The sequence below is a fragment of the Sorex araneus genome, chromosome 1 (genome assembly GCF_027595985.1).
Source record: "Sorex araneus isolate mSorAra2 chromosome 1, mSorAra2.pri, whole genome shotgun sequence".
NCBI classification, from domain to species: domain Eukaryota; kingdom Metazoa; phylum Chordata; class Mammalia; order Eulipotyphla; family Soricidae; genus Sorex; species Sorex araneus.
Window position 1 is genome coordinate 195,663,643 of NC_073302.1, and position 140,262 is coordinate 195,803,904.

General features: G+C 64.9%; 1 protein-coding gene across 3 annotated transcripts; it reads right to left on the minus strand.

Moving 5' to 3' along the window:
- Positions 1-62,599: 62,599 nt before the first annotated feature.
- On the minus strand, positions 62,600-116,805 carry ARHGEF7 (Rho guanine nucleotide exchange factor 7). 3 transcript variants are annotated; one of them, XM_055124566.1, is made up of 22 exons: positions 116,391-116,805; positions 100,646-100,732; positions 89,965-90,049; positions 89,566-89,696; positions 86,940-87,141; positions 84,602-84,690; positions 82,687-82,781; positions 82,503-82,598; positions 81,448-81,570; positions 80,076-80,214; positions 78,932-78,991; positions 78,407-78,553; positions 74,397-74,483; positions 73,812-73,890; positions 73,595-73,734; positions 70,746-70,970; positions 69,862-69,955; positions 67,651-67,740; positions 65,955-66,131; positions 63,138-63,237; positions 63,000-63,054; positions 62,600-62,879 (listed from the first exon to the last, which is right to left on the minus strand). In XM_055124566.1, exons 1-22 carry the CDS (start codon positions 116,553-116,555, stop codon positions 62,757-62,759), a joined length of 2,589 nt encoding a protein of 862 aa, XP_054980541.1. In that variant the 5' UTR covers positions 116,556-116,805; the 3' UTR covers positions 62,600-62,756. The 3 variants fall into 3 exon arrangements, with proteins under 3 accessions (XP_054980541.1, XP_054980543.1, XP_054980548.1); XM_055124568.1 differs by lacking the exon at positions 65,955-66,131; XM_055124573.1 differs by lacking the exons at positions 62,600-62,879; positions 63,000-63,054; positions 63,138-63,237 and adding an exon at positions 67,170-67,210 and having other exon boundaries at positions 65,961-66,131; positions 116,391-116,803.
- Positions 116,806-140,262: the final 23,457 nt, after the last annotated feature.

Sequence of the window (140,262 nt, forward strand, 5' to 3'; positions counted from 1 at the left end):
GAGGGGGGAGGGCGGCAGGGAGGGAAGGAGGGAGGGAGGGGGGAGGGCGGCAGGGAGGGAAGGAGGGAGGGAGGGGGAAGAAGGGAGGGGGAGGGCGGCAGGGAGGGAAGGAGGGAGGGAGGGGGGAGGGAGGGAGGACGGGGGGAGAGCAGCCCCACCTTGGCGGTGGGCGAGCCCGCAGCTGGCGCAGTGCAGGCATGAGGCAGCGCCCTGCACCCTGAGAGCTGACAGGGGACCCAGCTGTGGGGGTGCCGAGGAGTGGCTCTCCAGGGACAGCGGGGACGGGGGGGGGGTCCTGGGTGTGGCCCCGGAGAGAAGTGCCACCGTGCAGGATGCCTGGGGGGAGGCACAGCCACGTGCGGCCCCGGGCCCTGGGCGACAGAGGAGGACACTCGGGGACCAGAGACTCGGGAAGTCCCGACTCCGAAGGGTTCCCCTGAAAGTGGGCGGGTGTGGGTGTGGCCTCAGCCATGTGTGTGCACACACAGGCACTCACATATGCATGCACGCACACATACACACTCACACATGCACACATCTGTGCACAAACAGGCACATACATGCACACGTGCACATACGTATATACATGTACACACATGCACACACACGCGCACACACATGCACATATGTATGCACACACGGGCACGCATACACATAGGCACACATGCTTGCACGTGCACACACAGGCCCTCACACACTCGCACACTCACACCTGCACCAGAGCTGGTTCACGCCCTTCCACGTGTCGAGACAGGGGCCCGGGCGTTCCTGCTGAGGCCGTGGCAGGGCGCTAGTGCTCAGACCCTGTTCTGCCGCCTGACTGTGTCTCCAGGGCCGAGGCCAGTCCTCGGGCAGCTCTGCAGTCGGGGTCTGCGCACGTCTGGGCCTTCGCCTGAGGCCGCGCGCCCTCCTGACTGGCTCAGGCCGTGGCTCTCGTTCACGTGACTCGCGCCAGACGCAGACACCGAGCTGTCAGGTGTCGGTCCTGTCCTAGGGCCGTGTCCTGACTTCACTCTCCAGCTTTCAGAAAACCAAGTGGAATCCCAACATGCGGTGTCTACTCCGGCTGCCCGGGGACGCAGGGGCCCCAGGGCTACTGTTCGCACACGTTTGTGGAGTGGGCCTCAGTGCCTTTGAAGCGTTTCCAGTGCAGGCGCCCTGAGAAGGTGCCCCCCAAACACACCTTTCTGGGCACACGGACGCAAGGCCAACCCTGGTGGGAGCAGGAGCCACGCCGGCCTGGGCGTGGTGGGGGTCCACCTCCGGGCTGTGAGGGGGATGATCAGGTAGGGCCCGTGACCCCCGAGTTGCTGGCCCCAGGCCGGCCCGCGTGTGGCCAGCGCTGCGGAGGGAGGGGGGCGGGCACCTGCGGCTGTTGCAGCTCTCCCAGGGCGGCTGGGGCATGGGGGGCCACGCAGGGGCATGGGGGGCCCTCCTGGCTCACGGCACCCAGCAGCCCTCGGCGCTCGGGGAGAGAAGTTCGGGGGCACCAGCCGCAGGCACGGCCCCCACCCCGAGCTCCCGCCGGGCCCGAGGCTAGAGGCCACGCTCAGCGCTCCTGCTTCCGTCCCGACAGCCAGCCTGCCCGCGGGGAAGGCCCCGGCCAGGCGTGGCCCCGGGCCCCAGGCCAGCAGTAAAGAACAGAGCTCTGGGGGCCGCCAGCAGCCCGGCCAGCCCAGGACAGAGCAGGAACCCGGGCCGCGGGCGCGAGGAGACCCAGGCCTGCGGGCGGAGCGGCTGGCCTGGCCCTGGGCAGGTGCAGAGTGCCGGCACCTTCCGCGGGGGCACCGGCACACATGCACGCTGAGAGGCCTCTCCCCTGCCCAGGGCTCACCCCGCCCGACTCGCGACACCGTTTGCGTGTGCAGCTCAGCGGCCCCACGCCTCCCTGGCACCCGCGGGACCCAGCCAGGGCCACGCCTGCTGCGCCCTGTCCACGCTCAGGAGAGGCCGGGACAGCCCCGTCCACCAGCTCAGGGAAGCTCCTCCCGGTGGGCCCTGGCGAGGGGGCGGGGCTGCGGCCCCTGGCCCCGGGGCCCCGGCGCCCTCCCGCGGGGCTGGCCCAGCTCGGCGCCCCCTGAGTGGCCCAGGCAGCCTGCTGGAGGAGGGGATCCACCCACACGCAGGGCCACACGTGTGTGTTTCCACGTCCCGGTGAGTGCACACGCGACACGCTCCCCAGCAAGCACGGGAGCGGGAGGCTGCACGCGTGTGGCTACGGGGGTGCACACGCCTCTGCCCGCCTCCCCGCACACCGCAGAGCCCGAGTGCCCGCACCGGCCCTGCCTGTCCCGCTTCCTCCCGAGAGCTCCCGGCACCTGCCAGGCCCCCGCAGCCCCGTCCCCCTGCTGTGGCCCCCCTTCTGTGGCCCCCGGGCCTCACGTGTGAGCCGTGAGTGCCGTGCAAAGGCCCGGGGAGGCTCGGCTTCAGAGTGTGGCCCTGGGTGCGGCCACTGCAAAAGGAAGGACGCTGCTCCTGGTCCTCTCTGACCGGGAGACGGACACGGGGACGGGGCCCTGCAGACGTGACCGCCGGGCTGTCCCAGTCCCCCGACCCCGCTGGGGGCCACAAGCCAGAGAGGTGCCCACAGCCCCCGCTCGGCCCCTCACATCGGCGGGACGCACCGCCCCCCGCGGCGCCCGCTGCTCGCGTCCACCATTCGCCCTTTCACAGGCCCCCTCCTCTGGACACGGGGCCAGGCCTCTGGGACCCGCCGCCCCCGGCCCACGTCCCGCCCCCGTGGCTGTGGCTCGGCAGTGCCCGCCGGGTGCTCCCTGTGGCCGGATGATATCATTATTCCGGGAGCCTGCGCCTCGGCGAGTGGCGCGGCCGCCAAGATCCCAGCGCGGGCTCGAGTGAGCAGGTGCCGGGCGTGATAAGGTGCGTCGCATTATCTGCGTGCCGGCAGGCAAATATTAACATAGCCATGAATTAAGCTCTTAATCCCTTTTATTATAAATTGAATATCTTTATTTTAACAAACATCAACAATGCACATTATTGTGGCCCAAACTATTCTCTGCGATTCCCCGCGGCAGAGCGTGACATGATCCGCGGAGCTACACGTGTCGCCTGCGCTCTCCCCGCCCGCCCGCAGAGCTGCTTCCAGGGAGGGGCCGAGCCACACCGACCATGTCTCTGCAGCAGCGTGGACGGGGCCTGCGGGCAGGAGCGGGCGTGGCACAGCCCCCGCGCCCGCCCAGGGATGGGCGCAGCACCCTCCCGTGTCTCCGTGCTCGGGGCCCGGCAGCTCCGCCTGGGGCAGACCCGGCCGGGGCAGAGATGCGAGAGGCCAGGCTGCCCCGGGAGGAAGCCGGCACCAGTGCAGACCCAGACGAGTGGCTCTGAGCCCCACAGCCGGGCAGCATGGAGACGCAGTGACCGGCCAGTCTAGGTACCGGAAGGGGCTACACAGAGAGTGGCCGGGAGGGCGTGGGCCTGACCCCATGCGGTCCCCAGAGCACCGCCAGGAGTGACCCCTGAGCACAGAGCCAGGAGTCCGACCAAAACAAACAGAAGAATGGAGAGGGACAGAGGGGCGGCCAGGGCGCGGGGCGGGGGCGGAGGATGGGGCGGCCAGGGCTCTGGGGTGGGGGGGGGGCGGGACGGCCAGGCGGGCGCGGGGCTTCCTGCTCCACGGACGCCCGGAGCCGTCAGGGCCGGGACACAGCAGGCCTGTGCGGTCAGCGTGCAGGGGCACCAGAGCTGGCGCTGCCCCGCCCACAGCCTGCACGCGCCCTCACTCCCTGCCTTTCCTCGGCATCTCGGGCTCGGCAGCTAAGAAGGTCCCACACATGTCGACCGTGACCCCACGAGCATGTGGCCTGCGTGTACGTGAGCTCAAGAAAGGGGGGCTGACCCGGGACGCGGGGCCACGGGAAGAGCGTTCCCGACTCAGGAAGGACAAGGGGGCACCTGTGACCCTCGCCAGGGGCACGGCATGAAGGGGGCAGGTCCGGCCTCAGAGACCCCTAAGCCACCCCGGCCCCCCCCCGGCCCCCGGCCCTTCTCTCGGCTGTCAACATGCCGGACCCCCGGGAGGGCCGGGCCATGGCTCCCCGACGCTCACGAGCACGGGCGCGTGGCACCTGCAGGGCACCGAGTCACCGCAGCAGCGGCTGCACCTGGGCGTCCGCCCACGGCGAGATAGCACCGCTCCGCCCGGCCCTGCTCTCCCCCCACGTGCCTGCCAGGACAGCCCAGCCCGCGTCACCCCTGCTGGTGCTCACAGCCCCTCGTCCACACGGGCTGAGTAATGACAGGTCCCATGGCAGCAGTGACTGGGCGGGCGGGCTCGGGCGCTGGAGGGTGCCTGGCAGACGGCTGCAGACCCACTGTCTGACCCTGCCTGGCCCCAAGGAGTCACTCGGCAGGAAAGAAACGTAGACGTTGGCGGTTCCTGTGGGAGGCATCCCCTGGCCTGTCCAGTGGCCCGGGACGCACTACAGACCTGGAGGGGGGAGGGGAGCAGGCGAAACAAATGGACAGTATTGGCCAGTCCCTGGGGCAGACACCCCGGGCCTGGGCTGAGCTGGTGTCTGCACAGCTGTTCCCCAGGGGAACACGACTCAGTCACCATGGAAGCGTTGGGCCACCGCTCAGCCACCACTGAGGACCCAGGGGCACTGCCAAGGCCACAGACACAGCACTGCCAAGGCCACTACACTACAGACACAGCCCACATGCCGCTGCACCAGGGACACAGCCCACATGCCACTGCACCACGGACATAGCCCATGTGCCGCTGCACCATGGACACAGTTCACACACCACTGCACCACGGACACAGTTCACATGCCGCTGCACCACGGACACAGTTCACATGCCACTGCACCACGGACATAGCCCATGTGCCGCTGCACCACGGACACAGTTCACACACCAGTGCACCACGGACACAGTTCACATGCCGCTGCACCACGGACACAGTTCACATGCCGATGCACCACGGACACAGTTCACATGCCAATACGCCACACACATAACTCACATGCCACTGCACCACAGACACAGCTCACAAGTCATCTGTGACATGTCACAGTCTGTGTACACCTGCAACACACCCTGTGCCATGGACAACCGCCCACATGCCACTGTGCCATGGACATGACCCGTTGTGTTACCTGTGACAGACACAGCCCGTGTGCCCCTGGGCACACCCGCTTACACTGTGGCGGCCTTCTCCCGGGGGCACGGCTGAGAGTCGCCTGCCCAGGAGAGAAGAGGCTCCGTCTCACCTTCAAAGGACACCGGCCCCTCGGGGCTCTCTGAGGGCTCAGTCACCGCTGCTCACCTGGGGGGCAGGGCGGGATTCGAAGGCATGCCAGGGCGGCAGTGCCCACAGAGAACTCTCAAGGACCCACACCCAGACGAGAACCTGCTGCCCGGGCCGGCCTGCTGCAGCCATGACGCCCCAGCAAGCCGGAGGGCAGGCTGCGTGCAGGAGTCCCCAGGGACTCGGGACACCCACAGCCAGCGGCGAGAGCGTGACTGGACACAGTGGCTGGCACGCTCCCCGGCCGCAGAGCCGAGCCCTCTCCTCGGGGGCCAGCGGGGAGACAGCCACGTGGCTCGCGCCAAACAGGGAGGGGGGCCTCGGGCTGGCTCAGGCAAGCCTACAACGGTGCCATCAGCAAATTAAAATCAATTGAAATCAATTTAGCTGGATAAAGTCCCCTCCCGGGCGCGGCTCATCTGCCTGCGAGCAGCGCCAGCGTGGAAACAGGTGCTTGTAAATTAATTAGCCTCCTGCAACACACCTTACGGCGGCTTCCCCGCAACTCCCTGGCAGGGAGCCATCCTGGGCCCCCGGGCTGATCAGCGTCTGTAAATATTGAGATTTGATCAAGTGAGCGCCGCTGGCGGCAGATGGCGGGGGTGATCTGTTGACACGCGGCGTGTGAGCGCGCAGCTCCTCCGGGAGCCCCCGGCCCGGCCGCGCAGCCATTTCCCTCCTAATTGAAATCCTTATTCCCAGATGGAGCCCGCGCGGGGGCGAGCACCGCCCGGCTGCTCGGCTGTTGATACGCGGGTAATTGCTTCCAGTAATGCAGGTTAAATGTGACATTTAATGCTTAATAAAAATTATCAAGGCCAGACCGTTTATCACGCGCACACTTTGCGCTGCCACTTCGGAGGGATTCTCAAAATTCATGGAATTCTCGAGCAGACGCGTGAGAAGCCCCCGAGGCGGAGCAGCCCGGACCCTCCGCCCTGTGCTCGGCTCTGGCGCTGCGGTTTGCGCCCGCCTTCTCGGGGGTCCCAGGGGACATCCAGGGCAGCCTTGGGGAGCTCCGTCCGGAATCAAGGCCCCATGAAGGCAGGGGGACCCGGGCCGCCAGGGTGGGATCGGGAAGAAATGCCGCGTCTGTCCAGTGCCCCGCCCGCACGTCTTCCTGTGGGCAACACACAGAGCGGGCGCTGGCAGAGGGGGCACCCACGGTGGCGCCCCTGACACATCCCAGCACCCACCCAGCTCTTTGCGTGGTTTCCATGTCAGGGCAACAAAGAAAGAGCACGGTTACCGTCCAAGTGTGGGCTGTGCGGAGATGAGCCAACCTTCCACGTTCCATTCTCTGCTGACCGCTGACGGCTAGGCTGGCTGCACTGGGCTGGCTGATGGGACTGGCTGGGCTGGGCTGACTAACTGACTGGGCTGGGCTGACTGACTGGGCTGACTGACAGGGGTGGGCTAACTGACTGGGCTGACTGACTAGGCTGGGCTGACTGGGCTGGGTTGACTAATTGGGCTGACTGACTGGGCTGGGCTGACTGGGCTGGGTTGACTAATTGGGCTGACTGGGCTGACTGACTGGGCTGGGCTGACTGACTGGGCTGGGTTGACTGACTGGGCTAACTGGGCTGGGCTGACTGACTGGGCTGGGCTGACTGGTTGGGCTGACTGACTGGGATGGGTTGACTAATTGGGCTGACTGACTGGGCCGGGCTGACTGGGCTGGATTGACTGACTGGGCTGACTGACTAAGCTGGGCTGACTGACTGGGCTAACTGACTGGGCTGGGTTGACTTACTGGGCTGACTGACTGGGCTGGGTTGACTGGGCTGGGCTGACTGACTGGGCTGGGCTGACTGACTGGGCTGGGCTGACTGACTATGCTAACTGACTGGGTTGGATTGACTGACTGGGCTGACTGACTGAGCTGGGCTGACTGACTGGGTTGGGTTGACTGACTGGGCTGACTAACTGGGCTGGGCTGACTGGGCTGACTGACTGAGCTGGGCTGACTGACTGGGCTAACTAACTGGGTTGGGTTGACTGACTGGACTGACTGACTGGGCTGGGCTGACTGGGCTGGGCTGACTGACTGGGCTGACTGACTGGGCTGGGTTGACTGACTGAGCTGACTGGGCTGGGCTGACTGACTGGGCTGGGCTGACTGTCTGGGATGACTGACTGGGATGACTGACTGGGCTGGGCTGACTAACTGGGCTGGGTTGACTGACTGGGCTGACTAACTGGGCTGACTGACTGGGCTGGGCTGACTGGGCTGGGTTGACTGACTGAGCTGGGTTGACTGACTGGGCTGACTGGGTTGGGTTGACTGACTGGGCTGACTGACTGGGCTGGGCTGACTGGGCTGGGCTCACTGACTGGGCTGACTGGCTGGGCTGGAGGTCACTCATGCCAGGGAACACCCAGGCTGGTAGACGGTCTTCTGACCTCCTAGAGAGTGACTGACCTCCTGAGAGTGAAAGGGAAAGAAGTCGGGCACAGTCTCCACTCAAGGCCCATCTTTCCCTCCCGTTTCTGATGCTCTTCCTGAGAATGGCTCCTTGCAATCCTGCGTCAGAACCAGCACCTCCAGGGGCCCCAGCTCCTTCTGGGGAGGGGACCTGCTTTCAAGCAGAGCCGGTCAGTCCTTCAGGCTTTTCAGCAACTGTTAACACCGTGAACGGGATGGTGTGAATCATACGCACCTTGATTCTCCCGTCTTAGAGAAGGTCCAGATGGGAAGTCCTACGCGGCCGTGTCTACCCGTGACACAACTCTGGGCAGATCTCTGAGGAGCTGCACAGCCCCGGCTGCCGCATCAAGGCCTCCCGCTGCCTCTGGGCGAGGCTGGGGCTGAGAGCTGTGTTGTTGGGCTGCTGCTCACCACCCACATGTTCCCTGAGTCCGGCCGCTTGGCACCTCCCAGCTCGGCCACCCTGCGCCACAAGCCTCCAGCATCCATCCATCCCGGGACCCAGGGCCAACTTCTTGCCACAAAAAATTTCACCCCATTTGTCATCTTGTGTCAATTCGTACATATTTTGAGGACACCCTCGAATTTTTGGTCAAATCTCCAAAATGTCCCTTAGCTGTCTTTGTTCTTTAGTACACAAAGCCCCCCACACAATTATGTTTGTCTGAGTTTTTGTTTTCTCACTGTAATTGCACTGGGCTGGAATGATAGCGCAGTGGGTAGGGTGTTTGCCTTGCACGCGGCCGACCCGGGTTCGATTCCTCCACACCTCTCAGAGAGCCCGGCAAACTACTAAGAGTATCTCACCCGCACGGCAGAGCCTGGCGAGCTCCCCGTGGCATATTCGATATGCCAAACACAGTAACAAGTCTCACAATGGAGACGTTACTGTTGCCTGCTCGAGCAAATCGATGAACAACGGGACGACAGTGCGACAGGGCTACTGTAATTGCGCTATTTTTCACACGGAAGCTGTGTATTGTGCGGGAGATTACTGGTCCTGTGTGACATACGGATTAGGTGACTCGCATCTCTCCTCAAGAGTCGACCCATTATTCCTGCGTTTGACTCAAGCTCTCGTCCATGTGGACCTTTATGTTGCTCTGCACTGAAGACAAACTTTAAATCCACTTGGGGGTTATCCTTCTCGGTCTGTCTGTCTGTCCGTGCCCCCAGCCTGTCCAGCAGAGACACGGCGTCTTAGTGGCGGCGGCTGCTTAACTAACAGCTAGTGTTTCCAGTAAGTCCCTTGGACTTTTATGAGTTTATTTACGTGGAAATCTGGGCGTCCTCCCCCCTGCAGCTCTGCTCAGGGTCTCCCAAGCCCCCGCCAGCCGCGCCGACAGTCACTCTCTCAGCTGGAGGACACGGCGCTCCAGCCAGGCCAGCGTTAGCTCACAGTGTGCTGGAAGCGTTTTCAGCCCAGCCCGTGCCACTGGGTGGGTAAATCCGGGCAACGGTTCAGCTGCTGCCGTGCCAGCTGGCCCCTGTGCCAGCCTTGGGCGCCGCCTCTCCCAAGAACAGCACTTCAGCCACCCCCATGCCCCGGTCTGAGCTGCCGGGGGCGCCGAGGTACCCCTCACCCGCCTGCACACTCGCCCTGCAGCGACTCTGGCTCAGCCCTGGGGTGAGACTGTGCAAAGGCCCCGGGCTGTCCGACGACAGAGCCCACCGCAGCCCGCCCACGCCTGTCCCCAGACACTCAGCAGCACGTTGGCTCCCATCCCCCAGGTGACAAGAGCCCGGGGACCTCACCTAGTCAGTGTCGCTGCAGCGGTGGCCGGGGTGCTGGCCCGCCCGGGCCAGGGGCCTCCTCCGCCCCTCTACCCTCCCCGGGACCACGCCCCGCAGGGCCTTCAAGACACTCGTCTAGGCCCATCGGGGAGGCGGGGGGAGCGTGCGGGCTCTCAGGTGAGGGGTCTCCTGCTGCCCTCGGGGCCCGGCTCTGTGGGGACCCCCGTCCCCCGGGATTGGCCACGGAAGCTGTGTCAGCTCCCACAGTGGCCAAGGGCTTGGGTTTTGGTGCTCTGGGAGCTGCCCTCGGAGTCCAGAGGACCAGCCTTTGGCTTCAGAATGTCGGCCCTGGGGGCCGGGCAGAGGAGGCAGAGGAGGCTGCGGCACACGCAGACAGACGGCAGGAAAACAGCCTGGCTCCAGAGTGCAGCCCCCGGCCACGGGGACCCCCCAGGCCACAGCCAACCTGCCCCCGTAGCCCCCGGCCATAGGGACCCCCCAAGGCCCCAGCCAACCTGCCCCCGCAGCCCCCGCCTGGCTGGCCACAGTCTTCGCACCGGCTGCTCCACCTGGGAACTTTGCCCAACCACGTGCCAAGATGCACTCGCCCATGTGTCGGTGCGGGGGCCCATGGGGGGCCGAGAGCTGGCTCCCAGGAGACTCAGAGAACGGTCTCTCCTGGCCCTGGGCATGGAGAGCCAAGGTGCCACCGTCGGCCCCGAGCCCAGAGTTCAGGGCTCAGAGCTCAGAGTTCATCGATATCTGCTGCTCCTTGATGGACACAGGTGGGCCCAGGCTCTGGAACCTTCTCCGGATGGGGGTGGGCCCAGTGCTCCACCCCCACCCGATACCTTGGGCATTAAGCCAGCTGCACAGCCCGACTAATCTCAGGGACATGCCCACTGCCCCACAGCATGGCACCTGCAGGGTCCCAGGCCTGAGTGCAGAGGACAAGAGCGCCGCCCTGGTGGCGGTGTTGGGTCACGGCCTGACTGAAGCCCAGTCACCAGCAGCTCAGTGAGTGTCTCACGTGGTCAGTAGACAGTGGCGTCATGCCACATGAGACACAAGCTGGAACAAACAGCATGAGTTACCCATGCCGTTGAGGGGCAGGCTTGAGGGGAGGGTGGGAACTGGGGGCGTTGGTGGGAGGAAGCTGACGGTGGGGGATGGGTGCTGGAACTGAGTAAGGGAACAACTGTACTCTGAGCAGCCTTATGAACGGTGGTGCTTAAATTAAGTTCCAGACAAGAAAACGTTTCTTCCCCGTGTCCCAGCCGCCCGCAGAGGCCTGCCTAAGACCCGCGGGAAGCCAGGCAGAGGGGACTCGCCCAGGCAGGGCGCTGGGGCCGGCGGGAGGCTCAGCGTGGGGATCCTATGCCCAGTGTTGGGACGTTTCTGACCCAGCCCAGTGACGCCCCCTGAGGCCCTCGGGATCCATTCCTGGGCACATGCGGGCACAGCCGCGGGGCTGGGTGCCGGCCCACACCTGGGGCCCGCCTGGGCCACAGCCCCGCCCTCACACTGTGTCCCCACACACAGAAAGCGGGACCCGGATGGCGGCTCCCAGCCCAGCAGGCACAGCCCCACACATGGTGCCACTCCTTACAGGGGACCCCGGGGTCACCACAAGGACACGGCCCAAGTTTGGAGGGTCGCACTTCACACCACTGCCCTGTGGCCCCCTGTCTCTCCGTGGCCCCCTGTGTGCCGTGGTCCCCCCTTGTCAGGCTCGGGCTGACTCAGTGGGCGCCCACGGGAGCAGAGGGCACGGGCAGCTGAGCTGGGCCGAGACATCAGCATGACTCAGCCAGGTGCCGCCTGGTCTCCCCTCCCCCCCACGCCCCCGCCCCCGTCCTGGCCGAGACCCCTCCGCCCCTCCGCCCCTCCCCCCTCCCCCCTCTGCCCCTCCCCCTTCGCCCCTCCGCCCCTCCACCCTCCACCCCTCCCCCCTCCGCCCCTCCGCCCCCACCCTCCCCCCTCTGCCCCTCCCCCTCCGCCCCTCCCCCTCAGCCCCTCTCCCGTCTGTCCGTCTGTCCCTCCACCCTCCACCCCTCCCCCCTCCGCCCCTCCGCCCCCCACCCTCCCCCCTCTGCCCCTCCCCCTCCGCCCCTCCCCCTCAGCCCCTCTCCCGTCTGTCCGTCTGTCCCTCCACCCTCCACCCCTCCCCCCTCCGCCCCTCCGCCCCCCACCCTCCCCCCTCTGCCCCTCCCCCTCCGCCCCTCTCCCGTCCGTCCCTCTGCCCCTCCACCCTCCACCCCTCCACCCTCCGCCCCTCCGCCCCTCCGCCCTCCGCCCCTCCGCCCCGCAGCCCTGCTGCAGCTGTCCAGCACGGCTGGGAGGGCCGCAGGTTCCCACAGGCAGGCCCGGGAGAGCGCGGCCAGCCTGGCCCGCGTCACTCGCACCAGCCTCCCTTCCATGGCCCGCAGAGTGGACACAGCGTCCTGCCAGCCCCCGCGCCCCACACACGAGCCCTCCCCTGATTCCTCCCCACACCCCGGCCGGCTCCCTGCGGTACCTCAGAGGGGTCCCCGGGGTCCCATATGCCTCACCCCGGGGTCCCTATGCCTCACCCTGGGGTCCCCTCTGCCTCACCCCGGGGTCCCCTCTGCCTCACCCCGGGGTCCCCTCTGCCTCACCCCGGGGTCCCCTCTGCCTCACCCCGGGGTCCCTATGCCTCACCCCGGGGTCCCCTCTGCCTCACCCCGGGGTCCCTATGCCTCACCCCGGGGTCCCCTCTGCCTCACCCCGGGGTCCCCTCTGCCTCACCCCGGGGTCCCTATGCCTCACCCCAGGGGTCCAGCCTCACGTCCCCTCGCCCGTGCCACCCACCGGCGAAGGTTCTTCAGGGGCAGCACCGGGGACGCACCCTGGGCAGCTGCACCCAGCCGGCCTGGGCCCGTGATTCTCACAGCCACCACGGGACCAGCCAGCAGACTGGGGTCACCAAGGACACCCCGACTCACTCGGAGGGGCAGAGGCCAGTGTCCCTCTCCCAGTGCCCATGACAAGCAGTGTCCTCCGGGCTCGGGTCCCACCAGGAGGGGCGGGAGGGGGCAGGAGGGGGAGGGAGGGGGCAGGAGGGGTAGGAGGGGCAGGAGGGGTGGGAGGGGGTGGGAGGGGATGGGAGGGGCTGGGAGGGGTGGGAGGGGGCAGGAGGGGACTGGAGGGGCGGGAGGGAGTGGGAGGGGCAGGAGGGGGCTGGGAGGGGTGGGAGGGTGTAGGAGGGGGCGGGAGGGGGCAGGAGGGGGCAGGGGGGTACAGGAGGGGCAGGGGGGCAGGAAGGCGCCCGCGGTAGATCCCTCTGTAGATGCACACGAAGCCCCCCGCCCTGCTTCTCCCCTGCACGCTCCCCTCTGCGCCCGGCCCTGCAGGGCTGCGTGGTGCCGGGCCTGCAGGGAGGGAGGCAGGCTGGGAGCGGTGGGGGCGCTGGCAGGGCCGTGGGTCCCGCCCCTCCTGTCCCCGTGACTGCAGGAGGCTGTGAGGCTCCCAGGCTGGGAGAGAGGAGCCGTGAATCCAGAAGCGGCTGAGTTAAAAATACCCGGGAGCGCGGGCGGGGCGGCGGGATGAGTCAGCGGTTCGCTCCTCTCCTCAGCAGCATCTTGGCTCCCGCTGGGTCAGGCGGTCACCCCGGCTCAGGGGCAGGACCTCTCTCCCGCCCGCACCCACCCCAGGAGCAGAGGCGGGGGGGGGGGGGGCAAGGGATGTGGCTCGGGGGCCAAGTCCCGCAGCCGCTCGTGCGAGGTGGGCCACAGGCTGCAGGGCCATCCCTGCGCCCCAGGAGGGCCCCAGCCCCGCCCCAGACAGTGACCCCAGACGCACCCAGACCACCGGGAGGGCCCCTGGGCGTCCGGGGTCAACGGGGAGTTCCTGGACACGGGCGTGGTGGGCGCCTCCAGCGTGGGCTGGGGCCGTGGACGGGCCGCCACAGACACACAGGCAGGCCAGGCACTCTGGCCGGTTCTCCGGAAGGAGTCAGGGAGAACAGGCCCCCTCGGTGCCCACTGCGTGCCCGGGACGGTGCCCGCGTGAGCGCCGGGCCACGGACTGGGCAGGGCTGAGAGACACAGAACAGGGCGAGAGAGGGGTGGGCGGGGACGTCACTCCCGAGCGGCTGTCCACACAGTTCCCCCACCCACGGAGCCACAGAAAATCCGCACCACCAGCACGCAGGCCCGGGGCTCACGGAGGGCTGGAGCGGGCGGGTGGGCAGGTGCAGCGAGGGCAGGAGACCCGCAGCCCGACCACGGGAGGCTCCTGCCACAAGACGGCCCCACTGAGGGGGCACGCGGGGGGACCTGGGACACACACCCCGCCCTGACCGTGCAGTGACCACCTGGACATCCCTAAGCCTGGGCTGGCGTGTCCCCGTGGGTCGGCAGGCCCTTGGACGGGCTCTGCGGGAAGAAACCCACGGCCACAGAAGAGGGACACGACCAAAAGGCCGCCGGCCTCCACCCCCATCAGCCCGCCCCTTCCTTCAGGGGCCTGTCACTCACTCTCCCACTCGCTCATCCACTGGTGTGGCCGCCCACCTCTCAGTCAGCAGCCAGCACACACACACGTGCCCTGCACACACAGCAGAGTGGGCCTCCACACACACATACACACACGCATGTACCCTGTACACACAGCAGAGTGGGCCTCCACACACACACATGCACACACACACGCATATATGCATGTACCCTGCACACACAGCAGAGTGGGCCTCCACACACACATACACACACATGCGTACACGCATGTACCCTGTACACACAGCAGAGTGGTCTCTATACACACATGCATACACACGCACACATACACACGGATGCATACACACATGCATGTGCCCTGCACACACAGCAGAGTGGGCCTCTACACACACACACACACACACACACACGCGTGCGTGCGCGCACACACGCAGGCGGCCTGTCGACACCCCTCCTTCCCACGGACGTGCGGCGGTGAGCTGTGGGCAGCCCCTGTGGTCCTGTGGGCTCACGGGTTTGGGCCCCCCGGGCAGCCCAAAGCCACCCTGTGTCTGTCACAGCAGCAGCAGAGGCCACAGACCGTGCTGGGGTTCGAGGAAGCAGCTTCCGGCCAGGCACGAGGCGGCTCCCGGGAGGGGCACAGCCTCCCAGGACACCCAGGAGCTGGACGGAGCTGGAGAGCAGAGGCCACTCGCAGTGACCAGCCCGGCCGCCCTCCCCCATCGGAGGCCCACTGAGTCCACGGCACCCCGAGGACAGGGGGCCCAGGGCGGGGCCGGGCTGCCCCCTCCGCCGGCGCCCCCCAGGGTCTCCCCAGGGCTGCCGTCAGGGTGGGTTCCTGTGGCCCCCAGCACTCTGAGCAGGGGTCCCAGCCTGCACGATGGGGGACGCCCGCCCCCCCCCCCCCAGCGGCCGAGCTCAGCCCTGGCTGGATGGCTGCCGGCTGCACGCAGGCCCCCCGGGCAGGACGGCCGCCCACCCTCACTCCGAGCCTGGGACCCTCATGCTCAGGGAGGCACGGAAGCAGGAGCAGGGGCGGAGAAACAAAGACCCCTCCCCCCAGGGGGCCTGACAGAGGCCTGCGCCTCAGTTTCCCCATCTGACAGCTGAGGGGGGCAAGTGGCCGTCAACTCCCACGGCAGTGCCAGAGCCTTGGGAGAGGGCACTGCCAGGAGGCCTCGGGTGCAGCCCCCAGACGCTGCTGTGCCCGCCCCCCGCAGCGGGGCCCGGGAGGGAGCCCCTCGGCACCCGGCCCTGAGGCCGTGGCAGAGCAGGGTCCAGGCCTTGGCCTCTGAGTTTCCTCCGGGAACGTGGCCTTGCCGGAGCAGCTTCCGCGTGACTCTCCTCCTCGGGCTCCCGCCCGCAGCCTCCACACACGAGCCGCGGCGGACGCAGTGCTCCTGAGGCAGAAACGGGTTTTGCTAAATCAGACCCAAGCGTTCCGTGGCTCAGGCCAGGAAAGAGGCTGATAGGCGGAAATCGCGGCTCCGCAGAAACTGTCCTGAAGCCCGAGCGAGCGGCCTGTGGGGTCCCGCTCCCCACACCCCGCCCGCGTCGGGGGGACAAGGAAGGAAAGCAAGGATGCTGGCCAGTGCTTCGGACAGGGCCGGCCAGCAGGCGCCGGGGGCCCCTCCCACTCCAGCCCTGCCGGGGCAGCGGACGGTCAGGCACACCCGAGATCAAGACACGCCCGAGACTCGGCCCAAGACCCCGAGTGGCCTTGCGGTGCGTCCCCCATCACGCGCAGTGGGGAGCGAGACCAGGGCCAACTGAAGCCCCTGGAAACCGGAGGCCCAGCTCTGGGCGGCCCCATGGACCCCCGGCCCCGCTCCCGGCCCCGCTCCACAGACCCTCCTCAAGAACCAGCAGCAAACGTGCCGGGCCCGAGCGAGCGGTTCGGGGTCTCGGCCGTAAGACTCAAGTGAGTGAGCACAGCGTCGCCGCTGGTGCGGTTACGTGGGAGAGGGGTGCGAGTCGCATCCGGACCCCAAGTTGCCTTCGCGCTGCTAACTGGGCTGCAGGGAGGCCGCTGGGGAGGAGAGGCCGGCCGGAGCGGGAGACGGGGCGCGTGCGGGCCCGTGGCCACCCACGCCACCCGGCGGGAGAGGCCTCTGGCGGCTGCCCGCGTGGCCAGCGGCGCCTCCCGGAGCAAGCAGGAGCCGCGGCTGGCGCTCCGTTACCAACCCTAGTGCCGGCCAGCGCGGCCACCTGCCCCGTGGACGTCGTCCTGGCTCCGCCTCGCAGGGCCGCGGGGCTTGTGCACCCGGGGGTAGGGGTGAGGTTGGGGACGAGCTGGCTCCCCTGGGCTCAGGGAGTCCCGTCACCCCAGGCACCCGCGTCTGAGGCGCCCGGGCAGCGGTCACTGCGTCCTGGTGCAGGAGCTCACAGCTGCCACCGCGCTCCCCAGCCTCGCGGCACCTTCTCCCGGAGACAGGGAGAGTCTGGGAGAGAACGGGGTGGAGGCAGGGAAGGCGGGCGGGGGTCCTTCTGCCTCTGCCACGAGCAGCCCCCATACGACGCTGTTGCGTGTCCAAGGGAGAGAGTGCTGTGGCGTGCGGCTGCCTCGGGAGCCCCTGGGCCCGGCCGGCCTCAGCTCAGCCTCCAGCTGCCCCTCTGCAGTCTGGGCGCTGAGGAGCCCACAGCCGCGGGGAGCTGGGCTCAGACCTCTGGCGTGCAAGCCCCTGTCCCCACCCGGAGGCGTCCAGACGCGCCCAAGGCAGAGTCCCGGGCCAGGGCACACGCCACAGGAACCACCCGGGTCCCGCCGTGTTCCCAGGGGCCACACCCCGTGCCACCTTCCATCCGGATGGTTCACGCAAACTCAGCTCCAGCGTCTGCATCTGGGGGCAAAACCCACATGAGCTGCTGTCAAAGCCTGTCAGACAAATGCCTGGCGGAACCCCTCAGGAGCCATCAGGGCAGGGGAGGGGAGGGGGGAGGGAAGGGGAGCGGCAGGGGAAGCAGGAGGGTAGGAAAAGAAAGGGAAGAAGGAAGGAGGGAGGGAGGGAGGGAGGGAGGGAGGGAGGGAGGGAGGGAGGGAGGGAGGGAGGGAGGGAGGGAGAAGGGAAAGATGGAAGGAAGGAAGGATGGAAGGAAGGAAGGAAGGAAGGAAGGAAGGAAGGAAGGAAGGAAGGGAGGGAGGGAGGGAGGGAGGGAGGGAGGGAGGGAGGGAGGGAGGGAGGGAGGGAGGGAGGGAGGGAGGAAGGAAGGAAGGAAGGAAGGAAGGAAGGAAGGAAGGAAGGAAGGAAGGAAGGAGGGAGGGAGGGAGGGAGGGGAGCAGGCAGGGAGCAGCTGGGCTGGTGGGCCCTGGCGGGGGGCTGCGGGGCTGCCTTGGGGCAGGGGTTGACTGCGGGTCCCGGGTCAGAGTGGGGTGGACGCTGGCCCGGCCTCTCGGTGTGTTCAGCTGTGGGTGCGGCGGAGGGGGCCAGGACGCAATGCAAGTCCCTTTAAAGTGGCCTTTCAGGAGTTCCATGGTTTGGGTGTGTTGGAGACGTTACTGGAGCCCCTGAGCAGGGCGATGAGCAGGGACGACAGGGCTAGAGACTGTCCGACTGTCCGGGTAACCTCAGCCCAGGGCTTACGGCCCCGGGACCAAACACGTTCAGACGCTGACGGCCCCTTTCCCCGCCGCGGGAGCTGCCGGGACCCTTGGAGTAAACCCAGTCCCGCCCGCAGGGCCCGCGGGCCAGGGCAGCGCGTGGGCCGGGGCGCGGGCAGGTTCTGCAACACTGCGGCTGTGCCCGTGCCCGAGGTGGGCGCCCGCGCCCGGCACCGCACAGCCGGCGACATTGTCTCCCCGACCTGTATAATAAGTGTCACATTAGCAAGACAACAAATCAAGCGTCTGTTAATTTCCCACACAGCTGGTGGTGTTATCGTGTCACCAGATTTTAATTAATATGATAAGTAACGCTCCCCGCCCGCCGCGCAGCCCCCGCACGCACGCCGCACGCCGAGCCCCAGACCCGGCCGCTGCTCTCCTGCCCGCTGGCCACGCCGGCCAGCCCCGCGCCCGCGCTCAGCCGCAGGCCAAAGGCGCCATCTGTGTGCCACGGCTGGAAGTGCAGCTGGAGCCGGCCGGGAGCGCCTGCCCTCCCGCTGACCACTGCCCGGTGCTCGAGCACTGTAGGGAGAGGACCCCACCCCAGGACGTCAGGGCGAGCCACGCGCCTGGCGTGGAGGCAGCTGGAGAGCAGTTTCCAGACTGGAGTGACCCCAGACGGTCCCAAGCACCCGGGGGGGACCCCTGAGAACAGAGTGGAACCAAGCCCTGAGCACCACTGGGTGTGGCCCCAAAACAAGCAAGCGCAGGCCAAGCGGCAGGACAGCAGGGAGGGCGCTGGCCGGGTCAGCTCCCGGGCCCCCCTGCCCCGAGCACTGCCCTGTCACCCAGGAGCTCTGCCCCAGGTAAACGGCACAGCGCGGGGCTCCCTCGGGTGCTCAGCGACGCGGCAGCACCCAGCCCGAGCTCTGGACGCCGTCGGCTGGGTCTCGGCAGAGACGCGACGGCCCGACCTCCCCGACACCTCTCGCGGCCACGCAGCAGAGGCCCCGAGAACCCAAGTCCCTCAGGCCCCTGTTGGCTCCTGGAAGGACTCTGGGTTCCCGGCGGCACCGAGAGAATGCAGCCCCAGCAGAGGGGCGCGGCAGCCTGCCCGCACCAGCCCCGAGTCACACAGCTGGCCCTGCCCCTGACCTGTCCTTGTCCCGTCCCGTCTCTAACTGTCACTGATCTATACTCAGTAAGCACCAACCCTCCACAGGGGTAGGGCCAGGCCCATCCCAGAGCTGGGGTCACTTCAGGGCCGTCCCCAGAGCTGGGGTCACTGCAGGGCCGTCCCAGAGCTGGGGTCACTGCAGGGCCGTCCCAGAGCTGGGGTCACTGCAGGGCCGTCCCCAGAGCTGGGGTCACTTCAGGGCCGTCCCCAGAGCTGGGGTCACTGCAGGGCCGTCCCAGAGCTGGGGTCACTGCAGGGCCGTCCCAGAGCTGGGGTCACTGCAGGGCCCGTCCCAGAGCTGGGGTCACTGCAGGGCCGTCCCCAGAGCTGGGGTCACTGCAGGGCCGTCCCAGAGCTGGGGTCACTGCAGGGCCGTCCCAGAGCTGGGGTCACTGCAGGGCCCGTCCCAGAGCTGGGGTCACTGCAGGGCCGTCCCCAGAGCTGGGGTCACTGCAGGGCCGTCCCAGAGCTGGGGTCACTGCAGGGCCGTCCCAGAGCTGGGGTCACTGCAGGGCCCGTCCCAGAGCTGGGGTCACTGCAGGGCCGTCCCCAGAGCTGGGGTCACTGCAGGGCCGTCCCAGAGCTGGGGTCACTGCAGGGCCCATCCCAGAGCTGGGGTCACCGCAGGGCCCGTCCCAGAGCTGGGGTCACCGCAGGGCCGTCCCAGAGCTGGGGTCACCGCAGGGCCGTCCCAGAGCTGGGGTCACCGCAGGGCCGTCCCAGAGCTGGGGTCACCGCAGGGCCGTCCCAGAGCTGGGGTCACTGCAGGGCCGTCCCAGAGCTGGGGTCACTGCAGGGCCGTCCCAGAGCTGGGGTGCCCAGAGCTGTTTCTGGTGGAAAGGCCCCTCTTGGGTCAGATCTGAGCCCCCGGGACCCAAACACAAGGATCAGCTGAAAGCAGGTCTGTTGGGAGGCAGGCGGGGAGGGACCCGGGGCCACTGCTGGAGGGACGCGGTCACTGGGGCTCTAGTGCCAACTCTGTCCCTCAGGGACTGAATAAACTTCTTAAAAATCTTTAATAAATACAAACCAGCTAAAAGGGGACATCTAATTAAAGTGATAAAATTAATGAACGTGTGAGGGTCAGGGGCTCACAGTGCACAGGATGCCGTGGGGTAGGAGATACACAGGCCCTGAGAGGGGTCGGGGCACATGGGGCCACTGGTGGGCTCAGGGGTCACATCCCGTGAGGCGCTGACCCACTGCCCTCCTCTGGCCCCAGGAGGTGGGCACAGGCTTCCTCGGGCAGCAGCCCCTTCCGGGAGGACGGCCGCGAGGGGTCAGCGGGGACCTGGGCTGGCCGGGCTGGACCCCGATCGGGTCCCACTCTCAGGCTGGCTTGTCAGAGACCGCGGGGTCACCTAGGAACTGCGCCGGGCCGCGGGAATGCACCCCCTCTGCCGGCGGGGCCAGGAGACGTCAGGGACACGGGGACTGGTATGGGGTCTAGGGCTCTCGGCATACATATGCCACTGGGGGTGGGGGGGTCTAGGGGAGGGAGGGAGAGGGGGCCAGGAGAGGGGAGGCAGAGAGAGAGGTGACACTCCAACCCATCACTGGGTGGCATCAGCCACGGGGGAAACAGGACAGAGGCGGCCTGTGCAGGACTGGGGAGAACATTCTGGAGAGGCGGAAGCCCAGCCTGGCCCTGCTAGTCCCCACTCGAGCCCTTCCCTGGGCCAGGTGCCAGGGGAGTGGGTGGGGTGAGCGAAGTGCCCAGATGCCCTCAGCCCCTGCCCGGCTGTCGGCTGGGTGGCCTGAGGCATGCAGACTCTGAGGGGAAGGGAGGACCCCATCCCTGAGGCGAGTGGACTCTGAGGGGAAGGGAGGGTCCCATCCCTGAGGTGTGCGGACTCTGAGGGGAAGGGAGGACCCCATCCCTGAGGCGTGGGGACTCTGAGGGGAAGGGAGGGTCCCATCCCTGAGGCGTGCAGACTCTGAGGGGAAGGGAGGGTCCCATCCCTGAGGCGTGGGGACTCTGAGGGGAAGGGAGGGTCCCATCCCTGAGGCGTGGGGACTCTGAGGGGAAGGGAGGGTCCCATCCCTGAGGCGTGGACTCTGAGGGGAAGGGAGGATCCTATCCCTGAGGTGTGCAGACTCTAAGGGGAAGGGAGGTTCCCATCCCTGAGGCGTGCGGACTCTGAGGGGAAGGGAGGGTCCCATCCCTGAGGTGTGCGGACTCTGAGGGGAAGGGAGGACCCCATCCCTGAGGTGTGCGGACTCTGAGGGGAAGGGAGGACCCCATCCCTGAGGCTTGCAGACTCTGAGGGGAAGGGAGGGTCCCATCCCTGAGGTGTGCGGACTCTGAGGGGAAGGGAGGACCCCATCCCTGAGGCGTGCAGACTCTGAGGGGAAGGGAGGACCCCATCCCTGAGGCGTGCGGACTCTGAGGGGAAGGGAGGGTCCCATCCCTGAGGTGTGCGGACTCTGAGGGGAAGGGAGGACCCTATCCCTGAGGTGTGCAGACTCTGAGGGGAAGGGAGGGTCCCATCCCTGAGGTGTGCAGACTCTGAGGGGAAGGGAGGACCCTATCCCTGAGGTGTGCAGACTCTGAGGGGAAGGGAGGACCCCATCCCTGAGGCGTGGGGACTCTGAGGGGAAGGGAGGGTCCCATCCCTGAGGCAGTTCTTGGCCGCCTTCCCCTCTGAGACGGCCCCGCTTGCTCTGATCTCTCCACCCACGCGTGCACCTGCACAGCCCGTCCCCGCCCACCTCCCGTCCATCCCTCCAGCTTCACCCTCTCACACACGCTCTCCCCCACCCGTCTATTCACCCCACCCGTGTGCGTACGCAGAAATCTACCCACCCACCCACCTGCACACCCCTCCTCCACCTGAGTTCCCGTCTGCCACCTGCCGCCCCTCCCCTGCCGCCCACCACCCAGTGCCCGGCCTGCGGCAGACGCTTGCTGGGGTTGTGAGGGTCGCACGGTCCAGCTCTGACGACAGCAGGACAGTCGTCCTCACAGCGTCCGAGGAGGGGGAGGAGAACCGAAGCTCCTGGTGCCTGTCGGGGCCGCGTGTGCGGGGAGACCCCCGCAGCAGGACCCGCCTGGGACGGCCTCGACAGTGGGCAGGGGGTGGGGTTGAAAGGGCTGGACGCTGCGCCTGGGGTCGGCCTGCCGTGACCTGCTCACTGCTGCCCTCGCACCCGGGTGACGCCTGAGGGCACTCGGCAGAGGAGACGGGTGGAGGGCTTGGGGGGGGGCCCTGCAGGCAGCACCCGCCGGACCCCCAACCTCACCGGCAACGACCCCGCATGCGGAGCCAGGAGCTGCCCCCGAAGAGGAGTGGCCGGCAGGGGAGGGAGGCCAGCGGGCGGCCCACTCAGAAACACCAAGAGCCGTGCCGCCCCCGGAGCCTGGGGCCGAGGGTCCCAGCCTCGCCCTGCGATGCTCTAGAACCCCGTGTGCTCACCAGAGCCGGGGGCAGCACCCAGCGCAAGGAGCCAGCGGGACGGGTGTCCAGGCACCCAGCAGACTGGACGCTTGCCCCGAGTGTGCACAGTGAGGGCAGGAGGTCAGGAGGGGTCAGACCAGGGGTGGGCTCCCCTCCCCCGACCCGGAGTGAGCTCGGAGAGACCCGGAGCCAGCAGGCGCCTCCCACGGAGCTGGCCCTGCAGGCGCGTCCCGGGCGTCCAGTCCTAGAGCCGCAAGACCCGAGTGTCCGTGGCCTGCGGGCCCCTTACAGAGGTCGCCAAGGCAACGGGACGTGAGCAGGAGGCCAGCGCCGGACGGTGGAGCACCCAGGCGAGGGCTGAGGGGCAGGTCCGGTCGCTGGTTTGAACACTTGTGCTTTCTGGGACCCTACCCCGTGTTCCGCGTGCTGGAAGCTTCGGGGAGGGGTCGCTCACGGCCTGAGCACACCACGGGAGCCCGAGTGTCCTCCGCGGGGGCCGGGCTGGCTCGGTGGCGCCACATCCCAGTGCCCTGTGCTCGCGGGCGCCTGCAGTGCCGCGGTGCCACCCGTGTGCAGGGCGCGGCCGCCCTCTCAGGGACCGTGGACGCCGGGCCCAGCCGGCCTGCAGACCTGTTGTGGGCGTCCCCCCGCCCTGAGCCAGCCGGGGCCCAGCCAAGGTGGGTCGAGAACCGCCAAGGCCACTTGAGACAACGGGACCACCAAGCCTGGGGTCCCCAGCGGAGACCCACCAAGACCACTTAAGACCAGTCAAGACTGGCCAAGACTGGCCAAGGCTAGTTCAGAGCAGCAAAGACCACCCAGCTCAACCCGGACCAGCAAAGACTCGTAGAAGCCGGCCGAGCCCAGCGAGCCCGCCGAGCCCGCGTGGACGCTGGGCACTGAGTCCGGCTGCTTACAGCTCCCTCCCACACGCCCCTGCCGAGGGGACCCCCCAGCTGGTGCACCCGCAGGTCCCCAGGCCAGGGGACTGGACACTAATGCAGAGGCAGAGAACGTCCTCGAGGCCCGACACCGAGGGAGGCTGAAGGGCCCTCGTCAGCCCTCACGCGCCCCCAGTTCTGCTCCTCCCCCCGTGAGAGGTGCTCGGCACGGTGGGTCAGTGGGCAGTTCGCTCCCGTCCTCCCAGCTGGCCTCTGCAGGCTGTGTCCCAGGGAGCTGCCGCCGCTGCCCCCGCTGACCACCCACTCGGGCCGGGCGGTCTGAAACACCGTAAACCTGTGAACACCCACTTCCTCCCCACGCCCCTCGCCACACTCAGAGGGGGTCCTGGTGCCGTGTCCACTCCGTCTCCGCTGACCAGCTCCCCTCTCCTCTGCTGGCCGGCTCCCCGCTCCTCAGCCCCTGCTGCCAGCGTCCACTCCTCCGCCTGCCGGCCACCCTCAGCACTCAGTGTCCCGGTGCATGTTCTCCCGAGTCAGGGACACCCCCGGAAGGCCCGGGATCGCCACCCGCTCAGCCCAGGGCCTCACACTAGCGCCCCACACTCCCCCACGTTCACACCCTCACACCCACAGCCGCACACGCACCCCCGGGCCCCCACACTCCCCACACTCCGGGCCTCACACTGGCACCTTCATCCTCATGAGCCCACCCCCATACCCACGCTGCCCCCCCGCCCCCCGCTGTGCCGGGGCCCCAAAGCTCCACACCTGTTGGCTTCCAGCTGCCGAAGCCGCCCACAGCCCCGGGTCCCCTCTGAGCCGCACAATGTCGGCTTTCTCGTTCCCTCGTGATTTCGACTGTTTCTCACCAGCTTGATTTAAAGGGAAAATTCCCACCCTATTTTCGGTCTGATTATCAGATGATGATGGACCATGGATTGACGAGAGGCGCCCGAGGAGCTGCAGCTCTCGTCCTAACAGCCCCTCCAATTATCAGCCACTACTAAGCCCTTATTGATCCCACGGCGGGCGCGGGAACCGAGCATTTTCCACTTCTGTAAAGTGCCGCTCCGCGCGCGCCGTGCTTAAACACCGGCGGTACAATAAACACACACTGGCGTCCCGAGTCCTTTCATCCCGGGAGACAATCACACTGGCGCAAACACAGGCGCGGGCTGCTCAACGGGCTATTACGGGCCGCCCCGGGAGGTCACGGCCGAGTCGCCGCGGCGGGGCAGTGGGGCACCCGCGTGGCCGGCCGGGGCCAGGCCGCTGCCCGCACCCGCCACCGCGGCCCCACAGATCTGCTGACCGGGCACCTCCTCGGCGGCTCACCTGGTGACAGATTGGCCCCCGGCGGCCGCCCTTTGTGTGGCCAGCGGCGGGGACATAAAGCAGGGCCATGACAGGGAGGACGTTACCACCCGGAGCCTAATCTCGGCGCCATCGGCGGGTCAGCCTGCGGTTATTTATGCGTCTCCCTGGAGCAGCGCCCCTCGGAGGCGCAGAACAAAGGCAAAGGCCTCGGCCTGGCCCCTGCAGGGGGGTCTGCAAGGGCGCTGGTCCCACCCGGCCAGACTCCCGCGTGCAGGGGCCTCACACCCACCCGGAGCCGCAGCCAGCGCAGGCGCAGGTCAGAGGCCACGCGGGGCCCTGCGCCTCGCCCGCAGCAGGGGAGCTTCCAGCGCCCACCCCGACGTCCGGTGGCATCTGCCGCCTGCAGCGGGCCCGGCCACGCCCCTCGGCCCGCCACGCCCCTCGGTCACGCCCATCGGTTCGCCACGCCCATCTGCCAGCCACTCCCCGGCCACGCCCCTAGGCCCGCCACGCCCACCAGTCACACCCCTTGGCCAGCCATGCTCATCGGTTCGCCACTCCCCTCGGTCACGCCCATCGGCTCGCCACGCCCATCTGCCAGCCACGCCCCAAGGCCCACCACACCCACCAGTCACGCCCCTTGGTCCGCCACGCCCATCGGTTCGCCACTCCCCTCGGCCAGCCACGCCCCCTCCACCTCACCACCCTCATTAGCCACACCCCCTCAGTTCCACCACGCCCTCAGCTTCATCTCAGCCCCTCCCCCAGACTCCCCCTCAGCCTCCCCCCTCAGACTTCCCCTCAGCCTCACCCCTCAGACTCCCCCCTCAGCCTCCCCCCTCAGACTCCCCCATCAGTCTCACCCCTCATACTCCCCCTCAGCCTCCCCCCAGAGTCTCCCCCTCAGACTCCCCCCTCAGCCTTCCCCTCAGTCTCCCCCTCAGCCTTCCCCTCAGACTCCCCCCTCAGACTCCCCTTCAGACTCCCCTATCAGTCTCCCCCCTCAGTCTCACCCCTCAGACTCCTCCTCAGCCTCCCCCCTCAGACTCCCCCTCAGCCTCACCCCTCAGTCTCACCCTCAACCTCCCCCTCAGCCTCCCCCTCAGTCTCCCCCTCAGTCTCCCCTTCAGCCTCCCCTGCAGTCTCCCCCTCAGCCTCCCCCTCAGCCTCCCCCCGCAGCCTCCCCCTCAGCCTCCCCCTCAGCCTCTCCCGCAGCCTCCCCCTCAGCCTCCCCTCAGTCTCACCACATCCCTCAGCCCTGCTCCCCTTGAGGGCTTGACCCTCGCAGGCTGTGGAGATGGGTGCTGGCTTGCTGGAGGCGTGTGTGCGGGCGGGCAGGGCAGCACTGTGGTGTGCCCGTGAGACTGGCATCGGTGCCCTCCTCCTCGTGACAGTCACCCGTCACCCGCAAAGCCCCGTGCCACGCCACAGCGTCTTGGCTGAAACGAGGCCTTGCGGCACACGGACAGGCTGAGCTGCAGGGGAACGAGGCCAAGAAGGACTCGCCGCTGCCACTCCAGGGTGCGGGGCAGAACAGTGGCCCCCCTCCCTGAGGCGCCACACTGGGCCCTGCGCACGCGGCACTCCGGAGGGCCGGCCCCACTGAGGGCCAGCGCCTCAGCCCTGGGGGTGTGACGCCCGCAGGGAGGGACACTGGTGTTGGCAACCGCATCCCGCCAAGAACCGTCCGCCTCCTCCAGTTCATGGGGTGCGGGGAGAGACTGAGTCGAAGCCCAGGAGACGCACCCGCAGGATCCCAGTGGGCAGCCGCTCTCCTGGGCGCGGCCCCCCGTGACAGCCCGAGTCCCCAGGACCGTGAGGGAGAGGCTGGGACGGGCCCCGGGCACAGGCCCCGCACTGCTGTCGCCAGGCTCTGTTCTGCGACCAGACGCACCCGCCCGCACCTGACACAGCGGGGGCAGCACTGGTGCGAGGGCGACACTCACTGCAGGTCCTGACACCCCAGAAAACGCGAGCACGAGGCGGCTTCGGCCCAGGAGTCGAGTCGAGGCCCCGAGCCCGCCCCCGCACCCTGGGCCAGCCGGGCAGCGCCACATCGCCAGGGCTGAGCCCTGCAGCATCAGCGGGGGTATCAGCAGGGCCCGCCCTCCCCGCGGGCCAACAACACGCAGCCCGGGCAGGGAGGGCCAGCCGGGCATTTGGCCACCCCACTCGGCTCCCGGCACCTCTTGGCACAAGGCCAGGAGTGCCCCAAGGCCCCAAGACAGATGGACAGGCCAGTGACAGACAAACGGCCAGTGAGTGGGCAGGTCCAGAGGTGGACGCGCAGGTGGGCAGGTGGGGAGGGAGGGAGACCGGACAGACAGAAGGTAGGAAGCGAGCGACAGACAGACATGTGGGCAGGCGGGTGGAGCACTGGGTAACGGAGAGGCAGACGAGCGCCTGGGTAGGTGGGCACGTGGGTAAATGGACAGACAGATGGAGGCAGGTCAAATATGGACGGACAGACATGTAGCAGACGGACAGACGCGGGGCAGGTGGTCCGTGCATGGAGGGAAAGGAAGAGGGCCAGAGCGACAACACAGCGGGGCGTGCGTCTGCCTTGCACGCACCGGCCTGGGTTCGAGCCTGGCACCCCATATAGCCCCTGAGTGCTGCTAGGAGTAATTACTGGGTGCTAAGCCAGGAGAACACCTGAGCACCACCAGGTGTGACAAAGGAAGAAGGAAGGAAGGAGGGGAAGGAAGGAGGGAAGGAAGGGAGGGAGGGAGGGAGGGAGGAAGGAAGGAAGGAAGGAAGGAAGGAAGGAAGGAAGGAAGGAAGGAAGGAAGGAAGGAAGGAGGAGGGAGGGAGGAAGGGAGAGAGGGAGGGAGGGAGGGAGGAAGGAGAGGGAGGGAGGAAGGGAGAGAGGGAGGGAGGGAGGAAGGGGGGAGGGAAGGGGGAAGGGAAGGGGGAGGGAAGGGGGGAGGGAAGGAAGGAGGGAAGGAAGGGAGGAAGGAAGGAAGGGAGGAAGGAAGGAGGGAAGGAAGGGGGAGGAAGGAGGAAGGAAGGAAGGAAGGAAGGAAGGAAGGAAGGAAGGAAGGAAGGAAGGAGGAAGGAAGGAGGAAGGCAGGAAGGAGGAGGGAGGAGAGAGCCAGGGAGGGAGGGAGGGAGGGAGTTGCGGGCACTGCCAAGGTGGCGGGGGGAGGGGGTCCCGACTCCTGATGAGGCTCTGCGGGGCCTGCCCACAGGTGGGTCGACTGTCGTTGGCATTTGCTTCTCCCCAGGGGCCTGTCTGTGGCCTGTCCCCTCTGTCATCAGCCCCTCCACGGAGCACTTTGGCAGGAGGCTCCCTCTGAGCGCCGTGGCAGCTGCCCAGGCGGGGCCACTCCTGTTCTCGGGCGCACGAGGGGCTCTGTGGCAGGGTGGGCTGGACCACGGCCACGCCGGGGACCCCCGGGGGACACCGGCCCTCTGCCTGCCGAGAACAGGGCGACTGCTGGCGTGGGGCCCCCGGTGAGGCCACGGTCCTCCCGGCCCGAGAGGAAGCTGCTCCCGGCGCTCCCGGCCGAGCAGAGGGGCCACCCCGGGCCGGGAGAGGGCGGCGGGAGGGCCGTGGGTGACGGACGCCCCGCGCGGCTATCGCACAGATCACAGAGTCAGCAGAAGGGCCCGTAACTCAGCCTTTGTGGCGTGTCTCCGCGCTGATGGCAGCGCCCATCTGATAAGCCGCATTGTGCCGCGGGAGCCTCAATCGATGGGCGCGGGCCCCTCCCGGGCGCCCAGTAAATGGGCCTTCATCGGCCCATTCACTGCGCGGTAATAAATAGCGGCCCCACCCCCCGGGACGAGCCGGCCATTGTCCAGCTGCCCCAGAGATGGATGTCGTCCCGGCAGCGCCCGCCAGCCCCCCCGTGACCCCACAGCACTACAGCCTCCAGCCCGGGCCCAGCACGGCCCTGCCCGCGTCCTTGGGCTGACCTGGCCAGCACCGTGTCCCACCCCCGGAGAACCTTCCGCAGGAGCCCCCAGGGCCGAGCTGGGCGCAGCAGGCCAGGGGGCGAGAGCCACAGGCAGCCTCCGGCCGGGGCAAAGGCTCCCGGGCCCACGCGTGGCAGGTCCCCAGGAAGCCAGCCCGGAAGCTGGCCCCGCCCGCCCCTCAGCACACTCGGTGCCCAACAGGTCCGAGCTGCAGCCACGTCCTGCAGGCGCTTCACACACGCTCCCTCGGGCGTCTGCAACGGGGACCCCGCAAACTCCCAGGGGTCTCCCGGCAGCCCTGGACCGGGTAGCGCCACGCCCCCCCCCAGACTCGCCTGCAGCTGGGCCAGTCGCCCAGGGCCTCCTCGAGGCAAGGCAAGGCACTGGGGCCACGGAGAGGAGGCCCCTGGGACAGAGCCACGCCTGCCCCATCTCCTACCCCCACTGTGTGCAGCCACAGCCGACCAGACCCACGTCTGGAACCTTCTGTGTGGCCCACGGTGCTGTCTCTGGGTTTCCAGCCGCCCCTGCCGCCCCTAGGCCCGCCTTCCCACCTGTGGGTCCGAGGAGACCCGAGGCCCGGCTGGCCAGCACGGCCCAATGTGGAGGGAGCCCCGTCACCGGCCTCGGCAGAGCCCCGGGTTCTCCGCTCCAGATAGAAGGTGTCAGAACATTCTGGAAGACTTGTCGGAACACGGACAGGAAGCACACATGCCCTCGAGTCTCCGCCTCGTGGTCTGTGTGGGCCAGACAGTTTGCCTCTCCCGGGGTGGCTGCTGCCTGAGGACCCCGGTGAGGGCCGCGGTGAGTCCAAATGTGCGGGTGTGCGACACGTGTGTGTGTGTGTGTGTGTGTGTGGTGGCTGAGAGCCGCCTCCCGGCCTTCCCAGCAGAGCACCAGACAGGGAGCCCCAGACTGGCGATGAAAACGGCCCGTTTAACGCAGAGCTGCCGGGCTGCCTGCAGAGCCTCTGAGGGGTGGAGGGACAGGCCTGCTCGTAGCTGTGGTTGAGGGAAAGCGGAGGCAGTTCTAGGGGATTAACCCAGGAGACGCTGTCCCGGGGGCCATGCGGGGCTTGTCAGGCGCAAGAAGCGCTGTGTTGCGCTTCTCTCTCCCGAGCTCCAGTAAATATGACACAACCAACTTTCCTTCTTATGGATATTTGCAGGATAGGCACAGTCAGAGATAGAGATTCCAAGACTCAGTTCTCTGTGCTCCGGGGGCAAGCAGGACGTTTGCCGTGAGCCCCCGACCAGGTCCGCAGGCTGCCCAGCCCGCCCCCCCCACCCCGGGGTGCTGGCTCTTGTCACGTCAGCTGCAGCAGGGCCGTGCTTTCTCTCCCACTGCAACGCCGGGGCCGCTCTGCCACTCGCCCCGCTCAGCCCAGGCCCAGCCGGGACCACCACTGTGGGGTGTTAGGAACTGCGGCAACAGGGCCTGCGCCACGCCACCTGACAGACGCCCAGGAGAAGGGACGTCTCAGAGCCAGTCCACTCCCGAGCAGCAGGCGCCCAGCGCTGACGGTCTCTGAGGTTGCACGGACAACGTCGCTCTGTGGTGACACACGGAGAATTTAACAGCGAGTGACTCGCTCCAAACACTGCGTCCAGAGCCACCAGCAGTCTCGGCCTCAAGTGACCAGGACTGACTCGGGGAAGGACAATGAGAAGCACGAAGGAAGGCTAAAGATGAGCCGGGGCGCGGGGCTGGTGGCCAGCAGGACACCGCAAGCACGGGCCAGCGGTGGGCAGGAGCCAGCTGGGGGCACCGGGAGGGGGGCCCTGCGTGCCCGGCGGAGACCGCACGGGAGCCCACGGCCACGGAAGTCGCGGGCAGGAGGAACCCCGGGCCCTCGGGCCTAGCCGTGAGCGAGTCGCGTCCCCAGCCCTGCGGCCACCCAGAGCAGGCGACAGGCCTACACCGAGCACCCCGGCCTGGGGCTGCGACGGGGGCACCCTCCCGCCCCGGCTCCTCCGCCAGACCCGCTTTCCAACGCTCAGCATCTGAGCTCTGAGATAATAGGGTGAGCAGCCGCGGAGAGTCGCCCCCACTCGCTCGGGAAACGCCGCCGGCGTTACCGCTAATATGTCTTTAATTGGCGTGTTCGGAAGCAAGAAGCAGATCCTCAGAGCGCCTGCCACTAAGAAACCTTTTAAGAAACATCCCAAATTTCCGTTCCGTGGCTCCTTTCAGGTCTAATTTGTGTTAATTCAATTAAGGGCATGCAATTTGGCTGTCAGAAAAATTAAATATAAAGGAAAAGGTATATGAATGCAAAGTTTGAAGAATTAGGCACACGACTCCCAGAACTTCCAGAAAGTTCTACGTCCCCGTATAGCAGGAAGGACGGGAGGACGTGGGTGCTCGTGTCCACGGCGGCTCTCCCGTGTGTCACAGCCACCGTCTGAGGAGCAGCCCCACGCGGGCCCTGGCCCTGGGCTGCCCGGAGCCCGTGATGGCCAACAGCGCCTGGGGGTGGGGCTGAGGCAGAAGCGATGGGTGGGCAGCCTGGTGGGCAGCGCGCAGGAGGCCCCAGGGGGAAGCCAGGTGTGTCCTTGGAGTCTCTTGGCCCTGCAGAGAACTGATGTTCCCACAGCGTCCGCCTCCCCGTCCCTGTGCGGCCCCGGGGGAGGGAGCCGGCTCTGCGGCCCTGCTCTGCTGTGGCTGTTCCCGTCCCCCTCCGAACTCTCCTCCCGCTCGGAGGCCGCAGGATCCCCGGGAAGCACCAGGGAAGCCCCACCCTGGCCTGGCCGCAGCTCCCGGGGCCACTGGAGGCTCTGGCCTGCCGACTCTCCTCTCTGGGGATGCCTCATTCAGCTCGGCCTGCATAGGGAACTGTGCAGTGTTTGGCCGAGTTGTGTCAGTTCGTCACTAGGCACCCTCAGCCCACAAAGCGGTGACTGTGCCCTCAGCCCACGAGTCTGTGTGACCATCCCTTCAGTCCACTGCCTCCCTCAGTACACAAGGCTGTGTGACCGACCCCTCAGTACATGAGGCTTTGTGACTGTCCCCTCAGTACATGAGGCTTTGTGACCGTCCCCTCAGTATATGAGGCTGTGTGACTGTCCCCTCAGTAATGAGGCTGTGTGACCGTCCCCTCAGTAGTGAGGCTGTGACCGTCCCCTCAGTACACGAGGCTGTGTGACCGCCGCTGTGCTGGTGCCCACTTGTCCTGCCCGAAGGCGGCCCTGCGGCGTGCTGCCTTCGAGCCCCTGCCGTGGGGCAGTCTCGAGCGCGTCTCTCCGCCCACAGTGTGGCTGGCCCCGCCGTTAGCTTCTCCGCACGCCTGCGGCACGTTGGAATCCCGCCGCCCGCGTGGAGCTGTCCCGTTTCCCAGCACCATCTGCCGAGGGCCGAGGTCTCGGCGGCAGGAAACAGGACACGCGTGGGGTCACTTCCGGAGTTTCAGGCTGATGCCGCTGGCCTGCGCGTCCACTTTCTTGCTTCTGTTTTCAGCTTCTCCCGAATCGCGGCTGCTCGAGGTCTCTCACGACGCCCTGTGGGCCTCAGGCACTTGTCCTAGTTCCTCCCAGCGTCCGCGTCGCAGTGGGGACTGGCCTCTCTGGGGCTGCGCTGGCGGGGCCCCCGTCCCGCGTGAAGCCCCACACGACCTGCGCCCTGCACGCGCCTTGGACAGTCTCACGGTTCTCTGTGCGAGGTTGCCTGCTTCTCTGTCACTCACTCCTCGGTGCTCGGCTCTTCCAGACGCGCTGCGTCGGATTTCCTTCTGCGTTTCTCTTCCTGCTGTTCGCTGTTGGCTACCCGGACGCAATGGACTGTCGCGTGGCGAGTCTGCAGCCAGCCCCTCCGTTGCCCCTCACTAACTGACCCCAGTGGGCCTCGATGGGGCCCTGGGGGTCACGCCTGCGATGCCGACAGCCTCGCCTCCCCCCTGCGAGCCTCCCGCTGCCCGCGCGCAGCCCTGGGCGTGCGGAGCCGGCCCCTCTGCGCCCGCCTTGTCATGTGTCTGTCGAGAAGGTCCCGGCTCCCTCTGCAGGTGGCCCCGGAAGGCAGCGTGGGAGGAAGGGAAATGACGCTCACACGCCAGTTCCAGGCGGGCGCCTTCGCCCAGCGACAGGCGAGGCTGAACCTGCGTCCACTCACCATGTCCACTCGCCACGGCCGTGCCCGGGCCCGAGCCCTGCGGCAGCTCACAGGCCGCTGCTCGCGCTCCCCGCCCGCCGGCCGCGCCCCAGCTGCTCGCAGGGTCTGAGGGCCGAGATGCCCCCTTGGCCAGGCCCCCTGGACCCCGCCTGCCTCTCCCGGCCCGGAGCCCGGGACCCGCCCAGCGTGTCCCTCTGATCCCAAACTGGGAAGACGCGCCTGGGGCCGGATCCCAGAGGGTCCCGAAAAGGACGTTTCCTTCCCCAAGGACCCAGCAGACCCACCCCTGACCTCTGCACACAGGGCGGCTCCAGCCCAGGAATCCAGAGGGTGGAGACAGGGACAGGCAGGGCCAGGGACGGGGGGGGGGGGGGGGGAGGCCACGGGGTGGGAGGTCATAGAGGTGGGAGGTCATGGGGGGCAGTCATGGGGGTGGGTGGTTACGGGGGCAGGAGGTCACAGGGGAGGGCTGTGAACAAGGGGAGTCGGGGTGAGGGGAGGGAGGGGGAGGGGAGGGGAGGGAGGGGGAGGGGAGAGAAGGGAGGGAGGGGGAGGGGAGCCGGGGCTGTACAGTCGGCAATGGCTCTAGCAGGCCCACCTGAGGGGGCTGAGGTGAGGCTGAGACTAATGGCGGGACCCCCCCAAGCTCTACTCTGCACCAGTCACGGGTCCCAGAAATTTCCACAGAAGGATCCAGAAACAGGGGCCTGGGGCTGGAGTGATAGCACAGCGGGTAGGGCGTTTGCCTTGCACGCGGCCGACCCGGGTTCTAATCCCAGCATCCCATATGGTCCCCTGAGCACCGCCAGGGGTAATTCCTGAGTGCAGAGCCAGGAGTAACCCCTGTGCATCGCCAGGTGTGACCCAAAAAGCAAAAAAAAAAAAAAAGCAGAAACAGGGACCTGAGGCAGGTTGCAGAGTCGACCAGACCCGGCTCCCACCTCAGCTCCGGCCACCTTTGTGGAGGGGTCTGCTGCCCTCTGCTGCCCTCTGCCGGCCACTGCCGGAGCAAGCGCGGCACTGTCGGCCAGCAAGGCCTGGGTCTGCCGGGCCCTGTGGGTGGGGGCGTGCGGTGTCCTGTGGGGGGAGGGGCGGTGCCCTGTGGGGGGGCAGCAGGGCGGTGCCCACTGCTCCGTCCTCCCTCCCTTCCCTGGGGGAGCACCCGGGGAAACTCGGTTCCTCTCACCGTGGCGGGCAGGGGAGCCGCCGGGCGGGCCGGGGGGTCCCACTTCCCACGCCACCTGCCCTGCAGCTGCCCACCCACCCCCAGGAGCCCCCAGCAGCCGGGGAGGACCCTGGGGGGAGCCCGGGGTCCGGCCCGCAGACAGGGGCGCCCCCACCTCACGCCCGCCCAGAACCACGCCGAGAACGGCTCTTCCCAACCTGGGCAGCGGCCGGGGGGCCTGTGCCCCCCGCAGACCCCGGCCCCTCCGCCTGCGGCCCCCAACCCTTCCCCCCCGCCCTCCACATGGGCCTTCACCAAGACCAGAGCTGCCCGCTCACGCCTGTCCTGGGCCCCCGAACACAGGAAGGCCTGGCCACACCCCCACCCCCACATCCCCTGACCCTCCCCAGCGCCCCACACTGGCCAGCCGCCCCCCCCCACACACACACACGAACGGACACACAGGGCTGGGGGCTGGCCCTAGGGGCATGTACAGACACAACACACATGGATCGGGCTGGTCCCGATCCCCACACACACACAGGCACTCACCCACATGTGTGTACACATGGGCACTGGTCCACCCACACGTGTGTAAACACATGGACACTGACCCACATGTGTTTACACATGGGCACCAACCCGCACATGTGTACACACAGATGGACAGTGACCCACACATGTGTGCACACACAGGCACTGACCCACACATGCATATATAGACATATATGCACTGTCCCACTCAAACATGTGCTGACATGCTCACATGGGGCAGGAGCAGTGCCTGAGTGTGCAGCCCTGGGGAGCACCAGGAGGACAGCAACCCTGGGAACACGTGTGAGCCCACGGTAACCCCGGAAACACGTGTGAGCCCACAGTAACCCTGGGAACACATGTGAGCCCACGGTAACCCCGGGAACACGTGTGAGCCCATGGTAACCCTGGGAACACGTGTGAGCTCACAGTAACCCGGGAACACATGTGAGCCCATGGTAACCCGGGAACACATGTGAGCCCATGGTAACCCCTGGGAACACACGTGTGAGCCACACGGTGACCCCGGGAACATGCGGGTGAGCCCAGAGCACCTCCCTACGAGCAGTGAAACCAACTGTGTGCGCTCCGTGACCACACGGAACGGAAGGGCAGCGAGGCTGGGAAGGGGGGAGACCGCAAAGGGGGACACGTGTGCACTGCACGTGTTTCTGCCTGTGAGGGGACGTGCGCTCCCCCGAGAAGGGCCTGGCTCTGGATGTCACCTCAAGGTCACAGCCGAACTGGCACAGGCGCAGGCAGCTGGGCGGCGGGTGGCCAGGAGCCCCCTCACTGGCCGGCACACGCCCGGGAGGGGAGGGGCAGCAGCTCCTGCACAGCCTCACGCGAGGGGCAGGTCTCCGGCAGCTCGAGGCCTCTCCAGGTGCTCGCTGGGAGCGTGGGCCCAGGCACCTCACAGGCTCCGGCCGCAGGCTGGACCAGCAGGGGGCGCCAGAGACTGCGGCACCGACAGGCCCTCGCACGCTCCACACGTGTGCATCTGGCACACACACACCCGTGCCCTGACATGCACACGCCAGACCCCCACCCTCAGCCCGTCCCCTCCCCTCTGCCCAACCCCCTGGGCCCCACGCCAGCTCCTGCCCCTCTGCCCACCTGCCCTGCCCAGGGCCTGGACAGACTCCGCAGCTGGAGGGGTGCACTGCAACCTCACACCCACACACCCCTGCACACGCGGGGAAGCACAGCAGCACGCAAGCAGCACATACGGCACACAGAGGCATACGCGGGCACACAGCAACACGCAGGCACACAGAAACATAGTGGCATACGCGGGCACACAGCAACATAGCGGCACACACGGGCACACAGCAACATAGCGGCACACGCGGGCACACAGCACATAGCGGCACACGCGGGCACACAGAAACATAGTGGCACACACGGGCACACAGCAACATAACGGCACACGCGGGCACACAGCAACACAGCGGCACACGCGGGCACATAGAAACATAGCGGCACACACGGGCACACAGCAACATAGCGGCACACACGGGCACACAGAAACACAGCGGCACACGCGGGCACACAGCAACATAGTGGCACACATGGGCACACAGAAACATAGTGGCATACATGGGCACACAGCAACATAGCGGCACACACGGGCACACAGAAACACAGCGGCACACGCGGGCACACAGCACATAGCGGCACACGCGGGCACACAGAAACATAGTGGCATACATGGGCACACAGCAACATAGCGGCACACACGGGCACACAGCAACACAGCGGCACATGCGGGCACATAGAAACATAGCAGCACACGCGGGCACACAGCACATAGCGGCACACGCGGGCACACAGCACATAGCGGCACACGCAGGCACATAGAAACATAGCGGCACACACGGGCACACAGCTCACACAGCCCACAGGCCATGCAGCTCCCCTTCCTCAGGACTCAGGACGTTACCCTTGGGACACCCAAACTGCTCTCTGACCCCTGACCTTTGCTCTGTAAGCTGACCCCCTGTGTGACTCCCACGTCCACGTCTCTACAGGGCTGATACCAGCCCCGACTCGCAGCTCACACACCCCACCGGGGCACCACTGCCCCCGCATCCCACACACCCCCGTCCCGCCCAGCGACACTCCAGCCACACGGGCAACCCCAACACACACACCCGTCCCACCCAGCGACACTCCACGCCACACAGTAACCCCACACACACCCCCGTCCCGCCCAGCGACACTCCACGCCACACAGTAACCCCACACACACCCCCGTCCCGCCCAGCGACAGTCCACGCCACACGGGTAACCCCACACACCCCCGTCCTGCCCAGCAACACTCCAGCCACATGGTAACCACACACACACCCCCGTCCCGCCCAGCGACACTCCACACCACATAGTAACCCCACACGCACACCCGTCCTGCCCAGTGACACTCCACGCCACACAGTAACCCCCCACACACCCCCGTCCCGCCCAACGACACTCCACACCACACGGGTAACCCCACACACCCCCGTCCCGCCCAGCGACACTCCACGCCACACGGGTAACCCACACACACCCCGGTCCCGCCCAATGACACTCCACGCCACACGGGTAACCCACACACACCCCCGTCCCGCCCAGCGACACTCCACGCCACACAGTAACCCCCCACACACCCCGGTCCCGCCCAGCGACACTCCACGCCACACGGGTAACCCCACACACACCCCCGTCCCGCCCAGCGACACTCCACGCCACACAGGTAACCCCACACACACCCCGGTCCCGCCCAGTGACACTCCACGCCACACGGGTAACCCACACACACCCCCGTCCCGCCCAGCGACACTCCACACCACACGGGTAACCCCACACACACACACCCTGTCCCGCCCAGCGACACTCCACACCACACGGGTAACCCCACACACCCCTGTCCCGCCCAGCGACACTCCACGCCACACGGGTAACCCACACACCCCCCTGTCCCGCCCAGCGACACTCCAGCCACACGGGCACTCTTCCCCCAGGCCATCCCAGGACACCCGCCAGCCCCCAGCCTCCTGACTCCCCCAGGTGCCCAAGGTCCTGGCCCCCACAGCATGCACGTGGTGTCCACAGTCCCCTGCACTCACAGCCACACCTACAGGCCCCCTACAGTCTCCAGTCCCCGCACACTGCCACTGCTGAGGCCAGCCGCACGATGCCCTGCCCCAGGGCCTCTCCCCTCAGCACCCTCCCAGACCACTCTCCCAGCCCCGGCCGACACGGACACGCCCCGCCCATGGCCACGCCCCCATAACCACGCCCATCGCTGGCCACGCCACATCCACGGCCACGCCCTATAGCCACGCCCTATAGCCACGCCCATCGCTGGACACGCCCTGCCCACGGCCACGCCCCTATAGCCACGCCCATCACTGGACACGCCCCCCCTTCCCCGCTGGTCTCTGAGCCTCCTGGGCCTCGGTGGGCTTCTCCTCCCGCTGTCCCCGCAGCAGAAAGGGCGGGCAGCGTGCATGCGGCCTCGCGCGTCCTGGGCACTCCTGTACAGCAGGGCCAGGCAGGGCCAGGCTTCGCGCTGCGGCAGGGGTCCGGCCTCCCGACCCCGGGGTGCCCGGCTCTGCTCCGCCCTCGAGGCCCCGCTGCACTGACCTGCCCTGGCGGGCGCAGGGCCCAAGCCCACCTCCCCCCTGCTGCTCTAGCTGCACGCTTGTGCCGTGTCCCGGGGGGCAGCCCGGTCCAGGGGTCCCGGGGGGCTCCGCGCTGGGCCCAGGCCGAGCGGGTCTCTGCTGGCAGTGTCCTGGGGGTCACAGCCTCGGGACTCTCCGTGTCCACAAAGCCCGGGGCAGGCGGGCAGACACGGGCACGGCCCGTGGGAGAGAGGCCAGCGGCAGGCGGAGCACAGACGGCTGAAGAGGGGTGGGCAGGACGCGGGCTGGCAGGAGGGAGACCCCCGCTGCCCAGGTGGTCCCCGAGCTGGTGAGATGCAGAAACACCAGGAGTCAGCCCTGGAGTCGCCCACCCGACGGGCCCCACCCACAGATAGGCTCCTCCCACCAGACACGCCCCTCCCCCGCCCGATAGAACACACACACACACACACACACACACACACACACACACACGCTGAGCCCTGGGTCAGGGACACCACGGGGCTCCGGGGGTCCCAGGTCTGCAGCCCCCGAGGAGCAGGTGACCACGACCTGTCTCCCCGACCCCGAGGAAACTGCTGCGGCCTCGTGGGTCCTTCTCAGCAGTGGTCAGGCTCAGGGGTCTGGGGGACCCCAACCCTGACTCTGCACAGGACCAACACGCAGGAGAGGCTCCCAGCCAGGCCCCCAGCTGCAAGGACACCCCACCCGCCCACTCCCCTGCCTGGGTGTCCCCAGCCCCCACACACGGGGTCTCGGAGTCCCCAGTTTCCCGCACACGGGGTCTCGGAGTCCCCAGCCCCCGCACACGGGGGTCTCGGAGTCCCCAGCTCTGGGCCCAGGACGTCCGGGTCTTGCGGGCTGCCTTGCGCACTGAGCCCGCCAGCCCACTGTCCGTGGCAGCCCGCCTGGCCCTCGGGAGGGTCTTGCTCCACGCCCCACTGTGTAGGTTGCCGCCCCCCGCCCCGCCCCAGGCCCAGGGGTCACAGGTGAGGTCAGCCGAGGGCTGAGACTGCCGAGGGGAGGGGCCGGCCACGTGCCCGGAGGACCCCGCACTCCAGCACTGGGCCAAGCTGGTGCTGGCCGGGAGCGGCCAGAGGGACACGTGTCCCGTCTGCACCACGACAAGGGCCTCACCAAAGTGACAGGAGGGGGGTCAGTCGGTCCTGGATGCCGTGACCGGACCATGAGGGCCGGGCCGGCCGCCAAACACGCGCCCCTCACGCCGGACTGCTCGGTTAGCCTCCCTGCACCCCGCACCCGGCACCGGCCCCTGCCCCAATCCCCCCGCCCCACGCACCCCGACCCGCACCCGACCACTGCACACCCCGACCCTGCACCCCGACCCCTGCACCCGACCCTTGCACCCCGACCCCTGCACCCCGACTTGCACCCCGACCCCTGCACCCCGACCCTGCACCCCGACCCTTGCACCCCGACTTGCACCCTGACCCCTGCAACCCAACCCTGCACCCCGACCCTGCACCCCGACCCCCACGCACCTCGTCTCTCTGCACAGCCCCTGCTCTCCACACACCCCGTCCTGCACACGGCACCCCACTGGGTCCGCCCAGCCCCCACGCAGGCCAGACCACACCCCCGAACCAGCCTGGCTCCCCAGAGCCGCACACCAAGGCCAGGCACCAGGGAAGCACCGTGAGGCCAACTTCAGCTGCCACAGCCGCCTCGCTACCTCCCGTCCCGAGAATCTCAACCAGAGAGGGACATCTGAAGTGACGGGAAATGGACAAGAGAGGGACACGAGAGAGTGACGCCGACACTCTCAGCCGCTACTGCCACAGACAGGTGGCGGTGGAGAGGCAAGGTCGCTGGACCAGGAGCGCAACCGCCCAGGAGCAGTACATTCTAGAACATTCCACTCACGCACATACATGTGTGCATGAGTGTAAGTGTGTGTGATCCATCACAGATCACAGAGGGCCACAGTACATACATGTGTGAGTGTGTGTATGGGTGTATATGCGTGTATGTGTATATGTGTGTGCATGTGTGTGTGAATGTGTGCATGTGTATGAGTATGTTTGTGTGTGAATATGTGTATGTGTGAGTGTGTGAATGTGTGTGTATGAGTATATGTGTATGTTTGTATGTGTGTGAGTGTGTATGTGTGTGTGTGAGTGTGTGTGTGTGTGTGTGTGTGAGAGAGAGAGAGAGAGAGAGAGAGAGAGAGAGAGAGGGAAGGGGGCTGCATCAGTTATGAGGGGAGGGAGCGAGGGTCCCACAGGGCCTGGGGACTCTGTCCACAGCCTTCTGAGGAGAAGCTGCGGATCCAGTTTCTTCCCGGTGGACGCCGAGGGACAGTGCAGGCGCCGCAGCCCTGCCCGTCGTGCCACCCTGTCACACACCCGCCAGCCTTCACCACGAGGCAGCTGACCCGCCTCAGCCAGCCGGGCACTCTGGCGCCCTGCGAGGGGCCGGCCACCCAGCCCTGCTGCCCCACTCAGGGGCCCCGGCCCCGGCCCCACCCGCTGCCCAGCCTCACGGGCCCAGAGAGCTGCACTCCGGCCCCCCGGGCTGCCCTAACCCTTCCTCCCCAGGTCCCCAGTGCCGCCGCCAGCCCACGGCTCCAGGCACAGGTGTGTGTGTGTGTGTGTGGGGGGGGTGATGGCGGGCGCGTGGGGCCCCAGCCAGCACTAAGGCCTCACCCCTGCTGCCCACCCCAGGTCCTGGGCACCAGGGTCTCGGCCTGCGGGCGAGGGTGCAGCGCAGTCTGCAGACGGCAGACCCGGTCCCCGGGTGGGACAGCCACCAGGCTGCCGCGCGGGGGAGGGGAGGAGGGCGGGGCACCTGCAGGGGCGCGGGAGGGTCCCGGCTGGGGTGCTGAAAGGGGGGAGAGTCGTGATTCGCATGAGGCTCTCGACGAGAAGGGAGACCCCGGAACAGCCCGGAAGCTCCCCGACACCCGGCCCACGTTCTCTGGGGGGTCTTGCTGCCCCGGCCGGCCCAGCACTGGGTCACTCCCAGCCGTGACGGGCACGAGGGCTGGGCAGAGAGAGGCCTGGGGAGGCACCGTCCCGAGGGCCCGACGGTCACCAGGCAGCAGCCAGGCCGGGGTGCTGTCCCGTAGGAGACACAGGCTGCCCGACAGTGGCGCCTTCCGAAAGCCCCCGGCCCTCCCTTACCCACACCCCACCCCTCGCCCCTGGCCCACCGCCCGACCGCTCGCTGCAGCCGTGCTCCTGGGCCACGCCCCGGGCAGCGTGCTCCCCAGCCGGCCACACCGTCCACTGCTCTTGGCTGAAGGGCAAACCCCTCAGAGGGACACCAAGGTCCTTCGTGTCACCCTGGGGCTCTGCTGACCTGGCCACCAGCTGTCCAGGCCCCCACAGGGCCCTCTCCTGCCAGGGCCGGCCATGCTGGAAGCCCCTCTAGTGAGCCCCCAGGAGGAGAGGGGGGCCCGGAAGTGCAGGGAAGGAGAGACAGGAGAGAGTAGGGCCCCTGGGGACTGCGTGCCTCTAGCTGCAGCTGGGCAGCCCCAGAGTGGATGGAGAGCAGCGCCCCCTGCTGCAGTGGAGGTCCGTGCGCCTGCAGCCCCAGTGACGATGGGGGCTGAGATTACCAGGTGTTGGGTGCTGGAAAGGGTGGCCCGGTCCTGCCCTCTGATGAGCGTGAACCCGCTGTGGCTTCAGCAGCCCCCCAGAGCAGACTGGTGGGTGGGTGGGGGCGCTAGAGTCAGCGGCCGGCTCCCCAGCTCTGTGCGATTGGGGCATTTTTCCGCCCGGTGAAAAGGCCGGTTCCTGGGGGCGCCGCTGAGCCAAGTGGGTTTGGGTTTCGGGTCTCTGGAAAGAGCAGGACAGGCCACGTTACTCTGGGGGCATCTGCTAAGCCCTTGTTTCAAATGTTTGCTTCCAATCTCCGAGTAACAGAAGAAATGTATTAGCACAACCCGGTGGCCATGAGGTAGAACCAATGGGACCAGCGGTGCCGGGCAGAGAGAGCCTCTCTGGGAGTCTGGGTCACGGGATTTCGAGAAAGGAATGAACGTTTATTCTGAGAACATTCCAGCAGCTGCCGTACGCCTTCCACATTAGGCCCAGAGGCCGGAGAACCCCAAGGGACCAGAGAACTGCTCTTGATGTGGGAAACGTGTCTAGATATTTTTAGATGTTTCCAGAACGGAAAAGAAAGAAGGAATGAAAGCCCCTCTCCCAGCTCTCTCCTCCCCAGCATCCAGGAATCCTGATGCAGCTATTGGATCTGAAAATGCTGCCTTAACTTTCAACAAGAAAAGCTATTTTGAGGATTCCTGCGGTGGGCCTGGAGCTCCAGGCCTGCCGTCCGCATTCCGGAAGCCACGGCCGCGTGCCCGGGCGAGGGGTCGTGCTTCGGGTCTCTCTGCGGCCTGTGGCCCTTCAGTCAGGGGGAGACAGGCCTGGCGGTGACCGCGCAGAGTGGACCCAGGTCTGGGCCGGCAGGAGGAAGCAGGGCTCTGGTGACCAGGCCAGGCCGGGCTGACCTGACCAGGAGGCTGGGCTGCTCGCCGGGCTGGCGCAGTTCCAGCCGGCTGGCCCCCCTCCTCCTTCACTGGTCTCTCTCCGATGACCGCTTACTAGTCTCAATCTACATGCAGACCCCTCGGGCTGGGCTGAGACCTGTGTTCGAAATGCGTCTCCAACTTTGACAAACATCCCAGCGTTGCAGAAACCTGTCCTGGCCAAAGCAGCCCCACAGCAGAGGGCGGGGGTCCCCCACCCGGGGCTGCTCAGTCAGGGCTGGACCAGGTGCGGGCGCAGGCTGGGGGCTGGTCCCGCCTGCCTGCTCCCAGGGTCCCCATGCGCGACAGGGCAGGGGCGACGCTCAGTGTCCGGGGGTCTGGGAACCCGGGTCCCGAGCTTGTCATGGAGCTGGAGAGCCCACCCCCCCACACAGGGAAGGGCCCATGGGGACCGTGTCGGCCCCTCCTGGGAAAGCACGAACCCCCCCCGAGAAGCCGCAGCCCCCCCAGCTGGGAAAGCCCTGGATCTCCACCTGACCTGCAGAATCACGTGATCCCACATCCCCCCTTGGGATCTGGACCCCCTAGTCTCACCTCAGAAATGACCCCGACTCCTGTCCTGACCCGAGAGGTCGCTCGATTGACTCCTCAGCCCCACACTGGGAAGTTACTGGATTCCCCGTCCCCACTTGGGAAGACATGGGACCCCCATCCTGATGGAGAGATCGCCGGACCCTTTACCCCCACCCCAAAGTCCCTGGGTCCCCCACACCTGGCCCTGCTCTGACCTCTCACCCCGGAGGGGATCCCAGCCCAGGGAAGAGGAGGGAGGGGCCTGAGGCCCAGGCTGACGCCAGGAAGGACAGTGGCCAGGGCCCAGTGGGGTCCCGGGGGCGGGGCTGAAGGTCAGGCGGCAGCGTGGGCCCGGGGGTGGCTGTGGTGGTCAGCGCCTGCCTTGGCTGGCCGGCTGCTCCCTTCCCCTTGGGTCCATCTCGCTGTTGAGGGCATCTGGTGCCCCTCAGGATGTGCCGCCCACAGTGTCCCCTCACTCCTGGCGCCCAGACTCGGAGGCCGGCCCGGTCACCGCTGTCCTTCCCTGCCCTCCCAGAGCCAGGCCCCAGGCCCCAGCCCGGCCTGGCAGGCAGGGGCAGAGCCTCGGTCCGGCCCGGCCTCCTGCTTGGCTGGAAGGTGGCCTCAGGCCATGTGGCCGCGCCCCCAGGGCTGCTTCTGAGAAGGCGTCTGGGTGCCCCCAGCGGCCTCTGTGCCACACTGTCTCCCGCCCTGCCCGGAGGGGGTCTGGCCTGCAGCTCAGGGGCGGGGGGGGGCAGGCGCAGGGGGAGGGGGCGTGGGGGGGCAGGTGCAGGGGAGGGGGCGTGGGGGGGGCAGGCGCAGGGGGAGGGGGCGGGGGTGGGCAGCACGGCAGGGAAGCGGCCCTTCCCGCGGCCCCGGCAAAGAGCCACTCCCGACGGTGCACACGTGTGCGACTCACGGACAATGACCGTGTGCCCTCAGCCGTCGGCGGCCCCGGGCCTGAGAAGGGCCTTTGTTCGCTGCGCAGAGCCGAGTGCTCGGGCCCCGCCGCCCCCACCGCACCCCCGGTCTCGGGCCGCCAAGCTTCAGCCCTCCCACCCGCTCTGGTCCCCAGTCCGAGCGGCACACGGCCCCCCACCCCCCCCACACTGCACCCAGCAGACGGCACCCGCCCTGGCTCTGGCCCCCGGCCACGGGCACCACCACAAACTTCCCTCGAGTTGGGCAGGAGAGCAAGTCCCGAGCGCGAGAGCCTCAGGCGCCGTCCCGCAGGGCAGGGGCGCGGGCACGGCGGGCACAGGCCCCGCTCCCCCTCCCGCGGGCCGCAGCCTACCTGCTTCCTCGCCGCCAGCCGCTCCGTCCGCAGCACGCGGGGCAGCACGCCGGCCCCGAGCGGTCCCTGGGCCGAGCTGCTCAGACCGAGGCGGGAGCCGGGAGCCTTCGCCCCACGCTGCCCGCGCCGCCGCGGCCCCCGCCGTACCGTCATGCTCTCGGCCTGGCTTTTACCCCAGTGAAAGGACATGAATATATTATTACCCGCACAAAGGAGCGGGTTATTGTTTATGAATTACCAGCCTCCCTGGCAACAAAGGCTATTTTCATAAGAAAACTCAATTTCATTTTAGCTCCGATTTGATTACCAGCTAAGAAAGGGCGAGCGGCCCGAGCCGCCGAGGGTTTTATTCATGCCCTGAAAGGCTTTATTGCTTCCTTTTCAGAACTGACGCAGAAAGCTTTTAGGGTAAAACATTGACAAAAAATTATTGCGCTGCTGTTTTGTGCTGGAACAGAGCTGAAGAGGGCAACGATTTCCCGGCTGCCCGCAGCCCACTCCAGAGCGGCAGGCTGGAATTAACGACAGCGGCGGCCGCGCACAAAGGCCGTCAGCTGAGTGATCTCCGCGCTGAAAGCCGGGCCGCGGCTGATTGACTCGCGGCTTTCACCGCGCAGACAGGCTTGAGGAGTTTATTGCACCACAATTTACTCAGAATTATCATAAAATTGGAGGCAGGGGCTGAGTGCGGGCTCCGAGGCCCGCACCCAGGGCAGAGCTCGGGGAGGAGTGGGAGGGCTCGGACTGTCCGTGCCAGGCTGGGAGCCCAGCGCAGACCCCCTGGGAGCTGCAGCCACGGGGTCTAGGGCGCGAGGCCCCACTGTGCGCTGACCGCTGTCCACCGCCCTCGGACTGTCCATCACCTGTCATCGGTCTATCCATGCACCCATCGGTCCGTCCATCCACCGGCCATCCCTCTGGCCACTGACCCATCCGTCTGTCCGCCCTGGGGCCGCCCAGGTCGGGGGTGCCTGTCGGCTGGCCCGGGCAGCTGTCTGCCCCCTGCAGAGGGCACTGGACATGTCGCATGCACAGGCAAGCCAGCGGGGGCCGGCAGCAGCCAAGTCGGACCCAGCACAGCTGGCCTGTCCCCCCCACCAGCAAGCACTGGCTGGGGGACCCCCTGGGCCATGTCCTTCTGGGCCCTCCAGCACCCATCTGTGGGCAAGGGGGCCCTCAGGTGCAGCCGGGCCCCCAGACCAGCGCGGGCAAGCCCGGGGGTCTGGCCCACCCCCTCCAGCTTGTCCAGTCAACTGTGCACTCACGTTGTGGGGCGTCTCCGTGTACCCCAAACTAGCGGGTGTGGGACCCTGCACCCGGGAAAACAGGGGAGAGCCCCTGAGAATCAGGGTCCCAGCCCGCCCTGACGTCCACATGCCTCCCTTCTGGCCGGGACCTTGTGTGAGGCGTCCAGCACAGGCCCCAGCGAGCATGCGTGTGAGAGGCCCAGACAGAGGACGTGCCCCTGCAGGGCACCCTGACCTTGTCCACCGGGAGGACCAAGCCCTGGGCAGACACGTCCCTCCTGCCGTGAGGCTGTGCTGGTCTGGACAGGGGCTGTGAGAGCCGGACAGGGCCGGACAAGGCCCGCGTGACCCGTCCAGGGCAGGACCAGGAGCAGGCGAGAGTGTCTCAGGGGCAGGCAAGTGTGGCGGGACGGGAAGCCCCGAGACAGGCCTGAGAGTGGCCAGCACAGGCGAGGACAGAGACACAGATGGGGACACAGCACGGGTGGGGGGACACGGAACGAACGGGGGGACACGGGCACGGATGGGGGGACACGGCATGAACGGGGGGACACGGGCACAGATGGGGGGACACGGGCACGAACGGGGGGACACGGCATGGATGGGGGACACGGCACGGACGGGGGGACACGGCACAAACGGGGGGACATGGCATGGACAGGGGGACACGGGCACGGACGGGGGGACACGGCATGGACGGGGGGACACGGCACGGACAGGGACACGGACATGGAGGGAGACACAGGCACGGAGGGGACACGGCCGGCTCTCAGCTGCCCCTGGTCCCCATCACACCACGGGGCTCGCCCCAGCCTCGGCGACTCAGCGGCACGGCCCCCGGCTCTGGCCCCAACCGAGCGTGTCAGTTGGGACTAGAACTCAACAGGCGAGAATGACCGACTGGGCCTTTCTCTGCTCCCCTTCATGCCCCTGGGGGCCCAGGGCCAGGCAGTACAGACAGAGCAGGCAGCCGTGAGGGTGCAGGTGGGCCGAGGTGGACAGGGGCTGGACAGGGGCAGGGAAGGCCACTCGGAGAGTGTGTCCACTGCCCCCTGCTCCAGACCCCACTGGGATAGTCTATAGAATTGCCAGGTTCGTCTTCAGCCATTTACATATGCACAGGAAACACACACATGCTCATCATGGCCGGCAGAGACGGGGGCGGGGGGGTGTGCACATACATGCACCACACACACTGTACACATGTACATGTGAATATCTATGCACACCACACATACACTGTACATGCACATGTACATGCATCACATGTGCCTGACTTACACACGGCACTCAGCATTCACTGTGTGCACATATGTATCACGTGCACATGGTTATACATAGGCATGAACTCATGCTGGTACACAAATGTATCCTGTATGTTCTATGCATATATTCTCCACATGCTGTATCATGTGCTTTTCCACATGATCGTGTATATACACATGCATGTACATATGAGCATACACAGGTGAACAGTGTATGGACACACACATCCACAGAACATGTGTGTGCATAAAACATGTACATGAGAAGCAGGCGTGTAAATAGCATGCATACACACATGAGAAGTAGCCATGGGCATAGCATGCATACACATGTGAGAAGCAGGCATGTGAATATCATGTACATGCATGAGAAGCAGGTGTGTGAATAGCATACAAACATGAGAAGCAGGCATGTGAATAGCATACGTGCACGAAAAGCAGGCATGTGGTAGCACATATACACATGAGAGAAGCAGGCATGTGAATAGCGTGTATGTGTGTGAGAAGCAGGCATGTGAATAGCGTGTATGTGTGTGAGAAGCAGGCATGTGAATAGCATGTATGTGTGCAAGAAGCAGGCGTGTGCATAGCCCACGCATGCATGCATGAGAAACAAGTATATGCACAGCACACACAAGCATGAGAAGCACCTCGGCTTCATCCAGGTCTTCCAAGGTCTGTGCACACGCATGAACACTCCCAGCAGCACATGGCCGGCAGAGACGGGGGCGGGGGGGTGGCTGGCGTGGGGCTCCAGGAGGGCCCCCTGCTGGGGCCGTGCCTCCCTGGGCTGAGGCCACAGCAAGTCTGATCCCAGCTGCCAAGGGCCCCGCCCACCCGCCTGGAAGCCCCCAGCCTGACTCTGGCCTTGCCGGGCAGGTCCCCACCCCTGAGTTCACGCCACCCCAGCTCTGCCCAGGGGCCGCACAGGATGGGGGGGAAGGCAAAACTCTGGTGGTGGGGGCTGTCCCTGTGAGCGCGGGCCAGCCGCCAGCAGAGCCCCAAACGCAGCTCTCGTGGGTGGGCACGGCGGACCCGCGCTGCCGGGCGGGACATGCCAGGAGGAGCCCCACGTTCCATGCCCGGGAAAACGGCCCGACTTCCTCCTGCAGGGCCACTCTGCTCTCCCCAACAGCTTCTCAGCCCTTGGGCCGCCCTGCCCAGGAGCTGTGAGAAATGCAGATTCTGGGCCAGCTGGGCTCACGGTGTGACCGGGACCCAGGAAGCAACTGCGCGACCCTGGACATTGTCCTTGGCCAGCTCACACAGCCCAGGTCACAACTTCCCCAGCTCACATGGACCCTCGGGCCAAAGGGCCTCCAGGCTCCACCTGTTCCCACCTTCCTGCAGAACCCAGTGGAACCACAGCAGAATCACAGAGAGACCACAGCAGAAACGCAGAGAAACCACAGTAGCAACCAGAGAAACCACAGCAAAACCCAAAGCAGAACCACGGAGAAAACAAGTAGAAACACAGAAACCACAGCAGAAACAGAGAAACCACAGTAGAACCTCAAAGAAACCACAATACAACCATAGAGAGACCACAGCAGAAAGACAGAGAAACCACAGGAAAACTCAAAGCAGAACCACAGAGAAATCACAGTAAAAACACAGAGAAACCACAGCAGAACCATAAAGAAACCACAGCAGAATCACAGCAAAACCCACAGCAGAACCACAGAGAAAACAAGTAGAAACAAAGAAACCACAGTGGAACCACAGAGAAAACAAGTAGAAACACAGGAACCACAGCGGAACCACAGAGAAAACAAGTAGAAACACAGGAACCACAGCGGAACCACAGAGACCACAGCAACACCCAGAGCAGAATACAGGAAGCCACAGCAGGAAGAGAGAAACCACCTTAGAAACACAGAGAACCACTGTGGAACCGCAGAGAACCCAGCGCAGAACCGGGCCGGTGGGAGCAGGGCCCCCCCCCACACACACAGGCCCCTCCTTGGCAGAGCGAGGCAGCCGAGTCCCGGCCCTCCGGGTTCCCCACCCTGACCTGGGCACGGCACAGCCTGCAGGACAGAGGCCAGACGCTGGGGGCCCCATCCACTCGCGGTTTGGCCATAAAGCAAACGGGCCGTAGTAACTGTGCCTGTCGCTAAGCCAGCGGCCATGGGTCTCCTGGAACTGCGGGGCCGGGAGAGGGCGCACCCCGGGACAGGCCCTCCAGGAGCCGGGCACCACATACACCTCCCAAGACAGAACACACCTGGGCCCCCACGTACCCCACACCTGCACGCACACAGCCCTGACCCCCACACCGGCACCCACACAACACCCATGCGCACACACCCATAACACCCATGTGCACACACCCATACCCACAAACACACCCGTATCCCACACACACTCATACACACACACCTGCACCCACACACACACCCATACACACCCATACACACACAAACACACACATGCACCCCCACACACACCCATACTCTACACCTGCACACATACACCCGTACACACACACCAGCACACACACCCAAAAACCCACGCCTGCACACACACACCCATACACACACACCTGCACACACACCCAAAAACCCATACCTGCACACAGAGTCCTGAACCCCCACACAGGCACCCACACAAACACCCATGCGCACACACCCATATCCACATATACACCTGTACCCCACACAAACACACACTCATACACACACCTGCACCCACACACACACCCATACCCACACTTGCACCCACACACACCCATACACACACCAGATACACACACCCATACACACAAACACAACCACCTATACCCACCACACCTGCACCCACATGCACACCCATACACACACCCATACACACAAACACACCCATACACAAACACACACCTATACACACAAACACACACCCATACACACACCCATACCCACAAACACACACCCATACAAACACACACCCATACCCACACAAAACACACACACCTATACACACTAACACACTCATATCCACATATGCCTATACCTATACACACCTTCACACAATGCACACCTTACACACACACCTACACACATGCACACCTGTATACACACACCCCCACACACATGCCCATACCCACACTCGGGCCTGCACACACACCTGCACTCATGAATGGACACCCCTCCCAACCGGACACCCTTCCCCTGGCTGGACATTTCTCCCAGGTGGTTACCGCTTCTCCCAGGTGGACACTCCCCTGGGTGGACACTCCCCTGGGTGCACACCCTCCTCAGGCAGCATCTTGCTTCCGGTGTCCCGCCTCTGACACTGATGTCCCCAGGGCAGGGGAGTGGCTAGTTGGCAGCAGGGCCCCAAGGCCGTGACCCCAGCGTGACTCTAGACACATGTCCTAGAAGCCCAGTTTCCACTGGGTCAGTTTCGGGGTAAAGAAAGCACCGGAAACAGCGCGTGCACGGGCAGAGCCTGAAGCTGGGAGCAGAGCCCTGGGCGGGGCCGGGGAGATCCGCACGACCGGAGCCAGAAGGGTCAGGGACACACGAGGGGGTCTGTGGCAGCACAGTGAGGTCACAGACCCGACAGAGACGAGTGCGGCTGAGATACAGATGGGGCTTCCCTTGTTCCTCGCTCATGCCCAGCCCTCCCCCCCCCCCCGCGCTGCCCCGTCTCTCCTCCTCCGGGTCCCCTCCCCTCACGGGCGCCCTGGTCGGCGTGTGCTCTTCCTGCAGAGCCCGAGGGGTCGGCCGGTTCCCCGGGGTCCCCCCAGTTCTGCCCTGAGACAGAAGAGCTGGCCGGGAGGGGGGTCAGGTGCCCTGGAACCCCAGGCCGCTTGGGGGTCTAGCCTGCTCCCGCCAGCCGGGCCACTGGGCCCTGGGGGTGCTCTCAAGGTGGGGCCCGGGGCCGGCTGCCGGGGACACTCAGGGACCAGGGGTCGGCTCAGCACGGGGTGGGTGCGGGAGGAGCCGGGGACAGGCCTACGCCCTGCAGGGCCCGGCGCTCCCTCGCTCCCCTGGGCGAGGTGCAGACACCCACACAGGCAGCTCCGTGGGGCGTCCACACGCGGCTTCCACACGGGCAGAGCCCGGGGGCCGCACCCTTGGCTCTGGTAGGAAGAGCGACACCCCAGCAGCGCTTCGGCCTTAGAGACGCCGCAGGCTCAGTGGCGGAGACAAGCGTGAGGTGAGGAAGACCCCGGGGAGTGGCCGGTCACGCGCGGTCGGGGGGCCCGGAGGAGCCCCTTCAGCTGAGGCAGCTGGGAGGCGCGTCAGCAAACTGCATCCAGTGGAGGGTCTGCAGCTAGGGCGTGTGCGGCCCGGGACAGGGTGGGAGCAGCTGCCGGCTGCCTGGGGAGCACTGGGCACAGGAGCCCACATGACTGGCACTGCGGGTGCTGGCAAGACACGAAGGCAAGTCGGGGCCCAGAATCAGTGCAGGGCTTAAGATGCTTGTCTTGCACACGGCGACCAGGCTCCACCCCCAGCACTGTGCAGGAGCCCTTAGTACCACCGAGTCAGCCCTGAGCACAGAGCTAGGAGTCAGCCCCGAGCACAGAGCTGGGAGTCAGCCCCGAGTACAGAGCCAGGAGTCAGCCCCGAGCACAGAGCTGGGAGTCAGCCCCTAGCACAGAGCCAGGAGTCAGACCTGAGCACAGAGCTGGGAGTCAGCCCTGAGCACTGCTAGGTGTGCCCTCCCCAGGAAAGCAGTGTGGCCGCTCCGACCCATGCAGCTGGATCCGGCCTCCCAGCACGGGAGAATCGGACTCCCAGAGGGCTTAACTCTTGGAAGCTAAATCCTCAAGCTGACAAGATTCTTCATGTTACTGTTTGGTTCTGTTTTGGAGCCACCTCTGGAGATGCTCAGGTCTCCCTCCGAGCAGTGCTCAGGGGACCATGTGGGGTGCCAGGGTGGGGCCTGGGTCAGCCTCATGCACGGCCAGCGCCTCCCCGCTGTGATGGCTGCGGCCCCTGAGGGCAGAGAAGCTCAAGGTCAAATGCACAGGGCGATGCTGCCACCATCCCCAGAAGCTTCAGTCAGCACCTGGTTCCCTCTGACCTCAGGCCCGTCCCCCTGCCCCACACCCTCCGACAGACAGGGGCAGGCCGCCAAGTCGCTCGGAGACAAACTCCTGCTAATGGGGGTCAGGACGCCCGTCAACCGCCAACACCCGCACCCTGGGGTGCTTCCTGCACTCAGGTCAACTCGAGGGCCTCCTGGAGCTGCGTGACCACACACACGTGCACACACATGTATGCACGTGCACACACATGTACACACACGCACACATGTATGCACACACGCGCACACACACACACACACACACCCGTGTGGCGATGATCTGAAACGGTGGCCAGCACTAGTCTGACTGAGGGCAAGTCCGCACCAGGCCACCCCTTCTGAGAGGCGTTCTAAGGAGACACAGTCATTGCCTGTACTGCGGTTGCCATAGTGACCAGCCTTGGAACGGCGGGCGGCAGGGGTGCGCGTCTCTCCCCTCGCACGGCAAGGGCCGCGTAAGGCGGTGTCTCGGGGTGACTTTAACCCTGGAGGGAAGCTGGTTCTCCCGACGTCGACCAAGTGGAAAGGGTCCGTCTGCAGACCTGCCCTGCCAGGACGGGCCCCTCCCGCCCGCTCCTCTCGCTCCAGCTCTGCCTCTGCCACTGTCCACCGAGAAGGCTCCCGGGGTCACCAGCATGGTGACTCCCTCTGGGAAGAGGGTGCTTTCGAAGGGAAGGGGTAAAGTCACAGATTTTACCCCTTCCCTACCCCCCTCCGATGGTTGATGACTGGAACTTGGTCCCACTCAGCTCAGTGCTCACTCGGGGACCCAGGATGGACACACCCGTGCAGAAATGGGGACAGGCCAAAGTATGCCGGACACTGCACCCACGAACGCAGGTGCCAACACAGCTGCCAGCCCCCGATGCAACAAGAACCATTACACAGCCCGCCAGCACTGCGGCCTTTGTTCCAATGAGGGTCAGCAACATGACAACACCCCCCAATCCATGGGAGGTCCCCGACTTCAGGGCTCAGAAACCAGACTCCATCCTCACAGCAGGGATCCAGTGAGGCCTCTCATAGGGCTCCCAGGGCAGCTTCTCAGAAGGGGTCTCTCAGGGGCCTCACAGATGGGTCTCTCAGGGGCCTCACAGATGGGTCTCAGGGGCTGACACAGATGGAGTCTCTCAGGGGCCTCACAGATGGGGTCTCTCAGGGGCCTCACAAGATGGAGTTTCTCAGGGGCCTCACAGATGGGTCTCTCAGGGGCCTCACAGATGGGGTCTGTCAGGGGCCTCACAGAAGGGGTCTGTCAGGGGCCTCACAGATGGGGTCTCTCAGGGGCCTCACAGATGGGGTCTCTCAGGGGCCTCACAGATAGGGTCTGTCAGGGCCGTCACAGAAGGGGTCTCTCAGATCTCAGGTGCCCTCTCTTGAGGGATCTCAGGGACCCTGTCAGGGGGATCTCGGGGCCCTCTCATGAGGGAACCCTCAGGACGACTCTCGGGGAACGCTCTCGGGGGCCCTCTCGCAGCAGCTCTGCGGACGCGCACGCCTCCTGCCGCTGCCCTTTCTGTGCACCTGCCTGCATCGCCCCAGGACTCAGCCTTGTGGTGGGGAGGGTGAAGACTGGGGTGTCTGCCGGGCCCCTCTCCCTGTCCGGGCCGACAGCTTCTTTCAGCTCTCGGGGCTTCCGTGGCTCCAGGGCCCTGGGAAGCGGCCGTGTCGCAGCAGCCCCGGCACCTGCTGGAAGCGCCTCCTCTCACGCTGCCTTCAAGATGCGTCTTGGTTCTCAGGACTGAACGCTGGCTGCAAACCTTCGCTCCGAAAGCGGGCCCGGGGGGCACTGGGCTTGGCTCCTGCCCGCGCACCACCTCTTCCCTCCTCCCCGGAGGCCCCAGGCCTCTCCTGCCCCGTGTCCTTTGAGTCTGCGTCTCCGTGTGGGTGTGCGTTCGCCACGGGTGTTGACTCTGCCTACCTGGGAGGCCCCTCTCGGTCGTGGCCTGCATGTTTCCCCCGGGGGCTCCCTCTCGGGGTGCAGCCTCACAGCCCGGCTCGTGGGGGCCAGGTCCAGCCTGTCCATTTGAGGTTTCCCGGGTGTGTTTCTCTCTGGAGCGGACCACGAGGTCTCAGCGCGACCCGACCTCAGGCCGTGACGTTGGCCCTTCGGGGGTGACTTTGCCACTGTCAGGAGACGGAAACCTGAGCCTTCCTGTGGCTGGCAGCCCCATTACTGGACAAACCAGCCTTTATTCTCCTCCGCTGCACCCGGAGTGCTCAGGGCTTCCTTCTGCTGTGCTAGCGCCCGGGGACCACGTGGGTGCTGGGGGTCGAGGCCAGCCCTCTCTAGCCCCCAGACCTGCCCGTCTGGGCCCGCTCCCCCTGCCCTTGGTGTAGGGCAGTCCTGTGCCCCCGTGCGTGCAGCTCGGGGGAGCCTGGGGCAAGGGACACCGGCTGAGAGACAGTCACGTGCCAGGCCACCCGGGGCTGCCGTCCCGGAGCTTCCGCACAGGAGTCGGCTGAGATTTGGATTCACTTCGAAGCTGTTCCCAGAACTGTCTTCACTGCCGCGTGCGGGAGCACTGCAGGGGTTGCTCTCCGCTTATTTAGATCCTCGTTCACCTGGGGGGGCTGTTACAGCACCGGGGGTAACCAGCACTTTACACGACTCCTACCTGACGCTGCTAAGCGTCTTTGTTTAAGCGTCAGCAGCAGCAGACACCTCTCTGGAGTGGTCCTGGGCCCACCGCTCTGAACCCGCCGCTGCTCTAGTTTCAGACGAGCACTGCACGGCCCCGAAGGCTGTCGCCCGGGCAGCTCCCCACCCCCTCCTCTGGGCGTCTCGTTCCCTCTCGGCCCGGCGTTGGCCGCGGCCTCCAGGCCAGCTGGGAAGACCTGAATTCCTTCTTGGTTTCTGTTCTGACCGCGTGGGCGTGACAGGACCCTCGCGGACGCCGGCTCGGGGGAGCAGGCAGCGGGCGTTGGCGTCTGTGAGAAAGACGCTCCCCGGTGCGCCCGCGCCAGGCTGGGGTCATGTGGGGCCAGGACAGCTGAGCGACCGAGTGACCCTCGCGGGCGGCCAGCCGTCCGCCCGTCACTGTCTCCCCGCTCACCACTGACAGGGCCCAGCCACCAGCTCACGCGCAGGGCAGAGCGCGAGGAGGGTCTGGAAGGTGCCGTCCCGAGCCTCAGACAGGGCGCGGGACGGCCACACGATGCGCCCGCTGGCACGCCCCCACGCGGGCAGCTCTGCCTCCTGCAATGCCTGTCCCCGAGGAGAGGCCCGGGCTGCCCGCTGGCCTCTGCCCCCACCTTCCTGGGGGACCCCGAGGGCTCGCAGCCTGCTCAGAGCCACCCGACAGGGAACCGGAGTGCCAGCAGCCGAGTGTTCCGGAGGCTTCTGGGCTGACAGCTCCCACACACGCAGGAGGCCGGGCTCTGGTTCCCAGAGACCCCAGGCCCAGGGGCCGCTCCCTCAGCGAAGACAGAGACCAGGAGACTGCAGGCGCCCGGCGGGCCGCACAGAGCAGCAGGTCTGGAAAATACTTTTATTTTTCTCCTCACGGCGCCGCCAGCTGCGCCTGCCCGGGCTCTGCCGGCCTCAGCCCGCCTGTGCCGACAACTCGCTCCTAGTCCTCCTCCTCCTCCTCCTCCTCCTCTCCCTCTGCTGCAGGGTCAAGAACACAACACGGGGGCCGGGGCTGGAGTGGCGGCCGCCCGGCCCGGCTCCCCTGCCCAAGGGGCCCCCCTGGGACCTGCAGCGTCCACTCGGAGCCCTGGGCAACGGCCAGAGTGGGCACGCGGGGCCCCTGGGCACTGTCCCTCCCGCGCACCCCCGGAGCAGGAGCGGCCTCGGCTCAGTGCCCAGTGCTCCGGGACCGTCCAGGCCCACGGGTTCGGAGCGGGGGTGGGGGCCAAGGCCGCAGAGTCCAGGGGCTCCTCGGGCGGCCCCGTGACCCCAGAGCTCGAACAGCCCTTGTCTGTCAGACTCCTCTCCCGCCGGACGTCGGGGCCTGTGTGCATCCGCCCCCCCGGCCCCTGCCTCCCCACCCCGCCTGCCCTCTGCCCCCACCTTCGGTCGCGGTCTCGGGGGCCGTGGACTGCTGCCCCACCGTCTCCGTCACGGTCTCCCTCTCCTTGGGCTCTGCCGGGCCTTTCTGGTCGCTTCTCCGGATCAGTCTGGGGAGCACCGACACGTGAGCCTGGGACGTCCCCGCCCCTCCCCTCCCCTCCCGGGTCCCACGCCCCGGCCCTCGGCGTGCGCGACGCCAGGCCAGGTCACCTGTAGATGACGGCGACGATGAAGATGGTGGCAACGATGATGATGAGGGCGGAGAACACCTTCACGTAGGCTGTGGGGAGGGGGGCGTCAGGGCCCGGGCCGCAGGGAGAGACAGCCTGGCCTCCCCGCCCCCGGCTCAGGCTGTGTCCAGACGCCCCGTGACGCTGGGCCAGTGTCCGTGTGAGCCTGTGTGTGGCCGTAACCGTGACTGTCGGGGTGTGCGACTGTACACGTGACTGTGTAAGGCTGTGTGTCAGTGTGCCCAGGTGTCCGTGTGAGCCTGTGTGTGGCTGTTACTGTGACTGTCGGGGTGTGCGAATGTACACGTGACTGTGTAAGGCTGTGTGTCAGTGTGCCCGGGTGTCCGTGTGCGGTTGTACGACTGTGTGACTCCGTGTCAGTGGGACAATGTCAGTGTGGCTGTGACAGTGAGGCTGTATCTGTGTGGCTGTGTCCGTGAGGGAGTTTTGTGCGAGTGTCTGTCAGTGTGGCTGTGCGGTGTCAGGATGCAGGGGTGAAGGGTGCCCCCAGCCCTGAGCTGAGAGCCCTGCGGTTCCCCGGGGGCTGAGCACCAGGCCCGGAGCCCCACTGCAGCCGGGGCCCCTCTGGCCACCCCCTTCCCGGTCCCCAAGGGCAGCCGGGGCCGCGTGGGCAGCTCGGCAGGGACGGGAAGCGGGGAGCGGCAGGGGAAGGCGGAGGGACGTGGTGAGTGTCCCCGGCTGCAGGCGGGCACAGTGCTCCTGGGACCCGAGTCCTTTCTCACGGTCCCAGTGCCGCTCCCTGAGCTCACTTGTTCTGTTGGTTTTTGGTTACACCCGGCGACGCTCAGGGGTCCCTCCTGGCTCTGCACTCAGGAATCACTCCTGGCGGTGCTCGGGGACCACTCGGGATGCGGGGATGGGACCCGGGTCAGCTGTGCTGTGGCTCCCGCCCCACTGAGCCGACATTCTTAATCAGGCGCGGGCGGCCGCCCCGCCCGGCCCCGCCTGCCTTCCAGCCACAGGCCAGGCAGAGAGGGGCCCCGGGCCAGCAGCTCAGGGGGGAGGAGGACGAGGACGGAGAGCGCAGGGAGGCGGGGGCGCTGCTCCGTGGCCCGTGCTGTGGGCTCTGCTGCGTCCTCGCGCGGCAGACCAGCTCCGAGCCGCCCTGGTCGGGGGTTCCCGGACGCCTCGGGCTCTCGTGTGCCCCGGGACCAAGCACGACCCTCAGCCAGAAGCAGCGTATGGAAGAAAAGGCAGACTGGCCAGTGTGAGAACACTCGGAATCGAGAGACGCGGGGACAGCAGGAGGCGGGCTGGGCGCAGGACGCTGGGGACAGAGGCCGGCAGCTCCCACCACTGCTCAGGACAGACGTGCCCGGCTCCCTCTTCCCGGCCAGGGCCGACGGCCACTGCCTCCTCCATGCCGCCGGGCTGTGGAGCAGGGCACAGCTGAGCAGCCCGCGGTGAGCCAGGACCCTCTCGGGTTGGCACCGCCTGCACCGGGGGTGCACCCACACCTGAAGGTGACGCTCAGAAGGCGACTTCGTGGCCAGTGGCAGGAGGAGGCAAATCTGGAAATCAACTCCCGTCAGGAAGAGACGGTGGCTCACTGGAAGCCACCAGGAGTTGCAAGAGTGCCAGGCACGTGCTGACGAATCACGGGTAGGACAGAAGGCAGGGTCACCCCCAAGCCACCTCCAGGATCGATAGGGCCCGCCCAAGCCCCAGTGAGGCTGTTCAGGGCCAATGCGGGATCCCAGGCGTCCTGTGAAGACACAGGGAGCCAACAGCCAGAGCACTCATTCCCGAGTCCCAGCAGGCTCGGACCGACACTGGCCTGTCGGCAGATTAATGGGGGTATGGACGGGCAGCGGGGGGCTCAAACGGGCACCAGAAATCAGCCGCCGTGCTCCCAGCCACTGCTCCACACGTGCTGAGCTGGGCTCTGGGCCATCGGGGGCCGGTGCCTGTCACCTGGGGCTCCTCGTGGCGACTCAGCTAGACCCCCGCAAGCATGGGCCGCCGGAGCAAGTCGTGCTGACCCTGCTCCCCGGAAAGCTCTAGAACAGTGTTTCCAGCCTCCTGGAGGGCAGAGGTGCTTCCCGCCGTTCCCCGAGCCCCGTGGGGCAGGCGCACATTCCGGAGAGTTCCCGCAGCCTGACGACTCCCAGGCAGGCCCGTGAGTCAGGCCCCGGCGGCAGAGAGTGGCTTTTGCACCACCCGGAGGGGTGCTGAGGCGGGACCCCAGGCCAGCCCCCAAGGGTGCGGCGGGGGTCTCCAGGGACAGGGCCGGGCGAGCCCCCTCAGAGCTGCAGCTGCCCCTGCTCCCCCCGGACAGAATCTACACAGTTCTAAAGGGGTCTCTGGTCAGTGCCCCGGGCCCTTGGACCCTGCACCAGGCCTGCCCGCTCCCCACTCCACAAAGGGCTGAGAAAAGGACAAGGGCACAGGGCCGCGGCGGGAGCTCTCGGTGCGAGGGGTTGCTCCGGGAGGTGCCTGTTGCTTCTGGAAGGCCTCTGTGTCCCCTGGGCACACTCGCGGTATCCTGGCACTCACTGGGCACGGCCTTCTCGTAGCAGACGCTTTTGTAGTAGCAGCAGCCAAGGTCCTTACAGCGATCCCGGGAGACATTGTAATCGCAAATGTCGTAGAGCGGGATGTCACACACTGCAAGCACACTGGGCGTCACCAGCACCGTCGGCGGCCGGCAGCCTTGTGCTGCCTTGCAAACGGCAGAAGTGCCCGCCCTCCCTCACAGCCCATTGGGAGCAAACTCACTTTCTGGTGAGATGCCTGGGATCAAGTCCTCTGATGGAGTCACAGTGGGTATGGGTTCTATGGGAGTAGTGGGTGTGGGATCCTGAGGGAACAGTGGGTGTGGGGGCCTGAGGGAACTGTGGGTGTGGGGGCCTGAGGGAAAACTGTGGGTGTGGGGTCCTGAGGAAACTGTGGGTGTGGGATCCTGAGGGAACTGTGGGTGTGGGGGCCTGAGGGAACTGTGGGTGTGGGGGCCTGAGGGAACTGTGGGTGTGGGGGCCTGAGGGAACTGTGGGTGTGGGGGCCTGAGGGAACTGTGGGTGTGGGGGGCTGAGGGAACTGTGGGTGTGGGGGCCTGAGGGAACTGTGGGTGTGGGGGCCTGAGGGAACTGTGGGTGTGGGGGCCTGAGGGAACTGTGGGTGTGGGGGCCTGAGGGAACTGTGGGTGTGGGGGCCTGAGGGAACTGTGGGTGTGGGGGCCTGAGGGAACTGTGGGTGTGGGGCGCTGAGGGAACTGTGGGTGTGGGGGCCTGAGGGAACTGTGGGTCTGGGGTGCTGAGGGAACTGTGGGTGTGGGGTCCTGAGGGAACTGTGTGGGTGTGGGGGCCTGAGGGAACTGTGGGTGTGGGGCGCTGAGGGAACTGTGGGTGTGGGGCACTGAGGGAACTGTGGGTGTGGGGTCCTGAGGGAACTGTGGGTCTGGGGCCCTGAGGGAACTGTGGGTGTGGGGCTCTGAGGGAACTGTGGGTCTGGGGCCCTGAGGGAACTGTGGGTCTGGAGCCCTGAGGGAACTGTGGGTGTGGGGGCCTGAGGGAACTGTGGGTGTGGGGGCCTGAGGGAACTGTGGGTGTGGGGTCCTGAGGGAACTGTGGGTGTGGGGTCCTGAGGGAACTGTGGGTGTGGGGGCCTTGTGGGTGTGGGGGCCTGAGGGAACTGTGGGTGTGGGTGCCTGAGGGGACAGTGGATGGGGGTTCCTCAGGGGACAGTGGTGTGGGGCTCTGAGGGAATCGTGGTTATGGGCGCCTGGGGGACAGTGGTGCTCTGGCTCTTTCTCCCACTTGCTCATCAGGGTCAGGGGGACCCTTCCACACATAGGAAAAGATGGGGTGGCTGGCCCAGCCCTGTGAGGGTCTCTCCTGGGGCTCAGTGAGGAGACTCCCACAGTGCTGGCTGCCCCCTACTGAAGAGGGCTTCTTAGTCCAAACATACCCACAGCCTCTCATACACGCACACACACACACACACTCACACACACACTCACAAGACACTCACATGTATGTACATCACACATGTGTGCACTCATGTCAAACATACATACACACCTACTCAATACTCATACACTTTCACACACACTAACACACCCCCACTAATATTCTCACACCCATCAACTCAGATACAACTACTCACAAATATTCCTAACTCATACACCACACACTCACACCTCCTCCCACTCATACTCACCCTCACCATGCACACAGCCACTCCAGTCACACATACCCTCACCACCGTCACACCCACATCATACTTTCACGCACCCACACACATCACTCTTAATACCCACACCACTCACACCCTCACCACACTCACACACCCACTCATACATCACTCACACACCCTCACCACTCACAGCTTACCGCACCCCATCACACACACCCTCACCACACTCACCACTCACACACCCACATCGCTCACTCTCACTACACCATACTCGTACCCACATCACTCACACCCTCATATCCACACCCACACCACTCACACACCCACAAACTCACACACCCACACACACACACACATCACTCACACCACTCACACCCACACACCCACACCACTCACACACCCACACACACCCACACACATCACTCACACCCTCATATCCACACCCACACCACTCACACACCCCCACACCCCCACACTCACACACCCACACACATCACTCACACCACTCACACCCACACCCACACACATCACTCACACCACTCACACACCCACTCACCCACACACTCACACCCACACTCACCCACACACATCACTAACACCACTCACACACCCACATCACTCACACCCCCACACACTCACACGCCCACACTCATACACATCACTCACACCACTCACACACCCACACATCCAGTCTCACAAACCCACACACACCCACACACTCACACCCCCACACCACACCCCCCACTACTTAGACACCCCCATCACACTCACACCCACTCACCCGCCACACTCACCCCCACAACACACCGCCACATCACTCCCTCTCACACCGAGCCCAGGCACTCACCGCCCCGCCGCACCCCAGGCTCCTCTGTCCCTACCCGCAAATTTCCTCAGGATCTGTGCGGGGGACTTCTTGAACTCCGGCTCGTACTTCATGCTGGGGCACATGCGGGACGGCAGAGGCTCGGTGAGGCCAGCGCGGAGGTCCCGGGGCCGGGTGGGGGGGCGAGACGGGCATTCCGACTCACCTGCCAGGCATGTGCCCGCTGAGCCCTCAGGCAGACAACCACAGGGTCCAGCAGACACGGGCACCTCAACCGCAGCTTGTGGCAGTGCGGGGTCGGGCCGGGCCGTGCCCCTGACCTTCTGTGAGGTCACACAGCAGCATGAGGTCACACAGGGGGGCCGGTCGCGTGCCAGGGGGCGGCCCCGAGGCCACTGGGCGGCGCGCCTGGGGCATGTGCAGGGTGGGTGGGTGTGCGGGGAGCAAGAGCAGGAGCAGAGAGGCGGGGTGCCCGAGGCCCAGGCGGGCACTGGGGTTCCCGGTGGAAGCGCGAGCAGGAAGGCTGGGAAGAGCCGCGGCAGCGACCCCAAACCTCAGGAGAGGGGGTGCCCAGTTTGGGGCTCACACGCTGCCCACCGTCGGTCACACCTTAGCACACCCCAGTGCCCTGGCCACTCCCTCGGGGGCATCACTCACTCCCTCGGGGGCATCACAGGGCTGGGCCCTCCGCCCAGGACAAGCCCAGCCCCCACAAGGGCACCCCAGGGAGGCCGCGGGGGGGGACCTCGCAGGCGGGCGGAGCTGGACGGCAGGGGTGACAGCTCTGGCCAACACCGCAGGGAGCCGGCATGCGGAGATGCGGGCAGCGTGGGGGGTGCCCAGAGCGGGTTCTGAGGGTCCCCAGGAGGCCCCCCCGGGCCCTGAGCCCCCGGGCGGAGCCGCAGGCGCCTCTACTCCCACCTGGTGGAAGCTGCCCCAGGCCTGCACTGCGAAGGCCGCCCTGACGCCAGGCCCGCTGCCCGCGGGGCACCCAGCTCTTCGGGGAGCCGGGGGGACCCAACACGCAGGCACGAGCCCTGGCAGGAGTCACCTTTGCTCCCCTCCCCAAGCCCGTCCTCTGGCCCAGACCCCACGCAGCGCCGACGGGGCCGGGTCCCCGCGAGCATGCACCAGGGGAGCAGCCAGGAAGGGGACGCCAAGGCCCGGCCTGGGCCTGCAGCGGGCAGTGTAGACGCCGGACCTGCCAGGCCACGTCTCAGAGCCCCGGGTGGGGGGGCCTGGCCAGGGAGAGACCAGGGGGCAGAAGAGACCCACTCACATCTCACACCCCCGGGCCCCGAAAAGCAAGTGGGTGGAGGAGGTGTCCCGGGGCCCGCCACGCTCACGGCCCGGAGAACAGCGGCGCGAGAGGCGCCAGGCTGGGCCTCCGCCCCCCCGGTGGGCTCCGGGTACCAGGCCTGAGGGGCCCATCCCGCCTCGCACACGGGGTCACGTGGGGCTCCCCCCGGGAGTGTGGCTCTCTCAGACGCTCAGCAGTGGCTGGCCTGGGAGGCTGAGCACTGCAGTGCGAGCGCAGGCCCCCGGCGTGGACAGGGACGGCCGCTGGCCGAGGCCTGCAGGGCCCCTTCTGCCAGCCTCTCCCTGGCCGTCAGCTCCGGTCACAGGCCGCAGGGGCTCCAGCCCACACGAGCACCCACTCCCGACACGGGCCTCACACACGCCAGGGTCATGCAGGCTGAAGCGCCTCTTCTCAGTGGGGCGAGGCCACAGCCGCACCCCAGGGGGAAACTGAGGCGGAGGCCGGATGCGCTTTCCTGAGGGACCCCAGGCATGTGCCATGCCGCAGGGCCTGGTCCTGTGGCCACCTGCGCGGGCCCGGCCGTGGTGAGCAGTCCCGGGCCCGGGCTGCGGGGCCGCAGGGTCAAGCAGGTCCGAGCAGGGACACACTCAGAAGCAGGTTAGCAGAAACACAATCCGTGATATTTATAAAGGTTCATAAAAGTGGGGAGCGGGGCTGGGCGGGATGAGGTATGTGGGCGCTGGTGCCGGCGGCTTGACCTCGGGACCGCGTGGCCGCGGGCGCTGCGGAGGGGCTCCTGCCGCGCGGCCCGGCCCTCAGAGGTTGGTCTCGTCCCACGCGGGGTCGCTCACGGTCTTCAGCACCTTCCGCACCAGCCTCTCCAGGTCCCTGCGGGCCCGCTGCTCCTCCTCCAGGCACTTCCTCATCTTCTTGTTGTCCTGAGGAGCGCGAGAGGTCGCCACGCCGGCCAGGACACACGCCTGAGCCGTCACGGGGCCATGGTCCCCCCAGGCCCCCCAGGGCCCCGCCTCAGATGGCCGGCCGGCCAGGGCACCCACCTGTCTCAGCTCCTGGACCTCGTCCTTCAGCGCGTACACTGTGTCCACCAGGCTCCTGGAACACACACGCGGCTCAGGCCGTGCCCACGCAGGGGAGCCGCCCCCGCCCGCGGCCACCCGGGGCCGCCCGCGCCTTACTTTTCCTCCATCACCGTCTGCCCGTTGCTCTTGATCTCTTCGATGATGATCTTCTCCTCCTCCGGGAGCAGGACCTGGGGCGCCGACTCCTTGCGCGAACCTGCCGTCACAAGACACAGCCCGGGGTGAGGGGCGGCGAGGCCGCGGAGACGCACGCCACAGCAGCCAGACCCGCCACGGCCCGGGCACACCGTGCCACCGCCTTCTGGCCCCGCGGCTCCAGAACGACGCCCCCCCATCCCGTCCCATCTCGGCACCCCCATCAGCCAGACGCTGGGCGCAGCTTCTCCAAGAACCCCGCCAGCTCGGCCCCCACACGCCCTCCGCGCTCCCCGCGGACGCCCCCGTCTTTACGGAGCAGCCGAGAGCCAAGGCTGGGCTCGCCGCGGCACGGGGGGGCGTGAGCTGGGCAAGGCGCGGCCTGCACTGCCCCCAGCCCCTCTGCAGCTCCCCGGGCGCTGCCCACCCCGGCGGGTTCTCAAGCCGAGGCGACCCTGTTTGTCAGCACAGCCCCCACGTTCCCCGCTCACTGCCCACCCCGGGGCTGGACACCAGCGGGCGTGGCCAGGCTGAGGGCGGCCCCTCGGGACACAGGGGCTCCCAGCCCCCCGACACGGGCACAGACACGGGCTCTGGCCGTGACCGTCCAGCGGGGCCTGGGGTCAGCAAAGGCCTTGCCCAGCGGCTGGGCAGGCGAGGGGCTGCCGCAGACTCACTGCCCACGCCCCCAGCCAGAGCCCGAGACTGCGGACCAGGAGTGCCAGGCACGGGCGGCCATTCTGACGCAGCCTGCGCCAGTGGGCAGAGGCCAGAGGTGCCGGGAGGGCAGCCACACCCTGCCGGGCTCTCAACAACAACCGGACCCATCCCGGTCTCCCGGCCGAGTGGCCGTGGGAGTGCGGGCCAGACCGGACTTCCCGGAGGACGCCCAGAGGGCCCAGGGCAGCTCTGGAAGCGCCTCGCCTGGCTCGAGCCGGCTAAGGGCGGGAGAAACCCCAGGGGGCACCCGCATCCATCTCCAGACTCGGTGCAGAGCACCCAGCAGCTGACCAGGGGTCAGTGCTCACTCGGGAGCTGAGTGGCAGGGACTGGGTCGGGCAGCCACAGCAGAACCCAGAGGGGTCTGGGCAGGCCCACAGAGCCGAGAGTCGGCCCTGCTCCCACGGGCTCGCCCGAGGCTCCGACAGAGGACACCGCGGTGCAGGGACAAAGGCCCCCCCCCCCCCCCCGCCAGCCCCGCCCGCACGCACCTTGCTCTGCCTGCTGCACCCTCAGGCTCTAAGGAGAAAACCAATGACCACCTAACAACACCAAGGTAGAGCTTTCCTCACGTATCCTCTCACGTGTGTGCGCACACACACGCACACACACACACACGCGCGCGCACGCACACACACACACAACTTTTCTTTCCAAAGAAAAATCTCCCAGAGATTGAACTTGTCTAAGGAACAAGAGGGACAAACCGTCCCCCTCACGGTCCCAGGTGTGCCTGGACCACCTCCAAGGAGCCGCCACGCCTCGAGGCCACAGCCAGCGCCAGGCCCCACCCCCGGGAACAAACAGGGAAAGCCACGGGCTAGCAAATGCAAAATTTATTTCAACTGTACAGAACAGATGTCGTTGGTATAAAACAGACACGTGGTCGCCCAGTCAGGCACGGAGAGTGGAATGTGCAGATACTGTACAATACGCTGGGGCACTCCGGCCCGGCCACGCCGGCCGCTTACGCACAACACACACGGGAGAGCCCAGCGCCTGCAGCCAGGGAGCCCCGGGGCGGGGTCCACCTACCTTCAGGCCAGTCTTCGTCCCTCAGACACTAACCGTGTCCCGTGGCCCTAACGCTGAGCCCAGGCCCGGGCAGACCCACAACAAGCCACATTCGTCTCTACGTCAGGCGCAGCCACAGACCCCGGGGACGCGGGGACGCGCCGTGGCAGGGTCGCCCTGGGACCGTCTCCTGCCGGGGATGGGCAGCGGGGCCTGCGCGAGCCCTGGAGCCCGGCTCGGGCCAGCGGGCCGGGGCCCCCTCGGCGCCCGCCACACACAGGCGCAGCCTGCGCCCGACCGGGAGTTCTCTATAGCACCTCTGGGCTCGCGCCGGGCCCAGCTCCCAGGAACAAAGGCGGAGGAAGCGCTGTGTCCGGGCACACCGGGCGGGGGCACGGAGGCCGCGGGAGGAGAGGCCCGCCCTGGGGAGAGAGACAAGGTTATTCCCAACCCGCCGGCTGCCCTGAGGGGCGGTCCTTCCGGGAGCAGTGGTGTCTGCGGGCGCCAGCGGGATCCCTCCGGCTCGGCCTGTGGCGGCCGGCGGCACAGACGCCTGAGCGACCCCACGCCCCGTGGGCCGGGCGGCCGTGGGGCGAGTCTCCGGCGGACTCGACTAGGCCATCAGGGCACACACGCAGGGCTGCTGCACACGGGTGGTCACTGCCGTGGCCGCCGGACACGGGCCGGCCAGGTGGGCCGGCCAGGCTGGGACGCGCCAAAGCAGCACCGCGGAAGACCCCGGCCCGCCGTGGGCAGCCGTGAAGGGGGCTCTGCCCTGGGCGGCGCTAAGGAGCTCCGACCACAAACACACGGCCGGCCACGGCCTCCCCTTCCCGGGGCCCACGGGCCAGTCTGCGTCTGCGTCCACACTCAGAGCGGCAGGGGGGCCTCCAGGGACAATGGGGACGACCGGACATGCTCTGCCCAGCGGTTAAAGGACGACATGAGAGAGACGAGAGAGCGAGAGACGCCTAGGAGAAGCGGGCCTGCGGCGAGGGGAGCAGCGTTAGTTCTGGTGAGAGATATAGGAGCAACAGCTCTTACGAGATGCAGAACCCATCCTGTAACTATGGGCTGTCCAAATACTGTCATAGTCAGAGTCTTCCGAGAGGTCTGAGGGCTCCAGGCGGGAAAGGCTACTGCGGCGCCCCGCCGAGTCTAGGCTGGGCTGCTCGTCGTCAGCCAAGACGTGGTTATGCATCAGGTCAGTGCCTTGCCATGCTAAGACGGGCGGGGACAGGCGGACAGGCAGAGGGGCAGAGGAGACGGACAGAAGAGCCACAACCAAAAACATGGAAACAAAAGCAAAAGGTGAGGGGAGAGAAGGAAGAGAGAAAATATGGTTAAAAACGGCAACAACGTCATTTCTGCTCATTTCCGGCTGGTTCCATCCTCGACCCCCTCAAGCTAAGGCCCTGGGCTGAGGTGTCCCGCCCCACAGCCCTGCACACACACACGTCAGAGGCTTGCGGCTCCGACCCCTCCTGCGGTCGTGTCTGCCCGAGCGGAAAACACTGCCCAGGGCACGGTGGTCTCGACTTACCTGGCACACACACACCCACTGTAACCGAGGGTCCGCCGGTGGCACTGCCCCCCGCCCCTGAGCGGAGGCCCCCGGGAGAGGTCAGGGGCCCCGCGACCTCTTCCCTGTACTGCTGTGGGCACCCCCCAGCCCAGACGGGGTGTGAGCACTGAAGGACAGGAAGGTGGGCACGAACCAGATGCACAGCAAAAAGGCATGAGCTGGCCGGGCACAGGGGCACATGCAGGCTGGCGCGAGCTGGGGCCAGCACCCACGGGGTGCACAGGCCCCGAGCCCGGACGTGCGTCTGCTGGCAGCGCCCCGGGCCATGCACAGCAGCACGGCCACGCACGGGAGCAGCGGCGGGCACCCTGCAGGCAGCAGCCAGAGCACAGCCCAGGAGGAAGGGCAGCGCACAGGACGTCGCACGCGCCCGACTCGCTGCACGGGGCTCGCTCTAAGGCTGGAAACCTCGAAGCCCCCGTGGGGGGCCACGCAGCACATCTGACTCTCAGAGCACGGTCTCCCCACTCGGGGCCCGGGACCTTCCTGTCGGGGTGCGCGGGGCCACGGCGGCCCCTCGCGGGCGGCTCCCTACACACGGGCCCGCACTCGGCAGGGGCGAGAGTCGGGGTCCGGGGGGCCCAGCTGAGCCCAGAGGGGGCTGGGCTGGCTGCAGGGCTGCTGTCAACTCAGACAAAAGCCAAAGCAAAAGCAGCTGAAAGTCCTCGTCGCACCTTTTTCCAGCACTGGCTCTCACAGGCCTGACACTGAAGCACTGTTCCACAGGAGCAGGGAAGGAAAGGAAGGCAAGGCGGCGCGGTCAGGGCGGGCAGGCGCCCCGCGCTCAGCCCCCCGCCCCGGGCCACGGGGCCCACGCCCGGACGCAGGGTCGGCCCGCGCCGGCCTTGCCTTCCAGACTTCTCGCCTCGGAAGCCGGCAAGTCCAGTGCAGACGCGGCCCGTGGCGGGATCCACACGCGATCTCGGAGGGCCGGGGAAGCCTCGCTCGGGGCCTGCCGCGGCAGCCCCTGGAAGCTGCACAAACACGGGTGTGTCCCGCCCTTCACCAGCCGGCCCAGAGCCTCTCTCGACCCTGCTCCACGCACAAGCAAGCTCCCCCCTCGGGCGACCCGCCGGGCCCGCGCCCAGGCCCGCCCCGCCCCCCAGCACCATGCAGGGCCGTGCCCGGCGCGGCCGCTCGCCCTGCGACACTCACTGGAGTTGAGCGTCTGGCGCGTCTTGGCGCTGGTGCAGTACGCCTCGATGACCTTCAGGATCTGCGCGTCCTCCTCCAGCGCGGCCGTGCCTGTGGACGGAGCGGCCCGGAGTCAGCACCCCGCGAGGGGTGTGCGGGAGAGCGCAGCCCCCCACGCCCCGACGCCCCCGCAAAGGGTCGAGACGCCCGGCCACACCCAAGGTGCGTCCCCAACCCGCCGCCCGCGCGGGGCTCAGAAGGGGGCGGCGGGCAGCCGAGGCAGAGCGTCAGCGAGGAAGGTCGCGGCGCCGTGGCGGGAGCGGCGTGTCCTCCGGAAGTTCGGACACGAGGCGTGGTCACTGCGCCCAGACAACACCCAAGTGCCCCTTCCCCGGGAAACCCCCCCAACCGGGGCAGGCCTCAGCGCCGCGGCCACTCAGGAGCCGCCAGAGGGAACCGCCCGCTCCCGCGACAGCTGTCGCCCCCGGCCAGAGAGAAGAGGCTGAGACCTGAGCCCACCCCCACTCACACGCCGCAAGCCCCACGCAGAGGGTCAGCCAGCCACACCCCACCCCTCCTCTTGGTCACACCTCAGCACATCCCAGTCGCATGCCCAGTCGCAAGCCCAGCTCAGCAGGGTCCTCATCCCCCCACTCCTCAGCATCGCCCAGCCACATCCCTCACCCCTCAGCCCTCAGCCCCGCCCTGCACACCCCTCACCCTCAGCCCCGCCCCCTCACACCCCTCACCCTCAGCCCCGCCCCACACACCCCTCACCCTCAGCCCCGCCCCCTCACACCCCTCACCCTCAGCCCCGCCCCGCACACCCCTCACCCTCAGCCCCGCCCCCTCACACCCCTCACCCTCAGCCCCGCCCAGCACAGCCCTCACCCTCAGCCCCGCCCTGCACACCCCTCACCCTCAGCCCCGCCCCCTCACACCCCTCACCCTCAGCCCCGCCCCGCACAGCCCTCACCCTCAGCCCCGCCCCCTCACACCCCTCACCCTCAGCCCCGCCCCGCACAGCCCTCACCCTCAGCCCCGCCCCCTCACACCCCTCACCAAGCCTCACCCCTCACCCTCAGCCCCGCCCCCACCCCTCACCCCGCCTCACCCCTCAGCACCGCCCCTCACAGCCCCACCCCCTCCGCCTCAGCAACACCCGCCACTGGCTGAGCCCTGCAGGTGCTCGGTGCTTGTGGCCCCCAGCTCCCGGGGTCTGACACTGCTGAGAGCAGCACCCATGGGGCCACCCCAGGGGCAGTGTCTGCACAGAGGGGCTCAGACACCCCAACTGCCACTGGCAGCCGCTGCCACACCCCCCGTGTCTAATGGACGGTGCAGAGAGCACACACCTGAGGGAGTGGCTGCCGTGGCCGGAGACTGGCACACCCGAGTCACCCCTGCTCTCCACACCGTGCCCAGACCAGGCGGCATCCCTCAGAGGCACCCCACACGCCCCCTCCCCCCCCCCCGCTTCTGGAAGCAGGACAGCACACACCCACAGCGCACAGTGCACACAGTGCACACAGCACACAGTACACACGGCACACACAGTACATACGGCACAGACAGCACATAGCACACTGTACATACAGCACCCATAGCACATGATACAGCATACACAGCACACAACACACAGCACACGCTATATATACAGTCCACAGAACACCACACAGAACACACAGCACACGCTATACATACAGTCCACAGAACACCGCACAGAACACACAGCACACACTATACATACAGTCCACGGAACACTGCACACACAACACAGCACACACTATATATACAGTCCACAGAACACCGCACAGAACACACAGCACACACTATACATACAGTCCACGGAACACCGCACAGAACACAGCACACACTATACAGTCCACAGAACACCGCACAGAACACAGCACACACTATACATACAGTCCACGCAACACTGCACAGAACACAGCACACACTATACAGTCCACAGAATACCGCACAGAACACAGCACACACTATATATATAGTCCACGCAACACTGCACACACAACACAGCACACACTATACAGTCCACGCAACACTGCACAGAACACACAGCACACACTATACAGTCCATGGAACACTGCACACAACGCACAGCACCCGACAGTACACACCAAAGCAGGCACACGGCATGCGGCACGGGAGGCGCCAGGCGGAGGCTGGCAGGCCCCGGGCCCAGAGCAGGGGTGAGGCCACGCTACTCACTCTTCCTCAGCGCGAACTCCTCGTCCGACGGCTTCCGCTCGGGCTTGCGTTTCGGCAGCAGCTTCTTCATGGTCTTGGGGCTCTTGCTAAGGTCCTGCGGAGGCGACACCCACGGGCTGCCAGGGGGCCGATGCTCTGCCCCCAGGCCCTGCCCCGGCCCGAGCTCTGCGACCCTCTGGCAACCCCGGGCTGTGCCCGCAAGTGCTCCCAGACACGCGCTCACGCGGGCTCACGCCATGTCCCCAGGAGGCCCGGGCCAGGCGGGCCCAGCGAGGCTGACGGCCTGGAACTGCCCGACGGCGAGCCCAAGCCCAGAGCACGGGCACGCTCCGCCAAGGAGCACTCCCGAGGAGTCTCCGCTCACACCCCCACAGGGCGCAGCTCAGGGCGACTCACAGCTGACACCACAGGTGGGACAGTGCCCACGCGGCCACGCAGACCAGCCTCAGGACACGCTGCTCCCGGCAGCTCTGCGGGCGACGGGCGCTTCCCCCATCGCGGCACCCGCGCCCAGGGAGTGTCGTGCGCATGACTGACTGTCACTGGCCCAGGGTCGGACACGAGTGTGCACGGGCACCTGGCCCTCTAAGTGTGAGGGGGCGTGTCTGTGCAGCCGTCAGTGTGGGTCTGACTCTGTGACTGTGAACGCCAGAGTGTGCATGTGTGGTTCGGTGGGTCTGTCAGTGTGTCCGTGTGTGTGTGTGTGTGTGACACGCGTGTCCCGCACCCGCTGCGCAGGGCCCCGAGCACGGCCTGCCCAGGGCTCTGGCCAACCCTCTCCTCTCCGACGGCACCCGAGACGCACCCCCGAGGCGTGCTGGGACCTGCGGCCCGCCGCGGCCACCGTGCGCCTGGACGCCCGGGCGCCGCCCGCAGCGGCTCACCTCCTTGTAGCAGAGCGCGGCCGAGGGCCGGAGGGGGGGCGCGGGCCGAAGGCAGCTCAGGCTCCATGGCTTGGGGGTTTTCGGCGGCTCCAGGGGCCCCCAGTTGATGGTGGTGTGGGGGGTGCCATGGTGCGAGGGGTGGGGCAGCGTGTGGTAGGCAGGCGCCAGCGGCACGGGCTTGCTGTCGGCGTGCTTGCTGGACGGGGTGACCGGGTGCGAGGGGAGCTGCCCGGAGAGAGCGGAGACGGCGCGGGTCAGGCCCTGCCAGAGTCGCCCACGCCGGACGGCCGGAGCGCGGTAACGTGACCCAGGACCGCTTCTCGGAGACGCCAAGGGGGTTGTTCCCGGGAACCCACGACCTCCCTGGCATCGACAGCGACGAGAAAATCCAGCACCTTGGCCCCGAGACGACACCGAGCCCCACAGGCCAGTCCCGGCTCTAGGGCAGACGCCGACCCGGCTGCCACAGGCAGGACAGACCCTCAGAGCACGGCACGAAGGGAGTGCGGGCCAAGGGGAGCACAGGGAGGGGAGGGAGGACAGGTGGGGGGGCAGGTTGGGGGGCAGGTAAGGGGGCAGGTGGGGGGCAGGTGGGGGGGCAGTGGGGGGCAGGTGAAGGGGGCAGGTGAGGGGGCAAGTGGGGGGCAGGTGAGGGGGCAGGTGGGGGGCAGGTGAGGGGGGCAGGTGAGGGGAAAGGTGGGGGGCAGGTGAGGGGGGCAGGTGGGGGGGCAGGTAAGGGGGCAGGTGAGGGGGCAGGTGGGGGGGCAGGTGAGGGGGCAGGTGGGGGGCAGGTGAGGGGGCAGGTGGGGGGGCAGTGGGGGGCAGGTGGGGGGAGTGAGAATGGGCGATGGCGATGGATTAGCCCCTCGTGTTTAGGCTTCCTCAGTGACTGCCCCTTTCCTCCTCCCAGAGCAGCTGGCCGTGCTTTTGCGACCAGCCCTCATCCAGCTCACATTTGTCTTTCGCCTTTCCTTTGAGCTTTGCCTCTCCCTGTCTCGGCTCCCCAAGTCAGTCTTGATTATTAGCAGTCAAAACTCTCTGGGAATTCTGAACGTGGTATCTGTACTGCTCTGGGTCTGAAGTGCCGTGTATCTGTACCTGCTTCTCTCTCTCCCCTGCAGCTTTTCTGCTTTATACAGAGCAATGTTCTTTGGTTAAACACAGAAAGACCATCAATGCTGTGCTCCTGATGTCTGGGAGTTGACTGACTCTGAAATGTGTCTGCTCCTGGGCAAAGTTACTTGGTCATAATTACTTCAGCTCGGGGCTGGAGCGATAGAACAGCGGGGAGGGCATTTGCCTTGCACGCGGCCGACTCAGGTTCAATTCCCAGCACCCCATAGGGTCCCCCGAGCACCGCCAGGGGTGATTCCTGAGTGCAGAACCAGGAGTAACCTCTGAGCATGGCCGGGTGTGACCCAAAAAGCAAAAAAAAAAGTAAAAAAAAAAAAATTAAAAATGAATAGTAATTACTTAGGCTTTAGTTGCTGCGGTTCCTAAAATACCCCAAAAGGGAGGTCCCGGCATGGGACTGGGATGGACCCAGGATAAGCAGCAAAGCTCCCCCAGCATCGAAATGGGACATTCTAGAAACCAGAAATGCATGATCTTGATGCAAACTGTTACAAGCTAAGAGACAGGACTCCCATGCGGAAGGACAAGCTGAAATGGCCTGAGGACTTAGTCTGGGATCTACGGTAAAAGAGCCCCGAGAACTGTTTTGGGGTCTCTGTCTCTTACTGCGTTTATCCAAACAACTGCAAGTGTTGGTAAGAAGTAGACTTAATTGCTTACCACACACAACCAGAAGACAGACAAAGGCACTGCAGGTGTCCCTGGGAGACAGATGTCTCCTTGAGTGAGTCTCCCCCAGAGAATTCCCCCTGCCAAGTGTTTAGCTACGTACATGATCAATCACACCCACGTCCTCACCTCCACCCCCTCATAAGACGTCCTACAAGTATGCTAACAGCTCTGCACTAGACGGGCCATTTTCACCATCAGGCTGTGGGGCGTGAGGACAGGTGGGGGGGTGAGGGGTGAGGGTGGGTGAGGGGTGAGGGGTGAGGGGTGAGGGGAGGTGAGGGTGAGGGCAGGTAAGAGTGAGGGGTGAGGGCAGGTGAGGGTGAGGGGTGAGGGTGGGTAAGGGGTGAGGGGTGAGGGCAGGTGAGGGCGGGTAAGGGCTGAGCGCTGAGGGCAGGTGAGGGATGAGGGGTGAGGGTAGGTGAGGGGTGAAGGGTGAGGGGTGAGGGTAGGTGAGGGGTGAAGGGTGAGGGGTGAGGGCAGGTGAGGGGTGAGGGGTGAGGGCAGGTGAGGGCGGGTGAGGGGTGAGGGCAGGTGAGGGCAGGTGAGGGCGGGTGAGGGTGAGGGCTGAGGGCAGGTGAGGGATGAGGGGTGAGGGCAGGTGAGGGCAGGTGAGGGGGGGTGAGGTGTGAGGGGTGAGGTGTGAGGGGTGAGTCCTCGAGGCCAGCGTGTGCTGGCTCCACAGACGGCCTCGGCAGCCCCGGTGAGGTCTGCCTGCACAGGACGGGGTGTGACGGGACCCCCGAGGCCGGGCATGACCTCTGATGCTGGAGCCCCCGAGACTCGGGCCCAAGGGGCACGCCTGCAGGCTGACGGGCGAGGTCGGGGCAGCGCCGAGACCCCACGGGGTGGCCAGAGCAGCGGAGGCGCCTGCCCGCGCGCGGAGCACCCAGGGGCTGAGCGGGACTCAGGCCCAACCGGGGACGAGAGGGGCCGGGAGAGGGCAGGACTCAGACGTGGGCCCCAGACACGTCTGCTCCGAGCTGCCGAGCGCCAGACACGGGACGGGGCCCCATTCCTGAGCCCCGCGGGCGGCGGCCACTCACGGTGTGGGACGGCACGGAGTGGGGCTTGACGGTCGGGGTCCCCACGGACGTGACCTTGGTCTGCCTCTGCAGGTGCTCCACCCACTCGTGCAGGTCCTGCTGGCTGCCGCAGGACACCAGGATGCGCTCGATCATGCTTCCTGGGGGGACAGGCAGTGAGCGGCCTGGCCCGCAGCGCCCAGCTCCGGCCCCTCCCCGCCCTGGGCCCCGCCAGCACCTGATATCTCAAATGCGTTCCGGTGATTCTCCCCGTCCTCAAGCTTTGTGACGGTCATTCCCGTGGTCGGCAGCTTCCCCTACAGAAGACCGAGAAGCGGTGAACCCGTGTCCAGGAGGCAGCACCGACACAGGCTGAGCCCAGGGCGTGCCTCTCACATACACCCCCAGGGCAGTCAGAGCCCAGGCCAGCGCAGGGAGCGGGCAGCGGCCTCACGGCAAGTGCGGGAGCCCGGCCCGGAGCCACCGCGCAGGCAGCCTAAGGGCCCAGTCCCCAGGCTGCGGGCCCGAAGGCACAGGGCTCTGCATTACGGCAGGGCACGAGGGGCCCAGACACTCCCACAAACTGCACAGTACAGGTAAGGGCACACATGATTTGAGAAACATACAATGTGAGTGCACACATAAGCACAAGAGGAGCACATGCACACGTGAAGAACACACAGGGCACACACACCTGAGGAGCGCATATGAAGAACACACCACACATGAGGAACAGGCCACATGAGGATCGCACGTGAAAGGAGCAAACAGCACACGTGAGAAGCACATGCCACACACAGCAGAGGCACGTGAGCATGCGCACCTGGTAGATGAAGCCGCTCATGCGAGGGCTGGCGGACAGCATCAGCAGGATGCTGGGGAACAGCAGCAGGTACCGCTCGCTCTTCTCCTGGGGAGCAAAAAGCACAGCTCAGAGCCGCCCACCGCGCCACCAGGGGCCACGGACACAACTCAGGGAACACGGTGACGTCGTCAGCTCAGCCCCGAGTCAATTCAGGATGTCTGAGATTTTATTTTCTCGGGGAACCCCTAATTGGGGGCAGCGAGGGGGACCCCGTCAGACCAAGAGACGGTTCCCTTTCACCTGCGACAACCCTTGGTCCTTCCCTAATCCTCAGTGATGTCACCGTGTCAGCCCTTTCCTAAGCAACAGAGGGGCATGACAATGCCAAGTCCAGAGGGCAACAAAGGCTGCAGAAGACTGTGCACACGACCCCATGGGGCTGTTGTGAGCCACTATGGGCCCCTGTGGGTCTCCTGAGCTCCCCCTATGTGCCACCCGTGGGCCTCTTGTGGTGTCCTGTGGGTGTCCTGCGGTGTCCTGTGGGGCTCCTGTGGGTCTCCTGTGGGGGTCCTGTGGGAGTCCTGTGGGTCTCCTGTGGGTGCCCTATGGGGCTCCTGTGGATGTCCTGTGGGGCTCCTGTGGGGCTCCTGTGGGGCTCCTGTGGGTGCCCTATGGAGCTCCTGTGGATGTCCTGTGGGGGTCCTGTGGGGGCATGTGGGGGCATGTGGGGCTCCTGTGGGTGCCCTATGGGGCTCCTGTGGGCATCCTGTGGGTGTTCTGTGGGGGTCCTGTGGGGGGTCCTGTGGGTGTCCTGTGGGGTTCCTGTGGGTGTCCTGTGGTGTCCTGTGGGGCTCCTGTGGGTTTCCTGTGGGCGTCCTGTAGTGTCCCGCGGGTGTCCTGTGGGCGTCCTGTGGGTGCTCTGTGGGCGTTCTCTGGGCGTCCTGTGGGAGTCCTGTAGTTGTCCTATGGGGCTCCTGTGGGTGTCCTGTGGTGTCCTGTGGGGCTCCTGTAGGTGTCCTGTGGGTGCCCTATGGGGCTCCTATGGGTGTGTTGTGGGCGTCCTGTGAGTATCCTGTGGGGGTCCTGTGGGGGTCCTGTGGGCATCCTGTGGTGTCCTGTGGGTGTCCTGTGGGTGTTCTGTGGGTGTCCTGTGGGTGTCCTGTGGGCGTTCTGTGGGGGTCCTGTGGGTGTCCTGTGGGGTTCCTGTGGGTGTCCTGTGGGGCTCCTGTGGGTGTCCTGTGGGTGTCCTGTGGGGCTCCTGTGGGTTTCCTGTGGGCGTCCTGTAGTGTCCTGTGGGCGTCCTGTGGGTGTTCTGTGGGCGTTCTCTGGGCGTCCTGTGGGTGTCCTGTAGTTGTCCTATGGGGCTCCTGTAGGTGTCCTGTGGGTCCCTGTGGGGCTCCTGGGGGCGTCCTGCGGATGTCCTGTGGGCGTCCTGTGGGCATCATGTGGGGCTCCTGTGTGTGCCATGTGGGACTCCTGTGGGGGTCCTGTGGGGGTCCTGTGGTATCCTGTGGTGTCCTGTGGGGCTCCTGTAGGTGTCCTGTGGGTGCCCTATGGGGCTCCTATGGGTGTGCTGTGGGCGTCCTGTGGGTGTCCTGTGGGTGTCCTGTGGTCGTCCTGTGGGGCTCCTGTGTGCGTCCTGTGGGCTTCCTGTGGGTGTCCTGTGGGCATCCTGTGGGTGTCCTGTGGGCATCCTGTGATTATCCTATGGGGAGTCCTGTGAGCCTCCTCACAGGACTCCCCATAGGATAGGGCTTCTGTAGGTGTCCTTTGGGTCTCCTGTGGGCGTCCTAAAGGGCTCCTGTGGGCGTCCTGTGATGTCCTGTGGGTGTCCTGTGGTGTCCTGTGGGTGTCCTGTGGGCGTCCTGTGATGTCCTGTGGGCGTCCTGTGGTGTCCTGTGGGTCTCCTGTGGGTGTCCTTTGGGTCTCCTGTGGGTGTCCTGTGGGTCTCCTGTGGGTGTCCTTTGGGTCTCCTGTGGGGCTCCTGTGGATGTCCTGTGGGGCTCCTGTGGTGTCCTGTGGACATCCTGTGGTGTCCTGTGGGTCTCCTGTGGGTGTCCTGTGGGTCTCCTGTGGGTGTCCTGTGAGCATCCTGTGTTTTCTGTGGGTGTCCTGTGGGCGTTCTGTGGGTGTCCTGTGGGTGTCCTGTGGTTTCCTGTGGGTGTCCTGTGGTGTCCTTGGGGTTCCTGTGGGTGTCCTGTGGTGTCCTGTGGGTTACCTGTGGGTGTCATTTGGGTGCCCTATGGGGCTCCTGTGGGTGTTCTGTGGGCGTCCTGTGGTGTCCTATGGGACTCTTGTGGGTGTCCTGTGGGTGTCCTGTGTTGTCCTGTGAGGCTCCTGTGGGTGTCCTTTAGGTCTCCTGTGGGTGCCCCATGGGGCTCCTGTGGGTCTCCTGTAAGCGTCCTGTATGCGTCCTTGGGTGTCCTGTGGGTGTCTGTGGTGTCCTGTGGGGGTCCTGAGGGGGTCCTGTGGTGTCCTGTGGGGTTCCTGTGGGGCTCCTCTGGGCGTCCTGTGGGGCTCCTGTGGGTATCCTGTGGGTTTCCTGTTGGTGTCCTGTGGTCTCCTGTGGGCGTCCTGTGGTGTCCTTTGGGGCTTCTGTAGGTGTCCTGTGGGTGCCCTATGGGGCTCCTGTGGGTGTCCTGTGGGCGTCCTGTGTTGTCCTGTGAGGCTTCTGTGGGTGTCCTTTGGGTCTCCTGTGGGTGCCCTATGGGGCTCCTGTGGGCATCCTGTGGGGTTCCTGTGGGGTTCCTGTGGGGTTCCTGTGGGGCTCCTGTGGGGTTCCTGTGGGTGTCCTGTGGTGTCCTGTGGGGCTCCTGTGGGGTTCCTGTGGGTGTCCTGTGGTGTCCTGTGGGTCTCCTGTGGGGCTCCTGTAGGGCTCCTGTGGGCATCCTGTGGGGGTCCTGTGGTGTCCTATGGGGCTCCTGTGGTGTCCTGTGGTGTCCTGTGGGGCTCCTGTGGGCATCCTGTGGACGCCCTGTGGTGTCCTGTGGGGCTCCTAGTGGTGCCCTGTGGGTGTCCTGTAGGTCTCCTACGGGCGTCCTGTGGGCATTCTCTAGGTGTCCTCTGGGCGTCCTGTGTGCATCCTGTGGGTGTTGTGGGTGTCCTGTGGTCCTCCTTTGGGCGTCCTGTGGGTCTCCTGTGGATGTCCTGTGGGTGCCCCATGGGGCTCCTGTGGGTGTGCTGTGGGTGTCCTGTGGTGTCCTGTGGGTGTCCTGTGGTGTCCTGTGGGTGTCCTGTGGTGTCCTGTGGGCGACCTGTGTGTGTTGTGGGGCTCCTGTGGCCTCCCGTGGGCATCCCGTGCACGTCCTGTAGGCTCCCACGGGTGTGCTGTGAGCTTCCGTGCATGAGCCAGAGTCTGCCGTGGGCCTGCTGTGCTGGTCTCTGCCCACGGCGTCCCTGTGCTGAGGCCTGCGAGGACGGGCACGGCACCTGCCCACGAGGTCCCCTCCAGGGCTCAGCCCTCGAGGCCTGGCCCCAGCCTGGGCCTCCCCTGTTCCGCCCTCCACTCTGCCCTCGGCTCTGCCAGGCATCAGCCATCCTGGGGCCCGTGGGCGCTGACTCGAGGGAGACCCCGACTCTGAGGGGACACGGCAGCTGGGCCCGGACGTGAGCTCACCCTGCCGCGTCCTTCCAAAGCGTTAGTGACCCCGGCGGCTGCTCGGCATGAGCCTGGGGATGGCTGCACACGCCAGCACACGCGCCCAGGGAGTCCCAGAAACACGCCGATGAGGACCGGAGAGAGCACGGCCCGTGGAGGCCCCGGAAACAGCTGTGCTGCCCTGGGACAGCCCTGGCCAGCAGCGCGGCTGGTCCGCGTGGGCCTGGGGGAGTGCCGGGCCGGCCCCCGCTGAGGGTGAGGCCGCAGCCCAGGGCCTCCACAGCTCCCTGACCGCCGCGTGTGCCAAGCCGAGGCAGACGACAGCCTGTCGGCAGCTGGTCCAGGCGGGCCCCCCCACCCCGCGGGACACGACAGCCACAGCCCGTCCCCCACACGCCGGGACCGGGAGCCAGCGGGGCGGGGACAGTACCTCGCTGCCGGCGCACTGGACCAGGACCTGGGACATGTGGATGACGCTGCCCAGGGTCTTGATGTCATCCCCCTCCCAGCTGCGGATGGCCTCCGTCAGGATCTGCAGCTCCAGCTCCTTCCTCTTCCGCACCTCCTGGCACTGGGCCTGCGGGCAGAGCGCCGTGAGGGGATGCGGGACTCGGGGACCAGCGCAGCCAGCGCCCAGGCGAGAAGCTGGCCCGGCAGGGGAGGCCGACACCTTCACTTTTGATTTCTCGGCATCAGTCAAGCTGTGCTCTGGCCAGGAGCCGGGCTCTGGGGGCACGGCAGACCGTGCTAAGAGCCACCAGCGGGCCGGCCTCCCTCGGGCACTGAGCCCGGGGCGGGCACTGGCGGGGGAGTCCTCCTGCGGGCGCTGCGCCCACCGAGCGCTCTGACACTCAGACCAGTCGCCTCTCTCTGGGGCAGCAGAGCACAGAGCCCACGGGGCCCAGAGAACGAGGGTCCTCCCCAGCCCCGCCCAGCGCCGCCCGAGGACACCCACCGAGAGGGCTTTGAAGCTGGCCATGGACCGCTGAATGTCCGCCTTGTCCGGGTGGTAGTCCTGCGAAGAGAGGGTCAGCGTCAGCTCAAGGGACCCTGGCCCGGGTCCTCCCCGGCACTAGGTGACGCGCCTCCCCCTTCCCTCGGGAACAGACAGTGACAGCCGTAAGAGCAGCAGGAAGGACTCTCATCTGAACAACCACACTCCTGCACACAGACACCAACACCCACACACGCACATGCCTGCACACACGGGCACACACGCACACATCTATACAACCCAAGGACACACGCCTGTACACTCAACATGTACATGTCTGTTCACCCCCACGTGTACGTACATGTCTGCACACCCCGTGTGCGAATGCATGTACATCCCATGTGCACGTGCGCCTGGACACCGTGTATGCACATACCTATACATACCCACACGTACATGAAACATACACCCCCATCTGTACACCCCCACATGTACGCAAGCTTATACACCCCCACACATATACACATCTCTGTACAGCCCCACGTGTACGTACATCTGCATGCCCTCATGTGTGCATGTCTGTACACTCCCACATGTATACACATCTGCACACCCCGTGTATACACACATCTGTACAATCCTATGCGCACACCTGTACACAGCCCATGGGTGCACACACACACGCCTACATACACATGGCTGCACACAGCCCTGGACTCCCCCACACATGCTCACACACAGGCTTGCACATAAAGGCATCCAGACAAGAGATACCCCCACATGTACACTCCAACAGGCATCCAAATTGAACTTAGGTCCCACATACATGTACACCATGCCTACCCACAAATCCAACACGCCTGTGCACACATGCACATGTATGCACTCACACAAGCACACAGGCACATGAATTCACGTGCATCGTGTTCACGGATGCACACCAGCACCCAGGGTGCCCACAGTGAAACATCCACGTATGCGCACACGTGTACACAAGCCTGCCCCCTCCCCAAACTCATACACATGCATGCACACGCATGTGCACACCCCAGAGCCCAAGGCCAAGACAGTGGCCCGGGTATCCCAGAGCCGGCCGTCCCCCGGCGACACCCACGGGCACCCAGATTCTGCCCCGGCAGGTCCCGCAGGGCCCTGGAGCCGGTACCTCCATGTGTCTCTCGAGCTCCTTGAGCAGAGCCGGGTACTTGTCCAGGCGCATGAAGGGCTTGCTCAGGCCAGTGGTCAGCACCAGGATCCCGGGGCTGCTGGCCCCCGCCAGCTCCATGAACTCCCCCAGCTCCTCGCTGCGTGGGAGGAAGGGGGACGCGTCAGCACCCCGAGCAGAGCACGGCCAAGGCCCGCGGCCCACCCCTGCACGCCAGCGGGCGCCCGCAGAGCAGCGCCGAGACGGCCCGGGGCCTTCGAGGACCTGGAGGGACCGATGTCCCGGAACCCACCCCAGGCCCTGGCAGGGCAGCGAGGGCACCGGTGGTGGGAAGGACACGGGAAGAAGCCTCCTCATCACCGCACCCCTCGGGGCCCCCTCGTGCTGCCACGAGCCCAGATGCAGAGCCACAGCAGCTGCCGCCATGCACTGTGTACACGTGTGTGCACACATGACTGTGTGTGCATGTGCATATGTGAGAGGGTCACAACTGGCAGTCCAGAGATTACTCCTGGTGGTGCTCAGGCCTCACTAACAGCACTGCTCCGGGCTCACTCCCAGTACTGTGTCAGGGCTGACTCTGTGCTCGGGGCTGATTCCTGGCTTTGTACTCAGGGTTCACTCCCAGCTCTGTGCTCGGGGCTCACTCCTGGCTCTGTGCTCAGGGCTCACTCCTGGCTCTGTGCTCAGGGCTGACTCCTGGCTCTGTGCTCGGGGCTCACTCCTGCCTCTCTATCCAGTGCTTGTGGCTGGACTCAGGAGAGCACTGTGGTGCCAGGGATAGCAATGAGGTGGACCACATGCCAGGCAAGCAGGCCACCTCTCGGGCCCCACATGTCCTTTCCACGTGTCTGTACACAGATCTGCACACGAAGGAGAACAAAGTACATGCCTGATCCATGTGCAGGTGCCCGGCCACATGCCCGGACACCACCCCGCCCCACCGCCCCCTGCTGGGCTACAAGCTGCAGGGTCACACAGGCCCGGGGCTCCCGGACCTCAGGGCCTCAGCACGGGGCAGAGCCGCAGGATGTGGACGTGGGGCTGCAGACACGGGACTCGGGACCAGGAAGCACGGCCACCGCTGCGGGCCAGGGAGAGCTGACCCGGCTCTCGACAGTGGCCCGCACAGCTGACGTGAGCGTGGCCAGGGCCCGAGCGCAAGGCCATCAGCCCGTGCGTCACTGAGTCTGTCGCAGGGAGGGGGTGAGGCCATCATCCCAAGTGGGGCAGGATCGAGGGCATCGGCGCCGGGCCTTCCCTGCAGCACCCGGGGGACGCGCAGCCCCCGGCCAGGCTCGGGAGGGCACCTGCCCGCCCGGGGAGCATCTCCGGCACCTGCGGGTCCCAGGGCGAGCTGCAGGCGACGCACCTGTGCTCCGTGAGGACGTTCACTGCGGACGGGTGGTTGGCACAGTACGTGAGGTACAAGGTCTTCATCTGCGGCATCAGGCTCAGGAAGCAGCCGCCGACCCTCTGCTGCGCTTCAGGTGACCTGCGGCACAGGGACGGGATGAGCCAGTCACACACGGGGAGGACGGGGAGCCGGTCACACACGGGGAGGACGGGGAGCCGGGCACACACGGGGAGCACGGAGCAGACGGGGCAGCAGAGGCGGAGAGCCGGCCCCGGGTGCAGGGCAGAGGCGGGCGCCCGCCCACACGGCTGGGACAGATCTCGGCCCCCGGCAGGGCCTGTCCGCACTCAGCTGCAAGACCGTGGGCACGGGGCTCAGGGGGGCAGGCCTGACGGGCACTGGGTCAGCCTGCTGCTCCTGGTCCTGGGCACGGTGTCCAGACGGCACGTGAACCCCACAGCCCCGGGGCGCACGGGGAGCACAGAGCTCAGGATGGGAGCACACGGCCCCGGGGCAGCAGGAAGAGCCCCAGGCGCGAGCACTCAACCCCGGGGAGCACTCATCTGAGTCTCAGGCACATCTCCTCTGGAGGTCTGTCGCTCTTGCCCCCCAGCACCTTCCCTTCGCCCTCCCGCCGCCCCTGCACTGGCCTCAGCTGTCTCAGGGACTCGGGCCGAGGCTGCTCACACGGGTCGGCTGGCAGCAGCCCAGGAGGAGCAGCCGTCTGCAGGGACGGCGCCCGCACAGCTTCCCCCAGGCAAGGAGCAGCCACGCCCCCCCCCCAGAAGTCTGGGACAGCCTCAAGCACGGCCCCGCCCAGCCATGCCCCTGCCCGCCTTGGGGCCCGAGGTCCTGGGCCCGCCCCGGGCCGGACCTCACAGGGAGCTGCGGTCACTGCCCCCGCCAGGAGTGGGGACGGGGACTGCGCCGAGCACCCCAGACCCTGAGCCCGAGCTGCTGCCCTGGCAAGGACAGGAGCCACGGCTCATGCTGGTGAACACGCACGCACACATGCATACACGTGCACACACACACGCACGACACACGGGCGCACGCGCGCGGCCCCTTACTTGGTGCACTCCTCCAGGGCCTGGACCAGCACCAGCTGGAAGGCGGAGATCTCCTCCAGGTTCCCCATCAGGGCGCACATGTTGGCCGGGCTCAACCTGCCGAGGAAACCGTGAGCCGGGCCGCCCGCAGCTGCCCCCCCAACCCACAGCCGCCCCGGGCGAGGCCCCGCAGCCCCTCACGCACTTCTCGCTGCTCTGCAGTGGCCGCAGGTAGGTGGCGAGCACGGTCTGAAGTTCCTTAGAATATTCATTCTCTGTTTCCAGAATATTCTGTAGCACCTGCAGCACAAAGACAGCTGTGACGCAGCCCCTCGCGGACCCTCACCCTGCCCTGCGCTGTGGTTCCCACCAAGTTGCTGCCTCAGGATCCCAGAACGGACGGCAGGGGCCACACACGGGCACAGGTGCACCAGGGAAGCCCGGGCCGGTCCGTCTCCTCTACACACACACACACACACACACACACACACACACACACGCACGCACGCACACACGCACACACGCACACACGCACACACGCGCACACGGGCCCAGCTCTGCAGCACCACCGGTACCAGAATGTGGGTCACAGGACGCCCCCTCTGCACCCCCCGCGGTGGGCACAGGCCGACCAGCAGCCGGACAGGGCAGTGCCACACTCCAGCTCGCCAGGGAAAGCGCCGAGCGGGTCACAGCCGTGCCGGGGGGATGCCGGGCCCGGACAGCATCTCTGGGCACCAACCCCCAGACCCAAGGCGGCCCTCCCGGCACCTGGCCAGGCGAGGAGAGACGGGCCCCGGGGACTGGCCGAGCTCGGGGTCCGAGGCCTTTCTGGCCGGCACCGACAAAGCCACACCGGCCTCCCCACACGGCCAGGGCTGGGCCCGCCCAGACACGCTCAGCGGCATGACAGTCCCCTCAGGTCCCCTCCGCGTCGCTGAGCACCGGCGGCCCCGAGTGGGCGAGTCACATGCGCGGGGAGGGGCTGCCCAGCTGGGGGTGGGGCCAGGCTGACGGCCAGACGCCGTCTTCCTTCCAAGACACACCGGGGACCGGGTGGCAGCGAGGAAGGCCACGTTCCCCAGCACCCGCCCTCTCGGGCGCCCGCGGCGACCCCGCCAACAGCCGCCCACCCGGCGGGGGGCACGGCCCTCACCTGCCTGCCCCTTCTCCCCAGGCGCCGGCGCCGGCTGCTGCAGGCTCCCATGGCGAGCGCGCCCGACCGCGTCAGGAGCCGCGAACAATGGGCCACTCAGAGGAGAGCACGGGGTCCCCGCACTGACGGCAGGGCCTGGCACCCGGGAGCCCCGCGCCCGCGGGGGCAGGACTCGCCGTGTGCCAGGAACCCGGCACCCCTCGCGGGCTGCCCGGGGGAGGCAGCCAGGCGGACCCCTAAAGCCCACCGCGCCTGCCCAACACCTGCTCCCGGGGGCCCCGGGGCCACAGCGGCGTCTCCCGACCAACTGCTCGGAGCCTCGCCCCGGGCGGCCTGCCAGCGGGGACGCCCTCGGCCGCAGACAGCGCTGAGTCCGGGCACAGAGCAGCCCAGTGCCCTCGCGCCCCGCCCACACGCGGCTTCCGCAGACAAACAGGGCACAGCCAGGGTGCCAGCCAGGCGGGACCCGGGGCGGCACCCGCACAGCGGCGTCCCCCCGGGACTGCAGCCCTGCACCCCTCACAAACGGAGTCTGCATTTCTGCCCTGGGCGCTACGCTGGAGCCAGCGCGTGGGCTCTGGGGAAACTGAGGCGGCAGAGTTGGAGGCATTGGTGGGCCGGGAGGAATGGGGACACGGGGCGGCTGAAAGAAGGAGACGGGCGTGCAGGGGCGCGGCCCGGAGTGGGGCGGGGAGCCGCAGGCCCCACTGACGTCTGAGGGACAAGCACGGCCCGGGGCAGGCGCAGCAGAGCAGGGCACAAGCCTCCCGCTGCTGCCCAGGCGGGCACCGGGAGCCGGCACAGGCCGAGAGGACAGCGTGACAGAGGCACGCGCCCACCCCAGGCGCGTCTCGGCGCCACCGGCCCCTCAGAGCAGAGCAGCCGCCCTGTGAGGCTAAAGCTCCGTCCAGAGCCGGTGCCCGGCGCGGCCAGCCGGGGGCACGGGCAGGGGCGCACCACTCACCACGTTGTAGTAGCTCTTGTTAATGGCGGTCGTCTCGAAGCCTCTGGGGGGGCTCTTCAGGGACCCGGACTTGGGCGACACGGGCTTCTCTGGAACACAGAGCCCCCACTCTGGGCACCGCCCCAGGCGGCCCGGCCCCCTCCCCCACACGAGAAAGCCAAGCGCCTGCCGTGCGCAACCGTGACTGCGGAGGCCACACCCAAGGACACCTCAGGCTCGGCCACGCGGCCACGGACTCGGCACAGCGGGTCTCAGCACACAACCTCCACGGGAGTCGCGCTCAGACGCGGGGGCTGGCGTCTGTGTGGGCGCCTGGACGGACGCGCGTCTACCGCAGGGACCGCTGCTCTGGGGGCAGGCGGACAGCCCTGTCCAGGGGAGAGCGTGCGTGTGTGTGTGTGTGTGTGTCCGTGTGTGTGTGTGTCCGTGTGCGTGTGTGTATGTGTGTGTTTGTGTGTTCAACCGCAGGGACTGCTGTTCTGAGAGCAGGCAGACAGCCCTGTGCAAGGGAGAGCATGTGTGTGTCCGTGTGTGTGTCTGTGTGTGTCCATGTGTCCATGTGTGTCCATGTGTGTGTGTGTGCGTGTGTGTCTGTGTGCGTTTAACCGCAGGGACCGCTGTTCTGAGGGCAGGCAGACAGCCCTGTCTAGGGGAGAGCATGCATATGTGTCCGTGTGTGTCTGTGTGTGTGTGTGTGTACGAGTGTGTATGTGTGTGCGTGCGTGTGTAACCACAGGGACTGCTGTTGAGGGCAGGCACACAGCCCTATCTAGGGGAGAGCATGCATGTGTGTGTGCATGTGTGTGTACATGTGTGCATGTGCGTCTAACCACAGGGACTGCTATTCTGAGGGCAGCCCTGTCTAGGGGAGAGCGTGTATGTCCGTGTGTGTGTGCATGTGTATCCATGTGTATGTATGTTAATGCATGTGTATGTGTGCGTGTGTGCGTGTGTAACTACAGGGATCACTGCTCCGAGGGTAGAGGGTGGCACTGTACTGGGGATGTTTATCTGGATGGATGGACAGATGGATAGATGGATGAGGGACTGCCAGACCGACGGACGAGTGGATACAGATGGACAGGGAGACAGACAGACAGACAGACAGTTGACACAGGGTTGCCAGGCAGACAGACGGACAGATAGTAGGGAGTTGCTGGGTGGACAGACAGTGGATATGGGGTTGCTGGGCAGACAGACGGACAAACCGTAGATACGGGATTGCTGGGTAGAGAGACAGTGGATACGGAGTAGCCAGGTGGACAGACAATGGACAAAGGGTTCCTGGGTGGACAGATGGACAGATGGACAGACGGTGGACACGGGGCTGCTGGGTGGACAGGGACCCAGCGGATGTGGAGCTGCAGGGGGAAGCCCGTGGTGCCACAGAGGTGCCTCTGCGGCGGCTGTGGGCACTCGGGCCCGCACAGGGCCGCCTGTCGCAGTAGCTGCGTGTTGCCGGGAGTCGCCCTGGGCAGCTCTCAAAACAGGTCGGAACATCCCGGGAGAATCCGGCCACCAGGGCCAGCTGAACTTTGGGAGTTGTCCTTCAGGTGGGGAGGCCCCACGGGCCCCGATAACATGGGGGGCGGGGGGGCTCATGGGCCGGGCAGCAGCGCTGTGTGCAGGACCCTGGGCCAGTCCTGGCAGTGGCCAATGCAGTGACCCGAGCTCCGCAGGGCAGCCCCAGAGAGAGAAAAGTAAATGCTCGGGCTACGGTCACTTGCTCAGAGGACAGCGCCATGGGCAACACCACCAAGTCTAGCACTGTCTGTGGCTGCCACCCAAAGGCCACAGGAAAACAGGGCGGGGGGGCCGGCCAGTAGGGCGAGCGGGATGGGGTCGGTCAGTAGGGAGGGGGGATGGTCAGTGGGGAGAGAGGGGCGGGGGATGGTCAGTGGGGAGGGGGATGGTCAGTGGGGAGAGGGGGGACGGTCAGTGGGGGGAACGGGGCAGGGGACGGTCAGTGGGGGGGGCGGTCAGTGGGGAGAGCGGGGTGGGGGACAGTCGTTAGTAGGCTGGGGACAGCCCCGTGGCACCTGGAGCTCGTCTGCTGGAGCCCACAGGGGCTTGGGAGCCCGGGGCCCGGGGCCCACACCCGCTGGGGGCCACACCAGGGCAAGGCTGCGTTCCAGGGCGGGCAGTGCCACTGGGCACCACCTTCCCACTCCATCACGGCAGCCGCCACGTCCGAGCTTCCCCTGGCCGCACACCCACAGACCAGAAACCGAGGGGCTGCCCACGGCCCCCCGGGGCCCGACACCCGAATGGCCCTCCCCACCCCGGGGCCCCGACACCCGCCCCCCTGGCCCGCCCCGGGCCGGCAGTGCTCGCTCACCGCTTGGCTTGACCTCGCGCACGTAGTTGCTGGGGAACCAGCCGGTGCGGCCGCCGTGCGTGCCCTCCCACCAGCCCCCTTCCTCCACACGCGTGACGTGGATGACATCCCCCTTGGAGAAGGACAGCTCGTCCTCGTTGGTCTGCTGGAAGCTGAACTTGGCTCTCACGACCAGCTGGCTGCCGCCGGCCTCGCTCATGTCCTGCGGGGAGAGAAAGGCTGCGGCCTCAGCCACGGGCACGGGCACGCAGGCACACGTGAGCAGACATGCATGCACACACGACACAGAGGCGGCACAGAGGGAGCAGGGGATAAAGGCCTGAGCTCGCGGCACTGCGGGACCAGCAGCAGGAAGGGGAGAGGGAAGCGGGGGCAGGGGAGGAGCAGGGACGGCAGGGAAGGGGCGAGAGGAGCAGGGGAGGGGGAAGAGTAACAGGAGCCTGGCCTGAGCTCCGCCACTGCGGGGGGCCAGCTGCCCCCATGGAGGCTCTGCCCGCACCCAGGGAGGCCGAGGGCCACGCCCGCCCGGCACACTCCCAGGGTCTCAGAGAGCAGCAGGACCCCTCACAGCCCGCGCCAGGACAGCTGCCCGCAGGACACGGCAGCCCGGCCTCACCCAGAGCCCCACTGTACCTCAGCCCTCGGCCCACACTCGCCTCAGCCCACAGCCACACTCGCCTCAGCCCACAGCCACACTAGCCTCAGCCCACAGCCACACTAGCCTCAGCCCACAACCACACTCGCCTCAGCCCACAGCCACACTCGCCTCAGCCCACAGCCACACTCCCCTCAGCCCTCAGCCACACTCGCCTCAGCCCACGGCCCACACTCCCCTCAGCCCTCAGCCACACTCGCCTCAGCCCACGGCCCACACTCCCCTCAGCCCTCAGCCACACTCGCCTCGGCCTACACTCGCCTCAGCCCACAGCCACACTCCCCTCAGCCCTCAGCCACACTCGCCTCAGCCCACGGCCCACACTCCCCTCAGCCCTCAGCCACACTCGCCTCAGTCCACGGCCCACACTCCCCTCAGCCCTCAGCCACACTCGCCTCAGCCCACGGCCCACACTCCCCTCAGCCCTCAGCCACACTCGCCTCGGCCTACACTCGCCTCAGCCCACAGCCACACTCCCCTCAGCCCACAGCCACACTTGCCTCAGCCCACAGCCACACTCGCCTCAGCCCTCGGCCTACACTCGCCTCAGCCCACAGGCACACTCGCCTCAGCCCACAGGCACACTCGCCTCAGCCCTCAGCCCACAGCCCACAGCCCACAGCCCACACTCACGGCCCCATCAATCAGGAGCTTCATTCTCTAACCACCTGACCAACTCCAATCTGGCTCCCCAGGCTGCAGAGGGCAAATCCAGCAGCCGGAGACCCCCTAATGGCCGCCTGTGCTCCTCAGAGCCCTCCTGGCAGCAGACAGAGCCAACTGCGCTCCAGGCCTGGGAGTGAGGAGGAAGCGTCACCCAGAAAGGAGCTGACAATATGTGGAGACCCGCAGGAAACTTCCAGCATCCGCCTCTGATACACAAGACAGCCGGCAGCTGCACCGGCAGGAAGGGGGTCCTGGGCCCGAGCAGACGGGCACAGGCCAGCAGCGGCTCCTGCAGAGCTCAGCAGGGTGCTCCGAGGGGCCTGCCACGCAAACACAGTGGCGGAGCCCCACAGCCCACCCACGCCTGCCAGCCACACCAGCCTCCCCAGGACAGCGGCGGCGAGCTGAACACTCACACGCACACACACAGACATGTACACACAGACACAGACATGCAGACACGCACACACATGCATACACACGACACACACAGACATGCACTCAGACATGCACTCAGACATGCAAACGCGCACACACGCAGACACACATGCACACACACTAACATGCACTCACACTAACATGCACATACAGACATGCACAGACACATGCACAAACGCACAAGTACACAGATATGCACACAGACATGCACACAGACACACGACACAGACATGCACAGACACATACATGCAGACACATGAGACGCACACACAGACACACAGACATGCAGACACAAGCACACACTCATAAACACAGAGACACAAGGACACATACACAAATACACGAAATACTCAACAGCAGGCTCTGAACGGGAGAGACACGCACAGAGACAGACACAGAACAGCAGACACAGACCCAGGGGACGGCTCTTCCTTGCAGGCTGTGGCAAGCACCCTCCCGATGGCGATGGCGGCACGTCCCCTCCTGGCACCCCGCCTCCCCCTGAGGGCGCGCCCCTGGGCTAAGCGGACACACCCATCAGCAGTGTCTCAGGGACAGACACTGGCCTGCCTGCCTTCCCGCCTTCCCCCGCCCCGCCCCTCCCCTGCAGAGCACCGGGCTCCAGTCAGACAGGCTCGGAACTCACCCCAGGCTTGGAGCCCGGCCACAGAAGCCTGGACACTCCCGCCCGGTGCCCGGTGCCCGCAGCCGCGCCCAGGGACCGTGGGAACCCACCCCCTGCAGGGGCGCCCCACCCGCCCGCGCGCCGGGGGCAGGGCCAGGCGGGCTCTCCAACGGCACCTGGCACAGCCTGGGCCGCAATGCCCCCCGAGGTGCCGGCGTCCCCCGCCACTCGCCCAGACTCACCAGGCTGCGGTACTGGCCCTGGAAGAGGCGGGGAGTCCGGCTGTGCGGGGGCTGCGAGCCCAGGGACTCGAAGGACTTGATGCGATGGGCCGAGGGCCGGGCACACACCGAGTCGCTGCCCAGGCCGATGTCTGTGAAGGTGGGGCGGCGTGAACGGCCAGGACTCGGCCACAAAGCGCCTTTCATGCGGCGAACAGAGACGGTCTGTCCCCGGCGCACAGGGCCCCACGGCCCGGCCGCGCTCCCACCGGGGCCCCTGGCGCCCGCCCCCGCCCCAAGGACGAGCCTCTCCGCAGGGGGGCGCTGGGGAAGGAAAGGCCACGCCCCCCGGGGTCTGTCCACCCCCACAGTGAGCCCAGCGGCCGGCAGAGGGCACCGAAGCCGGGCCCCTCGTCTTACCTGCGGTGACTTTGTTGAGGGTCACCAAGGAGCTGAGGACCTTGCTGAAGTTCTGCCCCTGGTACAGGTCATTGGCATCGAACGTCTGCAAGACACAACCGGAGAGGCCGTCAGCAGAGGCCAGTGCTCGTGGCCACAGGAGCAGATGGGGGTCCGGAGCCCACGCACACGTCCACAGGGCACAGACCCTGACGGCACTCGGGCCCCGGGCAGGGGCAGGCGGCACCCTGGCCGCGGCGGGGGTGGGGCTGAACACCGGGGCAGCGGGTGGTCGCCCCAGGTCACGCGTCCAAGAGAGCGAGAGTCCCCGCTCCACACCCCAGGTGGCCGGAGGGGCTGAGTGAGGCCCATCCGCGAGGACTGCCCGGGACGCCCGGCCCCGCAAGGCCACAGCAGGCGGCCGAGGGCCCCCAGACCAGAGCCCCAAGCCCCGGCCAGCAGCACCCCGCATCACCTGGGCCAAAGGACGCAAGACTCACCGGCCCCCTCCGCCCTCTGCCCCCCCGCTCCTGACCGAGCTAGAAATGAGGGTCCCGGCCCCTGGAGAGGGCACGGCCGGGCACACTCACCTTCATGGTGGCAGCGCCGAGGCCGAGCCCAGGGACGGGAAGCCGCACTTCCTGTTGTTCCCGCCGCCCCCAGCCACACTCCAGGAAGCGGGGGCGGGGACGGGGCAGACGCAGAGCAGAAGGCCCGGCCGGCAGAGACGCGGGTCACCTGCCCCGGCCGAATGCCAGCGACCGGCCCTGCCCCAGCCTTGGTCAGGGACGGCCCCGGGCTGCAGGGGGCTGGGACGTGGGGCCCCACCCACACGGCGCTTCCCTGACACAAGTCCCAAGGCGTCATGCCCCTGACCCTGCCACTCCTGGGCACGCACCAGTCCCTGTCCACGCACACGGCGCAGTGCCAGGACCCCTCCCCAGCACGACACGGCAGGGAGCGTGCAGGGCCGGACCCCGGCTACAGGCAGGTGGGAGATGCTCGAGCCCGGGGCCAGGCACCCCGCCTGACTCACTGCAGCTGTAACGTTCCGGACAGGGCGCTGGCCCGCCCCTTTGCCGGGCTCCGGGAGGGCTACTTCCGACCCAGGACAGTGTTGCTTTCCGCACACTTCTGCAGTGCGGCTCACAGCGTTTAGAAATATGCTTTGTCCGTCCCTGTCTGCCAGGACCTGGCTCCAGAACAGGACGGGCAGATGGTCCATCCCCGGGGACACAGGTAACCCCACGGGCAACCCCATGGCACTCACCCGGGAACACTGCCTGCCGCCACTGCCCATGAACCCGCATGCCAGGCCCCGACAGTGACAGAACAGAGCAGCCTCAGGCCAGCCGACCACAGCCCCAGCTCCGGGAGGGCGCCAAGCAGGTGCAGGCACACACACACACACACACACACACACACACACACAGGCATGTACATATATGCAGATGTGCACATGCATACTGATGCACGTACACACATGTAGGTACCCATGCACACATGCACACATGTGCACACACATGCAGATGCGCACACAAATATGCATGCACACACATGTGCAGACAAGCACACATGCAGATGCGCACACACAGGTACGCACACACACATGTGCAGACAAGCACTCATGCACACGTGCACGGACAGAGCTGAGGCGGTGGCCGGCGCCCAGCAGTCCCCCAGGACGGGTTGTGGGAGGTGCCCGCGGGGAGCCAGAGGCAGCAGCCGTGGGACCCGCACACCTGGTCCCTGAAAGGAAAGGGCCACGGCCAGCACAACACAGCCACGGGCGGGGCCCGAGCACAGAGCCGGGAGCAAGCCCCGGGCACTGCCAAGTCCTGAGCAAGGTGGCCAGGGGCAAGGGCGGCGCCCACGTGTATGGTCAGCACCTCCCCACCCAGATCTACTTTCTCAACCCCGAGCACCCAAGGCCACGAGGCCACCATACCCCTGGGGCACCCCACGCCTCTGCGGACTCTTCTAGAAGCGGGCGCCACTGGCCCACACCAGCGCCCCTCCTCCCGGGGCCTCCCTGCACCAGCTCAGGGCGGCAGGTGACCGGGCAGCGTCACGGTCCTGCTCGATGGCGCCAAGGCCACGGCACGTGGACACCCACCCCGCTCCATTCCCGGTGGGCCGGTGCCCCTGGACCGGGGGTGCCCACAGTGGCCAGTGAACCCGGGGCTCTGGGCTCTACAGCCCCTCCTCCCCGGTCTCGGGCCGCGAGAGCAGCCACTCACCGCTGACCCCAACAGGCGTGACTCGGGGTGGGGCCACTGGGCAGAGGTCACGTTCCTAGCAGGCCGGGGCCCACAGTGCAGGTAGCCAGAGCCCCGGGAGAGGGCCTGGTCTGGCACACAACGCCACCCCTCTAGGACAGACCCTTCCAGGCCGGGAAGGCCGACCCGGGTTCAATTCCCAGCATCCCATAGGGTCCCCCAGCACCGCCAGGAGTAATTGCTGAGTGTAGAGCCAGGAATAACCCCTGTGCATCGCTGCGTGTGACCAAAAAGCAAAAAAAAAGAAATCCAAATCGAAATACTCTGACACATCCTGATCAAAGAAGGAAATTGCTTATAAGGGAGCATCCTTAAGATTCACCCAGACTTACCTGACGAAACTCTCTGGGCCCGGACAGGAGGGAGAATGAACGGAATGCCTCACCAAGAATACCCAGCTAGACTCTCATTCACAGTGAAGGAACAACACACGGCTCCACAGACAACAACTCAGGAACTTCAAAGACTCAAAATCGTGGTCCAAGAACAACCAGACGGGCTATTTTAAGACGAGACAAGGCCCTCAAACACACCACACTCCTGCAGAAACACGGGCTAAACACCAGAACAGTAACCTCTCAGTGTCAATGGGCCGAGCGCGCCAATTAAAGACACAGTGACAGGATGGTTCAGAGTGAACCCAACATCCTGCTGCTGCAAGACACACATCTGAGCACTCAGCAAACACAGACTCAGAGTCAAAGGCTGGCAAACATTCCACAGGCAAACAGTGCCCTCAAGCTGGAGAGCAGGGGGTGTAGTGTCACCAGCAGGTCAGCCTGTACCTGCGGGGCGAGTGCATCAGCAGCCTGATGGTGCCTTCAGACTTCCAGATACCCCAAAATTGCTGCTGTGCCTTTGGCCAGACCCCAAAAATTTGGGGCCAAGTTTACCAAGAGATTAAATGGCCAAAAGTTAGGTATGTGGGAGACACACCCACAAACTACCTCCGGCTCAGCTATACAAGCTCATTTTTTGGCCTTGTTTCAGAGACCCATAAATCTCAAAAGAAATCAAAAGACGCAGTCAGGGCCAGTAGCGCAGAGGGAAACGGGAACCTGTGACTGAGAGCTCCAAGCCCAGGCTGGAGCGATAGCATAGCGGGGAGGGCGTTTGCCTTGCACGCGGCCAATCCGGGTTCAATTCCCAGCATCCGATATGGTCCCCTGAGCACCGCCAGGGGTAATTCCTGAGTGCAGAGCCAGGAGTAACCCCTGTGCATTGCTGGGTGTGACCCAAAAAGCAAAAAAAAATGAGATCTCCAAGACTGGGCCTCCTCCCCCCAGGTCCCCAGTTTCCCAGAAGCTTGGCAGTCACACCCACACACTGCCCCCGGCACCAAGTAATCTCATCAGCGGCCAAGACCCAGAGACTATAAACAAAAGCTCCCAGAAGAGAACAACACAGAATTTCCTGGACATTATATTCTATCCATAACAAGCAATACAAAATAAATCATCTAGCATTGCCTTTTCGGCAGGTTTATGTGGTGGTGGGACTGGTATCGAAATATCAAATGTAATCAAAGTAGAGAGAGAGTATGGGGGAAATTGTCTGCAACACAGGCAGGGGAAGGGCTGGAATGGGGGCAGGGGCGGGGGAATGCTGGGGGGTTTGGAGGTGGAAAATGTGCACTGGTGAAGAGATGGGTGTTTGATGACTGGATGACCGAAACTCAAACATGAAAGCTTTGTAACTCACTGTGAATCAATAAAAAGGGGGAAAAATAATAATAAAATAAATAATAAAATAAAGTTAACATTCTGAATTTTAAAAAAGTAATATAAAAAAACTAATGTGGGGGCTGGAGCTATAGCAAAGCGGGGAGGGCGTTTGCCTTGCACGCGGCCGACCCGGATTCGATTCCCAGCATCCCATATGGTCCCCTGAGCACCGCCAGGGATAATTCCTGAGTGCAGAGCCAGGATTAACCCCTGAGCATCGCCAGGTGTGACCCAAAAAGCAAAAAAAAAAAAGGATTGTGGAGATCATGCCCAATTCAATCAGATTAATCAATGGCTGAATAAATAGCAGTATTCCTCCATTATTTAAAAAGAAAAACATATGATCATATCAACAGACGCAGAGAAGACATTTGACAAGATCCAGCACCCACTTATGATAAAAACCTCAACAAAACGGGAGTGACAGAACTTGCCTCGGGTCAGCCGCGTGCAAGGCAAATGTCCCACCTGCTGAGCTGTCACTCCGGCTCTTTCCTCAGCATAGTCCAAGCCATCTACCACAAGCCCCAGCAAGCGTTACTCTCAACGGGGAGAAACTTCCCTTGAAGACCCAGAGTGAGACACGCGTGCCCACTCCCACCACTTCAGCAGAGATGTGGTATAATCTCCCACGAGGGCAAGTACTGACAGGCAAGAAAAAAGGTATCGAGGGCATCCAGATAGGAAAGGAAGAAGTCAAGCTGCCAAGCTTGACTATTTGCAGATGACGTGATAGTATACTTAGAAAACCCTCAAGACTCTACAGAAAGGGTCCTAGAAATGCTAGGTTTGTACAGTAAAGTGACAAGTTACAAAATCAATACCCAGAAGTACATGGCTCTCCTATACATAAATAATAAAAAAAAAATTTTTTTAAATAACCCCGTTCACAATCGTGCCTCAGAAAAATCAAGTACCTTGGAATCAGCTTAACTAAAGAGGTGAAGGACCTGTACAAAGAAAACTACAAAACGCTACTTCAAGAAATAGGGGCTGGAGCGATAGCACAGAAGGTAGGGCGTTTGCCTTGCACGCGGCCGACCCGGGTTCTAATCCCAGCATCCCATGTAGTCCCCTGAGCACCGCCAGGGGTAATTCCTGAGTGAAGAGCCAGGAGTAACCCCTGTGCATCGCCGGGTGTGACCCAAAAACCAAAAAAAAAAAAAAAAGAAAAAAAGAAATAAAAGAGGACATGAGGAAATGAAGACACATCCCCTGGTCGTGGACCGGGAGGATTAACACTGTCAAAATGGAAATACTGCCCAGAGCATTATACAGATTCAACGCAGTCCCTAGAAAGATATCCATGACATTCATTCTTCAGAGAAATAAACAAAAGACTCCTGAAATTCATATGGAGCAATAAACCCCCACAAATAGCTAAAGCAATCCTTGGGAAAAAGAAGATGGGTGGCATCACCTTCCCCAACTTCAAACTGTCCGACAAAGCAACAGTAAACAGCGTGGTATTAGAATAGAACAGACCCTCTAACCAGTGGAACAGAGTTGAACATTCTGACACAGACTCTCAAACATATGGCCACTTAATCTTTGATAAAGGAGCAAGAAATGTGAAGTGGAACAAGAAAAGCCCCTTCAACAAGTGGTGCTGGGAAAACTGGATAGCTACCTACAAAATAATGAACTCAGACCTCTAACGCCAAGCACAAAAGTCAGATCCAAATGGATTAAAGACCTCAACATCAGAGCTGAATCCATAAGGTACATGGAGGAAAATGTAGGCAGAACCCTTCATGCTACTGAAGCTAAAGGCATCTTAAAGGATGAAACACCACTGACCAAACTAAGTGGGAATAAGATAAACAAATGGGACTGCAGTAAACTAAGAAGCTTCTGCACCTCTAAAGAAAGAGTGACCAAAATGCAGAAAGAGCCCTTGGAATGGGAAAAATTATTTACGCAATACCCATCAGATGGGGATTAACATCCAGGAAATACAAGACACTGGAAGAACTTTACAAGAATAAAACCTCCAACCCCATCAGAAAATGGGGAGAAGAAATGAACAGAAGCTTCCTCAAAAAAGAAATCCGAATGGCCAAGAGGCACATGAAAAAATGCTCCACTAACCATCAGGGAGATGCAAACCAAAACAACGAGATATCATCTCACACCACAGAGACTGGCCCACATCAAAAAAGAACAAAAGCAACCAGTGCGGACGTGAATGCGGGAGAAAGGGACTCTCCTTCACCATTGGCGGGAACGCAGACTGGTTTGGAAAACAACATGGACATTCCTCCAAAAACTAGAAATTGAGCTCCCACATGACCCAGCAATACCACTGCTGGGAATATATCCCAGGGGTGCAAAAAAGCACAGTAGAAATGACATGTATGAACACACATCTGCCCCTGTGTGTTCACTGCAGCACTGTTCGCAATAGCCAGAATCTAGTAACAGCCCAAGTGTTGAGAACAGACGACTGGTTAAAGAAACTTTGGTACATCTACACGATGGAATACTACACGGCTGTTAGGAGAAATGAAGTCAAGAACTTTGCTTACTAGTGGGTGGACATGCTGAAGTGGAGTATCAAGCGGAATCTCGTGCTAAGTGAAAGGAGTCAGAGAGAGAGGGACAGACATAGGAGGATGTCTGCACTCATTTGTGGAATATGAAATAACAATATGAGACTGACACCCAAGGACAGCAGACACAAGGGCCAGGAAGGTTGCTCCATGTTTGGAAGCCGCCTCTTGAGCTGGGGGAGAAGGCAGCTGGGATAGAGAAGGGGTCACTGAGTCAGGGATGGTTGGAGGGATGCTCAGGATGGGAGATGTGTGCTGAGAGTAGACAAAGGACCAACCGTGATGGCCTCTCTGTCTGTATTACAAACCATAATGCCCAAAGTAGAGAGAGTCTGAGGGAGATTGTCTGCCATGGAGGCAGGGGGAGGGTGGGCGTGAGGAGGGGGAGGCACTGGGGACTGGTGGTGGGGAATGCGCACTGGTGGAGGGATGGGTGTTCAATCACTGTGTGACTGAAATCCAACCATGAAAGCTTTGTAACTGTATCTCACGGTGATTCAACAAAAATTTAAAAAAAAAAAAAAGAGCAAGGCCGCGCCAGGGAGCCCGTGAATGAACTGCAGCGACGAAGCAGCCTTCCGCTGCGGCCCGAGGCCAGCAGGCCCCAGTGCCAGGCCTCTGGCCGCCCTCAGAGCCCCACAGGGCCAGCTCTGAGCCCGGCCAGGTGGCTCCCGCCCCTCCTGGGGTCACCTGTCTTGCAGCCGTGCCACGACGGAGCGGAGCGGAGCCCCAGCTGACAGAGCTGGGAGGGCCGGGGGCGTCCGGCTGTCCTGCCACGTGCCCCCACGAGCCCGGGCTGGGGCCAGGTCTGCACCCCACGAAGACGCGAGAGGCCACATCTCGGCAATGGGCACAAGAGCAGCACACCCTGCTGGCCACGGCATTCCACCATCTCTGCGGGGGGCGCGGGGGCAGCCTGGCCCAGGGACTCGCGACACAGGGACTGGCACACGGGCTCCCGCCAGAGAAACAAGACGCGCTATCTGGGCAGACGAACATCTGCCCACGCTGAAGCCCCCCAAGAGACGATTCATCTCGTCCCCCAATGACCGCTTTGTGACTACTGACCTCACCCGAGTCTCTTAACCAAGGACGGGGACCCCGGCAGGCCCACTCGTCCCACCACCCGAGCTCAGGCCACAGGGCCCCAGGGGACAGGGAGGCTGCGGTGGCCGCCATGCTGCAGCTGACCAACCTGCGGAGGGCAAGAGGGCCGGGGTCACCTGACGGCACATCCTGTATCTCCGGGATAAAACCAAGCCCCCCCCGGGGAAGGGTCCACAGAGGGGGGCACCGGCTGGACCGCCCTGCAGACCCGGGAGACACCAGCGGCTGCTTCCCCAGCTCACGGCCACGCTGGCCTCGCTCCCCACCCTGGCGCGTAGCCACTACACGCAGGGGGACCCGCTACGGGCCACTGGGCACAGGGTTCCAGCGCCGCCTCCCTGGCTTCCTCCTCGGGAAGAGCGCGGGTCCCCGGGGCAGGAACAGCCCCTGGCCACCGCCTCTGACCCCAGGCACTGCCCCACGGGGCCTCAGACACCCCACACCCCACACCCGGGCCCGGTCAGCCCCCAGCCAACGCCAGAACAGATGCGCGGCCGGCGGGCGGGACAGGGGGAAACCGAGCCTCGGACAGAGCGGAGCCGACACGCAGAGGGAGCATGTCGGGGGCAGCAGCGGGTTTCGGGGCCCAGGCCAGGGCGCGCACCCCGGGACACAGGAGGCGGCCCGGCACGGCCCGCGGCCAGGGCTCTGCGGGGACATGCGGGGGGCCGCACCTACCTGTCCGCAGCCGCCGTCCGTCTCGGGGTGCGCCGAGCCCTGAGGTGCCCCCCACCCGCAGCAAGGACAGCGGCTCTCGCGAGACACGCGGCGGCCACTCGCCAGGACTATTAATATCCCTCACACTCACGTCACCTACCTGCAGGCAGAGACCAGATGGGGCTGGCGAGAGCAGCAGGGCCGGCCAACTCGACTGTCCCTCCTGCCGGCACCGCACGGGAGACCAGCCACAGTGGCCCTCCCCGTCCCGGACGGCGCCGGCCTCTCAGCGCCAGGGACGCAGCCAAGAAGCGACACCCTCCCCCGGCCACAACACACAGCCATGGAGACTTGGGCTGGCCAGCGGGCAGAGAACAGACCGGTCAGCCTCAGGCCGCCTGCCCGCCAGGCATCACCGGGATCCGTGCCCCCAACTCTCAAGATGCTGCCCAGCGAAAACCTGCAGTACCTCCCAAACCTACAGTACCTCCCAAACCTACAGTACCTCCCAAACCTACAGTACCTCCCAAACCTACAGTACCTCCCAAACCTAAAGTACCTCCCAAAATGCACCAACAAAGACAGACTGGCCGTGTGAGGGACCGCCTCACAGTCGGGACTCGGCAGGGGACACGGCTCACTGCCCAGCGGGGTGCAGTGGGTGGGGGCGCGCTCAGGCTGGGCATGCAGGGACCCGGAGTCCAACCAACCACACGGTCCCCCGAGCAGCGCACAGTGACTGCAGGCCCAGAGCCGGGAGCAACTGGGGGGCACCCGCAGGTGCAGCCCCAACCAACAGCTTATTCCTTACAACGCAGTAAACAGGAACAGGCAAAAGCAACTCGTTACAAAATCAAGTCGGTGCACAGCATCCGGAGACCCCGCACCCGGAGCCGGGCCGGGACGTGTGTGGGTCCTGGTCAGTCTCTGGCCTCCGGGCGTGGCCGCCAACGTCAGGGGCTGCAGGCGTCTCTGGGATGTGCCTGGCTTTGCCTGCTTGTCCCTTCCTAGGTCTTTCCCTCTAGGCTGTGGACAGAGCAACTGGGTGGGGTCCTTGCAGTGCCCGGCTGGACACGCCCAAGACTGGACACCGCCCAAGGCAGCCCATGCCACAAAGAGTCCCTCTGTCACAGGCCTCCCCGTAGCGGTGACCAGTGGGAGGCTTCCAATGTGATGGGCGGCAAGTTTAGCTTCTGATTTTCACTTCCTCTCAGATAATTCAGAGTCTTTAAAATGTATCACAAACAGCTCAGAAGAATGCTATGAAGTCTTTTACATTTCCTCAGAAAAGTACCGACTGGACGAAAAAGCAGGACTGTCTTATTATGAGAAATCAGGCAATGCCAGAATTCATCCTTCGATTTAGAAACACGTGTACCCTCTCAACTTCAACTCTGAGTTCGTCTTGTCAGCTACAAACGCCTGCTCAGACCCACCTCGCACCCAGTACAGGTCCAGAGGCTTTGGTGGGCACCGAGCAAAATCGACGCGTCTTTAAAGAGACTAAATCCCAACAGAAGCAGCCACGTGCATGTCAACAGCGAGCTCTGGGGAAAGGCCCAGCTTCCCTCCTGGAGACCCTTCTACAAAAGGCCCCTGCGAGCACTCACCGTCACACAGACAGAGCCGGCAAAGGCCAGGCTCGCCCCTGAGACTGAGCCCAGGGGGCAGGGAAGTGTCCCCACCCGGTGCCCTGAGACCCCTGGGTCACATCAGGAAGGGGGCGGGGTCCTGTGTCCGGTAAGGCAGGGCCTGTGTCTGGGGTCCTGTGTCCCAGTAAGGCAGGGACCTCATCCAAGGTACCAAGGTACTGTGTCCCAGTAAGGCAGGGCCCGTGTCCCGGGTCCCGTGTCCAGTAAGGCAGGGCCCGTGTCCCGGTCCCGTGTCAGTAAGGCAGGGCCCGTGTCCCGTGTCCAGTAAGGCAGGGCCCGTGTCCCGGGTCAGTAAGGCAGGGCCCGTGTCCCGTGTCAGTAAGGCAGGGCCCGTGTCCCGTGTCCAGTAAGGCAGGGCCCGTGTCCCGTGTCCAGTAAGGCAGGGCCCGTGTCCCGTGTCAGTAAGGCAGGGCCCGTGTCCCGTGTCAGTAAGGCAGGGCCCGTGTCCCGGGTCCCGAGTCCAGTTAGGCAGGGCCCGTGTGCGGGTCCCACACCCGAGGGTGTGACGCCCGGCCCAGCGCACGGGGAGGGGGGTCCCCCGGTGGCCCCGTGCTGGAAGTGAAGGGAAAGGGGCGGGGGCGTGCACCGGGCAGGGGCCAGGGCAGGAACAGAGGCGGGCTGGGCTGCCCGGTTCGGCCGCCGGGGGCGGGCACTGCGGGCCGGGCCGGGCCGGGCCGGGCGGCGCCCCCCCCCCCCCCCGGCCGTTGCGCGCGCGCCCACCCGCCGCTCACCTCCAGGCGCAGGGAGGCCCCGCAGCCGCGCAGGAACTCGCGGATGTTGCTCAGACACTCGCTGTCGCTCCGGGGCTCCGGGTACACCTGCAACACAGAGCGAGATGACGGCGGGGCCCGGCCGCTCCCGCCCCGCCGCCGCCGCCTGCCGCGTCCCGGCCGCACCGCGCCCCGCCCTCGCGGAGCCCGCGCGCCGGAAGTGACGTCGTCCCCGCGCGCCGCGGCCCGCGACCCGGCGGGGGCGCTCCGGGCGCGCGCGCGTATGTGTGTGTGTGTGCGCGCGTGTGTGTCAAGGCGAGTGTGTGTGTGCGCGCGTGTGTGTGTCAAGGCGAGTGTGTGTGTGTGTGCGCGCGCGCGTGTGTGTCAAGGCGAGTGTGTGTGTGCGCGTGTGTGTGTCAAGGCGAGTGTGTGTGTGTGTGCGCGCGTGTGTGTCAAGGCGAGTGTGTGTGTGCGCGTGTGTGTGTCAAGGCGAGTGTGTGTGTGTCAAGGCGAGTGTGTGTGTCAAGGCGAGTGTGTGTGTGCGCGCGCGTGTGTGTCAAGGCGAGTGTGTGTGTGCGCGTGTGTGTGTCAAGGCGAGTGTGTGTGTGTGCGCGTGTGTGTCAAGGCGAGTGTGTGTGTGCGCGTGTGTGTGTCAAGGCGAGTGTGTGTGTGTGCGCGCGTGTGTGTCAAGGCGAGTGTGTGTGCGCGTGTGTGTGTGTCAAGGCGAGTGTGTGTGTGTGCGCGTGTGTGTCAAGGCGAGTGTGTGTGCGCGCGCGTGTGTCAAGGCGAGTGTGTGTGTGTGAGTGTGTGTGTCAAGGCGAGTGTGTGTGCGCGCGTGTGTGTCAAGGCGATTGTGTGTGTGTGCGCGCGTGTGTGTGTGTCAAGGCGAGTGTGTGTGTGCGCGCGTGTGTGTGTCAAGGCGAGTGTGTGTGTGCGCGCGTGTGTGTCAAGGCGAGTGTGTGTGTGCACGTGTGTGTGTGCGTGTGTGTGTCAAGGCGAGTGTGTGTGTGCGCGCGCGTGTGTGTCAAGGCGAGTGTGTGTGTGCGCGTGTGTGTGTCAAGGCGAGTGTGTGTGTGTGTGCGTGTGTGTGTGTCAAGGCGAGTGTGTGTGTGCGTGCGCGTGTGTGTCAAGGCGAGTGTGTGTGCACGTGTGTGTGTCAAGGCGAGTGTGTGTGTGTGTGCGCGTGTGTGTGTCAAGGCGAGTGTGTGTGTGCGCGCGCGTGTGTGTGTCAAGGCGAGTGTGTGTGTGTGCGTGTGTGTGTCTGTGTGTGCGCGAGAGAGAGCACGCGCGGTGTGCGGGTCCGCACACTGGCGTTGAGGCCGGGCGCAGGCGAGGTGGAGCGTGTGGCCCCACGCGCGTGTGCGGGTTCCCCGTGTGCGGATGACAGCCCGAGTGCGCTCCTGCGCGCGTGGGGCCAGGCCTGCGTGCGGACAGCACGTGCCGTGAGCACCGAGGGCGCCGGGTGAGGCCGGGCACATGCTCGCCCGCTGGGGCCAACTCGCGGGGGTGAGGGCTGCTGGAGTAAGGCTCGCCCGTGAGTGCCCAGCACGCGCAGGTAGCCGTGGCGTGGGCAGGAGCCCCCCTCCCCACCCAATGCACAGACCCTGCAGGCTGCCCGCCCGGAGGGGCACCCAGTGGAGCAGGGCCCGCATCACCCGGCTTGGCCTGTTTAAAATCCAGCAGTGGAACCAAAAGAAAAGAGGGAAAATTAGGCATTTTTTTCCCTACAGTTCAAAAATTCTTACTGGAAGAGTACTGAAATATTTCCTGCCACACTGAATACACACACACCTGCTCGCTCGCTCTTTCTCTTTGTATATATGTGTGTGTGTGTGTGTGTGTATACACACACACGACCTCCCCCCAACAACAAAACTAGAGCTGTAGTTTTTAGCCTCTTCCCTAAGTTTCAAAAAATTATGTGCTACACAGTTAATATCTAAATAGTTCATAATTTTACTGGGTTGGTTAGTTGGTCGGTTTATGGGCCACAGGCAGCCAAGCTCAAGGGTTACTCCTGGCTCTGCACTCCAGGAGGTGTTCAGGGGACCATATGGGATGCCAGTGACCCCTGTGCAAGGCAAATGCCCTCCCATTGTACTACTGCTCTGGCTCCAAAATTCTTCACAATTTTAAATAGCTGCATAGTATTTTGACATCTTAGGGACATTTTCAAACTAAATGGTTGTTTTTTCAAATCATCCAATGGGATCTAAATACAATGCAGATATATTAGTCATTATCCATCTAAGATAAGCTCTGAACAAGCCTACTTTTTAAATTTACGTTTTTCATTCTTTCCTCTTACCCATTTTCATTCCATCTCCCACACAGAACTGTATCCCATAGTAGTAGGTTTGTGTTTGAAAAGTGTATGATCAGGCTGGAGCGATAGCACAGCAGGGAGGGCATTTGCCTTGCACGAGGCCAACCCGGGTTCCAACCCCAGCATCCCATATGGTCCCCCGAGCACTGCCAGGGGTGATTCCTGGGTGCAGAGCCAGGAGTAACCCCTGAACATCGCTGCGTGTACCCCTAAAAAAAAGCCAAAAAATAATAATAAAACAAAAACCTTTAAAAAAAAAAGTGTGTGATCACATTATCCACTTTTGTAAAATCTGGACCCTTCTTCATTCTGGAGTTGAGAGCTGAGGGCTGACACACTTGTCACGTTCCTGTATAAGCCCTTCCTGGTACTCTCGGTTGCTGCATATGTGTGCAGGGTAGTGAGCGTGCTGCTCTACACACCCCAGCCCCTGTCCCCAGAGACCCTGAGCCAGCCCCAGCCATGCCATTTTGCTTCAACTTCTAACACAGGCACATGTCCTCTGTGTGATCTACTGGGGCCGTATGTTTCTGCCTTTTGTTGGTCATCTCGCCATTGCACTTTGGAGCATGACACTAAAGGGATCCCTCACACCCCACAGTGCAGGAAGGCGGCGATGGCCTCTGAGTAGATCCACACGTAAGACCAGCTGCTGAGTTCCAGTGCTTCTGGCCGTGAAATTAATGTGAAGGAACCCACAGGACTGACAAGACAGCCACTGGTCTGGACTGCACTCACCCCGGAAGGGCTAAAGTAACTCTCTAATCCGTGACACAGCAATGGAGATGCAGTTCCAGTGAGGACTCATGACATGGCAACCTATGAAGAGAGCGCAGTGGGCTGCGTGGCTGTGAGGCTGAAGACCACAAAGATCTACACTCGTATCACCAGGGTCAGGAAAATGCCAGGCCCTTTTCAGCCACCACAGGCCAGCTTGCACGTTTCATAAAGCAACACTCCATGAAAAATGTAGTGTTGTATGTAAAAGAAGTCCTGCAGGTGAGGAGGCTGCGGAAGAATTCAAAAAATACCTACCAAGCATGGAGCATGAAAAGGGTCTCAGGGAGGAGCCGATGAAACGGGCTTTAAAATGATGGCAAGTGACCCGTGGAATGCAAGTGGCCCAAAGCGCCCGCCGTGAATCACTGAGACTGCATGACCTTGCTATCAGGTGCCAACACAAGGGCCACTTGAGTACAAACCCTTTGGGGTACATAGATCCCCACATCACGTGAAGGGGAAACTGCAGTGCATGCTCGCCCACCGGGTGGCCTCCGGGATTCTGGGACTGAGCCCACAGCTGCTTCATCCCAGAAGTGAGTGCTATCCTGGGGCAGGAACCTGGCCTTCAGGGTTCAGTTGATTTGGGATACTGCCCCATCTTGCTGCCATGGAAATGCCCACCCAGACAGAGGTTCTCTTCGCGGCCCCAAACCCTGCATCCCTCACCCAACCCCTCACTTGTTCTGGCGTGGTAACAGCTCCCAGGGCACAGGCATGGGTTCTGATGAGACCACCATGATGGGCCGCTGGAATCCCCTCGACACAGTGTCACTGGTTATGCGGCACAGCCTGGCGACCGCCAATTCTGTTAGAGAAACAGCCATACTGCGTGAAACACTTAGAAGGCGTTCCAGGAGACATAAAGATAGTGTGGAAGCCACGGGGTGTGCACGGCACGTGGGGGAGGAACATCTGAGAAGGATGGAGATGTGGCAGAGACTCTGCCGAGACAGCCCATCGGCAGACACCTGGAGGACGTGGTCAGCAAGGGCAGCAGTGAGTGCTGACCCAGCCCCAGGCCCACCTTCTCACAGCAGCCTAAACAGGATAGAATTCAGCAACCTGGGAGAGCAGAACCGCCCGCCTGAATGCAACTTCACGTGTTAGCAGCTCCACTGACTCCGTCCCTTACGTGGGGGCACTGGCAGGTCTGAGACACACAGCCAGGAGGCGAGACTGGGCGATCTTTCAGACCAGCTCAGGAAGGGAAGTGCAGGGGCCATCGGCAAGCCACAGGGGCCAAACTCCCAGGAGGGCCAGAGTGATGGCATCATGGGAAGGCATGGGCCTTGCATGCAGCAGGCCCAAGTTCGATCCCCGAGCAGTGCCAGGAATGATTCCTAGTGCAGAACCAGGAGGAACCCCTGAGCACCACTGGGTGTGACCCAAAACCAGAAAAAAACAATCTCCCAAGAGGGCAGCACCCGCTCCTGCACCAGCCTCACTGCGGGCTTCCTTGCGGAGGAAGGTGTCCCCAGGGCCCCCTGCTGCTGAAGGGCAAGGCTGTGCCCTCAACAGCTGGGAGGGTCACAAGGAGAGCCCCCGGCAGCCACTTGCTTCCACAATCCAGAATCGCCGCCACACCCCTGGCCTGACCATCTCGGGACAGACCTCACCGAGATATAACCCGCTGAAAATTCGGGCATGCGGGTTTTGTGACTGAAATCTCCAGGCTTTCTGGGAGCTGGGGTGGGCTACCTTCCCCCACTTCCCAATACGCCTGGGTGCACTGGCAGTCACCCCCATGAACCATCTCCAGTGCCACCATCAGCCTTGCTCCAGAGACTCATAAATAAATTTTGAAAGAGAGAGAGAAAAAAAACCTGGAAGGTTCAGCGTGCCCTTATTCTTGCCATTGTTAAATGCCAATCCTCTGGCTTCCAGGCTCACCTTCTGTGCGATCGTACTCTGTGGTGCGTGTCCTTGAACGTGCAATGAGCACTGTGTGTGGCTGAGTCTGGGCAAAGTGTGTCCGCAGCATTCGCATGCTGGCACCTGCTGCCATCGGAACGTGTGCGAGTATCTGTAAACTACATGTTAAACAAACTTTTAAGCAGAAACAAACCTAAAGCCTGTTGGGGGTGGTGCTTGTTTGTTTTAGGGCCACACCCAGCAGTGCTTACATCTTATACCCAGCTCTTCACTCAGGAATCTCTCTGAGCAGGGCTTGGGCATACGGGGTGCCAGGGGTCAACCCGGGTTGGCCACATGCAAGGCAAGAGCCCTTCTACACCATCTCTCCAGCCCCTAAAATCGGGTTTTGTCTTAATAAAGGAACGAAACACTGGTGAATGGAAATGGCCAGGGCCTTGAGGGACTGAGGCAGCCCCAGTTTCTCTGAGCGTTTGTGGTTCAGTAGGCGTTAACTTAGTGACTGTGTAGAATGTCACAGACACCAGGAGAATCCACCTGCACTCAAGATTAAGCCTTGAGGGGCTAGGGGCTGGAGCGATAGCACAGTGGGTAGAGCATTTGCCTTGCACACGGCCGACCAGGGTTTGATTCCCAGCATCCCATATGGTCCCCTGAGCACCGCCCAGGGGTAATTCCTGAGTGCAGAGCCAGGAGTAACCCCTGTGCATCGTCAGGTGTGACCCAAAAAGCAAAAAAAAAAAAAAAAAAAAAATTAAGCCTTGAGGGTCTCATCTTGATTTTCCTCCTGAATCATGCTAGTCCAGTATCGTCAGATTGTAAATGAGGACAAGGTCTGCCTTCTGCTAAAATTATTAAATGGAAAATAGCCTCAGTCCAGTCTGCTTACTCTCAGTGACTGCCAGTTGTTGCAAGAATGAGACAGAGCCCAACATTATTCTCTGGTTGGGGGGTTTTAATGCAGACATTGAGATACCTTGTCCATGAAAATAAGTGGGTGGGATTGTTGGGACGCAGCTTCAGTGCCACGGGCCCCGGTGTGGCCTGGGGCAGCGTCGCTCTACACGTGGACTGTCCTTGGGGTGCCCTGAGCCAGTGGCCCCGGCTGAGTGTGCTGACCTACGGTGACTAAGACTCTGTGCCAGAGGCCAGAGAGACAGCACAGCCTTGGTGCAGCCGACCCTCGTCCTGCGCTGAGCCCCTCCAGGAGGGATCCCGAGAACCAGCCAGGAGTAAGTCCTGAGCACCGTCAAGTGTGGCCCGAGGGTCCAAGGAGAAAGGATCTTTGCTCGCTTCCCAGGAGAGCCACAAGGGGCACCAGAGTGCAGGCCTCTGGCGTCACACTCCACCTCACAGGGACGTGCCTGCGGGTCTCCGCTCACAGCCCACCAAGGGAAGAGGAATGTCCCCAGGCCCTTGCCCTGTCCCCACCCTCAGGCACTCTCAGATGGACCCATCCTACATGAGTGCGTCTGCAGGAAAGGGTACGGAAGCGAACTCCTAAAGCAGCCCAGAGAGGGCGTGGCTAAGGGGCCTGCCATGCACGCGTCCAGGCCTGCTCGTGCCTGAGCGTGAGCACTGCTGGATGTGACCACAAAGCGGAGCCCAGCCCAGAGGGGGCGTGACACCCGGCTGTGACCCTGGCACTGCGCAGGCACAAACAGGCCTGAGGTCTTCACAGAGGCATGGCAGGGGGCGCAGAGCCAGCCAGCCCACGGACACCACACCTGAGGAGCACACGGGCCAAGCGCCGCACCCCTGCAAGGACCCGGCCGGGGTGCACAATAGCGCCCACCTGCCTCCACAGTCCTGAGCGCAGCCCAGGGCAGCTCACAGACAAGCTCGGGGACAGTGGGTCAGACCCAGACTGCAGCCACAGACACCAGGGAGAGCGCACAGACGGCCCAGGCGCAGCCAGCCGAAGGCCGAGAGGTCCCCAGCGCCCTGAGCAGGAGAGAAGGGGACGGGCGGAGAGAAGCTGACGGGCGGAGAGAAGCTGACGGGCGGAGACTAGGTGTTGGGGGAGAGAAGGTGTTGGGAAGAGAAGGTGTTTGGGAGAGAAGGTGTTGGGGGAGAGAATGTTTCGGGGGGAGAGATACGGTTGGGGGAGACGAGGTGTTGGGGATAAAGGTATTGGGCTGAGGTGTTGGGGTAGAGGAGGTGTTGGGGAGAGGTGTGGGGGGAGAGAATGTTTTGAGGAGAGAGACGGTGTTGGGGTCAATATGGTGTTGGGGTCGATACGGTGTGGGGGGAGAGATGGTGTTGGGGGAGAGAAGGTGTCGTGGGGAGAGATCGTGTTGGGGAGAGACGGTGTTGGGGAGAGACAGTGTGGGAGAGAGACGGCGTTGGGGGAGAGACGGTGTGGGGTAGAGACGGTGTTGGGGAGAGACGGTGTGGGGGAGAGACGGTGTTGGGGAGATGGTGTGGGGGAGAGACAGTGTGGGAGAGAGACGGTGTTGGGGGAGAGACGGTGTTGGGGAGATGGTGTGGGAGAGAGACGGTGTTGGGGAGAGATGGTGTGGGAGAGAGACGGTGTTGGGGAGAGACGGTGTTATGGAGAGACGGTGTTGGGGAGATGGTGTGGGAGAGAGACGGTGTGGGGAGAGATGGTGTTGGGGAGAGACGGTGTTGGGGAGATGGTGTGGGAGAGAGATGGTGTGGGGAGAGATGGTGTTGGGGAGAGACGGTGTTGGGGAGAGACAGTCTGAGGGCGGGGAGAGCTGTTGGCGTGGGCAGGAGCAGGGCATGGCGGGAACTCCCAAGCACACCGGTGCCCTTCAGAGGCCTGCAGCTCCGAGACGTGTGTCATCAGCCCTGGGAATCCGCCTCTGCGAGGAAGTCATGTGACCAGGGCAGCAGGAAGCGTGGAGCGAGCACCGTGAAGTGGAATCCCGGCTGCAACAGGGCAGCCGGGATCTCAACAGCCCAGAAACAGGCAGCAGGTCCGGGCCGTGCTCCAGGACACGGCCCAGCAGTGGGTGGTCGGGCCCCAGGCACAGCAGCATCCCGCCCACTGACCGCTCAGGAGCTGGACCCTCCTCAGGGGTGACCGGGGCTAAGTGCCCGGCCACACGCGGCCCCACTGCACGGCCAGAGGCGCTGACCGCAGGGCCTAGGGACGCCCTGGCCATCGGACACCCAGGTCCCCTCCCGGTCTCCGTGCCCGCCGACCCTGCCCCCTCCCGGGGGCCGAGCCCGGCAGAGCCGCAGCGCCAGCTCCCGGAACTCGGTTTCTGCACCCCCCCGCCCCGGTCAGCCCGGGGCTCCCCCAGAGGCTCTGAGAACTGCCTCGGGCCAAACAGGCGGCAGCGGGCTGGCCCCTAGGAGGCGCCACCGGGCCTGGCGGGAGTCACCGGCAGAGAGGTGGGGCGGCGACTGGGCACCACAGAGGCCCAGAGGGAAGGTGGGGCAGGCCCGGCGGGAGCACAGGAGGCCGAGTCTCCGGGACGCCAAGGGACGCCCTCCAGCAACATTCTGCCCCCGTCCCGGCCACGTCTCCCAGGTCCGCCCTCCACGGCCTCCCATGTCCCGGGCTCCCGCACACGCAAACACACACGCACACACAGCCCAAACCCCGCCCTGCCCAGGACGTCCCACAGCTGTGCCGCCGCCCCCAGAGGCCGCTCCACTGGGCACTTCTGCCCTTTGGGTGCCACGGGCCCCGCCTGACCCCTCCCGCCCCATCCGCGCCAGCTGGGCACTCGGGCCCCATCAGGTGGGACGCTCCCCCACCCCCAACTCAGCCCGGAGACCGGAGACCGAGGCGGCAGCACCGGGGCCACCTGCTGCAGGCCTGGCAGGGCCCAGGGGAGCCAGGCTGGAACCTTCTGGAAGAAAACGGAGGAGACGTGGGGCTGGAGAGATAGCACAGCGGGGAGGGCGTTTGCCTTGCATGCGGCCGACCCGGGTTCGATTCCCAGCATCCCATATGGTCCCCTGAGCACGGCCAGGGGTGATTCCTGAGTGCAGAGCCAGGAGTGACCCCTGTGCATCGCCAGGTGTGACCCAAAAAGCAAAAAAAAAAGGAATACACACACCCCCAACCTCAAGGACACACACACACACACACACACACACCCGGCTTCAGGAATACACACCCCCCCAACCTCAAGGACACACACACACACACACACACCCGGCTTCAGGAATACACACACCCCCAACCTCAAGGACACACACACACACACACACACACACACACACACCCGGCTTCAGGAATACACACCCCCCCAACCTCAAGGACACACACACACACCGGCCTCAGGGACACACACACATACACACACCCCCGGCCTCAGGGACACACACACACACCGGCCTCAGGGACGCCCACTGAATGCAGGAGGCACACTCAGGGCCACACGCTCAATCCACAACCTGCTCCCCACGCTGGTCCCCAAAATTCCTCCCACGGCCCAGGGGCCGCACCCCCCGCGCGGCACTCCAGGCCCAGAATCAAAGCTGCTCCTGCCCCGAGCCCGCTGGCCCGCTGCTCCCCACCCCGACTGGGCCCTCCCAGCACCATCCTGGGGTTCTGCTGCCGCCATCCGTGACATTGGCACTGCCCGCCCTGCCCCAATCCCGTCCAGGGCCCGCTGCCCCCTGACCTCCTCCCACCCGGGGGAGCCGCGTCCTCCCTCGCATGTGGCTGGCCTGTGCCGGGTCACCTGACGCGGTCCAGACAGCACGTGAGAATGGTGCTGGGCGCCAAGTGACCCAGCGCCAAGAGGCTTCCGTGCACTGGTCAGCGGCGGGCGGAGCCCAGCCCGGCGTCCAGGCCTGTCCTCTCACCCGTGGACAGCAGTCGCCCACTCCCCACTGTCGCGCCCAGAGAGCGGCCCCTCACCCTCGCCCTGACCGTCCCATCGGCCCAACTTTGTGTGTGAGAGCCCAGTCCTGTCCAGTGAGCACAGCTGGACCCTGGCGGCCTGCCTCAGTTTCCCTTGGCCTCCGGCCACCGGCCCACGGGGGGGGGGGGAGCCCGCTGTCCTGCTGTCCATATGGGCACGGAGGGGGGCAGCCAAGAGAGCTGCCACCCCCAACCCGCCCATCCTGCAGTGACCTGACCCCGTGGCCCCTCCCCTCGGCCCCTGGCTTCTGCCCGGCAGCTCCCTCCCGGCCAGGGCCCACCACAGAGCCGGGCCCACCCCCCCACGTCCGCCCGCTCCAAGGACGCGCCTGAGGGACTCGGCACTTGAGCCTCTGCCACCCTCGGGTCAGGAATGTGACCGCCATCTATTTATAGAACGTTTCCAGAGGAAACACACACAAACACACGTGCGCGCACACACACTTGTGCCATGCACATGCACGCACACAGACACACACAGGCACGTGCACGTGCGCACCCACGGCCGGGAGGAAGAAGGTCAGGACCCTCAGGGCAGGCGCAGCACGAGAGGCCCCGCAGGCAGGCGTGTGGGAACAGCGCCGCCCTCGGGACACTCCCGTGCTCGGGACTCGGGACTCTGTGCTCCCGGGGCGGGCTGGGGACTGAGGGAAAGGCTGGGCAGGCGTGTTTGCAGACACGCCCCACAGACACGGCCCAGGCTCCCGCACGCCTCCGGCCCGAGTGCTCTGAGCCTTCCCGAGGAACCGGGCGTCATCACCCCTCTGCCGTCTCCGCCCTGGGCTCTGCGGTGGCTGCCCGCAGCCTGGGCGGCAGGTGGCCAGAGGCCAGGCCGGGACCCCCTCCCCTTGCACAGCTGACGACCCCTGGGCACAGCCCCCCACTGTCTCTGGGCCCCGGGGCTGCCGGCAGAGCCTGGGGACGCCTGTAACGGGGACCAGCGGGCAGCACACAAGTCACACACGCCACCTGCGCTAGGGACGGGTGGGGGGGCAGTCTGAGCAGAGGGTGCCCGTCCGTCCAGAGAACCCCTCCAGGACTCACCCCATGGGACCGGCAGCTTGTCTGAAATCATGGTACAGGCCCACAAATCTGCGTGTGTGTGTGTAGGCGTGAAACAGGGACCAGTTTGTGTGTGTGTGTGTGTGTGCATGTGTACGCAGATGTTAACAGGAACCAGTATGTGTCTGTGTGTGTGCAGACGTGAAACAGGGACAATGAGTGTGTGTGCACACACGTGTATAGGCATGAAACAGAAAACTGTGTTTAGGTGTGGAACAGGAACCAGTGTGTGTATGTATGTACACACAGGCATGGAAAAGAAACCAGTGTGTGTCTATGTGTGTGCACACACATGTACAGGCATGAAACAGAAAACTGCGTAGGCATATAACAAGAACCAGTGTGTGTACATATGCATATACACACATGTACAGGCGTTAAACAAAAACCAGTGCATGTGTGTGTGCATGTGCATACATGGAACAGGAGCCAGAGTGTGTGTGTGTGTGTGTGTGTGTGTGCACAGGAGTGAAACAGGAACCAGTGTATCTGTGTGTTTACCAGCACGAAACAGGAATCAGTGCATTTGTATGCAGGCATGTAGCAGGAACTTGTGTGTCTGTGAGTGTGCAGGTGTGGGACAGGAACCTGACATGTGTATGTGGACACTGGCATGCACATAGCAGGACCCCAGGAATGTAACAATTATAAACTTAAACTAGCACATTCCTGGGTGACACACACAAGGCTCTCCTGAGTAAGCACACTTTCCTGCACACACATACACTTTTCTACACATACGCTTGTGCACACTCTCCTGCACACAGTCTCCTGCACACACACACACTCTCCTACACACACTCTCCTGCACACACACTCTCCTGCACACACTCTCCTGCACACACATACACTCTCCTGTACACACACACTCTCCTGTATACACTCTCCTGCACACACACTCTCCTGTGTACACTCCTGCATACACATACACCCTCTTGCACTCACACACTCTCCTGTGTACACTCTCCTCCACACACATACTCTCCTGCACACACTCCTGCATACACATACACTCTCCTGCATTCACACACTCTCCTGTGTACACTCTCCTCCACACACATACTCTCCTGCACACACTCCTGCATACACACACTCTCCTGCAAACACACTCTCCTGTATACACTCTCCTGCACACACACACTCTCCTGCACACACACACACAAGCCCAACAGGCTGGAGAGGCTGAAGTCAGAGGGGACCGAACGGCCGGGCCGGGCCTGAAACAGGCGGCTGGCAGCCGGCTCCCATCTGTGGTCCAGCCTTCTCGGGCCCTGGGAAGCAGCAGGCATGAAACCCGAGCTCGGGCTGCCCAGCCCTCCGGCCAGCAGCTGCGCACTGGGCAGCTGTGCAGAGACCAGAGGGAACATGAACCGGCCATGCAGGCCCGACGGCGGGGGCAGGGCAAGGCGGGGGGGGGGGGGGGGGGGGCGGGACCCTGAAGGCACAGGACCCCACAGGCTGGGCGGGGCATCTCAGACCCCCTCTGCCTCCCAGAGCCGGTCCTGCCTCGGTGGGCAGCCCCGTGCCTGTGGCCACCCTGAGGGGCTGAAGGACAGCAGACGACCTTGGCGGAGCCTTCCCCTGCGAAGGACAGAGGGGCACCGCCCCGCCCGAGCCCCTCCCAGGGACGCAGGAGACTCCCCATCACCCCATCCCCCCATCCCCCGTCCGGTCGGGGGGGTAGCCCAGGGCTGGGCCGAGCTGCCGGCTGGGTGTTCCCCGGGGCCACGAGGCCCCTGCAGCGCCGTCACCGTCGGGGGCAGCAGGCAGGGCCACGGCCTCTTTCTGGGTCAGACCCAGACTCCAGCTGCTGGGGGAGGGGCCCGAAGCTCCCCTACAGAGCAGGCAGAGGCCAGGGGCCTCACCCCACCGGGCGGGGAACAGGTCTCCCCGCCCGCCCGGACCCAAGGGCAGCCCCCAGGGCCCCCCCGCCACCTGGGCACCCCACAGGATGGAGACCTGCGAGACGGAGCTGGAGTCCGGGCCCAGCGGCACCTCCAACGCTGCCCCAGGCCCCTGACCCCTGACCCCTGACCCCTGACCCTCATGTCCCCTGCTCCCTGACCCCAGCCCCCACCTCCTGTCCCTCTGCTCCCTGACCCGGCCCCTGCCCCCTGCCCCGTGTCCCCTGCTCCCTGACCCCTGCCCTCGTGCTCCCCCCTCCCTGACCCGGCCCCTGCCCCCACCTCATGATCCGACCCCCACTCGCTGCAGGAAGTGCCAGTGCCCGGCCTCTCCGGCTGGCCGTGTGCTGCCCTCAGCCAGGGTCTCGGCACCAGGGGACGTGCCAGCCGGGACCGCTGGCCGCAGGGCGCCCCGTGGGTGAAGGTGTCCCCCGCGCTGTGGGGAGGGCCGTTGGGGGCTACTCTCCTCTCTGCTCTGGGGTTTGGTCTGGGGTCCCACCCAGCAGTGCCCGGGGCCTGCTCCTGCTCAGCTCTGCAGGACCACTCCTGTGGGCTGGGGGGCCACGTGGGGGGGCCGGGATGGAACCCGGGCAGGCTCCAGCCTGCTCCCCGTCACTCCAGCCACCCGCAGCCATGGGGGTCCTAGGCCCGACTGCAGACGGTCAGGAGAGGAAAGCAGGGGGGGGGGGGAGCGGGCGTGCCTTTGCCCTGCCCGGCCATGGAAGGCGAGAGACCTGGGCGCCCTCGGGGCTCCTGGCCGGCGGGGGGGGGGGGGGGGGGGGGGGCTTGGTTCCCGCAGCCAGAGCAGGGGCGCGCCCGCTCACCAGCAGCCACAGGACAGCCCTGCGCCCCACACCCGCCCTCCTCCCACGTCCGAGTGACCCCAGAGGGGCCGCCAGATCCCCCCCCCCCCCCGCCGCTGCGTTCAGGAGAGAGGGCGGGTCTGGAGCCCTTCTGCTCCCCTCCTCCCCGGCAGCTCTGGCCCCGGGTGACCTTCAGCTCGTGGGAAAGCCCCACGTGCCAGGACCCCCAGGAGCACTGACGGCAGGACCGCCAGAGCCCCCAACAGCCCTCCCGACGGCCTCAGCGCGACCCACAGAGGCGAGCCAACAGGATTCTCTGCAGAAACGCCGGCCTTGGGAACCGGTTTCACACATGACCCCCGACTGCTGGGCCACACCTGCGCACACCTGGGGCTGCAGCTTTGGCACCGGGTGGGCGCCAGCCTGCTCCCACCCCCAAATAAAGGCTTTAGTTTGTTGGGGGTTGGGGGGAGGGTCACGCCTGGAAGGTTGGGGGGGCCATCGGGGTTGCCAGGAATTGAACCCAAGTCAGCCACAAGCAAAGCAAGTGCTCTACCCACTGAACTATCTCTCTGGCCCCCGAAAGCAAAGACTTTCAATGAAGCTTCTCAGAGGCTGCTTTCTGGCCCTGCAAGCACCAAGGGGCGGCCACATCTCTACCACAGGTCACCTGCATGTTCACGGCCACCAAGGGGAGGAAGGGCTTTCAGGCCCTCCAAGAGTTGGTGACATGTCCGAGGGCTCCGTCAGAAGGCACGAGGCCCCACATCCGGGCTGTGCCCAGTGTGGTGACCGGGCAGACGCCAGCCCACCACCCGGAGCAGTGCGGGCTCCCCCGCCCAGATGGTGGCCTGTACGTCACGCCCAGAACTGCCCTTTGAACCTGGGCAGCCGGCAGCTCTGCCTGGACTCTGGAGCTGGCAGAAACATGTCTGCCGAGCCAGAGGGTCCCAGCCAGGCTGGGCCCCCTCCCCAGAACAGAAAACCGCCGGTGCCCCCAGAAACGTACCTTCTTGAAACACACACACAAGTGCCACCCCCACTGCTGTTAATGGTCCCGGCGCCCTTCCCTGCTGCCCAGGGCAGCACTGCCCCCCCCCCCGTGGGAAACTGACCGGAGCCGGGGGTGTGGGAGCGAGGGCCTCTGCGGCCCAGAGAATCCCCCGGGCCCAGGGTTCCGGGGTATTTTGGGATGTTCCGATTTGGCCTCTGCCAAAAGCTAAACATTTCCCTCATTCCTTTCTGGTTATGGAGCCGCACAGTGCTCCAGTTTACTCGGAAAACCCTTTCCCAGGATTTAAAAGAAAACAGCCACCGAGGTCAGCTGACCGGCGAGACCAGAAGGGGGGTCTGTGCTCAGCGTGGGCGACCTGTCCACACTCAGCCCTGCTTCTGCTGCCCGCTGAGGTCAGCCACAAGGCATCCCTCTCCGAGCGCCCTGGGAGCCCCCACCTCAGTCCCCTCCCGGTCTGTGAACAGAAGGACCAGCCACCTTCCCTCGGGGGCGCAGGGGGTCGCGCCCTCGTGGTGCACCTTCCTCGCCTACACCAGCTCGTTCTAAGGAGGAAACGGCTCAGGGGCCCAAGCGAAGGGGGCAGGGCGTTTGCCTTGCAGCGGCCCACCCTGGTTTGATCCCCGGCATCCCATAGGGTCCCCCCAGCACCCGCAGGAGAGATTCCTGAATGCAGAGCCGGGAGGAACCCCTGAGCGGGGCCGGATGTGACCCAAAAAAGCAAAAAAAAAAAAAATTTTTTTTTTTTTAAAGAAACACGGTCAGCACTAGCTTGCACCCAGAAGTGGCGTGTCTGATGGGTCTGGGTGCTGCACCCGAAGGCGGCCGGGACTCGGCGGGGGTCCCGGCGATTGTCTGTGCCGGGCTGCGCGCCGGGCCGAGCACCGCCCGTGCCGACGCCTCTCCCGAAGGGTGAGCCGGGGTTTCGGCATCGGGGCCCCGGGGCGCCGGGGGATGACGCGAGGCCCCGCTGCGGCGCGGGGGTGCCAGGTGCCCGCGGGGCCGGCGCAGGGTCCGCCCGGGCGGCCGGCCGGGCCTGTCCGCCGGGGACGCGGGGCGGCGGGCGCGGCCGCGGCGCAGACAAAGCGCGGGGGGCGTCCCCGGCGGGCCGCGCGCGCGAGGGTCGCGCACAAAGGCGGCGCGGGCCGTACTTACTTTCTCGATGGCTCCGGGCAGCAGGCGCTCCAGCAGCCTGCACAGCACCACCCCGTCCCGCAGGGACGCCTGCAGGAAGCCCTCGGGGTCGGCGATGGTCTTCTTGGGCGACTCGAGCACGCCCAGGGTGATGAGCCACGTAACGGTCTGCTCCGCGGAATTCATCGCGGCGCGCGCGGGGCGCTTCACCTCGGAGCGGCCGCGGCCCGGCCCGCTGCGCCCACCGCGCCCCGCGCGCCCGCGCCCATGGACGGGCCGGCCGCGGGGAAGGGGTCGCCCGGCTCGCGCGGCCCCGCTGCGTCCCGGCCGCCTGTCAAGCGCCTCTCCGCGAGATGCACATGAACCTGCGGCGGCCGCCCGGCGCCGCCCCCGCCGCCGATGACATCACCGCGAGGGGGAGAGAGCAGACGCCGCGCTCGGGCCCGCCCCGCTGCGCCCCCGCCGCGCCCCGCGCCCGCGCGCGCGCCCCCCGCGCCCCAGCCCGGCCCCGCGCCCCGCGCCCCCCACCCGCGCCCGGCCCCGCGCCCCGCGCCCCGCGCCCGGCCCGGCCCCGCCGCGCGCGCCGCCACCTGCGCGCACCCAAGGGCGCCCGCTGACCTCCAGGAGGCGACGCCCGCCCCGCACCCACGGGCTCTGCGCGCGCCCCCGCCCCGAGAGCCCGCCGGAGTCCGCGCGCCGCCGCCGCGATGCGGGTGGGGGGCCCGGCCGGCCGCCGCCCTGCGCCCCGGGCTTGTGCGGGTTTTGCGCGCGCACGTTTGGCTCCTTCGCGCTTCTCCCTGGATGCTCCGTTTCATTTATTTGTGCGGGTCTGAGTTCGCGGGGCGGGGGGCGAGGGCAGGGGAGGGGAGCCCACGGCGAGCCGTGCGCGCCTCCCCGGGCTCCCTCGCGGGCCAGTGATTACCGAACACAAACGATAATTAAATCTGTAGCCAGATGGGTCCTCCGCGGAGGACTGGCTCCCCACGGGGCCGCGCTCCCGGGGACGTGGACGGGGACGCTGTCCCGCGCGCCCTCTGCCGGGGCCCCCGCAGGGACCTCCCCGCGGGACCGGCGTCCCGGACCGCGGCAAGGTCAGGAGCCAGGCAGGGGCCGGAGGGCGCAGGGCCCGGGCGCCAAGACCTGGGGGTTCCCGGTCCGACCAGGGCGGGATCCCACCTCCAGCTCGGTCTCAAGGACAGACCAGAGTCTTTCCGAGTCGCCTACAGAACTGCCTGCCACAAGAGCTGGAAACAAAGAAAGATTTTTTTTAATAACAAATAATTTTTTTAAATAATAATAATGAGGAGCCTGGGAAATAGGACAGCGGGGAAGGCATTTGCTTGCCAGCAGCCAACCCCGTTCCATCCCTGACAACCCCATATGGTCCCCAAGCACTGCCAGGAGTGATTCCTGAGTGCAGAGCCAGGAGTAAGCGCTGAGCCCGCTGGTGTGGGACCCCCCCAAAAAATCACAAAGGAGTCTGGAAAGATACTATAGCAGAGAGGGGGGGGCGCTTGCCTTGCACTTCTCAGACCAAGGTTCGGTCCCCAGCACCCCATAGGGTCCCCGGTGCACCGTAGGAGCGATCCCTGTGCATAGAGCCAGGAGAAAGTGCTGAACACCACCAGATGTGGCAAAAAAAAAAAATACTCCAAAAATTAAAACTAGGGGCTGGAGTGATAGCACAGCAGGTAGGGTGTTTGCCTTGCACGTGGCTGACTCGGGTTTGATTCCCAGCATCCCATATCATCCCCTGCGCACCGCCAGGAGAAATTCCTGAGTGCAGAGTTATTCTTCAGAGTTAAATTCCTGAGTTACTCTTGAGTGCTCAAGAGTAATCCCTGAGCATCACCAGGTGTGACCCAAAAAGCAAAAATAAATAAATAAATAAATGAAACTAGATAAATAACTAGGAGGCCAGAGAGATAGCACAGCGGGAAAGGCACTTGCCAGCAGGAGAGATCCCTGAGCACAGAGCCAGGAGTACGTGTGGAGTATAGCTGGGTATGGCGCCCAAATACTCAGTAATAATGAGAGTTATTAACAGCTGGAGGAGCTGGAGCCTGGCCCACCAGTGTCACACGGTTCCCTGAGCGCTGTCGGGGAGACCCCCAAGCACCAAGTCAGGGAGAGCCCCTGAGCACCACGGGGTGTGGCCCCCAAACCAATCACTGTCACTGTCATCCCGATGCTCATCGGTTTGCTCCAGTGGGCACCAGTCACGTCTCCATTGTGAGGCTTGTTTTGACTGTTTTTGGCATATTGAATACGCCACAGGGAGCTTGCCAGGCTCTGCCGTGCGGGCAGGATACTCTCGGTAGCTTGCAGGGCTCTCCGAGAGGGGCGGAGGAATCGAACGCGGGTCAGCCGAGTGCAAGGCAAACCCCCTCCCCGCTGTGCGATCGCTCCAGCCCGATAAGTCAATAATTCAGGTAGGGCCCAGGGCTCGACTTGGTGCGAAGCGTCGCCTCGCAGGGGTGAGAGCTTGAGTTCGGGCCCCGTCTCCACTGCCCACTGCGTGAGACTTTCCCAGGGCGCGGCCCAGGGGGTTGCCAACACTGGAAGGGAAACATCCAAAGTGAAGAAATAAAATCTAAGAATAACCAGAGGCTTAGCCCCCCTCGCGTGGCCCGGGGCAGCGGCCAGCAGGGTGGCACGTCCGCCTGGGGAGGGCAAAGTCGCACAGAGGCCATGTGAATTCGGGGTCCAAGGACGGCAGGTCTGGGGCCAACCCCTGTGTCTGTGCCCCGTGTCCCCTGCCCTCTGCCCCCTGCCCCCCTGCCCCCTGCCCCCTGCCCCCTGCCCTGTTCCTCCGGCCGCAGCAGGTTCCCGTCCTGTCCCATCCCTGCCCAGCCCCAGGCCCGGCCACAGCCCACAGCCCCCTCCCAGGGCGCAGTGCAGACCCCGGCCCGAGGTGGCCCTGGCGGCCCCGTGGCAGACAGGCTTCCGCCGGGTGGTCGGGCCCCCAGACTCCTCTTTCCTGCACTATCCGCTTCCGCTGCGAGTCCCACACTCCCGTCCTGGACGTCGCTCTCCACCGCGCTGCCTGGACACTGGGACTCGGGTTGGGCGTCCCCGGCCCCTGGACGGGCCTGAACCGAGGAAACACGACAAGGCAGAATGGGCAGACGTGGCCAGAGGGCGACCGAGACCCACGGCCCCGCCCTGGCTCCACTCACCGACCCTGCCGCTGGCGGGGTCGTGGGGTGCTAGGCCAGCCCACGCACGGCCGAGTGTGGGAACCCACGTCCCTGGAGGGGCCCCCAGCCCGGCCCAGCTCACCGTCCGTGAGGACGACCGCCGAGATCTGACCCCACAGTCGGTCACGGGCGGGCCCCGGGGCTCACGCACAGGCTGCAGGTCACCCGCCGTGGGGCCTTTGCACACCCTGAGCCTGTGTCTGGAGCACTGTGCAGAGGGGCGGCTGAGCGGGCTCCCTGCAGTCCACAGAAGCCTCGTGGGCACCGACGGCCCTGCAGCTCGGATGTGGCCCCGGGATGTCAGCGTCCTGCCTCACCGGAGCCCCGGGCCAGTCACCACACGCAGAGCCACAGCAGCTCAAACCCTGCCAAAGGCCCCTCGGCTGCGGGTCTCTGGGCCGGGCCTGGGGCCCGCCCGCTCTGGCCAGCAGCCCCCACGCACTTGGTAGCGCCTGAAGCCTGTCTATGCCGGGCGCCAGGCACCTTGAATGCGGGACCCGACGGTAAACGGGCTCTGAATACCTGGGGTCCGAAACTGGATTCAAACCCACTCAGGGCCGGAACCGAGAGCTTCTCCCGGGGCGCCTGGCCAGGCTGATCTGGGCCACTACCAGCAGCAGCTGCCAGTCAGGCCCGGGCCTTGGCACTCAGGAACCACCAGGCCACCCCAGCGGCTCGCAGGGTCGGGCGGGTGCGGGCTGAGACAGCCGGGCCCGGGCTCTCCCCTGGCTGCTCCGAATCCACGGCCCTGGGAGCGCATTTGGTGCATCCTCTTCCTTGAGCCTCTCTCCGCGGCCGGGAGGCCCCTCCCTCACCCCTGGAGGGTGCCTGGGCAGGGGGCTTCTCAGACCACCCTCCATGCGCCCTTCGGGACCCTCCTCCCCAAAGGAGCCCGACGCGCCCCTGGCGCGAACGGTTCCTCACGGACACCAGCCCACATGGGACCCGGGTGCGGGGAGCAGGGTCCTGCCTCCCTCCGCACGCGACCCGGCACTCGTCCCGGCCCACATCAGGCCCCCACCGGGGAGACTGGTCCTGCCCGCAGGGCGCACCCCTCCTTCCCCGATGCGCACTCACGGCCTGCCCTGCACTCCTGCCACGGGCGAGAACGTGGGTGGAACCAGGGGCGCCTGCCCAGCCCCAGGGAGACGCACGGCCTGTGGGAGACGGAGAGACAGAGCAGACGGTCCACGGGGCAGCAGGAAACACCGCCAGAGTCAGGCACACGGGGCAGGGGTGCCGGGCACGGGGGTCGGGGCGATGGCGAGGGGGGGCGGGTGGCTCGGAGGGGGTTCTGGGCGCCATACCCCTGAGTCAGCACACGACCACTCGAGGGGTTCGTGGGCTTGACAGCGGGGTTCTTTCCCTGCGCTCCCGGGGGCGAGTCATTTCCCTCCTGCGTTTCCAGCCCATCCCATCTGCTCCTGCGAGTGTGTGACCGCTGGCCGCGGCTGTGCAGAGTCGCCAAGGCTGCTGAGCTTCTGTCCCAGCCGCCCTGGCCTTCCCTCCCAGGGGCTGGCCTCGTGCTGTCTCCCAGAAGCGGCTGCTTTCGGGGGCTGGAGGAGAGGATGGGGCGGGGGGGGGGGGTGGGCGGGGGGGTGACCAGCAGGGCCTTGCCTGCAGCGGGTCCAGTCCCGGGATGTGCATAGCTCCGGGCACCACCAGGGGTCACTCTGGAGCACCAAGACAGGAGCAGTGTTTTAGCACCCAACTGCAGAACAGCGTCTGACCCACAGCCACTGTCACTGTCCTCCCGTTGCTCATCTATTTGCTCGAGCGGGCACCAGTAACGTCTCCACTGTGAGACTTGTTGTTACTGCTTTTGGAATATCAAATACGCCACGGGGAGCTTGCCAGGCTCTGCCGTGTGGGCGGGATACTCTCGGTAGCTTGCCAGGCTCTCCGAGAGGGACGGAGGAATCGAACCCAGGTTGGCCACCTGCAAGGCAAACGCCCTACCCGCCACACTATCGCTCCAGCCTCTGACCCACAGTCAGGTTTGAAATAGCAGAGTCCACACACGTGCACCAGCGTTTACATGCATGCACACATACAGTCCACATGCATGCACACAGGCAGGGTCCACATACACACATGTGCATATGCAGGGTTTATATGCACACAGAGTTCACACGTGCACATGTGCAGACTTTACATACATACACACATAGAGTTCACATATATGCACACACGTGCACACATGCAGGGTTTAGATGCTCACACTCACATCAAGCTCACATACATGCACAGGCTCACAGAACTTACATGCATGTACACATTGAGTTCACATAAATGCACACATGTGCACACATGCAGGGCTCCCTTGCGCACAGAGTTCACATGCACACGCACACCAAGCTTCCTTCAGCTCTCGGGCCTCAGGAGCCCGGAGCACAGGAGCTGGCGTGCCTAAGAGCCCAGCAGCCCGCACACAGCCTGGCCTGCCCAGGACACGGATGGGCGCTTCCCTGCGCCCTGCCCCGTGGGCGTCCTCCAGCTCGTCCCCACGAGAGGGGGCTTGTCCTTGCTCTGGTCTCGTCTCCGCAGCCGCTCCTCTGCCTGCCCCGGGGACATGGCTGCCGCTGTTCCAGGGCCCCTGGACACGGGTCCTCTGAGGGACATACGCCCACTCCCGCACGCTGACAGACCCTGCTGCTCCTCCTCTCGTCCCGGTGCTTTCCAGGCTTCTTTCCGGGGCGTCTCACGTGTCTTTGTCTGGGAGAGAAAACTCTGTTGTGAGGTAGGAGAGATCGTGCGGCAGGTTGGCTGGCCGGGTTCGACCCTCAAAGCCCCGTGAGGTCCCCGAGGCTCTCCAGGAGCGGCCCCTGCGCACAGAGCCAGGAGTAAGCCCTGAGCACGGCTGAGCGCGGCCCAGCGCCTTGGCCAAAAAACGCTGTTGTTGTTCAAATTCTTTCTAGTTCCATTTTCTGCCCTTTAAAAAAGAAACAACCTGAGTCTTGCGTCATGCCGGCCCGGCCCCTCGGCTGCCCAGCAGACGCACCCCCGGCTCTGTCCTGAGCCCAGTGCCCCCGCGCCCCCACGCAGGACAGACCAGGCTGCCCCTGCCGCCCCAGAGCCCCCCGTGCCCGTGGGTGTGGCCTCAGCTCTGCGCGGCTATCACAGTCCTGAAGACCAGCACGGAGTGTCCGAGGGGAACTGGCACACACAGGGCTCCCGGCCCGGCCTTGTCCTTTCTCTGCACAGCCGGAGGCCGGGCGGCCAGGGGGCTCCCCAGCGAGTGCGGGGGTCCGGGTGACGCGGGCCTGGCCCGCCTGGCTCTTTCTTTCCTTTTCTTGCTTTTTCTGTGAGTTTGTTTTGGCCCCCACCCAGCTGTGCTCGGGGCTGACTCCTGGCTCTGTGCTCTGAGGCCACTCCCAGAGGGCCTGGGGATGGTCAGGGGGTGCCGGGGCTGGGCCCTGGGCAGGGCTGTGGCCCCCGTGTGTGTCTCCTAGCCCCGGCTCGGCCCTGCCCGTCTCTGGGCAGGTGGCGCTTGTCAGAGACACTCCAGCCCGTGGTGCTGTCCCCTGGGGTAACAGCCGTGGGCCCCGCTCCCCCCCACCCCATCCTGCTCTCGACCCCCCTCGCTCCCGGCTGCTCTGCCGCCCTTTCTGCCCGGGTTTGTCCCGGCCTTGAACTCTGGCTTGTGGCCTCGAGCCGGCCCGAGACCTGGAGATTCTGACCCAGCCGGCCGACGGCGGCGCCGAGAGGCCTCGTGTGTGTCTGCTCCGCGAGTCCTTACAGACAGACCCACAGCCCAGGGGAGGGAGGGGCCGGTGGGCACGGGCCCCAGTGAAGACGGAGGAAGCGTCGGAGAGGGTCGGGCTCCCCCAGGTCAAAGGGCAGGTTGCACCAGCGCCCTGTCGGGTGCCGGGCCACGGCCTGGCCGAGCTGGGCCTGCTCTCCCACTCGCCTCCTTCTGGCCCTGCCCTGCCCGGGCCCGGCATCCCCGCACCGCCTCTGCCGGCCCATCCCCGGCTCAGGACACAGACCCCGCCCAGGGTCCGCCCCACACCCCGGGGCTGCCCGGGAAGGCCCCAGCGGGGACGTGACCATGGTGAAGGCACTCCCAGCAGTGCTCAGAGCTTACTCCTGATTCGGTGCTCGGGGGACCCTGTGGGGTGTCTGGGATTGAGTTTCAGACGCGGGCCAGGTGAGTGCCCTCCCGCGGTGCTATCCCTGGGCCCCTGGGGAGGCGCCCTGAGGCCGCCCTCACCACCGTCACCAGGGACTGACGAAGAGCTTTGACCCCGCAGTGGACCCTCAGGAAGTGTTCAGGCCAACAGGAAGTGCCCGCCGGCTCCAGATACCCGGGCAAGAACTGCCGAGGGGACCCCAGAACTCCTGAGCTCCACCTGGGAGTCCCAATAATAAAAATGTTTTGAGAGCACACTGGGGGGCCCGGAGAGTCCTGCAGCGGGCAGGAGCTCACCCTGCAGACATCCAGGTTCAGTCCCGGGACCCGTGTGGCCAGAGACAGAGAGAAACAGCGGAGAAGCAGCACCCGGCAAAGACAGCGGAGCAGAGCAGTGGCCCCGGCACGGACCGGGCCAGGACAGCCTGGGGGGACCCAGGAGCACTGTGGGGATGTTGGAGTGTGCACGAAACTGCGGTTGACAGAGTACGAACCATGCGCCTCAGTGAGAATGGGGGGACGGGCTGGGGCAGGAGTAGTCCCTGGGGGGAGAATCAAAGTGACGGGGCCAGGGCCAGAGAGGGAGGGCAGCGGGGGGCGCTCCCCCCCCACACACCAGCTGACCAGAGTGAGCCGGGTGTCAGCCCTGAGGACAGTCAGCACCCCACCAGGTGAGACAGACCGAGTGCCAGCCCCAGGGGCGAGGGCTGGGGCTGGGGGTCTCCTGGTGGGGCTCGGTCCCTCCCCAGCTCCTGGCCTGCGCATCCGGGCGCAGAGGAAGCGGTGGTGGGTGCGAAAGGACAGTCTGGCACTGGCTGCAGACAGGAGAGTGGGTTGAGGCGGACGGGCCTGGTCCCGGGCCTGTGGCCTCAGGAGGCCCCGGGGCTGCGAGTCAGGGGGGCTATGGGCGGCGCCTCCCAGCCCCACCACCCCTGGCCCCTGATCAGCGCCTGTGGCTGGGCGCCCCCTGCTGGCCCTCGGTGGCAGGCCCTGGCGCTCCTGCCCGCGGCATCCTTGGCACACGCCAGGCGAGGGCTGCTGGGTGGGCACCCTTCAGAGCACTCCTGCACCTCATCCCTCACCCCTCGGGGACGTGCAGACAGAGGCGTCTCGCACGGGGTGGGGGAAGGGTCACGGGCGGGGGGCGGGGAGGGTCGCAGCCTTGAGAGCCGAGTGCAGGCGGCCTCACGCCAGGCCAGGGGCAGCTGCTGCTTCTGTGCCCGCAGAGGCCCCACGGCCGACCCGGGCTGGGCCGGAGGGTCGGTGTCTGCGGAGGGAGAAGCTTCTGGAAGAAGCGGGCAGAGCAGGAGCTGGCCCTCTCCCCAGATGCCCCCTGCCCCCTGCAAGCTGGTCCCCACTGGCCGCGGGGCCCCTCAGCCTGTTCCCCCCTCGCTGGTGAGGAAGGAGACGCGGCCGTCGTTTTGGGGGGGCGCGGGGACGGGCGGAGACAGGAAGGGCAGCAGCCGTGTGCTCGGAGCACTCGGAGGTCCTGCTGTCCTCGCAGTGACCTCCCCGAGGGGCTCAGGGGCCTGAGCTTGGGCCGACGCCATGCCGGGCTGTGCAGTGCTCCCCCTCCACCTGCTGGCCCTTTGCGGGGGCCACACCCGCGGTGCTCGAGCTGACTCCTGGCTCTGCGGGGGGCCCGGGGGGCACGGGCACAGCAGACCCCCGCCTGGCCCTCAGGGATCCCTCGCCAGCCGGTCCCGCTGTGACGCCCGTCCCTAAGCCGGCTGCCACGGCCGCCGTCAGGTTGGTGTCGCCACGAGGAACCACACCAGGGTGGCGCGCTGGGCACGGGGGCTCGGCTCGCAGGGGCCGGATGCTGGCGCCACGCTGGGCAGACGCCCGCCAGGACCAACCTGCCAGCGCTCGCCGGGAGGGCCCTCCTGCCCCAGCCCTGCACCGCCAGGCGACCTCAGATGGGGCCGAACCCCGGTGCCCAGGGCTCACTCACAGTGCTCGGGGGTCCTGGCCACGTCCCGAGTAAGCCGCCGTCAGGGGATGATCAGTGCCCTGCCCAGCGCTGCCCCGCCCCGTCCCACCCTTGCCCTGCCAGCCCCACACCCGCCCTCACCCCCAACCCGGCGGGCAGGGAGAGGGGACCCATCTCCGGGGGACGGTCCCTGCTGCTAACGAGAGGGTCCCCAGGGCGGGGCGGGAGCTCTGCTGGTCGCCTTCTCCCCGCCCCCGGCCCCCTCCCGGGGTTGGGCCTCTCCTGGCTTTTCCTCTTTCTTCCCGTTATAGCAGAGCTGGAAGGAAAGTTCCGGAGCCCCTGGATGGCAGGTGGCTCAGCGCTGAGGGTGCCCGAGGCCGCTCCCCTGCAGGCCGGCTGCTGGCCGGCCACCCCAAGGGGGCAGTCGTGGGCTGCCTTCAGGGCCTGGTAGGGGTCCCTGGGTGCAGTCGCAGGGGGCGGGGGCCTGGCTCGAGCTTCCAGAAGGCGGCCACAGGTGAGGGGGCCGAGGCGCCAGGCCTGGGCAGCAGGGGCTCGGACCCGCGTCTGGAAGAACCGCCCAAGCCGGCCCGAGGCAGAAGCAGCAGGAGGGGGCCGGGGTGGGAGCCCCTGGCCGCGAGATGGGCTGGGCCTGTCCGGCACCGTGTCCGGGGGGGCTCCGCAGCGGGCCCGAACCCTGTCCTGGGTCCCTCGGAAGGGACAGACGGACACGTGGCGGCAGCGGAGACCCCGGGCCAGCCGGGCGCTCGGAGACTGTCCCCAGGCAGTGTGGCCCCGGGGCCCAGCAGCACCTCCTGCGGGGGCACGTCTGCGTCAGCCCTGGCGCCGCGGGTTGGGCCTCCCTCCCCCACGGCTGCTCGTGCCCGGATCCGGGAAGCCGTCTACACCGGCCAATCCCACGCTTCCACCTTGAACATGGAGACCCAGGCAGGGCTGCATGGACCTCGGCCACAGGGACACTCCGCCATCCCCCTGCGGTGTGGCACGCGTCCCCGTGCCCACGGGGCACCAGGCCCCCTGTGTGCCGCCCCAGCCGAGAGCGAGCAGTGGATGGGCCTCCCGTCTCGGCCCCCGTTCCGCGCCCTCCCCTTCCCTGGGCCAGTCCAGCCTCTCCCTGCCGGCCAGTCGGAGCCGCCCGCTGTGACCCAGCCAGCCAGCCTCCGCCTGCGACAGCAGACACTCTGGGCTGGCCCGGCTCTGGCCCCTCCTTAGAAGAAGCCCCCCGGTCCTGCATTTTCGCTGCCTTCTTGGTGCTCGGACCCCCGAGGCTTCCCGAGCAGCGTCCCCCAGCCCAGTGAGGAGACACTGGTGTCCAGTGACCGTCCACACGCCCTCCTTGGCGTGAGGGAGGGAAGCAGGGCCGGCACTGCCAGGGAGAAGCCCCAGCCGAGGGCCCCCGCGACAGCCCGGGGTTGGGGGACCAGGGCCGCAGCAGCTCCGGTGCCCACGACCTCGCACGGCCGGGCGGGTCCCTGCCCAGAGGGCGCAGGGGAGGCAGCAGCTGTGTGGGGGCTTGGAGACGCCCCTGCTGCCCAGCTGCCCTGGACAGTGGCACCCAGAATAGACTGGACAGAGGCAGAGCAAAGCCGGGACAAGTGGCCGGAACCTGGCAGCCCCTCAGCCGGGCCCCCGCATCCGCCTGCCCCAGAGGCCGGAGTCCCCAGGAGCCGGCAGGCAGGACCTGAGCAGAGTCCAGCCGTGGAAACCCTGGGGCCATTCACGCCACGTCCACGCCCCACGCTGGCCGCTCCCTGCCCAGCGCCCACCCCGCCCGGAGAAAGGGTCTTTCTTGGAGACTCTGGGAGGGTGTTTTGTCAGGGGGCCCAGCCCCAGCCCCTCCCAAGGCTCCTCAGCTCCGGCCGGTGTCCCTCCATCTAGAACTTTCTCTTCAGTTCAGCACCATGCTGCAGCCGGGTTCTGTGGCCGGCCCCTCGGCCGCTGCCCACCTGGGACCCCCTGGCGCCCGGCCGCCTCCAGGGCTCAGCCCTCCCAACCTGACACTGCAGCCACCAGCTCCCCCGCCCTTCCCGGCTCCCTGGGGGGGCACGAGCCTGCACCCCGCCCCCCGCTGGGCGCACTGGCCCACACCTGCCCTGGGGACATGCCCGCCGGCCCCCCTGCCCTCACCACCCCGGGCCACCAGGCAGGGCCCAGGCCCCTCCCCCGCGGCCCACACCCTCGCCCTGAGCCCGCCATCCATCTCCAACTGGGCCCTGTGGCCTCAGGCGCCTCCCGGGGAGGCCGGGTCCCCCTCTCCCAGCCCCTCTGGCGCCTGACCCCCGGGCCTCTCGGCCGTGTGCGGGGCAGCTCACCCCTGATGCCTCCAGCCCGGAGCCCCGGGAAGAGAAGACACAGACGTGGCTGCTCCGGGCGGGGCCGCGGGGGCTCCCGCTCTCTGCCGCCGAGGGAGAGGGTCTCTGCAGCTGCTTGGTGACCGCTGGCGTAAGGGCCGGCCACTGGTAGAGGGGCCCGCGCTCTGGCCAGACTCCGGAAGGCGGGTGCTCGCGGGCCTGGGACAGAGGGTGCCCGACAGAGCTCGCCACATGGGCACCGTGTCCGGGACTCCCCACGTGTGTCCAGATACACGCTGAGGGATGATGCTGGCCCGTGTCTGCCAGGTCCTGTCCTGCGTCCTGCAGTGGCCGCCCCTCACGGGGCCAGCGCTCTGGGCCGGGGCCGCAGCGACGGGACAGAGGGCACCCACCTACCTAGCGCACAGCCCACGGGGGTCCAGCCCTGGCACCCCATGGGGTCCCCCAGCACCGAGACGGGTGAGTGATCCCCGAGCACAGAGCCGGGAGCAAGCCCTGAGCACCGCCTGCTGGGCCAGAAACAAGCCATCACGAGTGGGTTGCAGCGCCGAGGGCTGCTCCTAGCCCCACAGGACCAACCGGTGCTTACAACACACGTCCCCCGCAGACACGCAGCCCTCAGCCCCCGCACACCCTGTGTCCCCGGGCAGAGAGCGGGGTTGGGGGGCGCACGGCCCGGCTGGCTGCAGGGCGCGGTGCCAGGGATTCAGGGCTCTCGGACAGGGGGGTGGAGGGCAGCGGGGAAGCTCCTGATGGCGTGGTCCGTACCCGACACGCCAGTGTTGCCCCCGCCCAGCCCACCGGCCCTCAGAGCCTGGGAGACCGGACACGGGCAGCACCAGGGTGCTGCCTGGCACATACTGGTCCGGCCTCGCCCCTCAGCACCCCCATGGGGGGCCAGGTCACCCCTGGCACCACAGGGCCTGGGCAGTGCCACTGCCCGGGGGCCAAGAATCACTGGTGGCAGCTGGACCTCCTGAGCACCACTTGGGAATCCCCCAAAATAGGGAGAGAGGGGGGAGGGAGGAAGGGAGGAAGGGGGGACGGAGGAGGAAGAAGGGGGGAGGGAGGAAGGAGAGAGGGAGGAGGAAATATTGAAGAAGGGAGGGGAGGAGGAGGGATGAGGGAGGAAGGAGGGGGAGGGAGGAGGGGAGAGGGAGGGGGGAGAGAGGAGGGAGGAGGAGGGAGCACTGCTGCTGGAGTCTCCCTGAGTCTCTGCTGAGCCTCTCAGAGACTCTTCTAGAAGGCTCCGGGAGAGCTGGGCCTGTCACCGCCCTAGCCCCTCCCGGCTCGGTGGCTGGGTATGGCACGGGGTCACCAGCCCCGGACGCGGGTGCGGCCAGCTGTCCCTCCCCCCCGGCTTCCCGGCACCGTGAGGGAGCTGTAAATAGCAGCTGTTGCCTTCCCAAGGCTGGGAAGGAGCCTCCTTAGATCAGGTCCTATTTGGGGGTTTCCCTGAGTCGCTCAGTTTAGAAAGTGTCTCAGGCTCAGGCCCGGCACGTCGCGTCCCTCGTACAGGCCCAGACGCTGTGGGCACACAGTGGGGGGGAGGGCCCGGGACACAGAGCTGGGAATCCCTGAGACCCCGCCGGGGTGGGCTTGCCGAAGCATCCCCTCTGCCAGAGGCGTCCAGGGGCCCAAGGCCCACACCGAGGGGCCCAGAACCACTGACCCGTGAGCCCAGGAGACACCCCTGGGCCCAGCAGACGCACATGCTAGCCCTAGACACCTGAGGCGGGAAGCGACCCCGGAACGGTCCTGTCCCAGGAGCCTCTACGAGGGCCCGAGATGCACAGAGGAAACTCCCCCAGAGGGTCCGACGTCCTCTCACTGTTGGGTGACTCTACTGGCCGCCCATGAGCCCACCCTCACCCAGGCAGAGAGAGCCCTCCTGTGCACAGTGGGCACTCCCCACCACAGCCTACCAGCCGCCCTGGGGATGCCCACCCGGGGCGCCTTTGCCCAGAACCCACCGTGTGTTGCCAGAAGACCCGCCTCCTGTTTCTGGCCGTGGGGACCCCCTTACCAAGCCGTGTCGGTACCACGGCCCTCAGGCGGCCGACACAGAATGGTCAGTGTGAAGTGGATGAGGAGAGGGCCGGGGGAGGGCGCAGGGGTGTGGCGAGACGAAGAGGGCACAGGGGTGCAGAAAAGCGCTAAGGGATAAGGAGAGGGCGCAGGGTTGGGGAGAGGATGCAGGGGTATGGGGAGAGGGTGCAGGGGTGTGGGGAGAGGGGAGAGGGAATACGGGTGTGGGGAGAGGGAGTAGGGGTGTGGGGAGAGGGTGCAGGTGTACAAAGAGGGCCTCAGGGGTGTGGAGAGAGGCTCAGGGGTGGGGAGAAGGTGCAGGGGTGGGGGGAGAGGGCTCAGGGAATGGAGAAAAGACTCCAGGGTGTGGGAAGAGGGTGCAGGGATGTGGGGAGAGGGTGCAGGGGTGCAGAGAAAGGGCTCAGGGATATGGGGAGAGGCCTAGGGATGTGGGGAGAGGCCTAGGGGTGGGGGGAGAGGGCTCAGGGAGTGGAGAAAGGACTCCAGGGTGTGGGGAGAGGGTGCAGGGATGGGGAGAGAGGGTGCAGGGGCGGGGGGAGAGGGTGCAGGGGTGCGGGGAGGAGGCTCAGGGGTGGGGAGAGGCCTAGGGGTGGGGGGAGAGGGTGCAGGGGTGCGGGGAGAGCACTCGGGGCTGAGGCACCACTCCCCCAGGAGGCATCACAGCACCCAGAGCAGACTCAGTGAAAGACGCAGTCTGCCAGAAAGCGCCTGGGACTCAGGAGCACAGGGGCCTCGGGGTGGGCGGCTCGGAGGGGAAGTCGGGCCCTCTCGCTCCGCCCAGGGAAGGAACCGGGTTCCAGGTCATCTCTGCGGGGCTCCCCCCAGTTTTCACTGAGGCGCGTGAGTGAAGTGCTCAGCGAGAACTCCCACTCGCTTCCCGCCCATACCCGCCGTGTGTCACCCCGAGCCCCGGCTCCCTTCCCGGTCACAGGCCCTGCTGCTTATCCTTACACCCCAGTACCAGCAAGCCCCTGGCGCCCACTCCCAGGCCCGGCCCAGGGGACAAACTGCAGCTCCGCCTCTGCCCGGCCCACAAGTGCTCCCCTGGGCGTGGGGAGCACAGCTCCTTCCATTCTACCTCGTCCTGCTTTGTCTGGGGCCACACCAGCGATGCTAGGGGCCCTCCTGGCTCTGCTTCTGGCGGCGCCCGGGGGACCGTGTGAGACGCCAGGGCTGGACCCGGGTCAGCCTCGTGCTAGGAAAGTGCCGTCGCACTGCCCTGCCGCCCCGGCCCCAGAGGCCACGAGTTCTTTCTGCGCGTTACTCAGCTCTCGACGCCCCACGGCCCCTCTGGGCTGGGCCTGTGCTGCCCGTGTGTCTAGGAGCACAAGCGGCTTCTGGAAGACACTTTCGGGGCCGCTGGGTAGACGGCAGCCGTGGAACCCTGGGTCCTGCGGAAGCCCGGGTCCGGGTCCGGGTTGCGGAGACGTGCCCACGTTCTCCGTGTCGCTCCCCAGCACCAACCAGCCACGGCCCCCCGGTGGGTGACGCCCCTCCCCCTGCCAGCACTGGGCAAGGCTCAACATGGCGTCTCTCCGCTGCTCTGAGTTGCATTTCCCTAATAATAAATGAACATTTTTTCATATTCCTGTTGGCCACGTATTTCCTTTGAGGGAAGAACTGTTCATTTCTTCTCCCCATTTTTCTTATGGGTTTTGTTTTGTTTTGTTTTGTTTTTGTTTTTGTGTCACACCCGGTGATGCACAGGGGTTACTCCTGGCTCTTCCTTCACTCAGGAATTACCCCTGGCGGTGCTCAGGGGACCATATGGGATGCTGGGATTAGAACCCAGGTCGGCCGTGTGCAAGGCTAACGCCACAAGGCAAACGCCCTACCCGCTGTGCTATTGCTCCAGCCCTGGGTTTTTTTTTTTCCGTAAAGTGTTTTTTTTGGGGGGTCACACCTGGCGATGCACAGGGGTTACTCCTGGCTCTGCACTCAGGAATTACCCCTGGCGGTGCTCAAGAGACCATATGGGATGCTGGGAATCAAACCCGGGTTGGCCGTGTGCAAGGCAAACGCCCTACCCTCTGTGCTATCGCTCCAGCCCCTTTCCATAAAGTTTTGCAAGTGTTTTCTACGTAGGACAACAGACTTTAAAGCTAGATACTTAAAGTCATCTCGTTGGCTGGGACCGGAGAGATGGTTCAGCAGGCAGGGCATTTGCTCTGCACCCAGCCGGCGGGGGTGCACTCACAACCACGTAGCCCCCGGAGCACTGCCAGGGCTGATTCCTAGCAAGAGCCAAGAATAAGCCCTGAGCACACCGGGTGTGGCCCAGAAGCAAAAAAAAAAAAAAAAGTCGTGACGTTTGCCAAGAATTTGCCTAATCTGTAACTTAACTTCCTGAAGCATCTCTGGTTGGATTTGACGTGAATCATGTTGTTAAATAAAGACTGGGCGGCTGACCAGTCTGCTCCCGCGTCCCGGCCCGGAGGGAGCTCGCGGCACAGTGCACAGTGCCCGCATCCGTCTCTGCGCCGGGCAGGTTCCCTGGACGGGTCTCGCCCTCTGACGGCCAAGCCCAGACTGGGGACAGACGGGTCAGCCCGAGCCGTGGCAGCCGAGCAGGGCTGTGAGACTCCGGCATTAGCTTCCTGGCCTTGTTTGTGCCACCCCTGGCAGTGCTCAGGGCTGACTCCCGGCGGTGCTCAGAGGGCCAGGTGATGCCGGGGATGGCGCCCCGGGCACCCGGGCCAGGCAAGCCCCTTCCCTGCTGGGCTCCTCCGCCTCCTCCCCCAGAAGGTGCAGCTACAGACACACTGTCGTGATTACGGTTCAGTCACATAGTGCTCGAGGGCCATCCCCCACCAGTGCCCCCTCCCCACACCAGCATCCCTCCCGCCACCCCACCCCTTCCCCCCCACTCTGTGGCAGACACATTCCCTCTTACTCTCTCCTTCGGGGTGTTGTGGTTTGCAATACAGGCACTAAGCAGTCAGGGCTACTTTTTTCTTCATTATTTTGTTTTGTTTTTGTTTTGGGGCCACACCCAGTGATGCTCGGGGGCTACTCCTCACTCTGTGCTCAGGGATCACTTCTGATGGTGCTCGGGGAGCCACATGGAATGCCGGAGATCAGACCTGGGGCAGTTGCGTGCCAGGCCAGCTCCCTCCCCTGTGCCCTGTCGCCCCAGCCAGGCCTAGCTCCGTCAGCTGTGGGCCGTGACCTGTAACTGTGGGTCTCCTTAAATTAAATTCATGGGAGCTGGAGCAATAGCACAGCGGGTAGGGCGTTTGCCTTGCACACAGCCAACCCCGGGTTCGATTCCCAGCATCCCGTATGGTCCCCTGAGCATCGCCAGGGGTAATTCCTGAATTGCTGAGAATAGAGCCAGGAGTAACCCTTGTGCATCGCCGGGTGTGACTCAAAAAGCCAAAAACAGAAAAACAGATTCATGGTTTGTTATCTGTGGACGGTGGGTTTGTACAGCGACACGCCCAGGGTCGCGGAAAAATGTCCTGGGGCCTGGAGAGATGGGAGAGGAGGAAGGCGCCTGCCTGAGCTGATCCCCGCACCTCTCAGGCCCCGAGCCCTGAGCACCCCCGGCTGTGCCCCCACACCAAGGGAAAAGGGTTTTTAGGGTGAAAAGGGGGTGTGGAAAGGGCTGACCCGGAGCTGCGGGGCTGGTGTGGGACAAAGGCGGCTCCAAGGATGACACTTCCTGCCCTCCCCTCAGTGGGCTGAGGGCTGCAGGGGCGCTGCTGTGGGGGTCCCCCAACAGCCCCCACTCTCCCGGGCTCGTCCGCCTTTGCTCTGGGCCCAGCACAGCTCCCGGGAAGCACCGTCCCCCTCACCCGGGTCCTGCACCCAGGCCACTGTCCCCACCTCCCCCCACCCGGGTCCTGCCCCCAGGACACTGTCCCCACCTCCCCCCCACCCGAGTCCTGCCCCCGGGCCACTGCTGCCGAGTCCCCCAGCAGGCACGCAGGGCGCCCCTGGACGGGAGGGGGCCTTCCCAGCACCCCGTGCCCAGGCCAGCCTGTCACCTCAGGGCTCGGCGAACATCCCCTGAAGGGACCTGGGCCCCATCTTCGGGGCTTCCCCAGGAGCTGCCGTCAGGGAGAAGCGACCCACGCAGGGGGCACCTGGGGGCCATGTTCCCGCCCGGGAAAGACCCCCTTCTGCATGCCCGGAGCCCCTAGCACAGGCTGTGGCCCACCCAGTCTGGGCCGCGTGCTTCCCCGGCATGAAGCCCCCGAGGACGTGACTCACTCCGGCCCTTCCTCCCGCGGACCAGCCTGGGCCATGCGTGTGTTCAGACTCGGTGGCGTGCCCCACGCCCTCCCCCGCGGTGTCGGGGGGGGGGTCCGGGGGCGTGCCCAGGGCGGGAAGAGCCCGCCACGACAGCCACGACTCAGGTTTCAAGGCCCGAGTCTGTCGCGTGGACGTGGGCCTTCAGAGCTATCCACGGGAGGCCCGGGGCACGGCAGCAGGGACGCATTTGCCTTACACGGGCTCTGTCCCCAGCACCCAACCTGACCCCGCCAGGCGCGGTCCCTGAGCACAGAGCCGGGAGTAAGCTGAGCACTGCCGGGCGTGGCCCAAAGACAAAGAAACAAACCAGAAAGCTTTTCTATGGGGTCTTCACTGGGCTTCTCCTCCCGAGAGCCGAGTTTTCAACAGCAATTTCAGGCCACATGTTACATAATCATCTATTTAATGGCGCTCCTATGAGTGTCTACACTTTATGATTCCTGGTTAATGGCCTAAAAGTTAAATTTAGTTGTGAATTTTCTATTTAAAAAAAAAAACTCAATTTGTCAGAGGCAAAGGGAAAAACTCCTATATTCCTACACATGAATCTATTTTAAAAGACTGACTTGTCATCCTAATTACCCAAAAATATTCATCTACTTCCTCCTTCCTTCCTTTCCCTTATCCTTCCTTCCTTCCTTCCTTCCTTCCTTCCTTCCTTCCTTCCTTCCTTCCTTCCTTCCTTTCTTCCTTCCTCCCTCCCTTCCTCCTTCCTTCCTTCCTTCCTTCCTCCTTCCTTCCTTCCTTCCTTCCTTCTTTCCTTCCTTCCTTTCTCCTTCCTTCCTTCCTTCCTTCCTTCCTTCTTTCCTTCCTTCCTTTCTCCCTCCTTCCTTCCTTCCTTCCTTCCTTCTTTCCTTCCTTCCTTTCTCCCTCCTTCCTTCCTTCCTTCCTTCCTTCCTTCCTTCCTTCCTTCCTTTCTCCTTCCTTCCTTCCTTCCCTCCTTCCTTCCTTTCTCCTTCCTTCCTTCCTCCCTCCCTCCCTCCTTCCTTCCTTCCTTCCTCCCTCCCTCCTTCCTTCCTTCCTTCCTTCCTCCTTCCTTCCTTCCTTCCTTCCTTCCTTCCTACCTTCCTTCCTTCCCTCCTTCCTTTCTCCCTCTTCCTTCCTTCCTTCCTTCCTTCCTTCCTTCCTTCCTTCCTTCCTTCCTTCCTTCCTTCCTTCCTTCCTTCCCGTTCTCCATCTCCCCAAGCTGTGTCCAATGCCCCATACATCTCCTGTGCCCGGGTCCCACCTCCTCATTGGGGCTGCCCCCCCCCAGGCCCAGAGCTGTGGGAACCGTCAGCCCTGGGAGAAACAAGAGGAGAGCCCCTCACAGCAGGCCCTCTCAGGACCCCTCTCAGGACCCGGTCACAGCCGGCGCCCTCAGTCCCCCGCAGTGGGCGGGTCCTGCCATGAGGGTGGACAGGGCCGCCCTGGTGAGGGGCAGGGAAGGCTGAGCAGAGGCAGGTCTGTCCCAGCCCGCAGGCAGCCTCGGGCATGTTTTTCCAGCCTCCGCCCTCGGTCTTGCCTCACCCCGGCTGCTCCCTCCTCTGACGCGCCTTGAGCGACCCTCGCCTGAACCCCTCTGGCTGCAGTGCACATCAGGGCTCCCCTGAGCTACTTGCTCCCCCCAGGCCGGGCCCCAGCACACCCAGGGCCCGGTCAGTCAGTGGACAGGAGCCTTGTGGGCCGCCTCTCGGGTCTGTCCTGCAGAGCGTGACCTGGTGCACAGCAGCCTCGGGGCGTGGGAAGCGTCTGAGGAGGGCCGGGGGCGGCTGGGGGCCGCCCCCCACACCTGGCCTGCGAATCCAGAGGGCGTTCCTGAGCAAGGAGCGCTGGGGCAGCTCTGGGGGAGGGGAAGAGCAGGGAAAGGAAATTCCTGCCTCTCGGCAGCCAGCCCCGGAGGCCCGGCCTGTGCGGATCTGCTCCTGCAGCCTGGCCTCGGGCGCGGGCAGCTGGGAACAGCCCTCAGGAGCCACCTGCGTCTGACGTTGGGGCGCCAGGGCCGGCTCACGCTCAGAAGCTGGCTCATCCCCTGCTGTCCTAGAGCCATGAGGGAGGGTCAGAGTCGGCGACAGTTCTGCAGAGTGAGGGACGGGCGAGAGTCACAGGGGAGGTCCCTGGCTGGAGCCCAGCACCCAGCGCGGAACCGGAAACGAGGAAACCCCAGTCTACAGAAACGCCCTGATGCAGCCCAAGGGGCTGACTGGAGGCGGCTGGGGCGGCCCGACCGGGCATCCTCGCCCCGGGAGAGTCCTTCCTCCCCGCAGGTCCTCCAGGCCAGGCTCTCACACTCCTTAGGGAGAACCAAGACCGGCCAACGCAAGAAAGACAGTGAAGACCTCAGGGGTGTCCCAATCCACACAGGAGGAGAAAAGAAGCTCAGGGTGCCTAGACGAACTCAAGTCTTCTGGCCACGACAAACAGATGAAGCTGGAGAGACAGTACAGCGGGAAGGGCCCAGGTCCCATCCCCAGCACCCCACATGGTCCCTGAGCCAGGGGTGGTCCACAAGGGCAGAGCAGGAAGGAAGCCCTGAGCACCGCCAGGTGAGGCCCAGAAACAAACAGAGTGTTCACCTGGGGCCGCGATGATGGTACAGTGGGTTGGGCCCTCGCCTGGAGCTCCCTAGACCCAGGGTCAATCCCCGCCCCCAGCATCTCACATGGTCCCCGAGTGCAGAGTCAGGACTGAACCCTGAGCACAGTTGGGTGTGGCCCAGAAACATAACAACAATAAAAAACCCTTTTATTTTCTCTTTGTTATAGCACAGCGGGTAGGGCGTTTGCCTTTCACGCGTCTGACCCGGGTTCAATTCCTCCATCCCTCTAGGAGAGCCTGACAAGCTACCGAGAGTATCCTGCCCTCCCCCCCGTCCAACAGAGCCTGGCAAGTTACCTGTGGCGTATTCAATATGCCAAAAACAGTAACAAGTCTCACAATGAAGACATTACTGGTGCCTGTTTGAGCAAATCGGTGGATAACGGGACGACAGTGACACAGTGCTACAGTGCTGAAAAGGGCAGAAGTTGGGGGCTAGAGCGACAGCACAGCGGGGAGGGCGTTTGCCTTGCACGCGGCCGACCCGGGTTTGAATCCCAGCATCCCATATGGTCCCCTGAGCACCGCCAGGGGTAATTCCTGAGTGCAGGAGCCAGGAGTGACCCCTGTGCATCGCCGGGTATGACCCAAAAAGCAAAAAAAAAAAAAAAAAGAGCAGAAGTTGGAAAGACGGTACAGTGAGTACCCACTGAGCTATTCCTATGGCCCCAGAGTATCACTTGTCATCCCGTTGATCTTCGATTTGTTCAAGCTGGTGCCAGTAACGTCTCCATTCATCCCTGTTGCATGTGTAGCCCAACGGTATCTGCTCGCTCCAGGAACACAGCTCAAACTGCTCATTCAGGGTCTTGAGGAAGAAGTCTGACCATCTCGTAGGAGGGCAGCCAGGCGTTCTTTTGACGTCCCATGGAATCCAGTTGGTAACAACTCTAGTCCATCAGTCGTCTCTAAGTCACATTAAAGACACGAACGGCTCCTCCGTTCCATGGTTCCTGAGCAACCATGATCCCAGAGGCCCACTAGCTACTTTCGGCACCAGCGGCTTCTTGCAGAAATACCTCTAAACTGTGAACTAAGCTACAGCCCCAAGCTGCCCCGGGAGGAGAAAGGTTTTTCTCTCTCGGCCTTTCCTTACCCTGGCGGCGGCGTGGTGACCGCCATCATATAAGGCCCACTAAACAGAGGTATGAGCTTGCAATGATGTGATTTCTCTGGACTTAATTACTAAATACCAGAAATCCAAAACCTCATATGCTCTTATGCTCAGCAATGGAAAACATTATCAAATGATGCCTTTTCAGCAAGTCTGATTGTTGGGGGAAAATTCCAAATAATAATAGTAATTTTTCTGTTGAAATATTGAATGTAATCAAATTAAAGAGAGATTAAAGTGAAAATCATCAGTCACAGGTGGGGGCTGGGTGAGATGGGGGGGCATACTGGGGTTCTTGGTGGTGGAACACGTGCACTGGTGAAGGGATGGGTGTTTGATCATTGTATGACTGAGACTTAAACCTGAAAGCTTTGTAACTTTTCTCATGGTGATCACTATCCCTGTCATCCCGTTGCTCATCAATTTGTTCGAGCGGGCACCAGTAATGTCTCTCATTGAGAGACGTATTGTTATTGTTTTTGGCATATACAATACGCACGGGTAGCTTGCCAGGCTCTGCCGCGCAGGCTCGATACTCTCTGTAGCTTGCTGGGCTCTCTGAGAGGGGCGGATGAATCGAACTCCGGTCGGCCGTGTGAAAGGCGAACGCCCAACCTCTGTGCTATTGCTCCAGCTACAGCCATACCACCCTGAATGTGCCCGATCTCATCGTGATACAATTAAAAAATAAATTAATTAATTAAAAAAAATAAATCACATTACATGTCTGGCCCATCTGATTTTCGACGCCTTGGCAAACGAGACAGCGACCCTGATTCTCAATCATCGACGGAGATCGGAACTCCGGATTCCTTCCCTCGCTTGAGTGAGACGTGATACTCCAAGCATAGCTCTTTTGATTTCTCTTTGGGAGACCCAAATAGCCTTCTCATCCTGTTTCTTAGGGCCCAGGTCTCTGAGCGTACGTTAGTGCAGGAAGAACATGGAGTAGAAAAGATGTGCCCGGAGCCGGAGGTTCTTCATCCTCTTAACCACTTCTTTGATGCTCTTGAAAGCGTTCCACTCTGCTCTCTTCCTCCTGCACAGCTCAGGTGCCAGCCCCCAAGTAGCAAGTTGTTAAGTTGTTTTTTTTGTTGTTGTTTTTACTTTTTGTAGGCTGGCGAGATAGTAGAGCAGGTAGGGCATTCTCCTGACACACGGCCAATGCAGGCTGGATCCCCAGAACCCAACAGGGTCCCTGCCAGGAGTCACCCCTGAGCACGGAGGCAGGAGTAAGTCCAATAAGCAAGCAAACAAACAAAAAGGTTCTATTTATATTAATCCTCAATTGTCTATTCAATCTCTATAAAAATACTTATCCTTTGAGATAAGGTCGAGTGTTGGATATTAACCCGAAGGGTTTTGGGTTTCACCAGTGACTTGCCCCTTTTCCTCCACTCCGAGAAAGTTACAGTGCTCTTACGAGCATCGCTAATCCCCTGGGCTTATCTTTAACCTTCCTTTGTGTTTTACCTCTCATTGTTACATTCCCCAACTCAGTCTTGGTTACTTATAAGCCAAAACTTCTGGTGATTCTGGACTTTGTATTTGAAGTGAATTACTTGCTTTTCTATTTCCCCTATGGCCTTTCCATGTCTTGCTATAGAGCAATGTTCTTTGCTTAAACATGAAAAGACCACTAATGCTGTGCTCCTGATGTTCGGGAGCTGACGGGCTCTGAAACAGATCTACTCCTGGGCACCCGTCATAATTACGTGACTCAGGCTTCGGTTACTAACACCCGCTAAGGGAGGTCCCGCCATGGGACAGGGATGAACCCAGGGCAGGTGGCAAAGCTACCCTGGCATGGAAATAGGACAGTCTATAATTTTTTTTTTTCTCTTTGGGTCACACCTGGCAATACACAAGGGTTACCTCCTGGCTTTGCACTCAGGAGTTACTCCTGGCAGTGCTCAGGGGACCATATGGGATGCTGGGAATCGAACCCGGGTCGGCTGCGTGCAAGGCAAATGCCCTTCCCACTGTGCTATTGCTCCAGCCCCCAAGAAATAGGACAGTCTAGAAAGCATAAAAGCACGGTCTTGATGTAAGTTGCTATGACTTAAGATGCAGGACCCCGCATAGGGAAGGACAAGCTGAACTGGCCTGAGGAATTAGTCTGAGATTTACAGTAAACATCTTGCTTGCCCTTGGAACCCAGAGAACTAAGTTATGGAAAATTAATAAAAAATCTGGATATTGGGGCTGGAGTGATAGCACATCAGGGAAGGCATTTGCTTTGCACCCGGTCGACCCGGGTTCGATTCTCAGCATCCCATATGGTCCCCTGAGCACCGCCAG

Coding starts and splice junctions, on each gene's coding strand:
- ARHGEF7 (XM_055124566.1), bottom strand. CDS start 116,555: ATGAATTCCGCGGAGCAGACCGTTACGTGGCTCATCACCCTGGGCGTG. Junction 89,697..89,964: donor CCTCAACAAAGTCACCGCAG/GTAAGACGAGGG, acceptor CCACCTTCACAG/ACATCGGCCTGGGCAGCGAC. Junction 82,782..84,601: donor ACAAGAGCTACTACAACGTG/GTGAGTGGTGCG, acceptor TTTGTGCTGCAG/GTGCTACAGAATATTCTGGA.